The sequence below is a fragment of the Somniosus microcephalus genome, chromosome 2 (genome assembly GCF_052327205.1).
Source record: "Somniosus microcephalus isolate GS21.2 chromosome 2, FLI_Smic_1.0, whole genome shotgun sequence".
NCBI lineage: Eukaryota > Metazoa > Chordata > Chondrichthyes > Squaliformes > Somniosidae > Somniosus > Somniosus microcephalus.
Genome location: NC_140988.1, coordinates 87,119 through 229,066, shown reverse-complemented (window position 1 = coordinate 229,066; position 141,948 = coordinate 87,119). Strand labels below are relative to the sequence as shown.

The 141,948-nt window shown below is 51.1% G+C and overlaps 1 protein-coding gene across 1 annotated transcript; it reads right to left on the bottom strand.

Moving 5' to 3' along the window:
- Positions 1 to 45,847: 45,847 nt before the first annotated feature.
- LOC147122473 (guanylate cyclase soluble subunit beta-1-like) lies at positions 45,848 to 101,104 on the bottom strand. The gene is made up of 3 exons (XM_086005375.1): positions 100,968 to 101,104; positions 50,688 to 50,842; positions 45,848 to 48,890 (listed from the first exon to the last, which is right to left on the bottom strand). The coding sequence occupies exons 1-3, from the start codon at positions 101,082 to 101,084 to the stop codon at positions 48,758 to 48,760; spliced, it is 405 nt and encodes a 134-aa protein (XP_085861501.1). The 5' UTR covers positions 101,085 to 101,104; the 3' UTR covers positions 45,848 to 48,757.
- Positions 101,105 to 141,948: the final 40,844 nt, after the last annotated feature.

Sequence of the window (141,948 nt, the reverse complement as noted above, 5' to 3'; positions counted from 1 at the left end):
CCCTACCGCCACTTCCCTCAAGACCCTAGGATGTAAGCCATCAGGTCCAGGTGATTTATCCGCCTTGAGTCCCATTACTTTACCGAGTACCACTTCCTTAGTGATTTTGATCGTGTTTAGCTCCTCCCCCGTGGTCATCACATGGTCATCAGGGACACAGGAAGTGTCCCTGATTTCCCACATAGTACAGGAGGAGCATGCCACATGGCCGAGCTGTGCTGCCATGACCTACCCTTTAATTAATTCAAATTAAATTAAATCAAATCAATACCACTAATTGCACTATAATTAAATGATATACACCAGGGCGCTTGTTTACTAGCACACCCCGCTACACAACAGAGACCCTAGAAATTATAAACCACAAAAATTAAGTTTGGAAAAAAGCGAGAAAGAGAGAAATACTCACCTACCAATCACTTACTATAGATTATAAGGTCATGTTTTTTGTTAATGCAAATATTGATATACATACAAGCAGATCCTGCACGGTGTTGCACATAGAGGGGTAAATTTTCATCTTTACCACCTAGTGTGAAGCATTATCTAGGCAGAGCACAGAGAGGAAAATTGAACAGGGAAGATTGCACACCTATAATGCAACCTGCCCAATTTTCCTTCTATTTATTACCATTAATTATCCTTCCATTAATTGCCTTTAATAATCATGCCACTGGCAAGTACGTGTCACTAAAGGCACATCTAGCATACCCACCATGGTGGAGAGGTCAAGGAAGTCTTGCATTGGTTGAGGCATCTGAAGTGGGTGAAGTAATAGTACCCACATGGAAGGGAGAGATGTGCTTCCTCATCCCGCTTTGTTAAAAAAAAAATGCTTCTCAATCTTCAGGGATCTAAGCCAGAATCACAGCCTGGATCCCCAGGTGGGCCCCATTTCAGCTGTTTGACAGCCTAATCTCAGCATGCACACCAGCCGCTCCTCCTACTACTTTCAACACAGATGCTAAGGTTGCAGGAACTCTGATATTCAGTGTCCCCGCCCCTTGCTCCCTCATGCCAATAGCCTTGTAAGGGGCAGGTGGAAGCTAGGCCATGTATAAGGTTGAACTGAATTCCATGCAAGGCTGTTGCCCAGAGGGCTAAAAATTCTATTGCTCTTGAAAATGGGCATGGGGATCGTGATGCACAATAAACCCGCACACGTTCAAAGTAATGCAGGCAACACGCAAACTTCGTGGTACCTGCTAATTATAATGGTTGTGGCATGTAGCCCAGCACTGAATGCGCTGCTGAGTGGCTGCACGCCTCATTGAGGGCCCAAGTTTGTGCAAGGCTAGCACCACTTAATGCTAACCTGCACTACTTAAAGGCAGCCAGCACCTCTTAAAGGTGAGGTGCATTCTGGTTGCAGCAAATGATTCCACTGGCTGGGGAACAGAGTCTGAGCAGGAAGAACACAGAGTAATGACGTAACAGGGCAGAGAGTGGGCTCCAAGATTCTCTTACATAGTACTGGAGCCTTGGTGCAAGAGGTGGACAGAAGGAGAGAGGTCCTCTATCCACCGGGAGCCAGGAGGCCCTCCAGACAAACTCTGAGAAGGCAAAGGAAGCAGATAGCCACCACAATCAATGCCAGCAATGTAGCCCCGAGGACCTGGGTACAGTGCTGCAACAAGTTTAATGACCTCACATAAGCGGTCAAGGTCAGTGAATTCATCCTTAAATGCCTTATCAGTATGTTTCCTGCCGAACGTGGAAGGAGGCATTGCTGATCTAGTCCTGGGGAATGAAGTGGGTCAAGTGGAGAATGTCACAGTTGGAGAGCATCTCGGGAATAGTGATCATAGTATCGTAAGGTTAAGATTAGTTATGGAAGAGGACAATCTTGAATAAAAATACTTAACTGGAGGAGGGCTAATTTCAGTGCATTGAGGAGTGATCTGGTCCAGGTAAATTGGAGTCAAAGACTTGCAGGCAAAAATGTAATGAAGCAATGGGCAGCCTATAAAGAGGCAATGGTTTGGGTACAGTCTAGGTACATTCCTACAATGGGGAAAGAGAAGGCAATGAAAGCCAGAGCTCGCTGGATAACGAAGGAGTTGGAGAGTAGAATGAAGCAGAAAAAGGGGGTGTATGATAGATGGCAGCTTGATAATACAAGGGAGAATCAGGGTGAATATAGAAAGTACAGAGGAGAAGTGAAACAGGAAATAAGAGGGGCAAAGAGACAGTACAAGAATAGATTGGCGGCTAACATAAAGAGGAATCCAGAGGTCTTCTATAGGCATATTAATAGTAAAAGGGCTGTCAGAGGAGCAGTGGGGCCAATTAGGGATCAAAATGGTGAAGGTAGAAGGCATGGCTGAGGTACTGAATGAGTACTTTGCATCGGTGTTTACCAAGGAAGAGGACTTTGCCAAAGCTATGGTAAACCAGGAGGTTGTTAGAATACTGGATGAGATAAAAATAGATAAAGAGGCGGTACGAGACAGGGTGACAGTAATTAAAGTGGATAAGTCACCCGGTCCGGATAGGGTGCATCCTAGGATACTGAGGGAAATAAGGGTAGAAATTGCAGAGGTGCTGGCCACAATCTTCCAGTTCTCCTTCGATACCAGAGGAATGGAGCATTGCAAATGTTACACCCCTGTTCAAAAAAAGGGGAGAAAGATAAACCTACCAATTACAGGCCAGTCAGTTTAACATTGTTGGTGGGGAAGCTTTTTGAAACAATAACCCGGGAAAAAATTAACAGCCACCTGGACAAGTATGGACCAATAAAGGTGAGCCAGCATGGATTGTTAAGGGCAAATTGTGTTTGACTAACTTGATTGAGTTTTTTGATGAGGTAACAGAGAGGGTGGATGAGGGCAGTGAAAAATAGGAATACAGGAACAGGAGTAGGCCATTCAGCCCCTTGAGCCTGTTCCACCATTCAATGAGATCATGGCTGATCTGCGACCTAACTCCATATACCCGCCTTTGGTCCACATCACTTTATACCTTTGGTTAACAAAAAGCTATCAATCTCCGATTTAAAATTAACAATTAATCTGACATCAATTGCCATTTGTAAAAGAGAGTTCCAAACTTCTACCACCCTTTATGTGTAGAAGTGTTTCCTAATTTCACTCCCAAAAGGTCTGGCTCTAATTTTTAGAGTGTGCCCCCTAGTCCTAGAATCCCCAACCAGTGGAAATATTTTCTCTCTATCTACCCTACCTGTTCCCCTTAATATCTTGAAAACTTCGATCAGTTCACCCCTAACCTTCTAAATTCTAGGGAATACAACCCTAATTTGTGTAATCTCTCCTCGTAGCTTGGGCTGTGATTTCACCTACATGGGTGGGTCCGTGGCGGGCGAGGTCGGTGGCGGGCCGTGAGCCTGGTGCTGCCTTCATCCCGCTGCAGGGAAATATTATTCCGTAATGGGGCTTGTTAAGCCCCCCGCGCATTACCCGCCCCAAATAAAAGGTGCGGGTCTGGTGACGTCAGCGCTGACGCGTTTAGTGTCAATATATTTAAAGGGGCCATGGCTCCATTTGATTTTACTTCTCATTTAGGGCAGTTGAACCTACTGATAGTGCTTCTTTGGCTGCAAGATGAGTTCACAGAGACAAAGGGCTGTTTCTTGATTCTGCGATGACTCCCTCCATGTGCTTGTGGAGGGAGTCAGGGCACGCTGGGAGGTTCTCTTCCCTGCCAGTGGCCACAAGAGGCTGCCCCAGGAGATGAAGGCAGCCTGGCTGCAGATAGCGGAGGGGGTGACAAGCAGGCCTGTGGTGATGAGGACCTGCGTGCAGTGCCAGGAGCCAGGAGGCCCTCCAGGCAACAGATCAGACTGTAGTGGGAGCAGATAGCCAATGTAGTAAATTTCAGCAGCATAGATGCAAGGACCTGGACTCAGTGCAAGAAGAAGTTTAATGACCTCACATGAGGGGTCAAAGTCAATGAATTCATCTTCAAAAGCCATATCCCACCATCTGCACTGCTAGCCTCACACACTGCTCAATTCACCACACCCCCATCACCAACAATCTCTATCAAACGCGACTCACACCTCACATGCATAGCTTCACCTCGCCCTCACACACTTACAACTTCTGCAAGCCTCACACCCACATCCCACACCTTGAACACACTGTCAGCTATTCAACCATGACAGCCACATCACCTAAACAGATTGAATGACGCTCACTGACACTCATCCCTCTCTCCTTCAAGAGAAGGTGGTGCACAACTGGAGGCAGCAGGAACTATCCGGAGGGGGAGAGGCGCACCTGCACGTTCTAACCCTCATAGAGGAGACATTATGTCAAGAGCCATTGCTGAGGGTGTAGTCAGCAGTGGGGCTGAATCAATAGAAGATGACAGTATCCTCATGCCTAATCCTCCTTCTCACATCCCACTTCTCCCTCATCTCTCCATCTCTTCTGACTTACAAGCTGCAGATGGTGTAAGCATGCACTTCTTACTTTCTCCTCTCCCCTCACCACAACCCTGTCCTTGTCTCTTTTTCCTTTCAGATACCCAAGAACTGCAACCTGCCCAGGCAGTGGTGGAAGACCAAGAAGACAGTGATGATGAAGACACACTGTCACCTGATTTCACACTCGCAGCCACCAGCTCAGATACTGACACTGCGTGAATCTTAGAGGATAGCATAGAGGCAGGATCTGCACGTGGTGTGACACCGGGCACAAGTGCGCTGCAGCGACAGGGAGCAAGGATAGCGCTGGTGCCAGCTTGCCAGAGGGTGAGGCCAAACCACGAGTTCTGCTGCAGAGGACTCAGATGAGGATTTTGATGGGCCAGGCTGCAGAAGAAGGCTGATGGGTGGGCATAATGGAATGCTTGGTGCATTGAGGAACTTGCCAGAAAGCCTGCATTCAATGTCAAGGAGCATGGAGGAGTCCGGCACCAATTTGTCACAGGGCTTTGCGCAGAGCTTGGAGCCCATCCTTTTCAGCATGGAACTGGTGGCCAACTCCATTAGCACACTTGTGGACCCAACCATGATGCAGCATCTCAGTTTCCATTACAACACAAGCAGCTTCCACCAAGTCTGAGTGCGGCACTGGAAGCTCAGACTGCTGCCATCATGGCTGCGTGGTTACCATTGTTCAAAGGGGCTTCCAGGGTGTCACAGCAACCCAGCAATCTGTCCTCCAACAGATTACTAGGATTGCTGAGGTGCCTCCTTGGGGAGTGGCAGTTGCTCCATGGAGCACAAACCTGCTGTCCCCTCTCAGGATGACAGCATTCCTGCTCCCACCACTGCCACTTCGCTATTGCCCTTGCTGCTGCCTGTCAGCCAGCCAGCCCAGACTGCTGCTGCGCATGCCAACATGGTGCAGGCTGAAGGCCTTCTAGGTCCAGAGCTGCTCAAGGTCATCCTCCAAGGCCATCTGCAGTCTCCTCCACTGAAAGTCAGCAGCCTTCCACCAGCCATGTTGCGGCCACTGATGTAGCACTTCGTAGAAGCACTAGGACAGGCAAAGGCACACAGAAGCGGGCAGTAAAGGAATGCACAAGGGCGATTATTTTACAATTGAATGCAATATGGCATAATTTAATTTATAAATTTGGTTTAGAATGTGTATTTTGTGTTGGCTTTTATTTTTGCCTTGTAGCGAAGCGGACGCTGTGATGGTCAGTAACAGGGGGAAGGTAAGGTGTGGGACTGTTGCTGAATGTGGAATTGGGGTTGAGGTTACTGGTACCGCACTTGAATTAGTTCCTCATGTACAGCCTAGGCAGAAAGAAGCAGTCTAGGTTGTAGCCTCTCATCCTCTTCCTCACCCTCCTCATGTTCCTGCTCCTCAGCTTCGCGCCTGATAGGTGGTGGCAAGGGATGTTCCCTCATGATGGTCAGGTTGTGCAGCATGCAGCATACCATGACAAATCTTGAGACCCGCACAGCCGAGTACTGCAGGGCTCCTCCAGAGTGGTCCAGACGCCAGTGCTCTGCTCTATCAGATTTCTTGTGGCAGCATGGCTCTCATTGTACACATGCTGCACGTGTGCATGGGTTGCGAACCAGTCATGAGCCATGTTGTCAGTGGATAGCCCTTGTTGTTTAGTAACCACCCTTTGGGTTGGCTGAAATACAACTGGCACAGCAGAGTGCCGCAGAATGAACACATCATGGCTACTGCCAGGATACCAGGCATTGACCCGTATGATGCGCTGCCTATATGGTCACACGCCAGTTGCACATTGAGGGAGTGGAATCTCTTTCAGTTCTGGTGCATGGCAGAGCTGACATGAGCTGCACGCAAAGCAATGTGTGTGCAGTCAATGGCACCTTGCACCATGGGGAAGCCTGCAATCCTTGCAAAACCCAGAGCTTGCACCATCTAATTCTCTCTGGCAAGAGGGAACAAAATTAACTTCTCTCTCTTTGAATAGAGAGCCTCAGTGACCTCCCTTATGCAACTATGAGATGTTCCTAATATCTCTAGCATCAGCCTGGAAGGAATCAGATGCATAAAAGTTCATTGCCACGGTCACCTTCACAGCCACTGGCAATGCGGTTCTTACCCTGCTCTGAGGTTGGTGTTATGGCTGTAGCAGTTGGCAGATTTCAGTGACGACCTCCTTACTGAAGCGCAGTTGTCTCAAACATTGGCCGTCGCTGATTTTCAGGTAGGAGAATTGCTCCCGGAACACCCTAGGTGGATATGGCCCCCTGCTGAGAGCCTTTCTCCCTCTCCTCCTCCGTCTTCTAGCAGCTCGTCCTGCTCTGTGTGGCTACAGCTCATTCTTCCAGTCATGCTTGATTTCAAGAGGAATGCCTACTAGTGCACTCATGTCTGAGAGCAACTGGTTTGTGCAGAAGCCTTGAAGTCAGCAAAAAGTACTTCAACACCCGCCACACCACTCCCTGTAGACTTTTGTAACTTGGAACAACTCTAGAAAGCATCAAAAATGTGTAGAATTGTAGCAACAGCCAGAAGAAATAAACCAGCAGCTAACCTGTAAGTAGTTGATAATCCCTTTAGATAGCACTGATGGAGGGGGGGGGGGGCCTTCATGCTGCTTAAAGCGTGTTCAGCTGTGCAAGGTTAAGAGAGGACATTGGCTGGAGCATGGAGCTCCAAAATGGCACTGCTGGCTGTCGTCAAATCAGCATTGCATGCTGATTGAGGTCATGATCTGCCTGCTCTGCATACTTCTGGTGGACATTAAGTGCACGCACGCTAACCACTTTACCAAGATGGTGTCCAGCGCGCCACGCATCGAAAGTGTGCGCGTGTGCCACAGATGTCATTTTAGAACCCTAAGGGCACATATCATGCCCAGAAAATGGGGGTTATAGATATGTGAAGAGAAAAAGATTGGTGAAGTCAAGCGTAGGTCCCTTGCAGTCAGAATCAGGGGAATTTATAATGGGGAACAAAGAAATGGCGGACCAATTAAATATATATTTTGGTTCTGTCTTCACAAAGGAGGACACAAATAATCTCCCAGAGATGTCGGGGAATATAGGGTCTGATGAAAGGGAGGAACTGAAAGAAATCAGTATTTGTAGGGAAATGGAATTAGGGAAATTGATGGGATTGAAGGCAGATAAATCCCCAGGACCTGATAATCTACATCCCAGGGTAGTTAAGGAAGTGGCCCTAGAAATAGTAGTTGCGTTGCTGATCATCTTCCAACATTCGATGGAATCTGGAACAGTACTCATGGATTGGAGGGTAGCTAATGTTACCCAATTATTCAAAAAAGGTGGTAGAGAGAAAACGGGGAATTACATCGGTAAGCCTGACATCGGTAGTGGGGAAAATGCTAGAGTCCATTATAAAAGATGTAATAGCAGAGCACTTGGAAAACAGTGACAGGATCGGACAAAGTCAACATGGATTTACAAAAGGTAAATCGTGCTTGACTAATCTACTGGAATTTTTTGAGGATGTAACTGGTAAAATAGATAAGGGAGAACCAGTGGATGTGGTGTATTTGGACTTTCAGAAGGCTTTCGATAAGGTCCTGCGTAATAGATTAGCATGTAAAGTTAGGGCACATGGGATTGGGGGCAAGGTATTGACTTGGATACAGAACTGGTTGGCAGGCAGAAAGCAAAGAGTTGGAATAAACGGGTCTTTTTCCGAGTGGCAGGCAGTGACTAGTGGGGTACCGCAGGGATTGGTCCTTGGACCCCAGCTATTCACAATATCTATTAATGATCTAGACAAGGGAACTAGATGTAATATCTCCAACTTTGCAGACGACACAAAGCTGGGTGGGCGTGTGTGCTGTGAGGAGGATGCCAAAAAACTCCAGGATGATTTGGACAGGTTGGGTGATTGGGCAGAAGCATGGCAGATGCAATATAACGTGGATAAATGTGAGGTTATCCACTTTTCTGCCAAAAACAGGAAGGCAGATTATTATCTGAATGGCAATAGATTGGGAGAAGGGGAAGTGCAACGAGAGCTGGGCGTCCTTGTGCACCAGTCGTTGAAGGTAAGCATGCAGGTGCAGCAGGCGGTTAAGAAGGCAAATGGTATGTTGGCCTTCGTAGCGAGAGGGTTTGAGTACAGGAACAAGGATGTCTTGCTGCAGTTCTACAGGGTCTTGGTGAGACCACATCTTGAGTATTGTGTGCAGTTTTGATCGCCTTATCTGAGGAAGGATGCTCTTGCCATGGAAGGAGTTCAGTGAAGATTCACCAGGCTGATACCTGGGATGGCAGGAATGACGTATGAGGAGAGATTGGGTCGATTGGGCTTATACTCGCTGGAGTTTAGAAGAATGAGAGGGGATCTCATTGAAACTTATAAAATCCTGACAGGACTGGACAGGCTAGATGCAGGAAGGATGTTCCCGATGGTTGGGGAGTCCAGAACCAGGGGTCACAGTCTAAGGATAAGGGGTAAGCCATTTAGGACATAAATGAGGAGGAATTTCTTCACCCAGAGAGTGGTGAACCTGTGGAATTCTCTACCACAGAAGGCAGTAGAGGCCAATTCATTAAATATATTCAAGAAGGAGTTGGATATATTTCTTAAGGCTAAAGGGATCAAGGGATATGGGGAGAAAGCAGGGACCGGGTACTGAATTTGGATGATCAGGCTCGAGGGGCCAAACGGCCTACTCCTGCTCCTATCTTCTATATCTCTATGTTTACCGAGCCCAATTTTGTGCCACCCCCATTTGTTTGATGGTATTGATTGAAGGAGGAATGTTCATCAGGAAAACTCCACACTCTTCTTGAAATAGTGCAATGGGATCTTTACCAGCTATGTCAACCATTACAATTGGCAGGCAGGTTCTTGTTTTATTTCTCATCTCAAGCATAGCATCTCTGATAATACAGTACTCTCTCACCACTGTACCAAAGTATCAGCCTACATTATAAACTCAAACTCTGGCATGGGGTTTGAACTCATAAGCCTGGAAATTGGATATGGGCAGAAAACGGGGCGGGTTAAGGCCCAACGATGTTAAGCTGCGCCAGGTCAAAATTCATGCTCAGTCCTCATTAACATGATTGTAGTCTTGATGTCAGTGCTAAAACCGCTCAACAGGTGGGCCAATATCAGGTCCAGCCTAATTCAGTCATATTTAACACAGGCTTTATTCAGAACGTAAAGGGGAGGTGCATTGATGCTCCCACACCAAACTGTCAAGCCAGTTACAAATTCAGCTGGAAGAAGACGACTGTGAAAACACATGGTGAAGCCTCAGTACAGGGAGGGAGCCGTAGAGTCTCCGACATGGCTCTTGAGGCACTGGTCGTGGCCGTGGAGAGAGATGGGCAGTCCTCTTCCCTCAGACTGGCAGGAAACTCTCGCCACACACCTCTCGAAGGCTCTGGCAGGAGCTAGTCACCTGTGTGACGGCCAGCACTGTGGTCCCAAGGTTGGCCATCCAGTGCCAAAAGAAGTTTAATGACCTCACACGGCAGGTCAAGGTGAGTGAAGGCTTCAGCAAATGCCATATCCATCTGCACCACAAGCCTCACACATTGCTCAATGTACCACACCCTAGCACTCACCTACCAACAATCTCTACTTATCACCACTCAGACTTCACATTCATAGCTTCACTTCACCCTCACAACCTTACCACTGCTGAAACATACCTTGCACACACTGACAGCTATTCAACATGGCAGGCCCATCACCCAAACACATTGCACCACACTCAATGACACACTACTCTTTCTCTTGCAGGCTAAGGTCACACTTAATCAGCAACAGACAAGCAGGGAGGGGGGCAAGGTGCAGTGCCGCAAATGTTTCAATGATCTCAGTAGATTACAAAACGTTAGTACAAAGCCACACTCAACCTCATTCTACTGTGCCTCTTATCACATCCACATTACTCTGCCTTCTCTACCCTACTCCTGCACATCCTTACTCACACCAACTTACCATACACCTCCATCCATCCCTATCTATATTATCACATCCCCATTTCACTAGCCACCCCTCACATTCACACTCATCCTAGTGCAATCATACCAACTAACAACATACAAGGGTAGTCATTTGGATGTTTTATCCAATGTTCATGTAAACTTTCTATTAATGTGGTGTCAAACATTGAAACCTTTATTTTCAACACTTTGCATTCTTAGACAGATTTGTATGCACCTTTGGAAGTGGCTTAGTGAGTTACAGTGAATGGTAAGACATAATGGTACCGCAATGGTGATGAGTGTGAAAAGAATGGCTTGGGCATTGTAGGGGTGCTTTATGGTGTTGGGGTGGGGTAGTGCCAACCTGGCGCATCATTTGGCAGCCAGGGTGTACAGCATCAAGTGAAGTAAATCTGGCCATGGTGAGGCCACCCCTGGCCTCCCGGGCAGCAATGTGGTCAGGTGCTGATGCCCTGTATCCTGTGCAGCATCAATTGATTGCGGAGAAGGTTGGTGTTGTTGTTGGTGCTACTGGTGTGCCTGGTGACGCTGGTGTTGGGGCTGATCGTGGTCAGATTCTGAGGACCGAGGTGAGAGAGTATAAAGTGCACCCATGCTGATGGAATAGATGGCAGGTGAAGTAGAGATGACAGAAGGGATCTGTCAATGGTGGGAGAGGTAATGAGGTCAGACTTGCAGCATCTTGAATCTGTAGTGGAAATGCAGTTTAGAGAAGCTAGTGTTTAAGGGAACATATCTCAATCAGTTGGGAGCTTTGACTTGACATCTGAAGCTGTCAATTCATCAGCTGATTCAATGACCACTGACCTCCCACCTCAGCTTCACAGACGTGGGCTAGGCACAGCGGGAAACCGGTTGGTGACCTGTCAAATCCAAAAAGCTGGGGAAAAAAGTGATACGTGCCTGCAAACAAGCCACTAATGATTTTAATCGCCTCCCGCGCCACTGCGTGTCGTGTCTGCTCAGCGCTGACAGACCCGACATTTGGTAAAGGCACATGGCAGCGGGTTCACAGCGGGGTCCCGACCCGCCAGGGGAAAAAAACTTTCCCACCCGGCCCGCCACCGATCGCGCCCACTGACCCCCTGCAAAATCCAGCCCTTTGTATCTGTTTCGTGTTTCCCCCTTTCAAACACTATGTTGAACTCGATCATGTTATGATCGCTATTAGATAAATGTTCACGCACAGTTAGGCTGTTAACTAAATTTAGCTCATTATTCATTACTAAATCTAACATGGCAAGACCCATTGTTGGTTCTAGGACATATTGTTGCAGAAAACTATCCTGGGCACACTCAAGAAATTCAGTACCTTTCTGAAAGGTGCTAGTCTGCTTATCCCAATCTATATGAAATTTTAAATCCCACATTACAACCATTCTGCCTTTACTACATGCTTGTCTAACCTCTGCATTTATGCAATCTAGTACTTCACAGTTGCTACCAGGGGGCCTATACACAACTCCCACTAAGGTCTTAAATCCTTTCCTATTTCTTAATTCGACCCATGAAGCCTCCATTGCCTGCTGACCTCTCGTTAAATCCTCTCTTATCATTGATGTAATTTCATCCTTAATCACTAAGGCTACTTCTCCCCTTCTACCATTTCCCCTCTCTTTCCTATGGACCTTATAACCTGGTATATTTACTTCCCAGTCCTGTCTTGCAGCCATCTCTCAGTAATGGCCACCATGTCATACCCTCCAAGTTGAATTTGCGCCTGCAGTTCATTTTATTCCTTATACTCCGTGTGTTTGTATAAAGGATGCTTATTTGGGCCACACAACCTAGCCTGTCCTTCAGCTCTAATGTTTTACTCACATGTTCCTTATTTCTCTCTCCTGGTTTAATCACGTTATATCTTTTAGTTTTCCCTTTACCTGTAGTGCCTAAAGCACAATTTTTGACTGTTACTCTCTTCCCTTTCATTTGTTTTTGAACTATTATTTATACTACATTTCCACCTGAGCCCTCACCAGCATTTACTAGTTTAAAGTCCTTGTGACCGCCCTATTTATCCTTTCTGCTAGGACCCTGGTCCCAGACCGGTGGAGCCTGTCCCAATGGTACAGTTCCTTCCTGTCCCAATACTGGTGCCAGTGTCCAATTAAATGGAACCCCTCTTTCCCACATTACTCCTTCAGCCACATGTTTACCTCCCTAATCTGCTTATCCCTACGCCAATTTGCTCAGGTAATAATCCAGAGATTATAAACCGTGAGGTCCTGTTCTTTAATTTAGCTCCTAATTCTTGGTACTCCCCAAACAGGACCTCTTGCCTACTCTTCCCTATGTTGTTGGTCCCAACATGGGCCACAATGACTGGTTTCTCCCCATCCCTCTCCAATATCCTTTCCAGCCGGCTTGAGATGTCCCTCACCCTGGCACCAGGTGGGCAACATACAATGTGGGACTCTCGATCTTGCTTACAAAGGATGCTATCTGTCCCCCTATTTATTAAATCCCCTACAACTACCATATTACGCTTCCCCCTTCTCCTCCTCCTCCCACCTTTGTACAAACTCCTGCTCCAAAGTGCCATGGTCCGCTTTCCGGGTGCCCTTCTGACAGTTTTTATCCTTATCCTCACAGGCAGCAAGTACATTGTGCCTTTTGGATAGGATCAGTTTTTGCGGATCCTCATTCTCTGTCTCACCTGGGTTCCCCTTACTTTGCACACTATCGGTCATACCAAACCCGTTCTGAACCTGCACCTCTCCACAAGGTGTGACCAAAGTCTGGAGCAAACTCTCCCTCCCTTATGTGTCTGAGTGTCTCCAACTCGCACTCCAGCTCAATGACTCTTGAGCCGGAGAGATTCGAGACAGAGATATCTACTGCAAATATGTTTGGTCAGGACAGTCTCACTGTCCACAAACTCCCACATACTGCTTTGCAGACACACAACCCACTCTGCCATATCTTAGTCTAGATTATTTATATCTACTTAAGTTTTTTTTACACACTAACTTGCACTAAGCACTAAAACATTGGGAAAAAAATTAAATGCCTCCATTTATTAGAATCCTATCTAAACTTACCAGAAATAAACTTGAGACTTGTCCCTGATCTGATCTGAAAAAAAGACATGATGCTGCGTGTGATGGGCGATGTCGTGGCTGCCATTGCAGCACAGGCAGAAGCGATCCAATGTCTTAGTGCTGCAGTGGAAGTTCAAACCGCTCTCATGAAGTTTTAGCTTTATGCCACCCAAGCTCAAACTGCTCTCATACTGTTTCAAATTGATGTCACCCAAGCTCTGACTGCTGCCATCATGACTGGGTTTACCACTGTCGACTGTGAAAGGGTTAAAAAGGTCTAAGTTGAGGGGATTAAGGAACAGAGCATATCTCCAACCATATAAGGAATAAACATGTTCAGAAAGGACTGGTGTAATGTGGCCAAAAATACACAAACTGTGAATCACTAACTGAGGAATGTATTGAGAATGTATGGGGTCACAAGACCAATGCACACAGGTCACAAGAGTTTGCACCCGAAGCCAACTGCATGATGAAAGAAACGTATACATGTAATGCACCTAATTGCAAACAGTAGCCACGACTCAGAACAAAACCTGTATATAAGGCAGGAGAATTTCAGCGATCGGGGAGCATTCATCCCAGGATGAGTGTCTTCCCTCTCGACTTGTAAATAAAGTTGCTTTACTGAACGAACCTCCGGACTCTGAGTGATTGATTGGGAATAAGGCGGACGTCGACCCTTTATATCAGAGGGTCCGTCTTGGGGAGAAGAAGTTCTCCCAGTTTAACCTTACAACTTGCGTAGTCGGCAGGATCTACCGGATGGGCTGAGTAGAGGCATTGTCTCCTCGCATCGAAGCCCAGGGCTGGAGATCCAATGAACCTGAGGCGGAGTCCGGATACGTGAGTGAAGCAACTTGGGTGCATGCTAGGACATTGTAGAAATGAAAATGTCCGAGTAAGTTGAGGAGCTCGGGTTATATAGGATTGGATATAGGGAAAATCCAATCTAGGCGGAGTTAAAACCGCGTAAACATAGAAACATAGAAAAATAGAAGATAGGAGCAGGAGTAGGCCATTCGGCCCTTCGAGCCTGCTCCACCATTCAATGAGATCATGGCTGATCATCCAAATTCAGTACCCTGTCCCTGCCTTCTCCCCATATCCCTTGATCCCTTTAGCCTTAAGAAATATATCCAACTCTTTCTTGAATATATTTAATGAACTGGCCTCCACTGCCCTGTGTGGCAGAGAATTCCACAGGTTCACCACTCTCTGGGTGAAGAAATTCCTCCTCATTTCAGCCCTAAATGGCTTACCCCTTATCCTTAGACTATGACCCCTGGTTCTGGACTCCCCGGCCATCAGAAACATCCTTCCTGCATCTAGTCTGTCCAGGCCTGACAGAATTTTATAGGTTTCGATGAGATCCCCTCTCAATCTTCTAAACTCCAGTGAGTATAAGCCCAATCGACACAATCTCTCCTCATACGTCATTCCTGCCATCCCAGGTATCAGCCTGGTGAATCTTCGCTGCACTCCTTCCATGGCAAGAACATCCTTCCTCAGGTAAGGCGATCAAAACTGCACACAATACTCAAGGTGCGGTCTCACCAAGGCCCTGTACAACTGTAGTAAGACATCCTTGTTCCTGTACTCGAACTCTCTTGCTACGAAGGCCAACATACCATTTGCCTTCTTAACCGCCTGCTGCACCTGCATGCTTACCTTCAGCGACTGGTGCACAAGAACACCCAGGTCTCTTTGCACTTCCCCTTCTCCCAATCTATTGCCATTCAAATAATAATCTGCCTTTCTGTTTTTGCCACCAAAGTGGATAACCTCACATTTATCCACATTATAGTGCATTTGCCATGTTTCTGCCCAATCACCCAACCTGTCCAAATCGTACTGGAGTTTCACAACATCCTCCTCACAGCATACCCTCCCACCCAGCTTTGTGTTGTCTGCAAATTTGGTGATATTACATCCAATTCCCTCGTCTAGATCATTATTATATATTGTGAACAGCTGGGGTCCTAGGACCAATCCTTGTGGTACCCCACTAGTCACTGCCTGCCACTCGGAAAATGACCCGTTTATTCCAACTCTTTGCTTTCTGTCCGCCAACCAGTTCTCTATCCAAGTCAATACCTTGCCCCCAATCCCATGTGCCTTAATTTTGCACGCTAATCTCTTATGTGGGACCTTATCGAAAGCCTTCTGAAAGTCCAAATATACCACATCCACTGGTTCTCCCTTATCTATTTTACCAGTTACATCATCAAAAAATTCCAGTAGCTTAGTCAGGCATGATTTACCTTTTGCAAATCCATGCTGACTTTGTCCGATCCTGTCACTGCTTTCCAAGTGCTCTGCTATTACATCTTTTATAATGGACTCTAGCATTTTCCCCACTACCGATGTCAGGCTTACCGGTCTATAATTCCCCGCTTTTTCTCTACCACCTTTTTTGAATAGTGGGGTTACATTAGCTACCCTCCAATCCATGGGTACTGTTCCAGAGTCTATCGAGTTCTGGAAGATGACCAGCAATGCATCTACTATTTCTAGGGCCACTTCCTTAAGTACCCTGGGATGTAGATTATCAGGCCCTGGGGATTTATCGGCCTTCAGTCCCATCAATTTTCCTAACACTATTTCCCTACAAATACTGATTTCTTTCAGTTCCACCCTTTCATCAGACCCTATGTTCCCCGGCATCTCTGGGAGGTTATTTGTGTCCTCCTTTGTGAAGACAGAACCAAAATATGTATTTAGTTGGTCTGCCATTTCTTTGTTCCCCATTATAAATTCCCCTGATTCTGACTGCAAGGGACCTACGCTTGACTTGACCAATCTTTTTCTCTTCACATATCTATATAAGCTTTTACAGTCAGTTTTTATGTTGCCTGCAAGCTTACTCTCATATTCTATTTTCCCTTTCTTAATTAATTCCTTTGCCCTCCTTTGTTGAATCCTAAGCTGCTCCCAATCCTCAGGATTATTGCTTTTTCTGGCCAATTTATATGTCCTCTCCTTGGATCTTATGCTATCCCTAATTTCCCTTGTTAGCCACGGTTGAGTCACCTTTTTTGTTTTATTTTTATGCCAAACTGGGATGAACAAATTCTGTAGCTCATCCATTCGGTCTTTGAATGTTTGCCATTGCCTATCCACTATCAACCCTTTGAGTGCCATTCCCCAATCAATCCTACCCAATTCGCTCCTCAGACCATCGTAGTTTCCTTTATTTAAATTGAGGACCCTAGTCTCTGAATCAACGACTTCATTCTCCATCTTAATGAAGAATTCGATCATATTATGATCGCTCCAACCCAAGGGGCCTCGTACAACAAGATTGCTAATTAATCCTTTCTCGTTACATAATACCCAGTCTAAGATGGCCTGATCTCTGGTTGGTTCCTCGACATATTGGTCCAGGAAACCATCCCGTAAACACTCCAGGAATTCCTCCTCCACAGTATTGTTACTAATTTGGTTGGCCCAATCTACATGTAGATTAAAGTCACCCATGATGACTACTGTGCCCTTATTGCATGCTTCTTTAATTTCCCTTTTAATGCCATCCCCAACCTCCGCCTTACTGTTTGGAGGTCTATATACCACTCCCACTAACGTTTTTTTCCCCTTAGTATTCCTCAATTCTACCCATACAGATTCCACATCATCAGAGCTAATATCCTTCATTACAATTGTGTTAATTCCTTCTTTAACCAGTAATGCTACCCCACCTCCCTTTTCTTTTTGCCTATCTTTCCTGAATATTGAATACGCCTGAATACGCCATCCTTGAGCCACGTTTCCGTAATCCCAACCAAATCATATTTGTTTACCGCTATTTGCGCAGCCAATTCATCCACCTTACAAATGCTCCTCGCATTAAGACACAAAGCCTTCAGGCTTGTTTTTTAACGCTCTTAGACCTATTAGAATAATTATTTACTGTGGCCACGTTTGATTTAAACCGTTGATTTCTCTGACTGCCACTTTTGTTTTTCTCCTTCCTATCTTTTGCTTTTATCCTTGTTTCCGTTTCCTCTGTCTCCCTGCTCAGGTTCACAACCCCCTTCCATTTTAGTTTAAACCCTCCCCCACAGCACTAGCAAACACACTAGGACATCGGTTCCAGCCCTGCCCAGGTGCAAACCGTCCGGTTTGAACTGGTCCCACCTCTCCCAGAACCGGTTCCAATGTCCCAGGAACTTGAATCCCTCCCCCTGGCACCATTCCTCTAGCCATGTATTCATCTGAAGTATCCTTCTATTTCTACTCTGACTAGCACGTGGCACTGGTAGCAATCCTGAGATTACTACCTTTGAGGTCCGGGGGAGTCCCGGAGGTAGCAAATGAGGGGGGAACTAGTAAATCCACCCTAAAAGGATGGCAAACAAAAAGGACGCCAAAAAATCTAAACTCCCGTATGAACTTGTACGTGATAGTATCGGATAACGGAAATTCTGATAGTGGCGGGGTAAAAAGAGCAAGAATAAGGAGGAGAAAACTGTAGTGGTTCTTTGTCAGGGCCACCTGAAAAATGTGTAAGATTGGGGCCATATGGGAGAGGGAAAAAGAGGAGTTAGTGGAACAGTTAAAAAAGGTAGGTGCCAAGTGTGCCGCTGTAATGAAGACAAGGTCAGTGCATAGTGGAAGGAATGATAGTGAGGAGGTTGATTTAGAAAGAGAAACCTAAAGTTTTACCGACCCAGAAGTTATTAACATCTGTGCTTAAACAAATAAAACACAAGATTGCTGAGTGAAAGGAACCTTAAAAAATGCTGGGATCTCAGTTTGTGTGAAAGTGTGTGATTAAAGTGTGAAAGTTTTCCTGACTATGGATGTTTAAGAAGTTACAGTATTCCGTTTGTCTGAAAGTCTGTCCTTAAAAAAAAGTCTGTTGTGTGTTTTAGCTCCACCCATTCTTTTGTACAGAGAGCTAAAAGCTGTTTAACCCTTTGAAGACTTGTCTTGAAGGATGGACAAGCGTGTGTTGTTTTAAGTTTGTTAATTGTTTTACAAAAGATAAGCTTCAGCCTTGAAGTCACAGTTGCCAATGTGCCTGGAAGAAAATGAATTTGAATGTTTACAAGGCATGGGGAATTGTTTCTTTGTTAATGTGGCTACAGTTTCTTTCATTTCCAAGTGATACTGGTTAGTTTAAAAAAAATTTGATCTGGATTGATAGGAGTTATTGAGGTTAATTAACCTATTAAAACCAGACTTTCATTGTGGCCATGGTGAAATCCTGGTTGGTGTAAATTTGTGTAGACCATATTGAGTAAGATATTTAATGGTCTGAAACCAGACTTTAAAATATTTACAGTCTTGGATATAGCGAGCAGGATCTGGTCCATACCATTGGTAGAGGACTCACAAGGGAAATTTGCCTTTACTGTCAGGGATAGACAGTATACATGGACCAGGGTCCCACAGGGGTTCCACAATAGTCCAAATATATTCCACCATGTACTGAGTCAAGCCTTAGACGAGTTAGACCTATCAAAGTACCAGAGCGCCCTACTCCAATATGTCGATGACATAATGATTGCATCAGAGGATGCCAAAGGACACGTGGAGCATTACTAGCCACCCTCCAGACACTTAAGAAAGCTGGCTTTAAATTGAACCCAAAAAGGCACAGGTTGAACTGTCTAAAGTAAAGTATCCAGGGCACAAAATTAGCCAGGGGTATAAAGCACTCCCGCCGGAACAAAAGGCAGCCATAAAAGACATGCCAAGGCCAGTGACCGTCTGGGGAGTGAGGAAAGTGTTGGGACTATTTAACTACTGCAGGAATTTTATATCAGACTTTGCAGGGAAAGCAGAGTCGTTTCAACGGTTAGTTAAAGGGGGGAGACCCGCCACTGATAAGATAGAATGGGAGACGGAGCAGGGGGAAGCATATAGGGCCATTAAACAGGAATTAATAACAGCCCCTGCCCTAGGATTATCAGATCCCACTCGACCCTTCCACCTATATTGTGATTTAGATCATGAGAGTTATTCAGCCATGGTAATGCAAGATCATGGAGGGAAACAGAGACCCATTTCGTATTACTCTGCAAAAAAAAAGACCCAGCAGTGAAGGCAATGCCACGATGTGTGGCTGCAATAGATTGTGCCACATGGGCGCTGCGAGTAAGTGAACCAATAGTGATGATGGGAAAGGTAATTTTGCATCCCCAACATACCTTAGTGGAACTACTAAACACAGGAAAATTGCAAACCATATTGGATAGCAGAAAGTTAAATGGGAAGCTATATTACTCCCCCGGGATGGAACTGCGATAATAGAAAAACATACCGGGGTTAATCCAGCTATATTACTCCCCAGGGATGGAACTGCGATAATACAAAAACATCCCGGGGTTAATCCAGCTATATTACTCCCCAGGGATGGAACTGCGATAATACAAAAACATACCGGGGTTAATCCAGCCACGGGCATATTAACGGAAGGAGAAGAGCGCAGTTGTCAGATGAAAATGGAGGAAGAAATAGGTAGTGGAGTAAAGGAAGACCCACGAGAAAATCCCCATCTGATAATCTATGTAGATAGATCCCGAAAGTATATCAACGGAGAACCCAGAACAGGGTGGGCAGTAGTAAATCAAGAAGGATGTTAAAAGGAGCCCTTTATATGGGGATAATTCAGCACAGGTAGTGGAACTAGTGGCTTTAATAAAAGCATTGGAAATAGCAAAGAACAAACGGGTGAATGTCTACACAGATAGCCGATATGCTTTTGGAGTGGTGCATGATTATATGCCACTATGGGCCCAAAGGGGTACATGACCTCTACGGGAGAGGTAGTAAAACATGGAAAACTAATAGAAAGGTAAGTTAAGGCTGCACAGGCACCTTTAGAGGCAGCGGTAATTAAAATAAAAGCCCACACAAAGATCGAGGATATGGACTCACAGGAACCCCAGGACCAGGCCCCTATAGGGAATAGGTACAGTATGCAGATCTAACCATACGACACAAAGCTGGGTGGGCGTGTGTGCTGTGAGGAGGATGTTGTGAAACTCCAGTACAATTTGGACAGGTTGGGTGATTGGGCAGAAACATGGCAAATGCACTATAATGTGGATAAATGTGAGGTTATCCACTTTGGTGGCAAAAACAGAAAGGCAGATTATTATTTGAATGGCAATAGATTGGGAGAAGGGGGAGTGCAAAGAGACCTGGGTGTCCTTGTGCACCAGTCGCTGAAGGTAAGCATGCAGGTGCAGCAGGCGGTTAAGAAGGCAAATGGTATGTTGGCCTTCGTAGCAAGAGGGTTCGAGTACAGGAACAAGGATGTCATGCTGCAGTTGTACAGGGCCTTGGTGAGACCGCACCTTGAGTATTGTGTGCAGTTTTGGTCGCCTTATCTGAGGAAGGATGTTCTTGCCATGGAAGGAGTGCAGCGAAGATTCACCAGGCTAATACCTGGGATGGCAGGAATGACGTACGAGGAGAGATTGGGTTGATTGGGCTTGTACTCACTGGAGTTTAGAAGGTTGAGAGGGGATCGCATTGAAACCTATAAAATTCTGTCAGGCCTGGACAGACTAGATGCAGGAAGGATGTTCCCGATGGCCGGGGAGTCCAGAACTAGGGGTCATAGTCTAAGGATAAGGGGTAAGCCATTTAGGACTGAGATGAGGAGGAATTCCTTCGCCCAGAGAGTGGTGAACCTGTGGAATTCTCTACCAGAGAAGGCAGTGGAGGCCAATTCATTAAATATATTCAAGAAGGAGTTGTATATATTTCTTAAGTCTAAAGAGATCAAGGGATATGGGGAGAAGGCAGTAACGGGGTACTGAATTTGGATGATCAGCCATGATCTCATTGAGTGGCAGAGCAGGCTCGAGGGGCCGAATGGCCTATTCCTGCTCCTATCTTCTATGTTTCTATGTTTCTAGCCGCCAAACTAGCTGCGGAAGAAATGCAACCAGAGGACATATTCAAAAACTAAATAAATATGGTCATGACAGTCAGTGGGATACAGGAAGTGAATATAATGGAGGTACAAGAAAATACTAGTAAAGAGGGAAAAGAAAGATGAAGACAAGCGGGCGCTCGACCACAGGATAGAATTTGGAAATGGGGCCCCTGTAACAAGGTGGTGGCACCAGAATGTTGCAGACAACTGATGGCGCTATACCATGGTGTAACACATACTGGCAGAAGTAACATGTTGCACCTACTGACACAGTACTGGTGGTGGCCAAAGATGGGTCAGGAAGTAGCGAAATATTGCCACCGCTGTATAATATGCACTAAGAATAATGTAGGACAGAGATGTAGAGTTAGAGTAGCAAACCAACCCCAAGGACTCTAGAAAAACTTGCAAATTGACTTTACCGGTCCCCTAGCACAGGAGAAGAAATATTGCCTGGTAATAATTGACCAATTTACCAGGTGGGTGGAAGCCTTTGCCACCCGAGATTGCCCAACAAAAACAGTTGCACTAATATTGGCTACCGAGGTTATACCCTATTGGGGAGTGCCTCTGGAAACTGACTCAGACAACGGCACTCATTTCGCCAGCAAAATAATGAAGGAAACTTGTATGCTGTTAAACGTAACACAAAAATACTGCATACCATATCAACCCCAGAGCTGGGGATGGTAGAAAGAATGAATAGGACACTGAAAAATGCTCTGACAAAAGCCACCCAAGAAACAGGGAAGGGATGGTTGGAATTACTACCCAGCATACTAATGAGGCTGCGAGTAACCCCAGGACGAACGACCGGACTGACCCCCTATGAATTAATGACAGGACGAGCTATGAGACTACCAGAGGATTTGGCTGGAGGGGTGGGAGAACCAGGACCAGTGCAAGATAGATTAAGGCGATACTTAGTACAACTAAATCAGGAGGTACAAGCACTAAATAAAGAAGTGAGGAACCAGCAACAGATTAAAGATCTAGAAAGACAAAATGCTGGACTTAAACCAAATGAGCTGCCCAAAATAGGTCAACAAGTAATGACGCAAGTTATCAGAAGAAAGGGAATGGAACCCCGTTGGATGGGGCCATATACTGTAATAATGACAAGTGATACGTGTGTTTGTCTGCAGGAACCGACGGGTATGCGATGGAAGCACTGGACCCAGGTGAAACCATTTAACACTAAAGATCCCCTTTCCACCCTCTCCTCTAGGGGAAAGATCTCGGAAGACGACCAGGCCTCTGTTTAAATTACAGATAAACATGGATCCAGTGAGATGGATTATTATAACTACTCTGATGACAACACTTATAAGTCCAAATAACAGGCTGGAAGAAAATGACTGCAAGTTAAGATCCCCTAGTGGAGACTTCACGAGGAACTTCATTATATCACACAGTTACGGGTGTGAAAAACAAGGAAAAGGATGTTACAGGTGTAACGGTATCTGGGTGAACTTGGATCAACAACCATGTGGACCCTGTAGAATGACAGATACCAGCAATATGGTAAGATGTAGTAGACACTGGCCGGTGTTGGGTCAAGTTGGGGGAGGATATGTCCTGAGCTGTGCGGATGATATCATAAGATGGACTATTGTACATGGCGTTACAACACCGCAACCAACAAGGAGTAACCCTAGAACCAACAACACCCCCAATCACAAAGATACCTGAAGAACGAAGGTGTCCGAAATTGACGCCTGGGCCCGAAAATGGACTGGTGTTATTTACCAAGGGAGCACAATTGTATGATAATGTGAGACACGAAATTGTACCGGTACTAATGAACTTAACCATGCTACAATGGCCAGGATATTGTGAAAGATTTACTAAAACTAGAGAGTTGTAAGGTAACTTCAATTCTGTGGTTTATATTTTCTAGGGTCTCTCTGGTGTAGCGGGGGCTTCTGCCATACAAGCGCCCTAGAGTATATCTTTAATTGGTGGTCATAGAGTCATAGAGTCAGAGAGTAATACAGCACGGATAGAGGCCCTTCGGCCCATCGTGTCCGCGCCGGCCATCAAGCCCTGTCTAATCTAATCCCATATTCCAGCATTTGGCCCGTAGCCTTGTATGCTATGGCATTTCAAGTGCACATCCAAATGCTTCTTAAATGTTGTGAGGGTTTCTGCCTCCACAACCCTTTCAGGCAGTGAGTTCCAGACTCCAACCACCCTCTGGGTGAAAAAGTTCTTTCTCAAATCCCCTCTAAACCTCCCGCCCTTTACCTTGAATCTATGCCGCCTAGTTATCGACCCCTCTACTAAGGGAAAAAGCTCCTCAGCATCCATCCTATCTATGCCCCTCATAATTTTGTACACCTCAATCATGTCCCCCCTCAGCCTCCTCAGCTCCAAGGAAAACAAACCCAACCTGCCCAGTCTCTCTTCATAGCTGAAGCGCTCCAGCCCTGGTAACATCCTGGTGAACCTCCTCTGCACCCTCTCTAACGCGATCACATCCTTCCTGTAGTGTGGCGACCAGAACTGCACACAATATTCCAGCTGTGGCCTAACCAGTGTTTTATACAGCTCCATCATAACCTCCTTGCTCTTATATTCAATGCCTCGGCTAATGAAGGCAAGTATCCCATATGCCTTTTTTACCACCTTATCCACCTGTTCCGCCGCCTTCAGGGATCTGTGTACTTGCACACCCAGATCCCTCTGACCCTCCGTCTTGCCTAGGGTCTTTCCATTCATTGTGTATTCCTTTGCCTTGTTAGTCCCCCCAAAGTGCATCACCTCGCACTTTTCCGGGTTAAATTCCATTTGCCACTGTTCCGCCCATCTGACCAACCCATCTATATCGTCCTGCAGACTGAGGCTACCCTCCTCGCTATTTACCACCCTACCAATTTTTGTATCATCCGCGAACTTACTGATCATACCCTTTACATTCATATCCAAGTCATTAATGTAGACCACAAACAGCAAGGGACCCAGCACCGATCCCTGTGGTACCCCACTGGCCACAGGCTTCCAGTCACAAAAACAACCTTCGACCATCACCCTCTGCCTTCTGCCACTAAGCCAGTTTTGTATCCAATGTGCCAAGGCACCCTGGATTCCATGGGCTCTTACCTTCTTGACCAGTCTCCTGTGCGGGACTTTATCGAAGGCCTTACTGAAATCCATGTATACCACATCCACTGCGTTACCCTCATCCACACACCTAGTCACCCCCTCAAAAAATTCAATCAAATTAGTCAGACATGATCTTCCCTTGACAAAGCCATGTTGACTATCCCTGATTAATCCTTGCCTCTCCAAGTGGAGACACATTTTGTCCCTCAGGATTTTTTCCAATAATTTTCCTACCACTGATGTTAGGCTCACTGGTCTGTAGTTCCCCGGTTTTTCCCTACTACCCTTCTTGAATAATGGTACTACATTAGCGGTTCTCCAGTCCTCTGGCACATCCCCTGTGGCCAGAGAGGTCCTGAATATATGTGTTAGAGCCCCCGCAATCTCCTCCTTTGCCTCACACAGCAGCCTGGGATACATTTCATCCGGGCCTGGGGATTTATCCATTTTTAGGCCAGCTAAAACCGCCAATACCTCCCCCCGCTCGATGTTAATATGTTCGAGCATATCACAGTCCCCCCGCCCTATTTCTATGTCTACATCGTCCTTCTCCATAGTGAAAACAGACGCAAAAAATTCATTCAGAACCCCTCCTACAACTTCCGGCTCCACACACAGATTGCCACTTTTGTCCCTAATGGGCCCTATTTTTTCCCTAGTTATCCTCTTACCCTTAATATACTTATAAAACATCTTCGGATTTTCCTTTATTTTGCTTGCCAGTGTTATTTCATGGCCCCTCCTTGATCTCCTAATTTCTTTTTTAAGTATCCCCCTGCACTTTTTGTACTCCTCTAGGGCTTCCTCCGTCTTTAGCCTTTTGTATCTACCAAAAGCCCTCCTTTTTTTCCTAATCCATTCCCGTATATCCCCTGACATCCAAAGTTCCCTGTGGTTTTTGGAACCACCCTTGACCTTTACGGGAACATGTTGCCATTGTATGTTCTCAATCTCCCTTCTGAAAGCCTCCCATTGCTCCGATGCGGATTTTCCTACAAGTAGCTGATCCCAGTCCATTTTGACCAGATCCTGCCTTATCCTATTAAAATCGGCCTTCCCCCAATTTAGAACCTGGTATTGAATTAATTTAAATTAATTAAAGGGTAAGTCATGTCAGGACAGCCCAGCCCCGTGTTATGCTCCACCTGCGCTATGTGGGAATTCAGGGACACTGCCGGTGTCCCTGACGACCATGTGTGCTGGAAATGTATCCAGCTGCAGCTACTAGCAGACCGCACTGAGGCGCTGGAGCTGAGGATGAATGAGTTTTGGAGCATTCGCGATGCTGAGAGGGTCGTGGATAACACGTTTAGTGAGATGGTCACACCGCAGGTAAGGGCTGCACAGGCAGAAGGGAAATGGGTGATCATCAGGCGGAGCAGTAGAAGCAGGCAGGTAGTGCAGGGGACCCCTGTGGCCATCCCCCTATCAAATAGGTATACCGATTTGGATACTGTTGAGGGGGATGACTTACCAGGGGAAGGCAGCAGCAGCCAACTTCCTGGCACCAGGGGTGCTTCTGCTGCTCAGGAAGGGAGGAATAAGAGTGGGAGAGCAATAGTGGTAGGGGATTCTATCGTAAGGGGAACAGATAGGCATTTCTGTGGCCGTAGACATGATTCCAGGATGGTTTGTTGCCTCCCTGGTGCCAGGGTCAAGGATGCCACTGAATGGCTGCGGGGCATTCTGAAGGGGGAGGGTGAACAGTCAGAGGTCGTGGTTCACATTGGGACCAACGACATGGGTAGGAAGAGGGATGAGGTCCTGCAGCAAGAATTTAGGGAGCTAGGTAGCAGATTAAAGAGCAGGACCTCAAAGGTTGTAATCTCTGGATTACTCCCGGTGCCACATGCTAGTGAGTATAGGAATAGGAGGATAGAGCAGATGAATGCGTGGCTAAAGAGTTGGTGCAGGAGGGAGGGCTTTAGTTTCCTGGATCACTGGGTCTGCTTCTGGGGAAGGTGGGACTTGTACAAGTCGGACGGGTTGCACCTGAAGCAGAACGGGAAAAATATCCTTGCGGGGAGGTTTGCTAGCACTGTTGGGGGGGTTTAAACTAACTTGGCAGGGGGATGGGATACAGAGTGGAGCTATAATGGGGGTGATGTACAGCCAAATATAGAGGAAAAAACAAGTCAGCTTGGAAGGCAGAGCAAATATGTAACGGCACAAGGGAGTAGGGCAAGGCTGGATGGCATTTATTTTAATGCAAGGAGTCTTGCGAATAAGGTGGATAAACTGAAGGTGTTGATGAACACATGGGAGTATGATATTGTTGCTATTACGGAGACATGGTTGAGAGAGGGGCAAGACTGGCAGCTCAATATTCCGGGGTATAGAGTCTTCAGGCGAGACGGGGGGGGGGGCGGTAAAAGAGGAGGGGGTGTCGCAATATTAATTAAAGAGTCAATTACTGCTGTAAGGAGGGATGATATATTAACAGCTTCATCTAATGAGGCCATATGGGTAGAACTTAAAAACAAAAAGGGGGCAAGCACTTTGCTGGGAGTGCACCATAGGCCCGCAAACAGTCAGGGGGAGATAGAGGAACAAATATGCAGGCAAATCTCAGAGAAAAGTGCAAATAATAGGGTAATAATAGTGGGGGATTTCAACTTCCCCAATATTAACTGGGATAGTCAGAGTGTGAAAGGCTTAGAGGGTGCAGAATTCTTAAAGTGCATCCAGGAGAGTTTTTTGAGCCAGCATGTAGAAAGTCCTAAAGGAGAGGGGGCGGTACTGGGCTGAATTCTAGGGAATGTGGCCGGGCAAGTGGTAGAAGTGTTAGTAGGTGAGCACTTTGGTGACAGTGACCATAATTCGATGAGATTTAAGGTAGTCATGGAAAAGGACAGAGATGGACCGGAAATAAAGGTTCAGAATTGGGGGAAGGCCGATTTTAATATGATAAGGCAGGATCTGGCCAAAGTGGACTGGGATCAGCTACTTGTAGGAAAATCCACATCAGAGCAATGGGAGTCTTTCAGAAAGGAAATTGAGAGAGTACAATGGCAACATGTTCCCGTAAAGGTCAAGGGTGGGACCAACAAGCCCAGGGAACCTTGGCTGTCAAGGGATATACGAGAATGGATTAGGAAAAAAAGGGGGGCTTTTGGCAGATACAAAGGACTAAAGACAGAGGATGCCCTAGAGGAGTATAAAAAGTGTAGGGGGATACTTAAAAAAGAAATTAGGAGAGCGAGGAGGGGCCATGAAATAACACTGGCGAGCAAAATAAAGGAAAATCCTAAGGTGTTTTATAAGTATATTAAGGCCAAGAGGATAACTAGGGAAAGAGTAGGGCCCATTAGGGACCAAAGTGGCAATCTGTGTGTGGAGCCAGAAGATGTAGGTGGGGTTTTAAATGAATTTTTGCATCTGTGTTCACTATGGAGAAGGACGATGTAGACATAGAAATCGGGCAGGGGGACTGTGATATACTTGAACATATTAGCATTGAGAGGGAGGAGGTACTAGTGGTTTTAGCAGGCTTAAAAGTGGATAAATCCCCAGGCCCGGACGAGATGTATCCCAGGCTACTATGTGAGGCAAAGGAGGAGATTGCAGGGGCTCTGACACAAATTTTCAGTGTTAGGGAAATAATTGGAAAAATCCTGAGGGACAGAGTTAGTCTCCACTTGGAGAGGCAAGGATTAATCAGGGATAGTCAGCATGGCTTTGTAAAGGGAAGATCATGTCTGACCAATTTGATTGAATTTTTCGAGGGGGTGACTAGGTGTGTGGATGAGGGTAGTGCAGTGGATGTGGTATACATGGATTTCAGTAAGGCTTTCAATAAAGTCCTGCACAGGATTCTGGTCAAGAAGGTAAGAGCCCATGGGATCCAGGGTGCCTTGGCACATTGGATCCAAAACTGGCTTCGTGGCAGAAGGCAGAGGGTGATGGTCGAAGGTTGTTTTTGTGACTGGAAGCCTGTGTCCAGTGGGGTACCACAGGGATCAGTGCTGGGTCCCTTGCTGTTTGTGGTCTACATTAATGATTTGGATGTGAATGTAAAAGGTATGATCAGTAAGTTCGTAGATGACACGAAAATTGGTGGGGTGGTAAATAGCGAGGAGGGTAGCCTCAGTCTGCAGGATGATATAGATGGGTTGGTCAGATGGGCGGAACAGTCGCAAATGGAATTTAACCCTGAAAAGTGTGAGGTGATGCATTTTGGAGGGACTAACAAGGCAAGGGAATACACAATGAATGGTAAGACCCTAGGAAAGACAAAGGATCAGAGAGACCTTGGTGTGCATGTACATAGATCCCTGAAGGCAGCAGAACAGGTGGATAAGGTGGTTAAAAAGGCATATGGGATCCTTGCCTTCATTAGCCGAGGCATAGAATATAAGAGCAGGGAGGTTATGATGGAGCTGTACAAAACGCTGGTTAGGCCACAGCTGGAATACTGTGTGTAGTTCTGGTCGCCACACTGCAGGAAGGATGTGATTGCTTTGGAGAGGGTGCAGAGGAGATTCACCAGGATGTTACCTGGGCTGGAGCGCTTCAGCTATGAAGAAAGACTGGACAGGCTGGGGTTGTTTTCCTTGGAGCAGAGAAGGCTGATTGAGGTGTACAAAATTATGAGGGGCATAGATGGGGGAGATAGAAAGGAACTTTTTCCCTTAGCAGAGGGGTCAATAACAAGGGGGCATAGATTCAAGGTAAGGGGCAGGAGGTTTAGAGGGGAATTGAGGAAGAACTTTTTCACCCAGAGGGTGGTTGGAACCTGGATCTCACTGCCTGAAAGGGTGGTAGAGGCAGGAACCCTCACAACATTCAAGAAGCATTTGGATGAGCACTTGAAATGCCATAGCACACAAGGCTACGGACCAAATGCTGGAAAATGGGATTAGATTAGACAGGGCTTGATGGCCGGCGCGGACGCGATGGGCCGAAAGGCCTCTTTCTGTGCTGTATAACTCTATGACATATATGACAAGGAATGTAATTAACCAAGCTGCTGTTGCAACAGGGGCTACTAGTTTCAGGGGACATGCTGCATTCCACCAAAGAATTAAGAGGGGCTTTTGAAACGATGTACTCACGGGAATAAATACGGGAAGTCATTCATTAATGCCCTAGATATACAAGGAGTCCAGAGTAGTGTGGAACAATTATAAAGGGTAATACAACAGATTTTAGAGCAAGAAACTGGTTTGGTTCAACAAGAATCAGAGTTGGGAGAATAAGGAAATTACTCGAGGGAATCAAAGTATAAAAGACCATGCTAGCACTATCAACAAACTAAACCACAGAGATGAGGAACAGGCAAAAGATGGGGTCGGGAGAGGCTTGTGCCATGCCTATGGCCAATGGACCACCGGACAGTTAAAACACAATCTGGCACAGATACAATGAGGTGAGGTACCAGGCTGGATTAACAGCACACAGCTCTATGGCCTGAGCCAGAATCCAGGCCCTCTGAGTGCTTGTACCCTCAAGGGGATGACCAGAGTATATCCAGTGATACAAAAATACAAAGCAGAAGTGACAGCAATGATAGGCATGGTACTCCTGATACCAGTGGTGAGACGAGACATGACTCCATACCCACAGTACCAGGTAACAAACATCGGCATAGTGAGGGGTGAGACCTACCCCCGATACTATCCAATTGATACCTATGCCATCAGGAAGAATGGTACTATAAGAGGAGTCTCCCTAAACGTATGCCATGGGAAAGGTACACTTACAATATGCCCACATCCGGTAGGAGAAGGCCCTAAGGATGAGTGCGGCTATAATAAGACAGAGGGGTGCATGTTGGAATTATCATACGTCGATCACCATCACACCCGCTCGGGATATAGAGGCAGAGGGGAGTATTGTATAGCCACCACAGAGACTGAGTATCAATATAGTAACCTTGTAAGTGTAATCACGATGCCTAACTTCTGCTTCACACCAAAGGTCCCTGTGACAATTGGACACACCAGATTGGTGTATGTACACTCAAGGGAGGAAATGAAACTAAATGTGCCAGATAGTTTAAGGGACGAATTGGTCAATTATGAAGATCCGGTGGGGGCTCCAATACGCCGCCTGCAAGAGGATCTGCAAGAGATAAAAGAGGGCTTAAGTAAAATGGTGAAACAATACGTAATGTTGCAACGGAACCTTGGGGAACTAGAAAGGGACATAGAAGTAGAACTACAGGAAGTCCCATGGTATGAGAAGCTGTGGGATGGATGTCAACATCCACTCATGGATCCGCATTACTTCTCACATACTAGTTATAGTACAATTGGTTTTGGCAATAGGAATGGGAATAGCAGCATGTGCCGCCTGTAAAAAGCGTAGAAAACGAAAAAGAAAGAAAGAAATGGAAGAAATGTACATGGCCTTGATAAAGTAGTGATGTATGCTGTTTGATGGTAATTGGTACAGAAACCTCCCGGGCAGATTCCCATCGAGCAGACGGACTATTACTACGAACGAGCGAAGGCTTGGGAGAAAGACCTGCTTAACGGATGTATAGTACTAATAACATTAATGCTTATAACCTATGTATTTGGGTGGATAATATGTTGATGGAAAGGATGTAGGGGGCATAGAAAACAGGACAATATTATTATCTATATATATAAAGCGGTCGATCTGTCTGTCCTTCTGTCTGTCCTTCTGTCTGTCTGTCCTCGGGTGTGCGTCTGTCCGGCTATGCGCTCGAAAGTTACAGAGCGTACCTACGCGTGCGTTACGTCGAAAGAAAGCTCACCGTTCCGAAACGGTGGTAAGCGTATTTACGTTTCGGCCGGACGAAAATTGCGCCCGCGGTATCCGAAAAACCTTCAACATTCCGCTCATTATCCACTCATTACCATAGAGTGACATTGAGGTCGACTAATCGTACGGTCGACCAACCCGATGGTCGACCAATCAATGCGTGGCGGGGGCGGGTTCGTCGCATGTGCAGCTGGGCCCTCCTAGAGTCGAGTGACAGGACGATTGACCAATTCTATGCTTCGGTGACATGACGATCGACCAATCAGTGCGTGTGTGGGCGGGCCTTATCGTTCTGAACTGAGGTGAGTGGCCGCCATCTTTATTCTCACCTTCTGTGTGTTTATTTGTCAGGAGCGATTTTTATTTAAATGTGTAAAACGTAAAAACACAATGTCTAAAACGTTAAAACACAATGAAGATGGTGTCCCATCTTCTTAACAGCCGTTTAAAAAAAAGCTTTTGGTGTTTTAAGCAAGAATGCACGTTCCTTCTCCGTGGCAGCTTTTCAAAAACATTAAAAAACTTTCAAGATGGCCTCCCATCTTCTTAAAACCTGTTTATAAAAAAAAATTTAAAAAAAATTTCTGTTGGTTTCACAGACTGCGCGTTCCTTCTCCGTGGCAGCTTTTTAAAAAAAAATAAAAAAATTTCTGTTGGTTTCACAGACTGCGCGTTCCTTCTCCGTGGCAGCTTTTAAAAAAAAAATAACATTTTTTCTGTTCGTTTCAGACTGCGCGTTCCTTCTCCGTGGCAGCTTTAAAAAAAAATTTTTTTTTAAATTTCTGTTGGTTTCCTTCTCCGTGGCAGCTTAAAAAAAAAAAAAAAGTTTCAGTTGGTTTCACAGACTGTGCGTTCCTTCTCCGTGGCAGCTTTTTAAAAACATTAAAAAACTTTCAAGATGGCCTCCCATCTTCTTAACACCCATTTTTGAAAAAATTTTTTTTTTGCTCTTTCGCTGACCCCCTCAAAACACTCCTCCACTCCTCCCACTCTCCCTCCTCCTCCTCCCCCCCTCACTCTCTCCCCCCTTCTCACTCTCTCCCCCCTTCTCTCTCTCTCTCTCCCCCCGGCGCCCCCCCCTCCCCAGCGCCCCCCCCTCCCTCGCCCCCCCTCTCCCTCGCTCCCCCTCTCCCTCGCCCTCTCCCCCTCGCCCCCCCTCCCTCGCGCCCCCCCTCTCCCTCGCCCCCTCCCTCCCTCGCCCCCCCTCCCTCGCCCCCCCTCTCCGTCGCCCCCCCCTCCCTCACCCCCCCTCCCTCGCCCCCCCTCCCTCGCCCCCTCCCTCGCTCCCCCTCTCTCCCTCGCCCCCCCTCTCTCGCTCCCCCTCTCTCCCTCGCCCCCCCTCTCCCTCGCCCCCCTCTCCCTCGCCCCCCCTCTCTCCCTCGCCCCCCCCTCTCTCCCTCGCTCCCCCCTCTCTCCCTCTCTCTCATCCCCCCCAGTCGCTCTCTCTCTTCCCCCCCAGTCGCTCTCTCTCTTCCCCCCCAGTCGCTCTCTCTCTCTCTTCCAACAACAACATGCCCTCGAAAAAGCCTCGGCACCGCCGGGCACTCCAGCTAGTCTATATATATAAACGGATCGTTCTGTCTGTCCTTCTGTCTGTCCTTCTGTCTGTCCTCGGGTGTGCGTCTGTCCAGCTATGCACTCGAAAGTTACAGAGCGTACCTACGCGTGCGTTACGTCGAAAGAAAGCTCACCGTTCCAAAACGATGGTAAGCGTATTTACGTTTCGGCCAGACAAAAATCGCGCCCGCGGTATCCGAAAAACCTTCAACATTCTGCTCATTAGCATCTCATTATCCGCTCATTAGTGACAGAGTGACCTCGAGGTCGACCAATCGTACGCCGGGTTGCTGGCGCGTGCGGCTGGGCCCTCCTACGGCCGAGTGACGGGACGATTGACCAATCCTACGCTTTGGTCACCTGACGGTCGACCAATCGGTGCGTGTGTGGGTGGGCCTTATCGTTCTGAACCGAGGTGAGTCGCCGCCATCTTGATTCCAAACTTTTCCTTTCTTTTTCCCGCTTTCTGCATCTTTAAAAAAAAAGTTGCTTTTAAAACACATATTGTTTTTAAAAAAAGTTAATTACTTTCTAAATCTTTTATCTAATCTCATTAATTTTCCTACCTTTCCCCATTTTTCCAGGTAGGCCTCGAAGCCTCGGCCTCTCCTTCGCACCCACGCCCGAGCTAGGCACCTCCCGGCCCCAGTCAACAAGCGGCCCCCGATCGCCGCCATCTTTGTGAAGGCTGGGGGGGCGGGCCTCAGCCGAGCGCCGCTACCGCCGCCATCTTAGTAAAGGCTGGTGCGGCGGTGGCGGCACGGAGCTTCGCGGAGCAGGAGTGCGGCGGCGTCTAACTCTCCCCCCCCCCCACAGTCTGTCTCTCTCTCTCTTCCCCGCGCCTCCTGAATGCGCAGGGGAAGAGGCCCGGGGCACCGTGGCCGCTTTCGGAGACTTCAACTCCGTGACAGGTGAGGAGGGTCTTTGTTAACGCAATCAGCCACTCAGGCCCAGAGATCGGGAGGCGGAGAGGGGAGGAGGGTTACCAAGGCAGGGGGGCGGGGGTCTCTCTGCTCTTGAAGCCGGCTCGGGCGGGGGGTGGAACTCCATAGATCGGGCCTCGGGAGATCGCGGGGGGGGGGGCGGCGAGCCTCGGGAGATCGCGGGGGGGGGGGAGAGGGGGGCGAGCCTCGGGAGATCGCGGGGGGGGGCGAGCCTCGGGAGATCGCGGGGGGGGGGGCGAGCCTCGGGAGATCGCGGGGGGGGAGCCTCGGGAGATCGTGGGGGGCGAGCCTCGGGAGATCGCGGGGGGGGGGCCGAGCCTCGGGGTGGGGGGCGAGCCTCGGGAGATCGCGGGGGGCCGAGCCTCGGTGGGGGGGGGTGGCCGAGCCTCGGGGGGGGGGCGAGCCTCGGGGGGGGGGGGGGCGGGCAGGAGGGCGAGCCTCGGCGGTGGGGGCGAGCCTCCCTAACCCCCTCCTCTCCCCTCCCCTCCCCCCCGCTCCCTCGCCCCTCCCCCCCGCTCCCTCTCCCCTCCCCCCGCCTCCTCTCCTTCTCCTCCCCTCCTCCCCCGCCCTTCCCCCCCTCCTCCCTCCCCCCCTCCTCCTCCTCCACTCCCCCCCTCCTCCCCCTCCCCTCTCCCCTTCCCCCCTCCCCTTCCCCCCTCCTCTCCTCTTCCCCCCTCCCCTTCCCTTTCCCCCTCTTCCCCCCTCTACTTCCCCCCTCTTTCCCCAGTCACTCTCTCTTCCCCCCAGTCGCTCTCTCTCTTCCCCCCAGTCGCTCTCTCTCTTCCCCCAGTCGCTATCTCTCTCTTCCCCCCAGTCGCTCTCTCTCTTCCCCCAGTCACTCTCTCTTTTCCCCCCAGTCGCTCTCTCTCTTCCCCCCCAGTTGCTCTCTCTCTTCCCCCCCGTCGCTCTCTCTCTTCCCCTCCAGTCGCTCTCTCTTTCTTCCGCCCCAGTCGCTCTCTCTCTCTCTTCCCCCCCAGTCGCTCTCTCTCTCTCTTCCCCCCCAGTCGCTCTCTCTCTCTCTTCCCCCCCAGTCGCTCTCTCTCTTCCCCCCCCCCAGTCGCACTCTCTCTTCCCCCCGCAGTCGCTCTCTCTCTCTCTTCCAACAACAACATGCCCTCAAAAGACCCTCGGCACCGCCGGGCACTTTAGCTAGTACAGTATAAACTAGGTGACCCATTAGGTTGGATTTGATCACAACCCCGGCAGGACACCATAATAGAAAAAAAAATAATCGGGTTGGTCAATGATTAAAAAGGATTAATCAGGACCAAAAGGGGGGACTGAAAGGGTTAAAAAGGGCAAGGTGAGGGGATTAAGGAACAGAGCATATCTTCAACCATATAAGAAATAAACATGTCCAGAAAGGACTGATGTAACGTGGCCAAAAATGCACAAACCGTGAATCACTAACTGAGGAATGTATTGCGAGATAACGTATGGGGTCACAAGACCAATGCACACAGGTCACAAGAATTTGCACCCAAAGCCAACTGTATGATGAAAGAAATGTATATGTGTAATGCACCTAATTGCAAACTGTAGCCACGACTCAGAACAAAACCTGTATATAAGGCAGGAGATTTTGAACGATCGGGGAGCATTCATCCCAGGATGAGTGTCTTCCCTGTTGACTTGTAAATAAAGTTGCTTTACTGAACGAACCTCCGGACTCCGAGTGATTGATTGGGAATAAGGCGGACGTCGTCCCTTTACATCAGAGGTTCCATCTTGGGGAGAAGAAGCTCTCCCGGTTTACCCTTACAGACCGGGGCTTGCAGGGTGTTGCAGCAGTCCAGCAGTCTGTGCTCCAATGGATTGCTAGGAATGCTGAGGCACCGCCCCGGGGGAATGGCAGTGTGTCAGTGGAGTAGGACACTGCTGTCCTCTTTCAGGATGACAGCATTCCTGTTCTCACCACTGCCACTCCGTCATTGCCCTTGCCGCTGCCTGTCAGTCAGCCAGCCCAGACTGCTGCCACCTACGCTGAGGTGGTGCAGTCTGCGGCCGGGCCTTCTAGGGCCAGAGCTGCTCGAGGTCATCCTGGAAGGCCATCTGAAGTCTCCCCCCTGGAAACTCAGCAGCCTTCCACCAGCCATGCTGCAGCCACTAGGGGAGCACTCCATAGAAGCTGTAGATCAGGAAAGGGCACCCGAACGACAGGCACTAAGGGATTGCACAAGGTGATTAGTTAAAAGCACAATTTCAAATACGTGTCAATGGATTTTGTGCAAATTTATTAATCTTGTTTGGAATCTTTTGTGGTGTCTCTCATTTCAGCTTTGTGCCCAGGAGGACGCTGTGATATTCCATGACAGAGGGATCGCATGATGGGGATGTGGTGAGCAACGGCAATCTGGGGTTTCATTCATTGGAATCAGAGTCTGATGAGGCATTCACGTTGTGGTTGTGGAGGGGCGTCATGAGCCAGCTGCAGAGCAGAGCAGCTAGCCCTCATCTCCAAGCAGCCACCCTTGAGTTTCATGTGGTGGCTGGAAGGTTGCTGGCACACCAGACTGACGCAGAATGAAGAAATCATAGAAGTGCTGGGTGTGTTTGCACACCAACTGCACATTAAGTGAGTGGTAGCCTTTGCGGATACGGAAGATCTCAGGATTGATATGCGGCGCCCGCAAAGCCACATGGGTGTAGTCAACTGTGCCCTGAACCATGGGGAAGCCCGCTATCCAGGCAAAGCCACATGTGCGCTCGTCCTGCTTCTCTCTGCCCAGGGAGAAGAAAGCGTAGTCTCTTCTCCTGGCGTGGAGAGCCACAGTGACCTCCCGGATACAGCGATGGACGCCGAACTGTGAGATGTTAGCTATGCCTCCTGCTGCAGACTGGAAGGATCCACTGGCGAAGAAATTGAGGGCGATGGTGACCTTGACTGCCGCTGGGAGAGCCATGTTCGCTGTACTTTGAGGCTGCAGGTCTGGTTGCAGGAGGTGCCAGAGTTCTGTGACCACCTCCTTGGTGAAGGGGAGCCTCTGAATACACTGCTCCTGGCTATAGTGCAGGTAGGAGAAGTATTCTCGGAAGACACTAGGTGGGTAAGGTCTCCTCCTCCTCCCTCTGCGCATTTTCACTGCCTTTGCCCTCTCTCCCGAAGATACTCGAGTGCGAGGGGGACTGTCTCTAGAGCCCCTATGAGTATTGTGAGCAGAAGCCTTTAAATAAGAATGAAAGCATTCTCCACATGCAGCAACACTCTCTGTTACCTTAGAACCTTGACAGAAGTTAATAAAGCTGCTGGAGTTGCAGAAAGTTGCACAGAGCTCTTCAAACTGCAGAAACATGTCAGGTGCAAGTAGTTGCTGAGGATCCTTTTAAATACCGCTGCTGGAGTCTCCTTCCTGCTTCTCAACGCTTGCTCAGCTCGGCACCCGAACCTGGCGGGAACGGGTTGTCCTAAACCCCTGGATTTCTAGGCCTTGGTTTTTAATTAGCACCAAATTGGTGAGTTTTGGAATGCAGTTGTGACCACTCAGATCTGGGTTGAGGCTACAAAACAGGTAGGACCCTTACAGCTATCATAAGAACATAAGAAATAGGAGCAGGAGTAAGCCAATCGGCCCCTCAAGCCTGCTCCGCCATTCAATAAGATCATGGCTGATCTGATCCTAACCGCCAATCCAATATCACAGAACCATCTCCTGAATCTAACAGAATTAGACACACGAAATAGGAGCAGGATCAGGCTACACGGCCCCTGGGCCCGCTCCGCTACCCACAGGGCCATGACCGATCCGAACCTAGACTCATGTCCAAATTCCTGCCCGCTCCCCGTAACCCTTAATTCCCTTTACTTCTAGGAAACTGTCTATTTCTGTTTTAAATTTATGTAATGATGTAGCTTCTACAGCTTTTTGGGGCAGCATATTCCATGGACCTACCACCCTCTGAGTGAAGTAGTTCCTCCTCATCTCAGTTTTGAAAGAGCAGCCCCTTATTCTAAGACTATGCCCCCTAGTTCTAGTTTCACCCATCATCGGGAACATCCTCCCCGCTTCCACCTGATCCAACCCCTTCACAATCTTATATGTTTCAATAAGATCGCCTCTCATTCTTCTGAACTCCAATGAGTAGAGTCCCAATCTACTCAACCTCTCCTCATATGTCCATCCCCTCATCCCCAGGATTAACCGAGTGAACCTTCTTTGTACTGACTCGAGAGCAAGTATGTCCTTTCTTAAGTATGGACACCAAAACTGTACGCAGTATTCCAGGTGCGGTCTCACCAATACCTTGTACAACTGAAGCAATACCTCCCTATTTTTATATTCTATCCCCCTAGCAATGAAAGCCAACATTCCATTGGCCTTCTTAATCACTTGCTGCACCTGCATACTAACCTTTCGAGTTTCGTGCACCAGGACCCCCAGATCCCTTTGTACTTCAGTACTTTCCAGTTTCTTGCCATTAAGATAATAACTTGCTCTACGATTTGTCCTGCCAAAGTGCATAACCTCACACTTTCCAGTATTGTATTCCACCTGCCAAATCTCTGCCCACTTAGCCTGTCTATGTCCCCTTGCAGGTTTTTTATGTCCTCCTCACTCACTACTTTCCCTCCCATCTTAGTATCATCTGCAAACTTTGATATGTTACACTCGGTCCCCTCCTCCAAATCGTTAATATAGATTGTAAAGAGTTGGGGACCCAGCACTGACCCCTGCAGAACACCACTAGTTACTGATTGCCAGTCTGAGAATGAACCATTTATCCCAACTCTCTGCCTTCTGTTAGATAGCCAATCCTCTATCCATGCCAGAATATTACCCCCAATCCTGTGATTTTTTATCTTAAGCAATAATCTTTTGTGTGGCACCTTGTCAAATGCCTTTTGGAAGTCTAAATACACTACGTCCACTGGTTCCCCTTTATCCACCCTATACGTTACTTCCTCAAAGAACTCCAGCATGACTTCCCCTTCATAAAACCATGCTGACTTTGTCCTATTAAATTATGATTATCCAAATGTCCTGTTACTGTCTCCTTAATAATGGACTCCAAAATTTTACCTACCACAGATGTTAGGCTAACCGGTCTATAGTTTCCAGCCTTCTGTCTACTGCCCTTTTTAAATAAGGGTGTTACATTAGCAGTTTTCCAGTCTGCTGGGACCTTTGCCGAGTCCAGGGAGTTTTGGAAAATTATTACCAATGCATCCACAATCCCTACCGCCACTTCCCTCAAGACCCTAGGATGTAAGCCATCAGGTCCAGGTGATTTATCCACCTTGAGTCCCATTATTTTACCGAGTACCACTTCCTTAGTGATTTTGATCGTGTTTAGCTCCTCCCCCCTTTAGCCCCCTGTTTGGCCAGTGTTAGGATATTCTTAGTGTCTTCTACTGTAAAGGCTGATATAAAATATTCATTCAGTGTTTTTGCCATCTCCATATTTCCCACCATTAATTTCCCGGTCTCATCCTCTAAGGGACCAACATTTACTTTAGCCACCCTTTTTCTTTTTATATAACTATAAAAACTCTTACTATCTGTTTTTATATTTTTTGCTAATTTACTTTCATAATCTATCTTCCCTTTCTTAATCAATCTTTTTGTTATTTTTTGCTGTGTTTTAAAGTTTTCCCAATCCTCTATCCTCCCACTAGATTTGGCTACCTTATATGTGTTAAATCTGTGAGTTGTTCAAGTAATTAATACTCAGACTTAATCAGTAACAATAAAACAGGTCTTTACTGGTTGGAGGTAGGGACTATACGTAGGTCTTTACTTCATGCCCACAGGCGGGAACTGAGGGGAGATCAGTACCCACAGTACTATTTATACCCCTATGGCCAGGAGTGGTACTGCGTATCACTACGCCCAACAAGTAGTGCAGTCCTGTCCATAGGTTCAAAGTAGCACACATATTACATACACAACATTCCTCCCTTCCTAGCTTTACAGTCATCTCCCCATTTAACATAACGTAATAACATATATACACATATAACTTCAGGTTTACATAACAGAATAACATAGATACATAGATAACTTCATGTCAAAACAGATCACAGATTCAGTCTCTGCGGAAAACAGTTCACAGATTCAATCTCTGTGGTGGAGTCGGTTCACGTTGCTGGAGTGACTCATTCAATAGTCCTTCCATGGATTTAACAGTTTGAACTTCCGAACTGAATTGGCTCCGTTCGGAGGGACCACGTGTGTGATCTGGTAGAGGTAATAATGGTTCAGATGGGTCATCTTCTGTTTCGACTTTTCCTTTTCTGCTTCTTGGAGACTCTCTGGGCTCCACTGTCAGCTGCCAGCTGCATGCGCAGTTCCTCCTTCTCTCCCTCCTTTTTCCGTAGTAGAGCCACCTTCTCCCGATGTTCCGTAGACTTTCGGTGCTCCTCCATGATTTCTGTATGGTGGGAGTCGAAGTTACAAGTTGGGCAGGACAGGACATAGTAATATTCGGTGTCGTCCTGATCTAGGCCAGCGAGAGGGTCTTCTATTTCCTCCATACCCAGCTGGGCGTTAGCCAGCTTTTGTTCCAAGTCCAGACATCTTTCCTGAAGAGACTTCTTCATGCGTACCTCTTCATCCAGCTTTTTCTGGGCTTTCAGCAAGTCGTTTACTAATGACCTCATTTGAGATTTTACTACTTCAACTTCTTTTGGAGATTGATTGATCGGACTATTCAATCCCTCTACCGGAGCAGCTGTTTCAGCGGTCTGTTGTTCTACGTTGACGTGAGTCAGCGTACTTTTGGCATCCAAGGGCTGCTCTGTTGCAGTCATCTCAGTCTGTGTTGCCACCTCAGCTCTTCCAATAACCTTTGAGAGCTCCGAACCCCTTTCGTTTGAATATTGAAGTTCGTGTTCAAGTTTTTCCCATTTCAGAGTCCTGTCCTTCAGCATATGCAGGAGTTGGCTGACCGTTAACTCCTCTGACATCAGACGTTTTGTGTGCTCCTGCTCCATTTTCTCCATCAGCTGCTTCTGTTGTCTTTCCAGATTCTCCAACTCTATATCAAAGAACTCTTTCGTTGCATTCAACTCTTGCTCACAACGGCGAAGCATTTGTTCTAATTGCTGTTGTAGTTTGAAATGGAGTTGAGTTCGAGCCCGGTGTCCCTCAGAAATGGGCACATCAGTAGACTTGCCAGACTCAGAATCCACAGTTAAACTATGTTGTTGTTGCTCAGTGGAATTCTGTGCTGAAACTTTGTCTTTTGCACCTGAGTTGGGCTTACCATCATCCGTTCCAGAGTCTGGGCCGACTATCTTCACCGAGTTCTCACTCGTTATTGTTTGTAGGAAATGCCAGTCCATATTCATTTTCCTAATCCACTCCCGTCCTAGTAGTGGAGAACCTCCTTCAGATATCACATATAAGTCCATTATTTGACTGTCTTCGCCCTTGTGGACCACTGCAACCTCTATTTTCCCGATGGGGTACACTCTTTGCCCCGTGTATGTTTCCAATATAATCCCCGTATCCTGTAGGGGAATATGTTGGAATAACTTTCCGTAATCTTTCTTATTTATGACCGTCAATGCCGATCCAGTGTCCAATTCCAATTTTACTTGGACTCCTTCTATCTGAAGAGTGACCCAAATTGTCTGGAGGTCTGCACCCTTACCAGCGTTGAGTACTCTTAAGCTAGCCAGTTCATTACAGCTTAAGCTAGCCAGTTCATTACTGCTAGCGTCTGAATCGGACTCCTGTTCGGTCACCTTGTGTACCTTTGCGTATTTTCCTTGCGGTGACTTCTTGTTGCTGGTCTTCTTCCCTGACCTGCATACTCTAGCTATATGTCCAAGCCTACCACAAGTTCTACATTCTTGGTTTTTAAACCAACACTGGTTCTGATCATGCGTTGTCTTTCCACAACGATAACATTTGCCAGAACTCACACCCAATTTGTGTGCACTGAGCTCCGGTGACCGTAGCTGCATTACTGCCGTGCCTCTCGCTGCGGCTTCGTGTGCTGCTGCCATAGTGACCGCCTTCTCAAGCGTCAGCTCATTCTCCTCGAGCAGTCGCTTTTGTGTATCCTGTTTAAATAAACCACACACAAATTTGTCTCGAAGTGCCTCTGTCAGTCCCGTTCCAAACTGGCAATATTTCGCTAATTTACACAATTCCAGCAAATAATCAGCATTGCTTTCATGCTGTAGCTGCCTTCTGTCATAAAATTTAAATCGTTCCGCTAGCATCAGCGGCGTGGGGTTTAGATGATCTTTCAGGACAGTAACAATCTCATCGAACGTCTTATCCGCCGGTTCATCTGGTGATAACAGGTGTTTCAATTGCCCGTATGTCTTCGCACCCATTAAATTTAATAATGTTAGAGCTTTATCTTGGTCACGAATTTTATTGGCCTTACAATAATTTTTTACTCTTTCAACATATATGGCCCAATCTTCGAGGTCACTATCAAAGGTGCTAATATTCCCGTGTTTAGGCATTGTAGATTTGCAATTTCTCAGATTTTTTTTTTTTACTGCTATCCAAGATGGCGGCTTCCCGCTCTTGCCGTCGTCCTCCGCCCACAAAATGGCGGTTTTCCCGCGCTTGGCGGTCTTCACCCGTCCCCCAACGCCGTCTCCCTTCAGCCCCCGAGTGCGGCCCTTATCTTCGCCGCGATCGCCCGAGTACGGCCCTTATCAGCGGATGCGATCGCTGGATCGCGAAGCGGCTCTCGGCTCTTATCAGGAGATGCGATCGCTCTGTTGAAACGCCTCCCGCTCGAAGCGGCTCTCGCGCCCTATTCCTCCAGCTCCCCCAGCCCCGTTCGTGCGGCCAACTGCCTGTCGCGTCGCTGCCCGGCTCAGACAACGGCTTACCCACCACCAAGCTGGAGAAGAAGCTGACGGTCGCCGATGGAGGCTCCGAGGTCAGGATGTCTTCCAGTGGGGTGGAGAGGGTGGAAACCTCTCTGCAACGTCCTGGCTGTGGACGAAGCTGCCATGGAGTGACTGCCGTAGGGTCCGAATCAGACTCGTCGCCAGTGTTAAATCTGTGAGTTGTTCAAGTAATTAATACTCAGACTTAATCAGTAACAATAAAACAGGTCTTTACTGGTTGGAGGTAGGGACTATACGTAGGTCTTTACTTCATGCCCACAGGCGGGAACTGAGGGGAGATCAGTACCCACAGTACTATTTATACCCCTATGGCCAGGAGTGGTACTGCGTATCACTACGCCCAACAAGTAGTGCAGTCCTGTCCATAGGTTCAAAGTAGCACACATATTACATACACAACAATATGCCCTTGTTTTTAGTCGAATACTATCCTTAATTTCTTTACTTAGCCACGGATGGCTGTCTTTTCTTTTACACCCTTTTCTTCTCAGTGGAATATATTTTTTTTGGAAGTTGTAAAATAACTCCTTAAATGTACAGCACTGATCATGTATCGTCTTACCCTTTAATCTATTTTCCCAATCCACTCTACTCAATTCCGCTCTCATACCTTCATAGTCTCCTTTATTCAAGCTTAGCACGCTTGTTTGAGATCCAACCTTCTCACCCTCTAATTGAATATGGAATTCAACCATGTTATGGTCACTCATTCCAAGGGGATCCTTTACTAGGACATTTTTAATTAATCCTGTCTCGTTACACAGGACCAGATCTAAGGTTGCTTGCCCCCTGGTCGGTTCAGTTGCATACTGCTCAAGAAACCCATCCCTAATACACTCAATGAACTCATCCTCAAGGCAGCCCTGCCCAATTTGATTTGTCCAATTAATATGATAGTTAAAATCCCCCATAATTATAGATGTTCCCTTATTACAAGCCTCAACTATTTCCTGATTGATACTCCGTCCAACAGAGTTGCCACTGTTCGGAGGCCTATAGACTACGCCCACTAGTGTTTTTTTCCCCTTATTATTCCTTACCTCCACCCAAACTGTTTCATTATCCTGATCTTTTGACCCAATATAATTTCTCTGTATTACAGTGATTCCTTCCTTTATTAACATAGCCACCCCACCTCCCCTTCCTTCCTGCCTGTCCTTCCTGATCGTTAAATAACTTGGTATGTTTAATTCCCAGGCATTGTCACCCTGCAGCCATGTTTCTGTAATGGCCACAAGATCATACCCATATGTAGTTATTTGTGCCATTAACTCGTCTATTTTGTTACGAATGCTACGTGCATTCAGATAGAGAACTTTCAAAGATGTTTTGTGACACTTAGTTCCTGCTTTTGCCCTTTTTATTACTTTACCTTTTACTCCATACCTTCTGCCCCTTCCTGACACGCTCTGGTTTTTAATTTCCCCACTGCTACCTAAGTCTATGACCTTCTCTGTTGTCATTTTTATTATTTGCTCTCTAGGAACATCCATTTCATCTCACTGGATTTGATCCTAAGCGAAAGAACAGCATTTATATTCACTGTACATTTTAACTCATATTTTTGAATATGTGTTACTAATTTATGAGATAGTAACAGGCACTTTACTTCCACTGATAATTTTGCAAAAATAGTGACAGAATTTCCATAAGAATAAATGCATTTTACCTGTAAATTTAAGGTAAACAAACCACTTTGCTTCTTATTTATATTGGCTATTTTGATATACTAGTGTTGTGTCCCTTGTGGCTAGTTGTAGATAAAAAAAAGTGGCCCTCTCACTCTGTATCAGTGCTGGGGTCTCTCTCTCTTTGGAGCGCATTCCACCAGCTTTCTCTTGTTTTGTGAGTGCTCTTCACTTTTTCTTTCACTGCTGCTTTTCGTTCTTCGCTGCTGTCCACTTTTTTTGATTACAGATGCTTTTCTGGCACTGACAGCCAACATGTACCAGGCTGAAGGATTGGATGGGGGAGATAATGCCAGGGTTGCTGGTGAACAAGCACTGGATTTGGAAAAGGGTTGGGATTCAGGCCAGAAAAGGCTGGGAGATTGTGTCCAGGAGGGCAGGGTTTTGGGTTAATACATGGGAGGAAATGGATGGGGGCAGTTGTAGCTTAAAGCTTGGATTTGGGAGCAGAGTAGACTGGAACTTTTGGATTACTCATGAGGTGTGGGAACAACATGGAAGGGTCTGGGAGAACTACAAGGAGGTGTCTGCTAGCAGGACAGGGAGGGTAGGCTCTGAGAGCATTATTGGAGGTTTTGGATCTGGGAGCACTCGGTGGGGGCGGTGGGGGGAGCGGGGGGCGTGGTGGGGAGGCGTGGGGGGCACCTGTCTCAGAGTTCTATTGGGGAAGCTGGGATCTTGGAACAATTTCCGGTTTTCTGGGAGCACTACCAGGGGGGTCTGTGGTTACATCAGCAGGCATGTCCTAGAAGTATTGGGGAGGCTGGGGTCTTGGAGCACGATCTAATGGGCTGGGAGCGGTATTGCAGGGAGTATGGTTTGGGAACAGTATGTTGAGGCTAGGACCTTGCAATATTATGAAGAGTTCTAGGAGTACAATGATAATGGAGAGTTCTGGGAGCACCGATCCACAAAACTGTTCATAGCTTTGATGGAGGTGTTCCAGCCACTACCATGGCTAGGCAGAAATGGATGGTTTGTGAGCTAACTGCATTCCAGCATCACGAGTACTATCTGCTTAAGAATTCCAAATTGGCTTCGCCAGTGAAGGGCTACAATCACCATATCATGAAAAAAGAAATTCACCAACACCAATCTGCATTGTGAACAGTGCATGCACCACTCTACTCCACATACTATACTGGAGGGTATAAGATTTATTTTAAGAACCTATTGCCTCAGAAAATCTGATAATTTTTGATTCGGTTAAGAGTTGAGGAAGTCATTGGGGGCTGGGAGCATTGGGGTACAATGATAAGGACAAGGACACAGTGGCTATTATATCTATATTATGCATGGTGGACAGATGTCTAAGGGAGTGAGGTGATCAGGGAGAGTGACAGGGATCACGCCAGCAAGAACAGTAGTGGATGAAACTGGATTAGTGGCTGAGGTAATGAGGTGGCTAGAAGCAGACCCTGGATATGTTGGTGGCTGGTTGAGAAAGGAACATGGCCAGGACGTGAGATTAAAATTAGGAGCAAGCGGAGAAAAAAAGTAATAGTTTATCTGAAAAGTGTCTCTGTTATTTCGTCGCTACCTAAGTCTAAACTGAGCTTATTGCATAATGCACAGCACTTTTATATTTAAAGCAGTTTTGTTACATTCATATTCCTTTAGGTAATTAATAAAAACAAAGTTAATTTAGCCAAAGAAATATGAGGTGGATATAAGAACATCAATTTTGAACATTTATGAAATGAAAACAAAGATACAAGGACAAGTAAAAATATATTTGCTGGAAAGGACTTTCATTGGATCGTCCTTGTTAAAATAATAGTACAGTATACAGTTCAACAATTATCACACTGTAGTTTATCCACCAAGTACAGTTAAATATGATCATAAGTCCCAACAAGAGCATTATAACTCTGTCCTGCAGATATACATATAGAGGTTAGTGCACATTTGTCAGTCAATTAAGACATTTTCATTCCGCAATTCAGTAAGAGTTCTGTGGACTCTCATACACCCTGATAAAGTAACTCATGCAGTGTATAAATGTCAGCAGAACCTTCAAAATGTAACAAACCTTTAAACTCACATCTTGCATTCTTTAAATTGTTGGGTTTTACCATTGTGAAGTTCAGAGGTTTTAGCAAAATGAAGAATTTTTGACAGCTTCCATGTTCATCGTGCTCAGCTATGTTAGTTTTATTCGTGCTAGTTAAGCACAGTACTGATCCAATAGGGCTAATAAAGCTATGGTGGGTGGAGACAGAAGGCCAACAATGTGCCCGAGGGGCCTCACTGCTGCACAGTGTGCTGGGAGCCTGCACACAATTATACACAAGGCTCAAAAAGGCTGCAAATATAATGTAAGTTAGAGAGCCTCTCCATAATGCAACTGGAGTGTCTGAGTAGTGATCCAGTTATTGAGTGCTCATTTTTGATGCTGGGTTGGCCTCTCTTTGCATCTTACCCCATTTTTTTTAGCCTTTCACCAGCCAATCCTTTATGGGAACTGAAGTGTCCACTGGCTGTCATTGGCAAAGTAATGGCAATAATACATGAGCAGTCAGCAGCCCATCCATTGGTCTTTCTACCTGACATTCTAGTACTGATCCAAGTGGTGCTCTCAGTGCGCCATGCACGACATGTCAGGAGCGTTACTGAAATATTTAAATGAACCAGCCTTGCTTTAACATATGAAGTCAGCACCTTTCAGCACAGACCACGGGTGCTCAGTGAGACCCTTCAGCACAGGCCACGGGTGCTCAGTGAGACCTTTCAGCACAGGCCACGGGTGCTCAGTGAGACCTTTCAGCACAGACCACGGGTGCTCAGTGAGACCTTTCAGCACAGACCACGGGTGCTCAGTGAGACCTTTCAGCACAGACCACGGGTGCTCAGTGAGACCTTTCAGCACAGACCACGGGTGTTCAGTGAGACCTTTCAGCACAGGCCACGGGTGTTCAGTGAGACCTTTCAGCACAGACCACGGGTGCTCAGTGAGACCTTTCAGCACAGGCCACGGGTGCTCAGTGAGACCTTTCAGCACAGGCCACGGGTGCTCAGTGAGACCCTTCAGCACAGGCCACGGGTGTTCAGTGAGACCTTTCAGCACAGGCCACGGGTGCTCAGTGAGACCTTTCAGCACAGACCACGGGTGCTCAGTGAGACCTTTCAGCACAGGCCACGGGTGCTCAGTGAGACCCTTCAGCACAGACCACGGGTGCTCAGTGAGACCTTTCAGCACAGGCCACGGGTGTTCAGTGAGACCTTTCAGCACAGACCACGGGTGCTCAGTGAGACCTTTCAGCACAGGCCACGGGTGCTCAGTGAGACCCTTCAGCACAGACCACGGGTGCTCAGTGAGTCCTTTCAGCACAGACCACGGGTGCTCAGTGAGACCTTTCAGCACAGACCACGGGTGCTCAGTGAGACCTTTCAGCACAGACCACGGGTGCTCAGTGAGACCTTTCAGCACAGACCACGGGTGCTCAGTGAGACCCTTCAGCACAGACCACGGGTGCTCAGTGAGACCTTTCAGCACAGGCCACGGGTGCTCAGTGAGTCCTTTCAGCACAGACCATGGGTGCTCAGTGAGCAGCAGTTCTGGAGATTGTTTCCTAGGACCACATTAGAGTCCAATGTCATCAATAGTATTTGATTTTTTTACTACAAAATCTTATTGCAACATGATTGACGAAAAGGTACAGCCAGGGTGTTTTCTGGGATTCAGGCCTGAAATTCCTTGAAGATTTTGCCAGGCTCCCATCGTAATTCCATCTGAGGTTTGACAGAATCGACTAGAAAAGGGAAGAGGCTGGGTCTCCGCCGTTTCTGGGATCTCCCAGGCAGCCTTGTAAATGGTGGAACTCTTGCATGGCCTTTATGAGGCAAATGATTTCAGCGGCAACCCTGCACTGGGAGTTCCTGCTTCTGCAGTTCAGTCAGGGACAGGCGTGGGACTGGCAGCCAGCAGATGAGTGGAACTGGGCTCCACTAGGAGAGTTCTAGGCCAGAGAGGCAGACTAGATCCCCAAAGACTGGCTAATATTTATTTCCTAAAAAAATATCCTGGATTGGTCCTCTTACAAGTGAACAGTGCATGCATTTTGGCATGGGAGGGGGCCTCAGCAACCACCAACCCCCTCTCCCATTGTCCTAAGATGGCTAGTACTGGGTTTTCCAGCTGGATGGCGCATATGGACATTGGTAATATGTCCGTGTTAGTGTATGTGTCCACTGGCCCCTTGCAAATGAGGTACCTTCCTGCTGACTCTGCAACCTCCGACAGGGTCAGTGCAGGAGGGCACCAATCCCCACATAACTGTCGGGATGGCGGCTTGAATTCTCAGGACCTCACTTCATAAATGTACTTTAGTACTCACTCTTGTTAGATTGTTGTCAGACTTGGCACATTCAACCAAAAAAATAATGCTTGCTGGTGTTAGTCAGTTTTTCCATGACATTTAGTGAAGAAAAATGAGAAACAATCTTAAGAATTTTAAGATTAAACAACTATCTACTACTTGCCAGCAATTTATATAAAATGCCCTTTAGGTTAGGAAATGTTTATTTTTTCAGTTGCGAAAGTTAACTCTTCATCATTATTTATCAAATTAAATTTTTATTTTTCAGTGTTTAAGGTCCAAATGATAAATTGTTCTTTGATGAATCACACTTCAGTCTCGGTGCATTTTCTGGACAGGAACCAAACCTTCATTGGCTCTTTCTTACCCTTCATGCTAACCAGATCTCTGTACTCCAGTTGAAACTGTTCATCGGAGTTCTCTGCACTCATTAGGCATCTAATTACAAAAGAAGGTAGTAATTAGGACCATTTCTCTCATTTTCAGTGCTAACTGAAACAAAGCTAACTCAGCAAGGTAAGTAGCATGGGCGATATGAAGGTGATCCTCCCTCCTCCGTTATAATCATACCACACAAAACCATCCTTACTTGGCCATCGTTTGTCGACAATACAGAGTATTTTATTCACCTGTAATATGTACTGATATAAAACTCAGTATCACTGCAGCTTACATGACACGGCACAGCTTCAGTTCAACTTGTAATTCAGTTCTAGGTTTGACAGATTTGACACTTGATTCCAGCGAATGAAATTGCCCCACACAAAGGAATTTGTATACTGTATTTTGAAATGATAATTTTGAGCAGTGGAATGAAACATACTGCCCATGTTTTGCTTTTGTGGTTAAAGTTGTCAACTGAATCCATCAATAATAATAATAATAATAATCAACTTTATTGTCATTGTTAGTGCACAAGTGCAGTACAACGAAATGTACGCTTGCGGCTCCCGAGAGTGTACATTTAGATTAAGACATTTAAACATTCAACATTCATTTGGCTTGTAATACATTAACATAAACATAATAAAGTGCATTGGCAGATGTGCAGGCTTTAGAGTTTATTTGTGGAGTTCAGTAGGATGACAGCCCTGGAAAAGAAGCTGTTCCTAAATCTGGTCGTTCGGGTGCAAATGCATCTGTAGCGTCTCCCAGATGGCAGGGGGGTGAACAGACTGTGGCTGGGGTGGGTAGGGTCTTTGATGATGGTCAGTGACCTCCGTAAACAGCATTTCTGGTAGATGTTCTCTATGGTCGGTAGCCGGGTGCCGGTGATGCGTTGGGCAGTTTTGACTACCCGCTGCAGGGCTTTCCGGTCATAGGAGCTACAGCTGCCATACCATACTGTGATACAGTTCGTCAGGATGCTCTCTATTGTGCAGCGGTAAAAGTTAGAGAGGATCAGGGGTGACAGGTTACATCCCTTCAGCCTCCTTAGGAAATATAGGCGCTGCTGGGCCTTCTTCACCAAAGAGGAGGTATTGAGGGACCAGGAGAGGTCTTCCGTGATGTGGACTCCGAGGAACTTAAAGCTGTCCACCCTTTCCACCACAGCCCCATGGATGTGGATGGGGGTGTGACTTCCGCCTTAAGACTTCCTGAAGTCCACAATGATTTCCTTGGTTTTCTTGATGTTAAGGGCCAGGTTGTTATCGGCGCACCACTTCACGAGATGCTGGACCTCCTCCCTGTAGGCTGACTCATCGTTGTTGGTGATCTGTCCTACCACCGTGGTATCATCCGCAAACTTGATGATGGTGTTGGAACCATGAACAGCCACACAGTCGTGGGTGAAGAGGGAGTAGAGGAGGGGGCTCAGCACACATCCTTGTGGGGCCCCCGTGTTCAGGGTCAGGGGGGGTGGAGGTGTGGTTACCTAATTTGACAGACTGGGGTCTGTTTGTTAGGAAGTCCAGGGTCCAGTTGCAAAGGGAATTGTTCAGGCCAAGAGTGTGGAGTTTGGTGGCCAGCTTGTTGGGGACGATAGTATTGAATGCTGAGCTGTAGTCTATGAACAGCATTCTGATGTAGGTCTCTTTACCGTCTAAGTGATTCAATGCAGAGTGTAGAGCAGTTGTGATTGCATCCTCCATTGATCTGTTTGCACGATAGGCAAACTGGTTTATAAGGCTCCTGCCTTATAAACGCACCCTAGCCTAAAATGGTTGTCGACATTGAACAATCGTTTGTTTCCACTAAAAAAATTAATATATTAAAAATTAAACTACTGCTCACCTATATGTATACTCCGAGACATTGATTCGCCCCTTTTCTCCAGTGGTTTCTGTCCTGCTCGTTAGGTTAACAGTATTTCCAAACAAACAATAGCGAGGCATCCTCTGGCCTATTACACCAGTGACCACTTCCCCAGTGTGAATGCCTATAGTGATCTGAAGTCAAAGAAAAGATTAAAATTATGCAAAATGTTCCAACACTAGCAGCATCTGAGTTGGGAGAACACTGAATAAACAACGAGCAGCTGTTTCTCACATACACGTGTGATTGACATTCTGAGAACAAAACACCTCAGTAAAAAATTGAAGGCACATGGCACGATTATGAATCATCCATCTTGATACCAAAGCAGGGATGTCACCATCTTGAGTTAAATGACCAAGTGTTGCATAAAAGAAATTTGAAACAAGTAGACTAAATGGAGGTAATTTACCCAGTATATGTTGTCAGTGGGGAGTCTTGTCCACTGGCAACACACATTGGAAAATTGCAGGCCGCATGTCCACTATTTTCCATTATGTGCTGACAGCAGGGACCTGCACTCCCTCAGAAAATTACTCCAATGATTTCCATTTCGAGTAAAAACATCTAAGAATAGAATAAGTAAAAGGTCACTTGACCCATCAAGAAATTTCCTTCCATAGGTCACATATTGCAGTGCTTTACTTTTACTTTGTTTAACGTTGATGACTTTTACTCTGCATAAAATAACTATTGGTACTTCATGTGTGACGAACAGTTTTGTAGAAACAAGGGGTGCGATCTTGCCAGCCCTGTGGAGGCGGGTATGGAGGGAGGACTGCCGGGAAAATGGCAGAATGTGGGGGCGGGTGCCAAACCCACCCCCAGCCATCTTGCCAGGGGGCGGGTAGCCCACCCGCGCCGGGTCCCGTCTCCTTGGAGGTGGGAAGGGGATTAGTGCTGCTTATCTACCTGTTAACAGGTAGTTAACAGGCAGCTAAGAGGATTATCCCCATTTTGCCCTGAAAGGGTTATAAAGAGCTAAAATGAGGGGATTAAGGAACAGAGCATATATCCAACCATATAAGGAATTGGTATGAACAATGTCCAGAAAGAAAGTCTGGTGTAGTCGTGGCCAAAGTGCACAAACCGTGAATTACTAACTGAGGAATGTATTGAGAGATAACGTATGGGGTCACAAGACCAATACACACAGGTCACAAGAATTTGCACCCGAAGCCAACTGTATGATGAAAGAAATGTATACGTGTAATGCACCTAATTGCAAACAGTAGCCACGACTCAGAATAAAACCTGTATATAAGGCAGGAGAATTTCAATGATCGGGGAGCATTCATCCCAGGATGGGTGTCTTTCCTGTTGACTTGTAAATAAAGTTGCTTTACTGAACAAACCTCTGAACTCCGAGTGATTGATTGGGAATAAGGCGGACGTCGACCCTTTATATCAGAGGGTGCGTCTCGGGGAGAAGAAGCTCTCCCAGTTTACCCTTACAACTTGGTGTAGTCGGCAGGATCTACCGGATGGGCTGAGTAGAGACACTGTCTCCTCGCATCGAAGCCCAGGGCCGGAGATCCAACGAGTCTGAGGCGGAGTCCGGATACATGAGTAAAGCAACTTGGGTGCATGCTAGGACATTGTAGAAATGAAAATGTTTGAATACGTTGAGGAGCTCGGGTTATATAGGATTGGATATAGAGAAAATCCAATCTAGACGGAGCTAAAACCGCGTAGGCAGGGAAAGGTCCCTGAAGGTCCGGGGGAGTCATGAAGGAAGCAAACGGGGGGGGGGGGGGGATCTAGTAAATCCACCCTAAAAGGATGGCGAACAAAAAGGACCCCAAAAGATCTAAACTCCAGTATGAATTTGTATGCAATAGGTATCGACGGACAACAGTAGGGCATAAGGTAACTTGCCATATGAATTTGTACGCGATAGTATCGGATAACGAAAATTCCGATAGGGGCGGGCTAAAAAGACCCCGGCGAAGTGAGAAAACCTCACGGAAATTCCCGAGCGGCTAGAAAATGGCCGGGAAAGAAATTGACGGACAAACAGGATGGCGTAACGTAACTTGCCGTATGAATTTGTGCGCGGTAAGTATGAGAAAGTTAAGGAAAAGATGGTAAAAAAAAGGGATATGATGACAAGGTAATAAAAAGAATGGGAAAGGAAGGTGAGATCCTGAATGGGTTCCCGACTGACAGAAAGAAGGGTGGAGTAAGGAGAGCTAGAATAAGGAGGAGAAAACTGTAGTGATTCTTTGTCAGAGCCACCTGAAAAATGTGTAAGATTGGGGCCACACGGGAGAGGGAAAAAGAGGAGTTAGTGGAACAGTTAAAAAAGGTAGGCGCCAAGTGTGCCGCTGTAATGAAGACAAGGTCAGTGCATAGTGGAAGGGATGATAGTGAGGAGGTTGAATGGGCTGATTTAGAAAGAGAAACCCAAAGTTTTACCGACACAGAAGTTATTAATGTCTGTGCTGAAACAAATAAAACACAAGATTGCTGAGTGAAAGGAACCTTAAAAAATGCTAGGATCTTAGTTTGTGTGAAAGTGTGTGATTAACGTGTGAAAGTTTTCCTGACTATGGATATTTAAGAAGTTACAGTATTCCATTTGTCTGAAAGTCTGTCCTTAAAAAAAATGTCTGTTGTGTGTTTTAGCCCATTCTTTTGTACAGAGAGCTAAAAGCTGTTTAACCCTTTGAAGACTTGTCTAGAAGGATGGACAAGCATGTGTTGTTTAAAGTTTGTTAATTGTTTAACAAAAGATAAGCTTCAGCCTTAAAGTCACAGTTGCCAATGTGCCTGGAAGAAAATGAATTTGAATGTTTACAAGGCATGGGGAATTGTTTCTTTGTTAATGTGGCTACGGTTTCTTTCATTTCCAAGTGATACTGGTTAGCTAAAAAAAATTGATCTGGATTGGATTGGAGTTATGAGGTTAATTAACCTATTAAAACCAGACTTTCATTGTGGCCATGGTGAAATTATGGTTGGTGTAAATTTGTGCAGACCGTATTGAGTAAGATATTTAATGGTCTGAAACCAGACTTTAAAATATTTACAGTCTTGGATATAGCGAGCAGGATCTGGTCCATACCATTGGTAGAGGACTCACAAGGGAAATTTGCCTTTACTGTCAGGGATAGACAGTATACATGGACCAGGGTCCCACAGGGGTTCCACAATAGTCGAAATATATTCCACCATGTACTGAGTCAAGCCTTAGACGAGTTAGACCTATCAAAGTATAGCGCTCTATTCCAATATGTCGATGACACAATGATTGCATCAGAGGATGCCAAAGCATTACTAGCCACCCTCCAGACATTTAAGAAAGCTGGCTTTAAATTGAACCCAAAAAGGCACAGATTGGACTGTCCAAAGTATCTAGGACACGAAATTAGCCAGGGGTATAAGGCACTCCCGCCGGAACAAAAGGCAGCCATAAAAGACATGCCAAGGCCAGTGACCGTCCAGGGAGTGAGGAAAGTGTTGGGACTATTTAACTACTGCAGGAATTTTATATCAGACTTTGCAGGGAAAGCAGAGTCGTTTCAACAGTTAGTTAAAGGGGGGAGACCCGCCACTGATAAGATAGAGCAGGAGGAAGCATATCGGGCCCTTAAACAGAAATTAATAACAGCACTTGCCCTAGGATTATCAGATCCCACTCGACCCTTCCACCTATATTGTGATTTAGATCATGAGAGTTATTCAGCCGTGGAAATGCAAGATCACAGAGGGAAACAGACCCGTTGCATATTACGCTACAAACAAAAGACCCAGTAGTGAAGGCGATGTCACGATGTGTGGCTGGGCGCTGCGAGTAAGTGAACCAATAGTGATGATAGAAAAGGTAATTTTGCATACTCAACACAGGAACTTTAAACTCAACACAGGAAAAATGCGGACTATATCGGATAGCAAGAAAGTTAAATGGGAAGCTATATTACTCCCCCGGGATGGAACTGCGATAATACAAAAACATCCCGGGGTTAATCCCGCCACGGGCATATTAACGGAAGGAGAAGAGCACAGTTGTCAGATGAAAATGGAGGAAGAAATAGGGAGTGGAGTAAAGGAAGACCCACGAGAAAATCCCCATCTGATAATCTATGTAGATAGATCCCGAAAGTATATCAACGGAGAACCCAGAACAGGGTGGGCAGTAGTAAATCAAGAAGGAAAGACCCTGTTAAAAGGAGCCCTGTATTAACGACAAGTGATACGTATGTTTGTCTACAGGAATCGACGGGCATGCGATGGAAGCACTGGACCCAGGTGAAACCATTTAACACTAAAGATCCCCATTGCACCCTCTCCTCTAGGGGAAAGAGCTCGGAAGACAACCAGACCTCTGTTTAAATTACAGATAAACATGGATCCAGTGAGATGGATTATTATAACTACTCTGATGACAACACTTATAAGTCCAAATAACGGGCTGGAAGAAATGGACAGCAAGATCCCCTAGTGGAGACTCCACGAGGAACTTCATTATATCACACAGTTACGAGTGTGAAAAACAAGGAAAAGGATGTTACAGGTGTAACGGTATCTGGGTGAACTTGGATCAACGACCATGCGGACCCTGTAGAATGACAGATACCAGCAATATGGTAAGATCTATTAGACACTGGCAGGTGTTGGGTCAAGTTGGGGGAGGATATGACCTGAGCTGCACGGACGATATCATAAGATGGACTATTGTACACGGCGTTACAACACCGCAACCAACAACAATAAGGATCACACCACAAGGAGTAACCCTAGAACCAACAACACCCCCAATCACAACGATACCTAAAGAACGAAGGTGTCCGAAATTGACGCCTGGGCCTGAAAATGGACTGGTGTTATTTACCGAGGGAGAACAATTGTATGATAATATGAGACATGAAATTGTACCGGTACTAATGAACTTAACCATGCTACAATGGTCAGGATATTGTGAAAGGTTTACTAAAACTAGAGAGTTGTATGCATATATGATAAGGAATGTAATTAACCAAGCTGCTGATGCAACAGTGGCTACTAGTTTCAGGGGACATGCTGCATTCCACCAAAGAATTAAGAGGGGCTTAGGAAACGATGTACTCACGGGAATAAATACGGGAAGTCATTTATTAATGCCCCAGATATACAAGGAGTCCAGAGTAGTGTGGAATAATTACAAAAGGTAATGTAACAGATTTTAGAGAAAGAAACTGGTTTGGTTCAACAAGAATCAGAGTTGGGAGAATATGCAATAAGGAAATCACTCAAGGGAATCAAAGTATAGAAGACCATGCTAGCACTATCAACAAACTAAACCATAGAGATGAGGAACAGGCAAAAGATGGGGTCAGGAGAGGCTTGTGCCATGCCTATGGCCAATGGACCACCGGACTGTTAAAACACAATCTGGCATAGATACAATGAGGTGAGGTACCAGACTGGATTAACAGCACACAGCTCTATGGCCTGAGCCAGAATCCAGGCCCTCTGAGTGCTTGTGCCCTCAAGGGGATGACCAGAGTATATCCAGTGATACAAAAATGCAAAGCAGAAGTGACAGCAATGATAGGCATGGTACTCCTGATACCAGTGGTGAGACTAGACATGACTCCATACCCACAGTACCAGGTAACAAACATCGGCATAGTGAGGGGTGAGACATACCTCCAATACTATCCAATTGATACCTATGCCATCAGGAGGAATGGTACTATAAGAGGAGTCTCCCTAAACGGATGCCATGGGAAAGGTACACTTACGATATGCCCACACCTGGTAGGAGAAGGCCCTAAGGATGAGTGCGGCTATAATAAGACAGAGGGGTGCATGTTGGAATTATCACGTCGATCACTATCACACCCGCTCGGGATATAGAGGCAGAGGGGAGTATTGTATAGCCACCACAGAGACTGAGCATCAATATAGTAACCTTGTATGTGTAATCACGATGCCTAACTTCTGCTTCACACCAAAGATCCCTGTGACAATTGGACACACCAGATTGGTGTATGTACACTCAAGGGAGGAAATGAAACTAAATGTGCCAGATAGTTTAAGGGATGAATTGGTCAATTATGAAGATCCGGTGGGGGCTCCGATACGCCGCCTGCAAGAGGATCTGCAAGAGGTAATAGCGGGCTTAAGTAAAATGGTGAAACAATACGTAATGTTGCAAAGGAACCTTGGGGAACCAGAAAGGGACATAGAAGTAGAACTACAGGAAGTCCCATGGTATGAGAAGCTGTGGGATTGGGGGATGAATGTCAACATCCACCCATGGATCTGCATTACTTCTCACATACTAGTGTAATACAATTGGTTTTGGCAATAGAAATGGGAATAGCAGCATGCGCCGCCTGTAGAAAACGCAGAAAACAAAAAAGAAATAAAGAAATGTACATGACCTTGATAAAGTAGTGCTGTATGCTGTTCAGTGGTAATTTTTACAGAAACCTTCTGGGCAGATTCCCATCGAGCGGACAGACTTATTACTATGAATGAGCGAAGGCTTGGGAGAAAGACATGCTTAATGGATGTATAGTTATTACATTAATGCTTATAACCTATGTATTTGGGTGGATAATATGTCGATGGAAAGGATGTAGGGGGCATAGAAAACAGGACAATATGATTATATAAACGAGGTGACCCAATGGGTTGGATTTGATCATCACCCCGGCAGGACACCATAATAGGAGAAATAATCGGGTTGGTCAATGATTAAAAGGGATTAATGAGGACCAAAAGGGCGGACTGAAAGGGTTAAAAAGAGCTAAAATGAGGGGATTAAGGAACAGAGCATATATCCAACCATATAAGGAACTGGTATGAACAATGTCCAGAAGGAAAGTCTGGTGGAGTCGTGGCCAAAGTGCACAAACCGTGAATCACTAACTGAGGAATGTATTGAGAGATAACGTATGGGGTCACAAGACCAATGCACACAGGTCACAAGAATTTGCACCCGAAGCCAACTGTATGGTGAAAGAAATGTATATGTGTAATGCACCTAATTGCAAACAGTAGCCACGACTCAGAACAAAACCTGTATATAAGGCAGGAGATTTTCAACGATTGGGGAGCATTCATCCCAGGATGGGTGTCTTCCCTGTTGACTTGTAAATAAAGTTGCTTTACTGAACGAACCTCCGGACTCCGAGTGATTGATTGGGAATAAGGCGGACGTCGGCCCTTTATATCAGAGGTTCCGTCTTGGGGAGAAGAAGCTCTCCCGGTTTACCCTTACTTGCCCACATAAGTGCTGGCTTCCCGAAGGCTCCGAACCTCGCCAGGGTCACCGAGGTGACTAGTGGGTCTGCGGGGGTTGGAGGGGTGCCAAAGTGTGCTGTGAAAGTAAGTGATGGGTGCAAGTGTGGAGAGGTGAGTATGTGAGCTAAGTGGAAAGTGTTAGAAAAAGTTTCCTTACCTTTGTTTCTTCCTGCAGGTTTCAAGAGTTGGGTGCGGAGAGTCTCGCACCTCCGCGGCAGAGATGACAGATGGCCGCTGCATTCTCCAATGCAACAACCATCTAAGTTCTGTAAAAGACATTTGATGAGGTCTTGAATTCAAGAACTCATCAAACTACAGAGAATGTCAGTGTTTGACAGCTTCAGAGGTGGGTGGCGGGTCCTGATCCTGCTCTTGGCTCCAGCCCGCTCTCTCCAAGTGATTTTATGTTGATTGGGCTTGTTAAGCCCGCCCTGTGCGTATCCCGGCCAATTAAAAGGAAGCGGGTCTGATGATGTCATTTGATGATGCGTCATCAGCTGGCTTCCTTAAAGGGGCCAAGTCTACATTCATTTTGACAGTTGTTCTGCAGCATTGAAGTGCTGTAAACACTAACAAGAACTGACAAGGTGGACGGTTCCAGGCTCTCGCATGACTCCCTCCATATGCTTATCTGATGAAGGGTCCCAGACCTGAAACGTTAACTCTGTTTCTCTCTCCACGGATGCTGCCTGGCCTGCTGAGTATTTCCAGCATTTTCTGTTGTTATTTTTAATTATCTTAAATGCCTCCCCCGCCACTTGGTGTCAGGTGTGTTCTGAAATCGCAGACCCAACACTTTGAAAACTTACATGGAGGCGGGTTCAGAGCGAGTTCCCAACCCGCTGTCAATCATTTCAATTTTGACAGTGGACCCGCCTCCAAACCTGCCTCTGAGCACCGGCAAAATTCAGCCCTCCTTATTTCAAAGTTGTAAATTCACACAATTTCGTTAACAGAATGTCAATTATGGGGAAAACCAGGCCTTCTCCCATATTTATTAACATAAGAGTTTTGGGCCCCAGTAATATTGCTCATATTCCAAATGCAAGACAGGGAAAACTATTTTGTAATCTGCAACATAAATCAGCTTTAATGATTTCAATGAAATTTCTGAAATACTTTTTGACAACATATTTAATTATAAACTGAGCAGTGAACAAAATATTAAATAAATTTTGACACTGATCCATTAAAAATTTAAAGTGCTTTTTAAATCATGTGGTGCAACTTAAAATCAAGAGCTAAAAATAAATTGCCAATGAAAAATGTGCTGGCTGCTTTTCTTCAGTGACACCACTTTAAATTTCAACTGAGCATCTCAAAAGTGATGTTCAGCCCAATATTACTGTCACATATACACTTTTGATTGACTGATTAATTTCTTCTATCACAAAACATAAGTTTTTGCCATTCCATTATTACAGCTGATACAGAATCATAGAATCTTACAGTAAAAATGGCCAATTAATCGGAGGCAGTGTTTTTCTTCCCATGAGCCACCTACCACTCTGCTACTGACTCCCCATACCCTTTAAGACATCTCTTTTTCAAGCGAATATCTAATTACCTTTCAAAAGAATTTAAGGACACTGCTTTAAAAAGTTTATGGCAGCAAATTTCAGATTCAAAATACCCTCTTGTGTAAAGACAGTTTTTCAATCTCCTTTTTTTATGATCTTATCTATTTGCGTTGCCACCTTTGATAACCTCTGTTCCTCTACTCCATTTAAAATGTATTTTCTTTCCCTAGTCTAACTTCCAAAATGTATTACAGTGAAACCTGTATCAATGGACACTTCCAAAAAACAGACACCTGCAAAAAACAGACAATTCTTGAGAGAATCAAATAAGTTACATGGTAAAATATACAGGAGGCACTCTGAAACCACAGACACTTTCAAATTACAAACTACATTCAGCCTTCAATGCAACAAGCCCTTTTCCAACTTAAAGCACAGGACACCGCTCTACTTTCCCTTCAGTTTTCATTCAGGTGCCAGTTCCACCGGGCTCCACTGAGTAATGTCATTTCCCGCCTCTGACCTGGTGACATCACCAGCAGTGGCGCAGATTGCCGGGACTGGTTACTGTGAAGGGAACACTCGACTGTCGTCAGTCACGGGGTGAGATCAGGAGTCGGCAATCGGGGAGAGATCGGGAGTCAGCAATCGGGGAGAGATCGGAAGTCGGCAATCGGGGAGAGATCAGGAGTCGGCAATCGGAGAGAGATCGGGAGTCGGCAATCGGGGAGAGCTCGGGAGTCGGCAATCGGGGAGAGCTCGGGAGTCAGCAATCGGGGAGAGCTCGGGAGTCGGCAATCGGGGAGAACTCGGGAGTCGGCAATCGGGGAGAGCTCGGGAGTCGGCAATCGTGGAGAACTCGGGAGTCGGCAATCGGGGAGAGCTCGGGAGTCGGCAATCGGGGAGAACTCGGGAGTCGGCAATCGGGGCAAGCTCGGGAGTGGGCAATCGGGGCAAGCTCGGGAGTGGGCAATCGGGGAGAACTCGGGAGTTGGCAATCGGGGAGAGCTCGGGAGTCGGCAATCGGGGAGAGCTTGGGAGTCAGCAATCGGGGAGAGCTCGGGAGTCGGTAATCGGGGAGAACTCGGGAGTCGGCAATCGGGGAGAGCTCGGGAGTCGGCAATCGGGGAGAACTCGGGAGTCGGCAATCGGGGAGAGCTCGGGAGTTGGTAATCGGGGAGAACTCGGGAGTCGGCAATCGGGGAGAACTCGGGAGTCGGCAATCGGGGAGAACTCGGGAGTCGGCAATCGGGGAGAGCTCGGGAGTCGGCAATCGGGGAGAGCTCGGGAGTCAGCAATCGGGGAGAGCTCGGGAGTCGGCAATCGGGGAGAACTCGGGAGTCGGCAATCGGGGAGAACTCGGGAGTCGGCAATCGGGGAGAACTCGGGAGTCGGCAATCGGGGAGAGCTCGGGAGTCGGCAATCGGGGAGAGCTCAGGAGTCGGCAATCGGGGAGAACTCGGGAGTCGGCAATCGGGGAGAACTCGGGAGTCGGCAATCGGGGAGAGCTCGGGAGTCGGTAATCGGGGAGAGATCGGGAGTCGGCAATCGGGGAGAGCGCGGGAGTCGGCAATCGGGGCGAGCTCGGGAGTCGGCAATCGGGGAGAGCTCGGGAGTCGGCAATCGGGGAGAACTCGGGAGTCGGCAATCGGGGAGAACTCGGGAGTTGGCAATCAGGGAGAGCTCGGGAGTCGGCAATCGGGGAGAGCTCGGGAGTCGGCAATCGGGGAGAGCTCGGGAGTGGGCAATCGGGGAGAACTCGGGAGTCGGCAATCGGGGAGAGCTCGGGAGTCGGCAATCGGGGAGAACTCGGGAGTCGGCAATCGGGGAGAACTCGGGAGTCGGCAATCGGGGAGAGCTCGGGAGTCGGTAATCGGGGAGAGATCGGGAGTCGGCAATCGGGGAGAGCGCGGGAGTCGGCAATCGGGGCGAGCTCGGGAGTCGGCAATCGGGGAGAGATGGAGACTGGGAAAAAAAGAAAAAAGAAAGACTTGCATTTATATAGCACCTTTCACGACCACCAGACGTCTCAAAGCGCTTTACAGCCAATGAAGTACTTTTGAAGTGGAGTCACTGTTGTAATTTGGGAAACGCGGCAGCCAATTTGCACACAGCAAGGTCCCACAAACAGCAATGTGATAATGACCAGATAATCTGTTTTTGTTATGTTGGCTGAGGGATAAATATTGGCCAGGGCACCGGGGGTAACTCCCCTACTCTTCTTCAAAATAGTGCCATAGGATCTTTTACGTCCACCTGAGAGAGCAGACGGAGCCTCGGTTTAACGTCTCATCTGAAAGACGGCACCTCCAACAGTGCAGCACTTCCTCAGCACTGCACTGATGTGTCAGTCTAGCTTTATGTGCTCAAGTCCCTGGAGCGGGACTTGAACCCACAACCTTCTGACTCAGAGGCGAGTGTGCTAGGGGTGAGAGAGTGACTGGGGAATGCAGGCTCAGGGGGCAAGAGATGGAGACGGGGAATAGGGGCAGCTGGGGAGGGGGGGGAGACTGGCCAATGGGGGCTGGATGGGAGAGATGAGGAAGGAGTGCTCAGGGGAGAGATGGAAATTGGGGAATGATGCTGAGGAGAGAGGGAGCCTGGGTAATGGGGGCTCAGGGGAGAGCGGGGAATGGGGGTTGGGTGGGAGAGGTAGGGAATGGGGGCTCAGGGAAGAGAGGGAGACTGGGGAATGGAGGTTGGGTGGGCGAGGTAGGGAATGGGGGCTCAGGGGAGAGAGGGAGACTGGGGAATGGGGGCTGGGTAGGAGAGGTGGGGAATGGGGGCTCAGGGGAGAGAGGGAGACTGGGCAATGGAGGTTGGGTGGGAGAGGTGGGGAATGGGGGCTCAGGGGAGAGATGGGGAATGGGGGCTCGGGGGAGACTGGGCTGGGTGGGTGTGATATCCGAGTGGTAAGGTCAGAAACTGAGATAAGCAAGATCTTAGGAACAAAACCCAACTGTTTATTACACGGTGTAGCAGAGAAACATATCTCTTACAGCTGGAGGCAAAACACCATTTCTTACTGCACGAGCACCAAGATGGAGGATGAACCTCTGAGTCATACCCATAATGCAATGCCACATTACCTTAATAACTGGTGTACCAGGACATTGACTACATGACCCATTACCTTAAACACTGGTGAATGTGATCCCTTAATATTTGGCTCCATCTGGTGGATAACTTAAACATTACATCCCAGATTATTATATCCCTCCCCTCTTAAGTTGAACATTAATTTCTTAACAACATTCTTAAAAAGTCCCATAAGGAAACTCCTTTAACGATAGTCCATACTGAACGAATCTAGCAGGTCATTATCAATCTCTCTGGTGGCTTGTGAGTCCTTAGTGAACATCTTACAGTCAATTCCCTGCTTGGTTGTGGTAGAGCCACCTGCTGCTCCTGAGCAGTACTCAGAGTATCTGACTCTGCTACGATGGTTTCGTCTTGACGAAGGGGTCCAGGTGGAACTGGCTCTGTTCGTGGTGGTGGTACCACCGATGCATTTGGATAACTGGGGCCCAACTTGTCCTCCGACATCTCCTCTGGAACCTCCATTTCGATTTCCCCTGGTCTGGTCAGTATCTGATCTACTTGTCTGCATACTACCTGACCAGTTCCCACCATGACCATTTCTGATACTGGACCGGTCATTGAGTCTATGATGCCAGGAATCCATTTTGGACCATAACTGAAATTCCTGGTTAGGACCGCATCTCCTTCTCCAAAACTGCGGCTCTTTGTCCTTCTGTCATGGTTCTCCTTTTGTTTGATTTGTCGGTTTTCCAGTTTCCTTTTTAGATCTGGGTGAACCAGGTCAAGAGTGGAGCGTAGTCGACGTCCTAACAACAGCTCAGCAGGAGAGAGTCCTGTGGTAGATTGAGGTGTTATTCTGTTGCTGAACAGAACTCGTGACACCTTGGCTGCTAAACTCCCTTCCGCACTTTTTTTCATCATCTCCTTAAATGTTTGTACGGCTCTCTCCGCAAGTCCATTTGAAGACGGATGATATGGAGCTGAGGTCACGTGCACTATGCCATTGTTTCTCATGAACTCTTTTGTTTCTGTACTCACAAAACACGTGGCATTGTCACTTACTACGATCTCCGGTAGCCCTTGATTACTAAAACTCCTACGCAGGCAGTCTATAGTAACAGTAGATGAAGCAGAATTTACAGGATACACATCCATCCATTTGGAATGTGCATCAATGATTATGAGGAACATCTTTCCCATGAATGGACCTGCATAATCTACATGTAATCTTCTCCATGGTTTATCCGGCCACTCCCAGGGGTGGAGAGGAGCCGCTGCTGGTGCCTTCCTGTGTACTTGACAAGTGCTGCATGTCTTGTCTAGATTTTCTATCTCCTCATCTAGCTTTGGCCACCACAAGTAACTCCTTGCCAAGGCTTTCATACGCGAAACTCCAGGATGACACTGATGTAGTTGCCCTAGGATAGACTGTCGTGCTGGCTGTGGAATAATCACTCGTGCGCCCCACAACACGCAACCATCCTGCACACTCAGCTGTGTCTTCCTGACACTGTAAGGTGTGAAATCAGTCCCTTCCGGATGCTGTGGCCAACCCCATATCACATATTCTCGGAATCTAGACAGTACTGGATCTTTACCTGTCCATGTCCTTACTTGTTCTGCGGTCACAATTGCCGTGTCCGTGTCCTCCAACATCAAAACTCTGTCCTCTGGAGCTGCACAGATAGGTGTACCTGGCAGTGGAAGACGGCTCAAGGCATCTGCGTTCCCATGGTACTTGCCCGCCTTGTAAACAATGACATACTCATATGCCCTCAACGTCACTGCCCACCTCTGGATCCGGGGTGACACCATCTGTGGAACTGCTTTCATTTCATTAAAAAGAGATAGAAGAGGTTTATGATCGGTGCATATGGTGAATTTCCTGCCATATATGTACTTGTGAAACCTCTGTAACCCAAACATTACTGCTAACCCCTCTTTATCTAACTGGGAATAGTTTTTTCCGCTGGTGTCAGAGTTCGAGACATAAACCCTATTGGTCTTTCTGTTCCATCATCCAAGCTGTGTGAAAGAACTGCCCCCACCCCGTAAGGTGAAGCATCACAAGAGAGAATGATGTCTTTCTCTGCATTGTAGTGAACCAGCACATCCGAGGACAGCATCAGTTTCTTGGACTGTTCAAATGAAACCCTCTGTTCCTCTTCCCACTGCCACTGTGTCTCCTTGCGCAGAAGTTTGTGAAGAGGTGCTAACACTGTCGACAAGTCTGGTAAAAACCTGCTATAATAGTTTAGCAGTCCCAGGTAAGCTTTTAACTCAGTCACATTGGTAGGAGCTGGGGCCTCCTGCAGTGCTTGTGCCTTCTTCTTGATTGGATGGAGCCCAGTGGCATCCACTCTGTGTCCCAGGAACATGGCCTCATTCCCCAGGAAAGTGCACTTACTCCTCTTGAGCTGTAACCCAGCCTTATCCAATCTTTGTAGTACCTCTCTCAGAGTGCTCAGATGCTCCTGGTCAGTTCTTCCCGTCACCAGAATGTCATCCAGATAGATTGAAACATGTGGGATACCTTGCAGTACAACCTCGATAGTCCTCTGGAAAATAGCTGGACTAGATGAGACACCGAATGGTAAGCGGTTATAGGTAAACAAACCCTTGTGTGTATTTATGGTTGCATACTTCTTGGATTCCTCATCTAGTGTAATCTGCAAGTATGCATGACTCATATCCAGCTTCGTGAATTTCTTCCCTCCAGCCAGGTTTGCAAAGAGATCCTCTGTTTTGGGAATAGGATACTGTTGTAGTTTAGACACCCTATTTACAATCAATTTATAATCTCCACAGAGTCTTACCGAATTGTCCGGCTTTAAAACAGGTACAATGGGAGCTGCCCATTCTGAACATTTCACGGGTTCCAGAATGTTCTCTCTCAAAAGACGGTCAAGCTCAGCCTCTACCTTCGGTTTCATGGCATACGGCACAGGTCGTTGTTTAAAAAACCTTGGCAGTGCCTCCTTGTCTACATAAATCTTAGCTGGGGGGCCATTAAATGTGCCAAGTTCTTCCTTTAACACGTTCTCATGTTCAATCAATGCTTCTTGCAAAGACAACCGTTTGCCTCCCTCTATTTGATTCATTGCTCCCCAATCTAATTTAAGTTCTTGTATCCAGCCCCGACCTAACAAGTTTGGTCCACAACCCGATACTACAACTACAGGTAGCTGTTCCACGGTGTCCCTGTGTTGCACAGTTACAGTAGCTGTACCCAATATCGCCACTCGTTCACCAGTATATGTTTTAAGCTGCATAGAGCAAGACTTTAACTCTGGAACTTTTGCACGGTTCTACAATTTTGAGTACTCCTCCCTGTTCATTATGGTTACGCCGCATCCTGTATCCACTTCAAAGTTGACCTTAGAGTCATTTATTGTCAGTTGCAAAGTGATATGACCCACTTTTGGAATGTTCTCTACCATACTAGGCATTATGAACATGTCGTCTTCTTTCTCAGCTTCTCCGCTGATGTGATGTGCTCCCTGTTTTTTCACTTCTCTTCCTAGGTTTTGCTTTCCTCCCCCTTTTGGTTTATATTCCTCCATGGTTACTTTTGCCCTGCATGCACGTTTTCTGTGTCCTTTTTTCCCACACTTGTGGCACTTTTCCTCCAGAAACCTGCATTCCCTCACCAGGTGATCGACATTGCATCTATAACATGCTGTTACGTGCTCACGTTGTGGTTTCTGACTCATATTTAACTTGTGCACAACAACCTGATCTGCAACTTGCGTTGCAGTAGCCCAGTCGGAACCTTGTATTTCTTTTACATCTCGGTTCGCTGTCTCTATGGCTTGAGCAAGTTCCAACGCTTTTTCATACGTAAGCCCAGTCTCAGACAATAATCTCCTCTGCATTCGATCATCCATTATCCCGCAAACTAGCCTATCTCTCAGCATGTCTTTCAGGTTGTTCCCGTAATTGTAATCGTGTGCCAATTTTCTCAACACCGCTACATAATCCAATACAGTCTCTCCCGGTTTTCTGTTCCTTGAATTAAATTTGAAACGCTGTACAATCTCACTCGGTCTGGGATTGAAATGGTCCGTCAGCAAGGCCACTAAGTTAGCAAATGTTCGGTCCCCAGGCTTTTCAGGACTGCATAAGTTTCTCATTAAACTATACGTTGGACTTCCCACGGAAGTGAGCAAAATAGCTCTCCTTTTTCCGACATGATCTATATCATTTGCTTCAAAGAAATGCATCAGCAACTCGCAGTACTCATCCAAGGTCTGCGTCCGAACATCAAAAGCAGAGATCTTTCCTACCGTAGCAGCCATGATCCTCTATTCAGAGCTCTTTTATTTTTTTCTTCTTCACGATGTGATCTGTTGATCCTCGTCGCCAATATGTGATATCCGAGTGGTAAGGTCAGAAACTGAGATAAGCGAGATCTTAGGAACACAACCCAACTGTTTATTACACAGTGTAGCAGAGAAACATATCTCTTACAGCTGGAGGCAAAGCACCATTTCTTACTGCACGAGCACCAAGATGGAGGATGAACCGCTGAGTCATACCCATAATGCAATGCCACATTACCTTAATAACTGGTGTACCAGGACATTGACTACATGACCCATTACCTTAAACACTGGTGAACGTGATCCCTTAATATTTGGCTCCATCTGGTGGATAACTTAAACATTACATCCCAGATTACTATAGTGGGAGAGGTGGGGAATGGGGGCTCGGGGGAGAGAGGGGGACTGGGGAATGGGATTGGGTGGGAGAGGTGGAGAATGGGGGCTCAGGGGAGAGAGACTGGGGAATGGGGGCTGGGTGGGAGAGGTAGGGAATGGGGGCTCGGGGAAGACTGGGGAATGGGGGCTGGGTGGGAGAGGTGGGGAATGGGGGCTCGGGGGAGAGAGGGAGACTGGGGAATGGGGGTTGGGTGGGAGAGGTGGGGAATGCGGGCTCAGGGGAGAGAGGGAGACTGGGGAATGGGGGCTAGGTGGGAGAGGTGGGGAATGGGAGCTCGGGGGGTAGAGGGAGACTGGGGAATGGGGGCTAGGTGGGAGAGGTGGGGAATGGGGGCTAGGTGGGAGCGGTGATGAATGGGGGCTAGGTGGGAGAGGTGGGGAATGGGGGCTTGGGGGGTAGGTGGAGGCTGGGGGAAGGGGGAATGGGGGCTGGAGGGGAGAGAGCAGGACTGGGGAATGGGCTCATGACCAGGTGTCACGTGGTTGGGTGTCATGTGATCAGATGTCACATGGTCAGATATCAAGTGGTCAAAATTCCAGGATTACCACCAATCAGAGTTGGAACAGCGAGAGGGGCTGTCCTTTTCTGCCCCAGCGCCCTGTCCATATGCTCTTTCAGCGGCTGCTGTTAGCTCCTCTCTCCTGGCCCTGCCATTGTCTACTTTCCCTTGGTTTCTGATGGCGAATCTGCTTTTTTGAGGAGCTTTGGCTTTGGGGAGTCAAGGTCCCGGGTCTCTCTGTTTCGCTGCTGTTCTATAGGGTGATGGACAGGCATGAGAGTCTCAACTATTAGTCAGTCTTCCTGCAGACTTACTGCTCAACCAGAAGACTCCAGTTTCACTCCTACACATAACGTGACGTGTTTGTTTTCCCTCCCAAATCTTATCAATCCGTTCTAAGACATCAATATACTAAGAACATAAGAAATAGGGGCAGGAGTAGGCCAATCGGCCCCTCGAGCCTGCTCCGCCATTCAATAAGATCATGGCTGATCTGATCCTAACCGCCAATCTACTATCACAGAACCATCTCCTGAATCTAACAGAATTAGACACACGAAATAGGAGCAGGATCAGGCTACACGGCCCCTGGGCCCGCTCCGCTACACACAGGGCCATGACCGATCCGAACCTAGACTCATGTCCAAATTCCTGCCCGCTCCCTGTAACCCTTAATTCCCTTTACTTCTAGGAAACTGTCTATTTCTGTTTTAAATTTATGTAATGATGTAGCTTCTACAGCTTTTTGGGGCAGCATATTCCATGGACCTACCACCCTCTGAGTGAAGTAGTTCCTCCTCATCTCAGTTTTGAAAGAGCAGCCCCTTATTCTAAGACTATGCCCCCTAGTTCTAGTTTCACCCATCATCGGGAACATCCTCCCCGCATCCACCCGATCCAACCCCTTCACAATCTTATATGTTTCAATAAGATCGCCTCTCATTCTTCTGAACTCCAATGAGTAGAGTCCCAATCTACTCAACCTCTCCTCATATGTCCATCCCCTCATCCCCGGGATTAACCGAGTGAACCTTCTTTGTACTGACTCGAGAGCAAGTATGTCTTTTCTTAAGTATGGACACCAAAACTGTATGCAGTATTCCAGGTGCGGTCTCACCAATACCTTGTACAACTGAAGCAATACCTCCCTATTTTTATATTCTATCCCCCTAGCAATGAAAGCCAACATTCCATTGGCCTTCTTAATCACTTGCTGCACCTGCATACTAACCTTTTGAGTTTCGTGCACCAGGACCCCCAGATCCCTTTGTACTTCAGTACTTTCCAGTTTCTTGCCATTAAGATAATAACTTGCTCTACGATTTTTCCTGCCAAAGTGCATAACCTCACACTTTCCAGTATTGTATTCCATCTGCCAAATCTCTGCCCACTTACTTAGCCTGTCTATGTCCCCTTGCAGGTTTTTTACGTCCTCCTCACTCACTACTTTCCCCCCCATCTTAGCATCATCTGCAAACTTTGATATGTTACACTCGGTCCCCTCCTCCAAATCGTTAATACAGATTGTAAAGAGTTGGGGACCCAGCACTGACCCCTGCGGAACACCACTAGTTACTGATTGCCAGTCTGAGAATGAACCATTTATCCCAACTCTCTGCCTTCTGTTAGATAGCCAATCCTCTATCCATGCCAGAATATTACCCCCAATCCAGTGATTTTTTATCTTAAGCAATAATCTTTTGTGTGGCACCTTGTAAAATGCCTTTTGGAAGTCTAAATACACTACGTCCACTGGTTCCCCTTTATCCACCCTATATGTTACTTCCTCAAAGAACTCCAGCAAATTTGTCAAACATGACTTCCCCTTCATAAAACCATGCTGACTTTGTCCTATTAAATTATGATTATCCAAATGTCCTGTTACTGTCTCCTTAATAATGGACTCCAAAATTTTACCTACCACAGATGTTAGGCTATAGTTTCCAGCCTTCTGTCTACTGCCCTTTTTAAATAAGGGTGTTACATTAGCAGTTTTCCCGTCTGCCGGGACCTTTCCCGAGTCCAGGGAGTTTTGGAAAATTATTACCAATGCATCCACAATCCCTACCGCCACTTCCCTCAAGAACCTAGGATGTAAGCCATCAGGTCCAGGTGATTTATCCGCCTTGAGTACCATTATTTTACCGAGTACCACTTCTTTAGTGATTTTGATCGTGTTTAGCTCCTCCCCCCCTATAGCCCCCTGTTTGTCCAGTGTTGGGATATACTTAGTGTCCTCTACTGTAAAGACTGATACAAAATATTCATTCAGTGTTTTTGCCATCTCCATATTTCCCACCATTAATTTCCCGGTCTCATCCTCTAAGGGACCAACATTTACTTTAGCCACCCTTTTTCTTTTTATATAACTATAAAAACTCTTACTATCTGTTTTTATATTTTTTGCTAATTTACTTTCATAATCTATCTTCCCTTTCTTAATTAATCTTTTTGTTATTTTTTGCTGTCTTTTAAAGTTTTCCCAATCCTCTATCCTCCCACTAGATTTGGCTACCTTATATGCCCTTGTTTTTAGTCGAATACTATCCTTAATTTCTTTACTTAGCCACGGATGGCTGTCTTTTCTTTTACACCCTTTTCTTCTCAGTGGAATATATATTTTTTGGAAGTTGTAAAATAACTCCTTAAATGTACAGCACTGATCATGTATCGTCTTACCCTTTAATCTATTTTCCCAATCCACTCTACTCAATTCCGCTCTCATACCTTCATAGTCTCCTTTATTCAAGCTTAGCACGCTTGTTTGAGATCCAACCTTCTCACCCTCTAATTGAATATGGGATTCAACCATGTTATGGTCACTCATTCCAAGGGGATCCTTTACTGGGACATTTTTAATTAATCCTGTCTCGTTACACAGGAGCAGATCTAAGGTTGCTTGCCCCCAGGTCGGTTCAGTTACATACCGCTCAAGAAACCCATCCCTAATACACTCAATGAACTCATCCTCAAGGCAGCCCTGCCCAATTTGATTTGTCCAATTAATATGATAGTTAAAATCCCCCATAATTATAGATGTTCCCTTATTACAAGCCTCAACTATTTCCTGATTGATACTCCATCCAACAGAGTTGCAACTGTTCGGAGGCCTATAGACTACGCCCACTAGTGTTTTTTTCCCCTTATTATTCCTTATCTCCACCCAAGCTTTTTCATTATCCTGATCTTTTGACCCAATATCATTTCTCTGTATTACAGTGATTCCTTCCTTTATTAACATAGCCACCCCACCTCCCCTTCCTTCCTGCCTGTCCTTCCTGATCGTTAAATAACCTGGTATGTTTAATTCCCAGGCATTGTCACCCTGCAGCCATGTTTCTGTAATGGCCACAAGATCATACCCATATGTAGTTATTTGTGCCATTAACTCGTCTATTTTGTTACGAATGCTACGTGCATTCAGATAGAGAACTTTCAAAGATGTTTTGTGACACTTAGTTCCTGCTTTTGCCCTTTTTATTGCTTTACCTTTTACTCCATACCTTCTGCCCCTTCCTGACACGCTCTGGTTTTTAATTTCCCCACTGCTACCTAAGTCTATGACCTTCTCTGTTGTCATTTTTATTATTTGCTCTCTAGGAACCTCCCCCCCACTAGTTAGTTTAAAGCCCTCTCTGCAGCCCTAGTTATATGATCCGCCAGGACTCTAGCCCCAGCACTGGCCATGTGAAGCCCATCCCAACGGAACAGCTCCCTCCTGCCCCAGTACTGGTGCCAGTGTCCCAGGAAGCAAAACCCATTTCTCCCACACCAGTCTTTGAGCCACGCATTTAACTCTCTAATTTTATTTGTCCTAGCCAAATTCGCTCGTGGCTCAAGTAATAATCCAGAGATTATTACCCTTGAGGTTCTGTTTTTTAATTTGACCCCTAGCTGCTCATACTCCTTTAACAGAACCGTCTTCCTAGTCCTATCTACGTCGTTTGTACCAACATGGACCACGACAACTGGATCCACCCCCTCCCACTGCAAGTTTCTTTCCAGCCCAGCGGAGATGTCCTTAACCCTGGCACCGGGTAGGCAACACAGCCTACGGGACTCTCGCTCTTGGTTGCAGAGAACTCTATCTATCCCCCTAATAATACTATCCCCTACCACTACAACATTTCTATTTACTCCCCCCTCTTGAATGGCCCCCTGTTCCACGGTGCTGTGGCCAGGTTGCTCATCCTCCCTGCAGTCCCTGCTCCTGTCCCCACAGGGAGTAAGAACCTCGAACCTGTTGGACAAGAGCAAGGGCTGCGGCTCCTCCAACACTACCTCCTGGATCCCCGTACCTGCCTCACTCGTAGTCACACCGTCCTGTCCCTGACCATGGGCTACATCTGAATTAATTAACTTCATAGGTGTGACCAGCGCCTGAAACACAGAGTCCAGGAACTTCTCCCCCTCCCTGATGTGTCGCAGTGTCTGAAGCTCAGACTCCAGCTCATCAACACGGAGCTGGAGTTCCTGTAGCAGCAGACACTTGTCACAGATGTAATCACCGTGAGCCTCAATGGGGTCCACCGGCTCCCACATCTCGCAACAGTAACACATCACCTGCTCCATCCTATGTAATTAATTAAATTTTTTATTGTTAGTTATGGACACCCTCTGCCCGATTATAGATGCTAGTATCCCCTTTAATTTATTGGATTTAAATTAAATCAATCCCTCTAATTACACCAGTTAAATGGTTCACCAACAGTCACTCTGCAACAGAAAGGCCTTATTAACTGCAACCCACAGAGTTAAAGTTTGAAAAGAGCACCTAACACCCCACTTACCCTAACTCACACTTACCCAAACTCACAGCACTCTCTGCTGACCTCGCACTCAGTGCTTGCTCGCACTAGCAATGGTCTTTTTATACTGTTTGTTTGTTTACAGCCAAATGAGTCACCCCTGCTGATTGGTTAGAAAACTGGTTTTCACTGCCTGCTGTGCCAATTTACTCCTACTGCAGTGTAACCTTGTTTTACTCTTCTTAAACCAACAGAATCCCAAATACTTAACTTTTCCCCTTTACTTAAACTGCTTAAGTAATCTTATCAAGAATGATTTAAAGATAAATAACAATTAAAGAACTCTCACACTTACCCAAACTCACAGCACTCTCTGCTGACCTCGCACTCAGTGCACTCTGGCACAAACTGTTCTCACATTTTCCCCTTTTTTTGTCTTGTGACTGCTCTAATGCTGGTAAGTAGAACTGAGAAACTCAGTTCATTACTGAAGTTACACTCTGCTCCAAGCGAGAGTGGTTAAAAATAAAACAGGAATTCAGACTGCAAAACTGTTAAGTGAACAGAGTTGGTGCATTGGATGAGGATTCTTAGCATTGTTGCAGCTGATTAGGTGCTGATCATAATCTCAGCTGGTTCGTCAAGATTGTTGGGAACATTTTTACCGTGGGAAAATAAGGGCACCTGCAAAAAAAGGACAGCTGATGCCAATCCACAAGGTTTCCGTAATTCACAGGTTTCACTGTACTTCACATTTGTTTATGTTGAATTGCCTCTGCCACTTATCTGCCCATCTTGCTAGCCTATCTATATATTACTGTATAATACTAAAATCAATTCACCCCAATTTAGGATGAAGGCTTCTGAGATTCTGTGTCACCAATGGGGCCTTGCAGATATCAGGTTGGACAGAAAATTGTGGACAATGCATACACAATGTTATGATTAGCCTCTCACTTCATGCAAAGCCCCATTGATGGTATGGATTTTCATAAAATATTAATGTGTGATTAACAAATTGCAATATTGTCCCCACAATTCCTAAATTCAGATCATTTGTGTGTAGGTAGCAAATATAAGATCGGCCCCAACACAAACATCTGTGGAACACCACCAACCACATCTTTGTTGCCAGAGAAACTTATTTTTAATCCCAATCTTTGCCTTTAGCCCTCCAACCAGCTCCACCATGGATTCTTTACAATATTTCATGCTGTGTAAACAGCAATTAGTTTTCATTCCAAAAATGTCATTAATGAGATAAGGTTTGATTTTGAATTTTGTTTTGTTCACTTAAGTTGTGCTTAAAAAGTATCTGTCCTTTTTACGCTTAATTCTTGTAATGCGTGCCTTTCTTTGGCTTAGATGGCACTCAAGATAAGTGTAGATAAATAAGTAAGTTTAAGTGGTTCCTCTCTTTTTAGTTATAACACAAAGCTGATATTTCATAGAATCGTAGAAAGTTACGGCACAGAAGGAGGCTATTCGGCCCATCATGTCTATGCCGGCCAAAAAAGAGCTATCCATCCTTATCCCACTTTCCAGCTCCAGAGACCAGGTAAGGCCTCAGAGCGTTGGTGGGAAACTCGAGTGGCAGTGGGGCTATAAAAGGCTCCAGAGGCCAGGTAAGGCCTCAGAGCGTCGGCGGGAATCTCGAGCGGCAGCGGGGCTATAAAAGGCTCCAGAGACCAGGTAAGGCCTCAGAGCGTCGGCGGGAAACTCGAGCGGCAGCGGGGCTATAAAAGGCTCCAGAGACCCGGTAAGGCCTCAGAGCGTCGGCGGGAAACTCGAGTGGCAGCAGCGGGGCTATAAAAGGCTCCAGAGACCAGGTAAGGCCTCAGAGCGTCGGTGGGAAACTCGAGCGGCAGCGGGGCTATAAAAGGCTCCAGAGACCAGGTAAGGCCTCAGAGCGTCGGCGGGAAACTCGAGTGGCAGCGGGGCTATAAAAGGCTCCAGAGACCAGGTAAGGCCTCAGAGCGTCGGCGGGAAACTCGAGCGGCAGCGGGGCTATAAAAGGCTCCAGAGACCAGGTAAGGCCTCAGAGCGTCGGCGGGAAACTCGATTGGCAGCGGGGCTATAAAAGACTCCAGAGACCAGGTAAGGTGTACCAGTCTCCGAACTCGGAACTCAAAGGGAAGGAGAGAAGTAAAAAGAAATCGAAGTGTGACGTCACCAGAAAGCAGGTAAGTGATTGGTTGGTGAGTATTTCTCTCTTTTTAAACTTAAACTGTGTGGTTTATAGTTTCTAGGGTCTCTGTGGTGTAGCGGGGACTTCTGCCATACAAGCGCCCCAGAGTATATCTTTAATTGGTGGTATTGAATTAATTTAAATTAATTAAAGGATAAGTCACGTCAGGACAGCCCAGCCCCGTGTTATGCTGGTGATGTGGGAATTCAGGGACACTGCCAGTGTCCCTGATGACCATGTGTGCTGGAAATGTATCCAGCTGCAGCTTCTACAAGACTGCATTGAGGCGCTAGAGCTGCGGATGGATGAGTTTTGGAGCATTCGCGATGCTGAGAGGGTCGTGGATAACACATTTAGTGAGTTGGTCACACCGCAGGTAAGGGCTGCACAGGCAGAAGGGAAATAGGTGACCATCAGGTGGAGCAGTAGAAGCAGGCAGGTAGTGCAGGGGACCCCTGTGGCCATCCCCCTCTCAAACAGGTATACCGATTTGGATACTGTTGAGGGGGATGACTTACCAGGGGAAGGCAGCAGCAGCCAACTTCCTGGCACCGGGGGTGCTTCTGCTGCTCAGGAAGGGAGGAAAAAGAGTGGGAGAGCAATAGTGGTAGGGAATTCTATCGTAAGGGGAACAGATAGGCGTTTCTGTGGCCGTAGACGTGACTCCAGGATGGTTTGTTGCCTCCCTGGTGCCAGGTGTGGTGTATGTGCCTTTAAGAGCCCCAGGTGTGCATAATGCCGGTAATTGCCACTTGGGCTATGTAAGCCTGTGTATTGTGTATATCCTTTAGAACTTTAGCCCCAAGTGCGAATTTTTCCAAAATCAGATATCATATTGTGGCCACATAATTAATAATTAAGGGTTGCATAAGTCACCTGAAAAAATTGAAGCAGTTATAAAAGCCCCAGCACCTGAAAATGTTTCACAATTAAGGTCATTCCTGGGATTAATAAATTACTATCATAAATTTTTACCAAACTTATCAACTCTTCTACACCCTCTTAATGAACTTCTACAGACAGGAGTGATTTGGAAATGGAACGAAGACTGTAAACGTGCCTTCCATAAATGTAAAGACTTAATCACATCCGAAGAAGTTTTGGCTCATTACAACCCATCACTACCAATCAGACTGGCGTGCGATGCATCCCCTTACGGCATAGGAGCAGTATTATCCCATAAATTCCCTGATGGCTCAGAACGGCCGATAGCTTTTGCGTCACGCTCATTAAACTCAGCTGAGCGTAACTATGCCCAAATAGACAGGGAAGCACTCAGCCTGGTATGGGGAGTGAAGAAATTCAACCATTACCTACACGGACAAAAATTTACCTTGTTGACTGACCATCAAGCCCTCATCTCCAATTTCAACCCTAAAAAAGGTGTTCCCATTATGACAGCACAAAGGCTACAGAGGTGGTCCCTTTTTCTAGGGGCACACCAATACAACATAGAATACAAAGGGTCAAAACAGCATGGGAATGCTGACGGTTTATCGCGCCTACCGTTGCCAACGATAGAAGAGGCACCTACAGTAGACCCAGTGGAGATATTCCACTCTACCATAGTGGAATGTCTACCAGTGACAAATTCTGCCATTGAAAGGGAGACAAGAAATGACCCAACTCTCTCACGGGTCTACGATTTAACAGTGAAGGGATGGCCAGCACATGGCGAACCACTGTTGCCAGCATTCTCGCAAAGAAGAGAACAGCTGTCAGTGTGCCGAGGAACCTTGATGTGTGGATCCAGAGTGGTGATTCCACCCAAACTCCAGGATAAAGTGCTAAAGGAGCTTCACGAGGGGCATCTGGGTGGAGTGAAAATGAAGAACCTAGCTAGGGCGTTTGTATGGTGGCCAGGTATCGATGGAGACATCGAAGACATGACCAAGAGCTGCCTAGGATGCCAGAAGGTCCAAAACGCTCCACCACAGGCCCCTCTACATCCATGGGAGTGGCCCTCATCTCCGTGGCAAAGGGTGCACATCGACTTTGCTGGTCCATTTATGGATTCAATGTTCTTAATTGCGGTTGATGCACACTCCAAGTGGCCGGAGGTAATAAAGATGTCCTCCACCACCACGGAAAAAACCATCACAGTATTAAGGACCATATTTGCCAGGAATGGGCTGCCGGAACAGATATGTTCTGATAATGGACCGCAATTTGTGTCCGAAGAATTCAGAAAGTTCTTAAAAAACAATGGGGTAAAGCACTACACGTCCACCCCATACCATCCCGCCACCAATGGATTGGCTGAAAGGTTTGTCCAGACCTTCAAGAAGGCCATCAAGGCCATGGGTAATGAAGACATAAAACTTCAGCACAAGGTGGATAACTTCTTATTCGCATACAGGAATGCAACACATATGGTTACCAACCAAACTCCAGCCATGATGTTCTTCAATAGAAACCTAAGATGCCAGCTGGATTTGGTCAAGCCCAACATCAGAAGGGACGTGGAGAACCGGCAGTTTCAAGGCATGAATGAAAGGCCAACTAGGGCCTTCCAGATAGGCCAACAGGTTTTGGCCCGGGACTACCGTACCGAGAAATGGCAGCCTGGAACTATCTGCACACGACTAGGACCACTGATGTATACCGTGGACATCGGAGAAAGCATAATAAGGCGCCATGCTGACCAAATCATAAAGTCATCTGAAAAGGGACAACCTACACCACCACTCTATACATCTAACGATGAAGTAGAGATACCCATATCTACCTCCGATCCGGTGATACTGGAACCCGATGAACCCGACACTGGCATTCAAGCCGAATCAGCCTTGCCAGAAGAACCTACTACACCACCAGAAACTACTACACCCCCGAGGCATTATCTGGACCGAGTCAGGAAGCCTCCTGAGAGACTAACTTATAATTAATGAATTACAGCAATGAATATTATTTTGCATATAACGTAATTAATAATTACTTAAAATATGATGTACTGGTTAGCTAAAAGGGGAGGAATTGTGGTGTATGTGCCTTTAAGAGCTCCAGGTGTGCGTAATGCCAGTAATTGCCACTTGGGCTATATAAGCCTGTGTATTGTGTATATCCTTTAGAACCCCCCCCCCAGACTTTGCTTAGTAAATACCTATGAACCAACTCCTGTCTTCAGTGTCTTTATCTACACACGGACACTACACCAGGGTCAAGGATGTCACTGAACGGCTGCAGGGCATTCTGAAGGGGGAGGGTGAACAGTCAGAGGTCATGGTTCACATTGGGACCAACGACATGGGTAGGAAGAGGGATGAGGTCCTGCAGCAAGAATTTAGGGAGCTAGGTAGCAGATTAAAGAGCAGGACCTCAAATGTTTTAATTTCTGGATTACTCCCGGTGCCACGTGCTAGTGAGTATAGGAATAGGACGATAGAGCAGATGAATGCATGGCTAAAGAGTTGGTACAGGAGGGAGGGCTTTAGTTTCCTGGATCACTGGGTCTGCTTCTGGGGAAGGTGGGACTTGTAGAAGTCGGACAGGTTGCACCTGAACCAGAACGGGACAAATATCCTTGCGGGGAGGTTTGCTAGCACTGTTGGGGGGGGGGGGTTTAAGCTAACTTGGCAGGGGGATGGGATACAGAGTGGAGCTATAATAGGGGGTGATGTACAGCCAAATATAGAGGAAAAAAACAAGTCAGCTTGGAAGGCAGAGCAAATACGTAACGGCACAAGGGAGTAGGGCAAGGCTGGATGGCATTTATTTTAATGCAAGGAGTCTTGCGAATAAGGTGGATGAACTGAAGGTGTTGATGAACACATGGGAGTATGATATTGTTGCTATTACGGAGACATGGTTGAGAGAGGGGCAAGACTGGCAGCTCAATATTCCGGGATATAGAATCTTCAGGCGAGACAGAGGGGGGAGTAAAAGAGGAGGGGGTGTCGCAATATTAATTAAAGAGTCAATTACTGCTGTAAGGAGGGATGATATATTAACAGGTTCATCTAATGAGACCATATGGGTAGAACTTAAAAACAAAAAGGGGGCGAGCACTTTGCTGGGAATGTACTATAGGCCCCCAAACAGTCAGGGGGAGATAGAGGAACAGATATGTAGGCAAATCTCAGAGAAATGTGCAAATAATGGCCCAGAACTTGGTGTCGGGGGCTTGCTGCGCGTGCAAGCCCCCGATCTGCACTCACCCTGCGCGCTGACATCTGAAGCCTGGGCCTGCTTGCATTTCCTGTCACAGGCCCGGTTCAGATGTCAGCGCGCAGTGCTTACCTGATCCAGCGGCGTAGTTAGTGCAATGTGCCGGCTGGGATCAGGTGAGCACTGTACAACCAATCAGGGGAGGGGAAGGTTCATTCATGAGTTTGACAGTAAGAACTGTCAAACTCATGAAAACTACGGGGGCCCAAAACACTATTTAAACTTTAAATAAAAATTTAAAAAACATCCCAATCATTAAATTAAGTATAAATAAGTTTAAAAAAATAATTTAAACAATTTTTCTTTTTGAAAAAAATAAATGTTTAATAAAAAGGGTCTAAAACTAAACTTACCTTATTGTAGATTCTTTAAAATAATAAACCTGTGGAAAAAAAAATTCTAAATTGCACTAAAACACCACTTACCTGTAAAAATAAATACGTCCGTGTGCTTTTTACAAGCGTAAAGACCGGAGGCCTTTACACATGCGCAAATCCCCCAAAACAGAGGAAATCCAAGATGCACGCGCTAGCCTCTTCAACTCTTGGGTTAGAGGAGAGGAAATGCCGGTTTTCAGCGCATGCGCTGTGCATGCTGAAAACCGGCATTTCCTCCGGCCAGACGCGTGAGTGCCCCTTCCATACTCACGCGTTTGGGGAGGAATTACTGCCCCAATAGGGTAATAATAGTGGGGGATTTCAACTTCCCCAATATTAACTGGGTTGGTCAGAGTGTGAAAGGCTTAGAGGGTGCAGAATTCTTAAAGTGCATCCAGGAGCGCTTTTTGAGCCAGCATGTAGAAAGTCCTACAAGAGAGGGGGCGGTACTGGACCTAATTCTAGAGAATGTGGCTGGGCAAGTGGTAGAAGTATTAGTAGCTGAGCACTTTGGTGGCAATGACCATAATTCGGTGAGATTTAAGGTAGTCATGGAAAAGGACAGAGATGGACTGGAAGTAAAGGTTCTAAATTGGGGGAAGGCCGATTTTAACATGATAAGGCAGGATCTGGCCAAAGTGGACTGGGATCAGCTACTTGTAGGAAAATCCACATCGGAGCAATGGGAGTCTTTCAGAAAGGAAATAGAGAGAGTACAATGGCAACATGTTCCCGTAAAGGTCAAGGGTGGGACCAACAAGCCCAGGGAACCCTGGATGTCAAGGGATATACGAGAATGGATTAGGAAAAAAAGGGGGGCTTTTGGCAGATACAAAGGACTAAAGACAGAGGAAGCCCAAGAGGAGTATAAAAAGTGCAGGGGGATACTTAAAAAAGAAATTAGGAAAGCGAGGAGGGGCCATGAAATAACACTGGCGAGCAAAATAAAGGAAAATCCTAAGGTGTTTTATAAGTATATTAAGGGCAAGAGGATAACTAGGGAAAGAGTAGGGCCCATTAGGGACCAAAGTGGCAATCTGTGTGTGGAACCAGAAGATGTAGGTGGGGTTTTAAATGAATTTTTTGCATCTGTGTTCACTATGGAGAAGGACGATGTAGACATAGAAATCGGGCAGGGGGACTGTGATATACTTGAACATATTAGCATCGAGAGGGAGGAGGTACGAGCGGTTTTAGCAGGCTCAAAACTGGATAAATCCCCAGGCCCGGACGAGATGTATCCCAGGCTGCTGTGTGAGGCAAAGGAGGAGATTGCAGGGGCTCTGACTCAAATTTTCAGAACCTCTCTGGCCACAGGGGATGTGCCAGAGGACTGGAGAACAGCTAACGTAGTACCATTATTCAAGAAGGGTAGTAGGGATAAACCAGGGAATTACAGGCCAGTGAGACGAACATCAGTAGTAGGGAAATTATTGGAAAAAATTCTGAGGGACAGAATTGGTCTCCATTTGGAGAGGCAAGGAGTAATCAGGGATAGTCAGCATGGCTTTGTCAAGGGAAGATCATGTCTGACCAATTTGATTGAATTTTTCGAGGGGGTGACTAGGTGTGTGGATGAGGGTAGTGCAGTGGATGTGGTATACATGGATGTCAGTAAGGCTTTCGATAAAGTCCCGCATAGGAAACTGGTCAGGAAGGGCAGAGCCCATGGGATCCAGGGTGCCTTGGCACATTGGATCCAAAACTGACTTAGTGGCAGAAGGCAGAGGGTGATGGGCAAAGGTTGTTTTTGTGATTGGAAGCCTGTGTCCAGTGGGGTACCGCAGGGATCGGTGCTGGGCCCCTTGCTGTTTGTGGTCTACATTAATGATTTGGATGTGAATGTAAAAGGTATGATCAGTAAGTTCGCAGATGACACGAAAATTGGTGGGGTGGTAAATAGCCAGGAGGGTAGCCTCAGTCTGCAGGACGATATAGATGGGTTGGTCAGATGGGCGGAACAGTGGCTAATGGAATTTAACCCTGAAAAGTGTGAGGTGATGCATTTTGGAGGGACTAAAAAGGCAAGGGAATACACAATGAATGGTAAGACCCTAGGAAAGACAGAGGATCAGAGGGACCTTGGTGTGCATGTACATAGATCCCTGAAGGCAGCAGAACAGGTGGATAAGGTGGTTAAAAAGGCATATGGGATACTTGCCTTCATTAGCCAAGGCATAGAATATAAGAGCAGGGAGGTTACGGTGGAGCTGTACAAAACGCTGGTTAGGCCACAGCTGGAATACTGTGTGCAGTTCTGGTCGCCACACTATAGGAAGGATGTGATTGCTTTGGAGAGGGTGCAGAGGAGATTCACCAGGATGTTACCTGGGCTGGAGCACTTCAGCTATGAAGAAAGACTGGACAGTCTGGGGTTGTTTTCCTTGGAGCAGAGAAGGCTGAGGGGGTACCTGATTGAGGTGTACAAAATTATGAGGGGCATAGATAGCGTAGAAAAAAGGAACTTTTTCCCTTAGTAGAGGGGTCAATAACAAGGGGGCATAGATTCAAGGTAAGGGGCAGGAAGTTTAGAGGGGATTTGAGGAAGAACTTTTTCACCCAGAGGGTGGTTGGAATCTGGAACTCACTGCCTGAAAGGGTGGTAGAGGCAGGAACCCTCACAACATTCAAGAAGCATTTGGATGAGCACTTGAAATGCCATAGCATACAAAGCTATGGACCAAATGCTGGAAAATGGGATTAGATTAGACAGGGCTTGATGGCCGGCGTGGACGCGATTTGTAGGGGTTTGCAAAATTCCCCTATTTATCCCTGAAGATTGAAAATACTGTTCCACATCGTGGATGAAGAATTATATGTTTTGAATTGCCTCTGGGTAGGATAGTTTTTTTTTAAAATATCGAGAATTGTGAAAAGCTGCGTTGGACAGAGCAGCACTTGGGCAACATCAGGATCTAAGACATTACATTTTTATTAAAATGGTACCTCTGAGTTTCGAACTGTATATTTCAAAGAGGTTTTAAAATGGCCATCAGTAAAAGCATGGCAGAGAAAGCATTGGCCAAGATACTGGGGCTTAAAAACCAGCCCGTGAGCTCTGTGTGTATAACGTGGGAGGATCAATACAGTGGCAGTCAAAGACCTGCCAATCAAAGGGAGGTTCCCTTCAGAAGCACTTGAAGTTGCTTATTGACATAAGGGATTAACTACTTGAGACTAACCGCAAGGACAATCGATTGAAACTGCTTCTGTTTACACAGCCATTCAAAGCACCCACAGACAATGAGATACTGAAGTCATGGAACGGATTTTGATATGCAACAGTTTAGGAATTGAATGGGTTTTTGAAGCACCCATCATCCTGGACAATAGGGCAGTTGCTTTCCCTTTTGTTTTAGCCCAGGTGAGCTCCGGATGTGGGCGGGAACATTTCGGCCCCACAGTGCAGACACATTAGCCCATTCCAACCACTTTGAAACAGCCAATCACAGCGTTTCTCTTGTGTATTGGAACTTTGGGCGCGAATTTTGCAGAAAGACTTTTCCAGGTATAAAGATAGCTCCTGAGAAGCTATCTCTCTCTTAGCTCTTACTTCGCTGGACCACAGGTGAGCAGGGTTTCTGACTCCTCAGCAAGGCAACCTAGTAAGGAGTTAGGGGTGGTAATTAAGGGGGTAGTGCTAAGATTGTTAAATTAACAGTGTAGCCACTTACCCCTCGTATTTGCCATCTGCCTTCCTCCATTTAAGCAATTTAACTGTAATTACTGTGTTCGTGTGGTATAGTTTCTTTTAGTTAATAAAGCTTGATTTTTCTCTCATCCAGACCATTTGTCCATTTTACTGTCATTAATTATAAGTCCTCTAGTCAGAACTGGAAGGTGGGGTAGCGATTCGAAACCGCTGTTTGGAAATTGGTTTACAGTGTAGCAGCAAAAGGCTGCCTGACCAGGTGAATTACCGTAAACCAGGTAAAAGATTAGAATTGGTCAGAGTGCAGGCAAAGGCTGCCTGACCAGGTAAATTACCTTAAACCAGTTAAAATATGCCCCCCCACAGATGGGCTGAAGGGCCTCTTTCTGTGCTGTATAACTCTGACTCTATGGCCTAGAAATTCAGTTGGGCGCGCCAGCCGTTAGCGCCTTAGGGGGAGTAGATCTCGAGCGCTAGGCGCTTATCGCCCGGGCGCAGCGCGATCTGCGCCTCTCCCCAACTTCAGGACACATTTAGCGCCGGCGCAAAGTCTTAGCGCGCGCCCTGCTGCGCGCGCAGATCACGACGTCATATAATAGTGCAACGCCCTTTGTGCGCCCCAAACCGGAACTTCACTCGCGCCGGCCCATTGTGCGCCGGGCGTCCCGAGCGACTGTGAAGTGGAACGGTACACAGGCCAGCCGGGCCGGGGGGAGCACTAATTAAAGGGCACTTACCCAGCAGTATAAAGGCCAGCCATTTTGCAGCATTCACTCTTGTGCAACGGTTTTTTGGACAGAGACCAAGGAGGAGAGTTTACTGGTTTGGACCAACACTTGGACAGGTATTTTTGGCTCAGGCCAGAGCTTACCAATTATCTTAGCCTTCATTCAGAGCTCAGTGTTTGCCAGCATATAATGGGGGCTGCATTGGGTGGCAACGCTGAATTTCAGCCTTATGCCAGAAGGGCTTACAGACGCCGTGAGAGAGTGGCAGCCCTGGCTAGACGCAGAGGGGGCAACAGGCGTCGCCAACTGAGGCCTTACCCACGCAGGGTATACCACCAGCAGACCTCCTATCTGACCATGTCTGCCGCGATGTGTGTTAGGAGGCTGCGATTCCGAAGGGAGGTGGTTGCAGACATCTGCCGGCTGCTTCAGAGAGATCTGCAGCCACAGCTGATGCGCAGGACGTCTCTGTCAGTGGCAGTGAAGGTGACGGTGGCTCTCAACTTCTATGCCTCCGGCTCCTTCCAATCCGCTACTGGGGACATCGCTAACATCTCCCAGTTCGCCGTGCATTGCTGCATCCGCCAGGTGACCGAAGCCCTTTTCAGAAGGAGACATCAATTCATCTCCTTCCCCATGACCCTGGACAAGCAGCAGCAGCGTGCAGTGGGATTTGCAAGAATAGCGGGCTTCCCCATGGTGCAGGGCGCCATTGACTGCACGCATGTGGCTTTGCGGGCACCTCTTGAGCATGCCGAGGATTACCGCAACCGGAAGGGCTACCATTCCCTCAATGTACAGCTGGTGTGTGACCACAGGCAGCGCATCCTAGCTGTCAATGCCCGCTTTCCAGGCAGCAGCCACGATGCCTTTATCCTGCGACAGACAACTGTGGCTGACATGTTCCAGGCACAGCCTCCCCCAAGAGGATGGCTTATCGGGGACAAAGGCTATCCTTTGTGTACCTGGCTCATGACCCCGCTCCGCGCGCCCACGACCCCTGCTGAAGAGGCATACAACGAGAGCCATCAAGCGACGAGGAGCCTCATAGAACAAACAATCGGCGTGCTCAAGCAACGGTTCAGCTGTCTCGACCGCTCCGGGGGAGCCCTCCAGTATTCGCAGGATCGAGTCTCCCAATTCGTCGTCGTTTGCTGCATGCTGCACAACCTGGCTATCCGCAGGACTCAGGCACTGCCACCTCACGTTGGACCACCACCTCAGGAGGAGGAGCAGGAGGAGCATGAGGACGACGAGGACGAGGAGTACCAGCCCAGGAGGGACGCACAAGGTCCAAGGGCCGCCCGTCGTCGGCTTATTGAACGTCACTTCTAGGCCCCCTGTCAGGGAATGGCTTGTGCCAATGATAGAACATGATTGCAGCCGCTCCACAAGCCCTCAGCCGGTTAAGGCAACAAACACTTCAAAGATCAAACATGGACAATGTGAATAAATAAAATGCTTTATTGTACAAACTCTGGGCCCTTCCCACATGAAAACCAAAAACAGAGGAAACCCCCAAAAAACACTCAAACACATTACTCGCTCCCACAACCTGGGGAGGATTAACAAAATAGGGCAACTAAAATGGCCGTCATTCTCGGCCTTCGTCCAAAACAAACATCACATCATCGGCCTTCAAAAAACAAACATCCAATTCTCGGCCTCAAGAAACAAACACAAATGGCCACACATTCGACTATTTGGCATGCTAGGGCGATGCCTTGGCCATCTTTGGGTGGCCCCTGCCCGCCCTGCTGCTCCGCCTCAAAGTAAGGCCATTGCCTGCTGCAAGGCTGGGGGCAGGCTCCTGAGGGGCACATGTCGTGACGGCAGATGCCCTTGGGGGTCGGCCTAGTCGAGGTCTGGGCGTCGAGCGGCCGGCTGTTGATTGCTGCAGCTGTGGCTGGCCAGCATCAGTCGCTGCAGCAGCTCCTGGCAGCTCCACTGGGGGAGTGGCAGTGGCGGCTGGAGGAATGGCGGCAAGCTGGCGGATGGCAGGCGCTCGCTGGTCGCCTGAGACACTGGCACTCGCCCGGGCCAGCACTGCAGCATGCGCACCAATCTGCCGAGGGACAGACCGATGTGCTGCTGCAGCGCGCCGGGTGCCCTGGCGATGCCTAGCTGACACAGCGAGTGTGGCAGCAGTGAGTGCCCGTGTTGACCTGTTCACTGACCGCAGCAGAGCAGCCAGTGACTGGACGGCACCACTAATCACCTGGCCAGTCGCTGAAAGATCTGCCCGGTATTCCGCCCGACTGGTGGCCTCTAAGGGCCCGAACTCGGCCACACTCCAAGAGAGGGAATCAATGGACTCAGGCAACCGTGCCACTGCCGCCATGAGCTCCGTGTGCCGGCGCTCCGAGTCCGCGGACAAGTCTTCGAGGCGTTCCATCTCCTCGGCGAAGAGCATCTCCTGACTGGAGGCCGGACTCTCCCTCTGGGGAGAAGGCCGCCGAGCTGGCCGACCCTTCCTGCGTTGCTGGAGGCCGCTGGGCCCAGCAATTGGACTCCCCTCCGACGCATCCCCCCTCTGGGGAGAAGGCCGCCGAGCTGGCCGACCCTTCCTGCGTTGCTGGAGGCCGCTGGGCCCAGCAATTGGACTCCCCTCCGACGCATCCCCCCTCTGGGGAGAAGGCCGCCGAGCTTCCACCCCCCTCCCGCCTTTCTGCAACACGCAGGTCCCAGGTGCTCCCCTCCCCTTCGACACTTCCGCCACGCTGCCCTCCAGGGAAGACGTGTCCCCTACATTGGCCTGGGTGGCCGCGGCTGAGGGTTCCCCTGATGGGCCGCCTTCTTCTTGCTCCTCCTCCTGCTCCTCCTCGGAGGGTCTGTCACTGGCAACTTGAGGGACCTCCTCTTGACCATCTGAAAGCAGGAAGGCACAAGAGTAGCTTTAGAGTGAGGAGAGGGCGTCAGTGCGGGATGCATGAGTGGTGGCATTCAGCGCATTGGTCGGACAGTGGCAAAGGATGTAGATCTGATGCGCAAGTGGGACGAGAGAGGTGCAAAAGGTGATGTCCTTACCATTGCTTCCCAGAACAGGGTCGGCATCTCCACATGCAACGGGCCCAATCACCCGGCCACCCATGAGGTGCTCCACGCGATGTTGCAGGTCGGTGAGTGGCTGGATATGGGGTCGTCCTCCCCCGGTCGCAGTCCGGCTCTTGCGATTATTCGCCAGCTTGGCCTGCAAGAGAAAGGACGGCCTCTAAGTACAGTGTGTCGCCGTGATCTTGTGTGCACTGCCTCCCATGGTGGAATAGCCTGGCCAGTGTGTCGCCATGATCTGCTGTGCACTGCCTCCCATGGTGGAATAGCTTGGCCAGTGTGTTCAGTGCAGAATGTGCAATTGATGCTCATGCCTGTGCCATAGCTGCTGGATGAAGGCTGGCCATTAGAGCTTTCAGGTCCCTTTGCCCATAATGTGAGGTGCACATGCAAGGATGAGGAGGTCATTGGAAAGGGTACTCACCCTGACAATGCGTGTGAGGTCATTTAACTTTTTGCGGCATTGGGCACCGGTCCTGGGGACGTCGCTGTTGGCTGACAGCTTGCTGGCGACATGCCTCCAGGCTCTCCTGTAGACGCGGACCGTCGCCTTCTTGCCATTGTCCGGGTACAAAACATGGCGCCTCTTCTCCACAGCAGCAAGCAGCACACTCAGATCACGCTCTGAGAAGCGCTGCGCACGTTCACGGGCCTTCTCCATGTCTTCAGGCGCTATTTGGGTCCAGCAGCAGTGTTCAGGCCTAGCTGGAGGGCTCCACTATCCAGGGCGTGGCAGCAGACACAGTCGACCCTTCCCCCTTAGGAGCTGGCCGGCGCCAGGGTGTCTGCTGTCAGTCACGAGATGGCCGCACCTGCGCTGCGCCCGGCCTCGGCGCTATCGAGCACCACCTCCGGCTTAGCGCCCAAAGAGAGGCGTCCAACAGCAGTTTTAGCGCTCGCCCGAACTAGTAGGGCGAAGCTAATGAATATCGGAGAAGTGGCCTAGATTTTGCGGCGGCCGCAAACTTTAGCGGACGCCCCACTTTAGCGCCCCAAAAGTGGCGTCAATGAATTTCTAGGCCTATGACTCTTGGTCCATAGCCTTGTAGGTTACGGCACTTCAAGTGCATATCCAAGTACTTTTTAAATTGATGAGGGTTTCTGACTCTACCACCCTTTCAGTTAGTGAGTTCCAGATCCCCACCACCCTCTAGGTGAAATAATTTCTCTTCAACTCCCCTCGAATCCTTCTACTAATTCTCTCTCTATCTATAAACATCCTACCCTGTCAAGCCCTGCAAGAAATTTGTATGTTTCAATGAGATCACCTCTCATTCTTCTAAACTCTAGAGAATATAGGCCTAGTCTACTCAATCTGTCCTCATAGAACAATCCCCCCATCCCAGGAACCAGTCTGGTGAACCTTTGTTGCACTCCTTCTATTTAAAGTATATCCCTCCTTAGGTAAGGAGGCCAAAACTGTACACAATGCTCCAGGTGTGGTCTCACCGAGGCCCTATATAATTGCAGTAAGACATCTTTACTCTTATACTCAAATCCTCTTGTAATAAAGGCCAACATACCATTTGCTTTCCTAATTGCTTGCTGTACCTGCATGTTAACTTTCAGTGATTCGTGTGCAAGGACACTCAGGTCCTTCTGAACACCAACATTTTCCAATCACTCACCATTTAAAAAATACTATGCTCTAGCCCCTTGACGCCTCCTTGCATCCCCCTAACAACTTACATTCCCACCCAGCTTTGTATCATTGGCAAACTTGGATGTATTACATTTGGTTCCCCCATCCAAATCATTGATATAGATTGTGAATAGCTGAGGCCCAAGCACTGCTCCTTGCAGTACCCCACTAGTTACAGCCTGCCAACCCGAAAATGACCCGTTTATTCCTACTCTCTGTTATCCGTCCGTTAACCAATCCTCAATCCATGCTAGTATATTACCCCCAATCCCATGAGCCCTAACTTTGTTTAACAACCTCTTATGTGGCACCTTATCGAATGCCTTCTGAAAATCGAAATACACCACATCCACTGGTTCCCCCTTATCTGTTCTGCTAGTTACAACTTTAAAAAACTCTAACATATTTGTCAAACACGATTTCCCTTTCATAAATCCGTGTTGACCCTGCCCAATCCTATTATTATTTTCTAAATGCCCTGTTACCACGTCCTTAATAATAGATTCTAGCACTTTCCCTACTACTGATGTCAGGCTAACTGATCTGTAATTCCCTGTTTTCTCTCTCCCTCCTTTCTTAAATAGTGGGGTTACATTTGCCACCTTCCAATCCGCGGGAACCATTCTAGAATCTATGGAATTTTGGAAAATGGCAACCAATGCATCCACTATCTCTATAGCCGCATCTTTCAAAACCCTAGGATGTAGGCCATCAGGTCCAGAGGAGTTGTTGGCTTTTAGTCCCATTGATTCTCCAGTACTACTTTTTTTACTAATATTAATTTCTTTCAGTTCCTCATTCTCGCTTGGGTCTCCACTATTTCCAGGAAGTTTTTTGTATCCTCTTCCGTGAAGACAGAAATAAAGTATTTGTTTAATTTCTCAGCCATTTCCTTATTCCCCATTATAATTTTTCCTGTCTCAGCCTGTAAGGAACCCACATTTACTTTCGCTAACCTTTTCCGTTTTACATACCTATAGTAGCTTTTACAATCTGTTTTTATGTTTCTCGCTAGTTTACTCTCATCTTCTATTTTCCCTTTCTTTATCAATTTCTTGGTCCTCCTTTGCTGAATTCTAAGATCCTCCCAATCCTCAGGCTTACTACTCTTTTTAGCAGCATTATAAGCCTCTTCCTTTGATCTAATACTATCTTTAACTTCTCTTGTTAGCCACGGTTGGACCACTTTTCTGACGATGACGATTAATACTGTCGCTGAGAATTTTTTCCAATAATTTGCCCACCACCGAGGTTAGGCTGACTGGCCTGTAATTACCCGGTCTATCGCTTACTCCTTTTTAAAAAAATGGTACTATGTTAGTGGTCCTCCAGTCCTCCAGCACCACACCTGTAACCAGACAGGATTGGAAAATGATGGTCAGATGATGCTATTTCCTCCCTTGCTTCTCTTAACAGCCTGGCATCTATTTCGTCTGGGCCTGATGATTTATCTACTTTCAATGATGCTAAACCCCTTAATATTTCCTCTCTCATTATGTTTATCTCATCTAATATTTCACATGCCTCCCCCTTAACTACAATGTTTGCACGTTGCTCTCTTTTGTGAAGACAGACGCTAATGTTCATTAAGAACCATACCCACATCTTCCGCCTCCACACACAGGTTACCTTTTTGGTCTCTAATAGGCCCTACTCTTTCCTTAGTTATCCTCTTGCTCTTTATGTATTTATAAACATCTTTGGGTTTTCCTTGATTTTACTTGCCAATATTTTTTCATGCCCTCTCTTTGCTTTCCAAATTTCCTTTTTAATTTCACCCCTGCACTTTCTATTCACTTCTAGGCTTTCTGCTCTCGGTGTCTGACATAAGCTTCCCTTTCTGGCCTTATCCTACCCTGTATACCCCTCAACATCCAGGGGGCTCTAGATTTGGAGTCCCACCCTTTTTCTTAGTGGGAACATATTTGCTCTGAACCCTCACTATCTCCTCCTTGAATGCCTCCCACTGCTCTGACACTGATTTACCTTCAAGTAGTTGTTTCCAGTCCACTTTTGCTAAATCACATCTCAGCTTAGTAAAACTGGCAATTCCCCAATTGAGAATTTGTACTCCTGGTCTACCTTTGTCGTTATGCATGACTACGTTAAATCTAACAGAATTATGATCACTACCACCAAAATGCTCTCTCACTGATACCCCTTCCACCTGCCCAACTTCATTCCCTGAAACTAAGTACAGATCCGCTTGCTACCTACTGGCTAAAAAAGTTCTCCTGAATGCATTTTATGAATTCTGCGGCCTCTATACCTTTTACACTGATTCTATCCAAGTTAATATTAGGGTAGTTGAAATCCCCTACAATTGCTGCCCTATTGTTCCTGCACTTCTCCAAAATTTGCTTACATATTTGCTCTTCTATCTCCCTCTGACTATTTGGGGGTCTATACAACACTCCCAGCAGTGTGATTGCCCCTTTTTTGTTCTTCAGTTCAACCCATATGGCCTCATTTGATGATCCTTCTAATATATCCTCCCTCCTCACAGCTGTAATTATTTCTTTAACCAATATTGCGACCCCCCTCGTTTTTTATCCTGCTCTCTATCACGTCTGAAAACCCTGTAATCAGGAATGTTGAGCTGCCATTCTTGCCCTTCGTTCAGTCATGCTTCAGTAATAGCTATGACATCATACTCCCACTTGTCTATCTGTGCCCTCAGCTCATCTGCCTTACTTACCAGACTCCTTGCATTGAAGTATATACCATTATAAGCACTGCCAAACCCCTTTGTTGTCATAGAGTCAGAGTCATAGAGTTATACAGCACAGAAAGAGGTCCTTCGGCCCATCGTTTCCACGCCGGCCATCAAGCCCGATCCTAATCCCATTTTCCAGCACTTGGTCCGTAGCCTTGTATGCTATGGCGTTTCAAGTGCTCATCTAAATGCTTCTTGAATGTTGTGAGGGTTCCTGCCTCTACCACCCTTTCAGGCAGTGAATTCCAGATTCCAACCACCCTCTGGGTGAAAAAGTTTTTCCTCAAATCCCCTCTAAACCTCCTGCCTCTTATCTTGAAACTATGCCCCCTGGTTATTGACCCCACTACTAAGGGGAAAAGTTCCTTCCTATCTACCCTATCTATGCCCCTCATAATTTTGTACACGTCAATCAGGTCCCCCTCAGCCTTCTCTGCTCTAAGGAAAACAACCCCTGCCTGTCCAGTCTCTCTTCATAGCTGAATCGCTCCAGCCCAGGTAACATCCTGGTGAATCTCCTCTGCACCCTCTCCAATGTAATCACATCCTTCCTATACTGTGGCGACCAGAACTGCACACAGTATTCCAGCTGTGGCCTAACTAGCGTTTTGTACAGCTCCATCATAACCTCCCTGCTCTTATATTCTATGCCTCGGTTAATGAAGGCAAGTATCCCATATGCCTTTTTAACCATCTTATCAACTTGTCCTGCTGCCTTCAGGGATCTATGTACATGCCACTAAGCCAATTTTGGATCCAATGTGCCAAATTGCCCTGGATCCCATGGGCTCTTACCTTCTTGACCAGTCTCCCATGCAGGACTTTGTCAAAAGCCTTACTGAAGTCCATGTAGACTACATCAACTGCATTACTTTCATCCATGCACCTAGCCAGCCCCTTGAAAAATTCAATCAAATTGGTTAGACATGATCTCCCCCTGACAAAGCCATGCTGACTATCCTTGACTAATCCTTGCCTCTCCAAGTGGAGACTAATTCTGTCCCCCAGAAGTTTTTCCAATAACTTCCCTACCTGTTAGGCTCATTGGCCTGTAATTCCCTGGTTTATCCCTACTATCCTTCTTGAATAATGGTACTACGTTAGCTGTCCTCCAGTCCTCTGGCACCTCCCCTGTGGCCAGAGAGGATCTGAAAATTTGTGTCAGAACCCCTGCAATCTCCTCCTTTGCCTCACACAGCAGCCTGGGATACATCTCGTGTGGGCCTGGGGATTTATCCGCTTTTAAGCCCGCTAAAACCGCTAGTACCTCCTCCCTCTCAATACTAATTTGTTCAAGTATATCACAATCCCCCTGCCTGATTTCTATGCCTACATTGCCCTTCTCCATAGTGAACACAGATGCAAAATATTCATTTAAAACCTCACCCATATCTTCCGGCTCTACACACAGATTGCCACTTTGGTCCCTAATGGGCCCTACTCTTTCCCTGGTTACCCTCTTGCCCTTAATATACTTATAAAACACCTTGGGATTTTCCTTTATTTTGCCCGCCCGTGTTTTTTCATGCCCCCTCTTCGCTCCCCTAATTTCTTTTTTAAGTACCCCCCTGCACTTTCTATACTCCTCTAGTGACATACTAGTCATGTCTGCGGCCACAGAAGCATCTATCTGTTCCCCTTTCACTGTTTATAGTCCTTTGTAACTGCCAAAAGCCTCCCTTTTTTCCTAATCCATTCTTGTATATCCCTTGACATCCAGGGTTCCCTGGGCTTGTTGATCCCACCCTTGACCTTTACGGAAACATATTGGCGTTGTACTCTCTCTACTTCCTTTCTGAAAGACTTCCAGTGCTCTGATGTGGATTTTCCTACAAGTAGCTGATCTCAGTCCACTTTGGCCAGATCCTGCCTTACCATATTAAAATCAGCTTTCCCCCAATTTAGAACCTTTATTTCCGGTCCATCTTTGTCCTTTTCCATGACTACCTTAAATCTCACCAAATTATGGTCACTGTCACCAAAATGCTCTCCTACTGACACTTCCATCACTTGCCCGGCTACATTCCCTAGAATTAGGTCCAGTACCGCCCCCTTTCTTGTAGGACTTTCTACATGTTGGCTCAGAAAGCTCTCCTGGATGCACTTTAAGAATTCCGCACCCGCTAAGCCTTTTACACTCTGACTACCTCAGTTAATATTGGGGAAGTATTATTACCCTATTATTTCTACACTTCTCTGAGATTTGCCTACATATCTGTTCCTCTATCTCCCCCTGACTGTTTGGGGGCCTATTATACACTCCCAGCAAAGTGCTTGCCCCCTTTTCATTTTTAAGTTCTACCCATATGGCCTCAGTAGAGAAACCTGCTAAGATATTATCCCTCCTTACAGCAGTAATTGACTCCTTGATTAATATTGCGAAACCCCCTCCTCTTTTACACCCCCTCTGTCTCGCCTGAAGATTCAATACCCCGGAATATTGAGCTACCAGTCCTGCCCCTCCCTCAACCATGTCTCTGTGATAGCAACACCTTCAATTCATCTGCCTTACTCGCAAGACTCCTTGCATTAAAATAAATGCCATCCAGCCTTGCCATACTCCCTTGTGCCGTTACATATTTGCTCTGCCTTTCAGGCTGACTTGTTTTTTCCTCTATATTTGGATGTGCAAATATCCCATCCCCCTGCCAAGTTAGTTTAAACACCCTCCAACAGCACTAGCAAACCTCCCCGCAAGGATGTTGGTCCCGTTCCGGTTCAGGTGCAACCCATCCGACTTGTACAGGTCCCACCTTCCCCAGAAGCAGACCCAGTGTTCCAGCAAACTAAAGCCCTCCCTCCTGCACCAACTCTTTAGCCATGCATTCATCTGCTCTATCCTTCTATTCCTATACTCACTAGCACGTGGCACGGGGAGTAATCCAGTGATTATAACCTTTGAGGTTCTGCTTTTTAATTTGCTACCTAGCTCCCTAAATTCTTGTTGCAGGACCTCATCCCTCTATGTCGTTGGTACCAATGTGAACCACGACCTCTGACTGTTCGCCCTCCCCCTTCAGAATGCTCTGCAGCCGTTCAGTGACATACTAGTCATGTCTGCGGCCACAGAAGCATCTATCCGTTCCCCTTACGATAGAATCCCGTATCACTATTGCTCTCCCACTCTTTTTCCTCCCCTCCTGTGCAGCTGAGCCACTCGTTGTGCCACGGACTTGGCTCTTGCTGCATTCCCCTGAGAAACCATCTCCCCCAGCAGTATCCAAAACGGAAAATCTGTTGGAGAGGGAGATGGACCCAGGGGACTCTTGCACTACCTTCCTAGTTCTTTTACTCTGTCTGGCAGTCACCCATCCCTGTCTGCCTGCTATCCACGAAGATCTCAGCTTCGCGGATGCTCCACAGTAACTCCAGCCGCAGCGCCAGCTCCAAAACACGGATTTCGAGTAGCTGCAGCTGGAGACACTTCCTGCACATGTGTTCACCCTGGACACCAAAAGTGTCCCTGACTTCCCACATAGCACATGAGGAGCACTCCACGCAGCCGAGCTGCCCTGCCATGTCCTACCCTTAATTTACTCCCTTTACTTCCTTTAAATTAAAGAATATTAAATACACTAGGGACCTTACTTCCCTTTAAACACTACTTACTCTAAACTAGAGACCTTACTTTTACTTCAACGACTGGACTGTAGAAATACTCACCAGGTCCTACTTACCAATCAGCTCCTTCCCTGGTTGTGATGTCACTTAAGCGGTTTCGCAGTTGTTGTTGTTTGACTGCTCCCACTCTAGGAATCTTTTCTTGATGTAAAGTAAGAACCTGTGGCGTACCGATCACAGAAAGGACACAATCCGCTTTTCGGTCCGTAGACTATAAATCAGACGTCATGCCTTTAAGAAGGATCACACCTTTAAGAAACTCGATCTGCAACATAGTTAAGCCCAGAGCGGGGGAGGAGCAGTCGAAGCTGTGGACTGATGAAAGGCAGTCGGACTTGGTGTAGTCTCTGACTCCATTTTGTGTTCAACATGCAGCCTCAACAATTAAACCTTTTCTGTTGAACCGCTCCGAGTTCAGTATTTTTTGCTAGGAGTACGTAGACTCCTACATTGGTGACCCCGACACTCAGGACAACTCCTAAGCGTAACCATGGCTGACACAAACGCAGTTTCTGTGAAGCTGCCGGAGTTCTGGGAGAACCTAGCCACCGCCTGGTTCCTTCAAGCCGAATCGCAATTCCGACTCCGCGGCATCACCGCCGACGCAACGATGTATGACTACCTCCTCGCCTCCCTGGGCAGCTCCACAATCACGAAAGTCTGGACAACACTACAAAACCCTCCGGAGGAAGGCAAGTACGCACATCTCAAGGCCGCGCTCCTTAAAAAATTCACAGCCTCCCAATTTTTGCGTAACTGCCACCTCCTCGACCTCCTGGGCCTCGGTGACTCCACGCCGTCAGACTTGCTCTCACACATGCTTGCTCTGACCGGCGAGAAACCGCCCGGCTCCCTCTTCCGCACGCTCTTTATCCGCCAACTACCTCCCAGCATCCGCCCGGCGATCGTGGCGTCAAGCCTCACGGACCTCGAGGCCCTGGCCAACTAAGCCGATAAGCTCCTGTCCGCCAGCTCCAACCACGCTGTCACCCCCGACCTGGCCTCCGCAGCGTTGGCGCGCGCTCCACCCTCTATCGCGCGGCCACACAGCTCGGCCACGAGGCCCCCCAGTCCCCCAAGCCCTCCGACCCAGGGCTACTGCTACTTCCATACCCGGTTCGGCGCACGGGCACGCCGCTGCAGCCATCCCTGCACGTTTCCAACCGCCCCCACACCGGCCTACACGATGGCCGTGGGGCAAGCAGGCGCGCTGCTGTACGTTACGGACAGCACCTCCGGACGCCGTTTCCTATACGATACGGGCGCGCAGCGCAGCATCATCCCCGCGTCCGCCCTCGAGATCCAGCGAGGCAGCCGCGGCCCTGCGCTGGCTGCCGCCAACGGCACGACATCTGGACGTACGGCACCCGCACCGTCACCATCGACCTCGCAGGCCGCTGCTACCACTGGGAGTTTATCACCGCCAAGGTGCTCTCCCCGCTCCTCGGTGCGGATTTCCTGTGCGCCCACGGCCTGTTGGTCGACATGCCTCGGCGCCGCCTCGTGGACATGAACACCATGTCACCTATCCCGGGCACCATGGCCCCCCCCAACCCGCCGAAATGGCGTGGCAGTGCCGCGCCCGCTCAACGGACGACTGCTCAGCACTCCTGGCTGAGTTCCCAGCCCTCACCAACCCGACCTTCTCTGCGAAAGTTGCTAAGCACGGGGTAGAACACTTCATCCCCACCACAGGCCCACCGGTGTATGCCCACGCCCGCAGGCTGGACCCGGCCAAGCTGGAGATCGCGCGGGCCGAGTTCGCCACAATGGAACAGCTCGGCATCATCCGCTGCTCCAACAGCCCCATGGCCTCCCCACACCACATCGTCACCAAACCCGACGGGGGATGGCGCCCCTGCGGGGACTACCGGCGCCTAAACGACGCCACCATGCCAGATCGGTACCCCATACCATTCAAGACTTCTCGGCTAGACTGGCCGGCCGCTGAGTCTTCTCCAAAGTCGACCTGGTGCGCGGTTACCATCAGGTACCAGTCCACCCCACGGACGTTCCCAAGATGGCCATAATCACCCCTTTTGGGCTATTCGAGTTCCTCCGAATGCCCTTCGGCCTCAAAAACGCGGCCCAGGCCTTCCAGCGGCTCATGGACTCGGTCCTCCGGGACCTGAAGTTCCTCTTTGTCTACCTGGATGACATCCTGGTAGCTAGTTCCTCCAAGCAGGAACACATCGAGCACCTCTGCACCCTGTTCCAGCGGCTCAGTGAGCACGGGCTCATCATCAGCCCAGCCAAGTGCCAATTCGGCCTCAGCAGGATCGAATTCCTCGGCCACCACATCACGCAGGACGGAGCCATTCCCCTGCCCGCCAAGGTGCAAGCCGTCCAGCAGTTCCCCCGGCCTACCACCATCAAAGGCCTCCAGGAGTTCTTGGGGATGATCAACTTTTACAACCGCTTCATTCCCGGAGCGGCCTCCCTCATGCGGCCCCTATACGAAGCCCTCCGGGGTAAGAAAGACAGAATGGCGATCGAGTGGTCGGCGGACATGTTGACCACTTTCGACTCGACCAAAAAGGCGCTCGCCGACGCCACCATGCTCGCTCACCCACAGCCCAACGCCAGAGTGGCCCTCACCATGGACGCCTCCGACCACGCGGTCGGCGCTGTGTACGAACAGTGGGTCGACGGGGCCTGGCAACCGCTGGCCTTTTTCAGCCGCCAACTGCGCCCCCCAGAGGCCAAATACAGCGCCTTTGACCGCGAGCTCCTCGCACTGTACCTGGCAGTCCGCCATTTTAGATTTCTTCTGGAGGGCCGCCCCTTCACCGCGTTTGTCGACCACAAACCCCTGACATTCGCGATGGCGAAATCTGCGGACCCGTGGTCAGCCAGGCAACAACGCCAGCTTGCCACGGTGTCCGAATTCACCACGGACATCCGGCACGTTTCATGTCGAGACAACGTGGTGGCCGACTGCCTATCCCGCCCCGCCATCCACGGCACCCACCTGGCAGTGGACTATGCTCAACTGGCAGCGGAGCAATGCACCGACCCCGATCTGCTCTCCGCGCCCACAACCCTCCCAGGGCTGCGGCTGACCGACATCGCCTGCGGCCCGTCCGCCGTCACAGTCAAATGCGACACCTCCTTGGCGCAACCCCACCCCGTAGTCCCGGCGAAAACGGGTGGTCGACATCGCCCACGGCCTCTCACACCCCGGCACCCGCGCGTCCATTAGACTGGTGGCCAACCGATTTGTCTGGCGCGGCCTGCGCAAAGATGTGCGCGTCTGGTCCAGATCCTGCATAGCTTGCCAGCGTGCCAAAATCCACCAGCATGTCAAAGCCCCACTCGAGGAGTTCACCGTGCCAGAAAGAAGGTTTGACCACTTCCACATCGATCTCGTCGGCCCCCTGCCGCCATCACAAGGTCACACGCATCTGCTGACAATCGTGGACCGTACCACCCGCTGGCCCGAGGCCATTCCACTGACATTCACCACCACCGCCGACATCGCGAGGGCGTTCATCGGTACCTGGGTCGCTCGGTTCGGCGTCCCCTCCGACATGACGTCGGATAGAGGCCCGCAGTTCACCTCTGATCTGTGGGCCGCCATCACCCGAAACCTCGGGGTGGCCGTTCACCGCACCACGGCTTACCACCCCCAAGCCAACGGACTGTGCGAGCAATTCCACAGGTCCATGAAGGCGTCCCTCCGCGCCAGCCTCGAGGACGAGGCTTGGATCGACCGCCTCCCGTGGGTGCTACTTGGCCTACGCTCTGCGGTCAAGGAAGACCTGCAAGCCTCGGTGGCGGAACTCGTGTATGGCCAGCCACTGTGCATACCCGGAGAGTTCCTGCCCACCGCCACGACCCCCTGGTCGACTGACCAGCAACGCCGCGCTTTCGCCAACCGAGCACAACAGTTCGCTCCGGTACCCACCGGCCGGCACGGCGAACCAGCAACCCGCGTACCAGCTAGCCTGCACATGGTCAAATTTGTTTTCGTGCGCCATGACGCCCACCGAGGACCTCTACGGCCCCCATACGACAGACCCTACAAGGTACTCCAGACGGGGAACAAGTTCTTCCTCCTCAAAGTGGGCGGCAGAACTGACAAGGTGTCGGTCAACCGGCTCAAGCTGGCGCACCTAGAGCCCGACGAACCCTTTCAAGTGGGTCAACCCCCACCGCGGGGCAGACCGCCTAAGAGCCCGACGCGTCCGACCGCCCCGCTCCCGACACCAACCGCCAAGAGCCGTTCCGGCTGTGCCATCAAGCCGCCACGCCGGTTCGTACACTCCCTACTAGCGGATTCTGGGGGGAGCTGTGTGGCGTACCGATCACAGAAAGGACACAATCCGCTTTTCGGTCCATAGACTATAAATCAGGCGTCATGCCTTTAAGAAGGATCACACCTTTAAGAAACTCGATCTGCAACATAGTTAAGCCCAGAGCGGGGGAGGAGCAGTCGAAGCTGTGGACTGATGAAAGGCAGTCGGACTTGGTGTAGTCTCTGACTCCATTTTGTGTTCAACATGCAGCCTCAACAATTAAACCTTTTCTGTTGAACCTCTCCGAGTTCAGTATTTTTTGCTAGGAGTATGTAGACTCCTACAAACCAATTCCCAACTCACAGCACTCTGTTTAAACGGCACTCAGGGCTCCACCCAGGGCCGCTGCTGCTGCCGGTGAGCCTGGGCCTCGCTCGCTCTCCCGCTGCTTAGATCCTTGGTCTCTGCGCTCAGTCTCCACCCAGGGCCGCTCTCACTGCCTCTGCCACTGGTGAATCTGGGCTGCTCTCTCTTTCTATTTGTCTATTTTCTAGCCTTCTGTTTCCTGTCTTCCAAACTCACTTACTAATTTACTGTCTTCCATTTCCAGCTTTGTTTTTCTCCCTTCAGAATCTATGCTCAGGTTCCCACCTCCCTGCCAAGCTAGTTTAAACCCTCCCCAACAGCACTAGCAAACCTCCCCGCGAGAATATTGGTGCTGGCCCTGTTGAGGTGCATCTCGTCTGGCTTGTACAGGTCCCACCTTCCGCAGAACCGGTCCCAATGCCTCAGGAATCTAAAGCCCTTCCTCCTGCACCATCTCTCCAGCCACGCATTCATCCACTCTATCCTCCTATTTCTTTACTCACAAGTGCGTGGCACTGGGAGTAATCCGGAGATTACTACCTATGCTAAAAACATCCACACAAGTTGGGCATTGCTCTTTTGAACTGTTCCTTTAAAGCTCCTGTGTTGTCCAAAGCATTGTAATCTGAACAATCAATTTGATATCACTGCTTGATAACTAATTAAATTAACTAACTTCCGATTGTGGTTACAGAGCTTGTTTGTTTTTCAGATCAGCCTCCCCGTTGTCGCCAAGCCAGAGCTCCAGGGCTGGCTTCCTAATTCCCTGTGGCCTTCATGCTCCATTCCCCTGCTTACCCATTCCATCCTATCCCCAGTCACACTGCTGTCTCCCAGTCCCACACACCAGACTGCAGATTCTTGCTCCAGCTCCAGGTTCTAAGCCACAGTTTGTCTGTAACTCAAATGTGTTGCAGGCACTCCCAATATAGCAATAATGGACGGTCAGTGGCTCCACATCCAGCATGACATGAATAACAGGTCCATCTGGCCTAGCATAGAGATGCATCATAGACCCAGGACCTGGCACACTCAATCGTACCAAGGGAGAGATTGTTTAGCCAGCTTCAGAGGGTCGGAGCTCCAAGTTTGGCTCCAGGTGAGTGGAAAACAAGACTGAGATGAACTGAGAAAAGAGACACGGAAAAAAAGAGATACAGAGCAAGAGAGAGGAAATCTATCAGAGTCATACAGAGTGAGAGACGTACAGAGCAAGAGAGAGAAAAGATAAACCGAGAAAAAAAGGTAGAAAGTATCTGAGAGGCATACAGAGTACAAGCATAAAAAAGACAGAAGGAAGGGAAGACAGGAGAGAAAGGGAAAGAGCAAGAAAAAGAATCAGAGACAGAGATGCAAACCTACAATGACTGCTTATGATATTAGCGAACAAATGTTTAAATTTTAAAAGGTTTTTAAAAAACTCCATTAAAATAGAAAACAAATGATGTCACACAGGCACATTAAGCTAATACCACAAACAATAATATCTAGGATACAAAAACAATGGGATAAGATATATGCAACTCATACAGAAACCACAAGTGAGACAGAAAGAGTGGAAGGCAAAAAAAAGAGCGAAACAGAAAGAATTAGAAAGTGGGCAATTAGGCAAACAAGCAGTGAAGAAGAGAGAGACTATTTTTTGTCCATGGAGGATGCCATTGAAGATCAGCCAGTATATTAAATGTACCACAAAGAAGGTGAATATGACCAGTTTTTGTAAGTTCATAGCTTTGCACAACTTACCTGTACAGGTTCTCCATCAACTTTCACTTGCCCTGCGATCTCCATCATGTCCAAAGCAAGGTGGCATATGGAATGAGCATGATGGACACATGGCTCTGGCAGGCCACTCACAGTCATGTATTTATCCCCAACTGTCTCCACCTGAATAAGGGCAAAGGCCAGCCTCATTAAAAGTTCCTTAATAAAATAATGTTCAATTTAAAATTAGCAGGGATACTAAATCTTACAATCCTTTCAACTGTAACATTAATTTAAAGCAGGCAAGTCACCATCAGTATATATTCCTTTTAAAGTCTGAGTCTTGTTCAACAACAACTTGTATTTATATAGCACCTTTAACACAGCAAAACACCCCAAGGTGTTTTACAGGAGTGTTATCAGACAAAATTTGACACCGAGCCATATAAGGAGATATTAGGACAGGTCAAAGAGGTAGGTTTTAAGGAGCATCTTAAAGGAGGGAAGTGAGGTAGAGAGGCAGAGAGGTATAGGGAGTAATTTGCTGTGCTTAGGGTCTAACCAGCTGAAGGGCCGGCCACCAATGGTGGGGCAAAATAAATCGGGGATGCGCAAGAGGCCTGAATTGGAGGAATGCAGAATTTTTGGAGGGTTGCAGGGCTGAAGGAGGTTACAGAGATAAGAAGGGGTGAGGCCATGGAGGGATTTGAACAGAAGGATGAGACTTTTAAAATCAACGAGTTGCTGGACCGAGAGCCAATGTAGGTCAGCAAGCACAGGGGTGATGGGTGAGCAACCTTTGGTGCGAGTTAGGATACAGGCAGGAGAGTTTTAAGTTTATGGAGGGTGGAAGATAGGAGGCCGGCCAGAAGAGCATTGGAAGAGTCAAGTCTGAACGTAACAAAAGCAAAGATGAGGGTTTCGTCCTCAGATGGGCTGAGGCGGGGCAGAGATGGGTGCTACTACCAAAGTGCAAGTAGGCAGTCTTGGTGATGGAAAGGATATGGGGTTGGAAGCTCAGGGTCAGATAGGACATCAAGGTTGCAGCAGTTTGATTCAGCCTCAGATTTAATCATCCTTTCATCACCTATTTCAGTTCAATTTTTAATATATACTTATTATTGTGCTGTAAATTCTGATAACATTGTCAGAGATATTAGGTCACAGGATTTCCTGAGTCTGGCAATGAAAACTAATTGCCATATAGATTTGTATAGCAATATTTCTAAAGCTTTAAAACCAGTGGTGCACATATAGGGTTGTCAACCGTACCAAATTCCCAAGGAGAATGGGGCATGGATCTCACGGTCACAGCTACTCATAGCCAGGAGATCTTTGCACTTCAAATGACCCGCTGCAGCAGTACTCCCCAACCCCAACTATATGACGTCACCGCCTGCCGCCACAGTGAGATGCGAGTGGAGGGGAGGGAGTTGAGAATGCGTGGCTAAAGAGTCGGGAATGGGAGGGAGATACTTGGCAGTGGTGGTGGGGGGGGGGGCGGAAGAGACAGGAGTGAGGAGGGGGGAATTGGGAGTGAGGAGCGGGGAGTTGCGAGTGAGGGTCAAGTGAGTCAGGAGAGGTAGAGAGAGTCAGAGTGGGGGGGAGAGTTATGAGTGGGGAGAGCGTCAGGAGTGGGGGGGGAGAGTCAGGAGGGGTGAAAGCATCAGGAGTGGGGGAGAGAGTCAGGAGTTGGGGAGAGGGTCAGGAGTGGGGAAGAGTCAGGAGTGGGAGCGAGTCAGGAGTGGGGGAGAGTCAGGAGTGAGGGGAGAGAGTCAGGAGTGCGGGAAGAGTCAGCAGTGGGGGAAGAGTCAGGAGTGGGGGAAGAGTCAGGAGTGGGGGAAGAGTCAGGAGTGGGGGGAGAGTCAGGAGTGGGGGAAGAGTCAGGAGTGGGGGAGAATCAGGAGTGGGGGAGAATCAGGAGTGGGGGGAGAGCCAGGAGTGGGGGGAGAGAGCCAGGAGTGGGGGGAGAGAGTCAGGAGTGGGGGGAGAGTCAGGAGTGGGGAGAGAATCAGGAGTGGGGTAGAGTCAGGAGTGGGGGGAGAGCCAGGAGTGGGGGAGAGAGCCAGGAGTGGGGGTAGAGAGTCAGGAGTGGGGGAAGAGTCAGGAGTGGTGGAGAGAATCAGGAGTGGGGGGAGAGAGTCAGGAATGGGGAGAGAGTCAGGATTGGGGACAGTCAGGAGTGAGGGAAGAGAGTGAGGAGTGGGGGGAGAGAGTCAGGAGTAGGGGAGAGTCAGGAGTGGGGGCAGAGTCAGGAGTGGGGGGAGAGTCAAGAGTGGGGGGAGAATCAGGAGTGGGGGGAGAGAGTCAGGAGTGGGGGGAGAGTCAGGAGTGGTGGAGAGAATCAGGAGTGGGGGGAGAGAGTCAGGAGTGGGGAGAGAGTCAGAGTGGGGAGAGAGTCAGAGTGGGGGGAGAGTCAGGAGTGGGGGAGAGTCAGGAGTGGGGGGAGAGTCAGGAGTGGGGAGAGAGTCAGGAGTGGGGGGAGAGTCAGGAGTGGGAGAAGAATCAGGAATAGGGGAAGAGTCAGGAGTGGGGGGAGAGTCAGGAGTGGGGGGAGAGTCAGGAGTGAGGGGAGAGTCAGGAGTGAGGGGAGAGAGTTAGGAGTGGGGGAAGAGTCACGAGTGGGGGGAGAGCGAGGAGTGGGGGGAGAGAGTCAGGAGTGGGGGAGAGAGTCAGGAGTGGAGGGAGAGAGTCAGGACTGGGGGAGAGAGTCAGGAGTGGGGAGTGTCAGGACTGGGGAGATCGTCAGGAGTGGAGGAGAGAGTCAGGAGTGGGGGAGATAATCAGGAGTAGGGGAGAGAATCAGGAGTGGGGAGAGTCAGGAGTGGGGGAAATTCAGGAGTGGGGGAGAGTCAGGATTGGGGGCGAGTCAGGAATGGGGGAAGAGTCAGGAGTGGGGGGAGAGTCGGGAGTAGGGGGAGAGTCAGGAGTGGGAAGAGAGTCAGGAGTGGGGGAGAGAGTCAGGAGTGGAGGAAGATTCAGGAGTGGGGGAAGATTCAGGAGTGGGGGGAGAGTCAGGAGTGGGGGGAGAGAGTCAGGAGTGGGGAGAGAGTCAGGAGTGGGGGGAGAGTCAGGAGTGGGGGGAGAGAGTCAGGAGTGGGGGGAGAGAGTCAGGAGTGGGGGGAGAGAGTCAGGAGTGGGGGGAGAGTCAGGAGTGGGGGAGAATCAGGAGTGGGGGAGAGTCAGGATTAGGGGGAGAGTCAGGAGTGGCAGAGAGTCAGGAGTGGGGGAGAGTCAGGAGTGGGGGGAGAATCCAGAATGGGGGAAGAACCAGGAGTGGGGGGAGAGAGCCAGGAGTGGGGCGAGTGTCAGGAGTGGGGGAAAGAGTCAGCTGTGGGGGAGAGAGTCAGGAGTGGGGACAGTCAGGAGTGAGGGAAGAGAGTGAGGAGTGGGGGGAGAGTGAGGAGTTGGGGGAGAGTCAGGAGTGGGGGGAGAGTCAGGAGTGGGGGGAGAGTCAGGCGAGGTGAGATTCAGGACAGGGGAGAGCGTCAGGAGTGGGGTAGAGTCGGAGTGGGGGAGAGAATCAGGAATCGGGAGAGTGTCAGGAGTGGGGGAGAGTTAGGAGTGGGGGGAGAGCCAGGAGTTGGGTGAGAGTCAGGAGTGGGGGAGAGTCAGGAGTGGGGGGAGAGTCAGGAGTGGCGGCAGAGTCAGGAGTGGCGGGAGAGTCAGGAGTGGGGGAGAGAATCAGGAGTGGGGGAGAGTCAGGAGTGGGGGAGAGTCAGGAGTGGGGGGGGGAGAGTCAGGAGTGGGGGAGAGTCAGGAGTGGGGGACAGATTCAGGAGTGGGGGCGAATCAGGAGTGGGGGAGAGTCAGGAGTGGGGAGAGAGTCATGAGTGGGGGGAGAGTCTGGAGTGGGGGGAGTCAGGAGTGGGGAGACATTCAGGAGTGGGGAGAGTCAGGAATGGGGAGAGAGTCAGGAGTGGGGGAGAGAGTCAGGAGTGGGGACAGTCAGGAGTGAGGGAAGAGAGTGAGGAGTGGGGGGGGGGAGTCGGGAGTGGGGGAAAGCCAGGAATGGGGGGAGAGTCAGGAGTGGGGGAGAGTCAGGAGTGGAGGAACAGTCAGGAGTGGAGGAACAGTCAGGAGTGGGGGAACAGTCAGGAGTGGGGGAAGAATCAGGAGTGGGGGAGATAATCAGGAGTGGGTGGAGAGTCAGGAGTCGGGAGAGAGTCAGGAGTGGGTGGAGAGTCAGGAGTGGGGGGAGAGTCAGGAGTGGGGGGAGAGTCAGGAGTGGGGGGAGAGTCAGGAGTGGGGGGAGAGTCAGGAGTGGGGGGAGAGTCAGGAGTGGGGGGGAGAGCCAGGAGTGGGGGAGAGAGTCAGAAATGGGGGGGAGAGTCAGGAGTGGGGAGAGAGTCAGGCGTGGGGGGAGAGAGTCAGGAGTGGGGGAGAGTCAGGAGTGGGGAAGAGAGTCAGGAGTGGGGGGAGAGACAGGAGTGGGGGGAGAGTCAGGAGTCAGGGGAGAGTCAGGAGTGTGGGGAGAGTCAGGATTGGGGAGAGTCTGGAGTGGCGGAGATTCAGGAGTTGGGGAGTGTCAGGAGTGGAGGGAGAATCAGGAATGGGGGAAAAGCCAGGAGTGGGTGGAGAGAGCCAGGAGTGGGGAGAAAGTCAGGAGTGGGGAGAGAGTCAGGAGTGGGGAAGATTCAGGAGTGGGGGGAGAGTCAGGAGTGGGGGGAGAGAGTCAGGAGTGGGGAGAGAGTCAGGAGTGGGGGGAGAGTCAGGAGTGGGGGAGAGAGTCAGGAGTGGGGGGAGAGAGTCAGGAGTGGGGGGAGAGAGTCAGGAGTGGGGGGAGAGTCAGGAGTGGGGGAGAATCAGGAGTGGGGGAGAGTCAGGATTAGGGGGAGAGTCAGGAGTGGCAGAGAGTCAGGAGTGGGGGAGAGTCAGGAGTGGGGGGGAGAATCCAGAATGGGGGAAGAACCAGGAGTGGGGGGAGAGAGCCAGGAGTGGGGCGAGTGTCAGGAGTGGGGAAAGAGTCAGCTGTGGGGGAGAGAGTCAGGAGTGGGGACAGTCAGGAGTGAGGGAAGAGAGTGAGGAGTGGGGGAGAGTGAGGAGTTGGGGGAGAGTCAGGAGTGGGGGGAGAGTCAGGAGTGGGGGGAGAGTCAGGCGAGGTGAGATTCAGGACAGGGGAGAGCATCAGGAGTGGGGTAGAGTCGGAGTGGGGGAGAGAATCAGGAATCGGGAGAGTGTCAGGAGTGGGGGAGAGTTAGGAGTGGGGGGAGAGCCAGGAGTTGGGTGAGAGTCAGGAGTGGGGGAGAGTCAGGAGTGGGGGGAGAGTCAGGAGTGGCGGCAGAGTCAGGAGTGGCGGGAGAGTCAGGAGTGGGGGAGAGAATCAGGAGTAGGGGAGAGTCAGGAGTGGGGGAGAGTCAGGAGTGGGGGGGGGAGAGTCAGGAGTGGGGGGAGAGTCAGGAGTGGGGGACAGATTCAGGAGTGGGGGCGAATCAGGAGTGGGGGAGAGTCAGGAGTGGGGAGAGAGTCATGAGTGGGGGGAGAGTCTGGAGTGGGGGGAGTCAGGAGTGGGGAGACATTCAGGAGTGGGGAGAGTCAGGAATGGGGAGAGAGTCAGGAGTGGGGGAGAGAGTCAGGAGTGGGGACAGTCAGGAGTGAGGGAAGAGAGTGAGGAGTGGGGGGGGGGGAGTCGGGAGTGGGGGAAAGCCAGGAATGGGGGGAGAGTCAGGAGTGGGGGAGAGTCAGGAGTGGAGGGAGAGTCAGGAGTGGAGGAACAGTCAGGAGTGGGGGAACAGTCAGGAGTGGGGGAAGAATCAGGAGTGGGGGAGATAATCAGGAGTGGGTGGAGAGTCAGGAGTCGGGAGAGAGTCAGGAGTGGGTGGAGAGTCAGGAGTGGGGGGAGAGTCAGGAGTGGGGGAGAGTCAGGAGTGGGGGAGAGTCAGGAGTGGGGGGAGAGTCAGGAGTGGGGGGAGAGCCAGGAGTGGGGGGAGAGAGTCAGAAATGGGGGGAGAGTCAGGAGTGGGGGAGAGAGTCAGGCGTGGGGGAGAGAGTCAGGAGTGGGGGAGAGTCAGGAGTGGGGAAGAGAGTCAGGAGTGGGGGGAGAGACGGAGTGGGGGGAGAGTCAGGAGTCAGGGGAGAGTCAGGAGTGTGGGGAGAGTCAGGATTGGGGAGAGTCTGGAGTGGCGGAGATTCAGGAGTTGGGGAGTGTCAGGAGTGGAGGGAGAATCAGGAATGGGGGAAAAGCCAGGAGTGGGTGGAGAGAGCCAGGAGTGGGGAGATAGTCAGGAGTGGGGAGAGAGTCAGGAGTGGGGGGAGAGTCAGGAGTGGGGGGAGAGTCAGGAGTGGAGGAAGAGTCAGGAGCGGGGGGAGAGTCAGGAGTGGGGGTGAGAGTCAGGTGTGGGGGCCAGAGTCAGGAGTGGGGGAAGAATCAGGAATGGGGGAAGAGTCAGGAGTGGGGGGGAAAGTCAGGAGTGGATGGAGAGTCAGGAGTGGAGGGAAAGTCAGGAGTGGCGGGAGAGTCAGGAGTGGGGGAGAGTCTGGAGTGGCAGAGAGTCAGGAGTTGGGGAGAATCAGGAGTGGGGAGAGAGTCAAGAGTGGGGGAAAGTCAGGAGTGGAGGGAGATTCAGGAATGGGGGAAGAGCCAGGAGTGGGGGGAGAGTCAGGAGTGGGGGGAGAGAGTCAGGAGTGGGGCGAGAGTCAGGAGTGGGGAGAGAGTCAGGCGTGGGGTGAGTGAGGAGTGGGGAGAGAGTCAGGAGTGGGGGAGAGTCAGGAGTGGGGAGAGAGTCAGGAGTGGGGGGAGAGACAGGAGTGGGGGGAGAGTCAGGAGTCGGGGGAGAGTCAGGAGTGTGGGGAGAGTCAGGATTGGGGAGAGTCTGGAGTGGCGGAGATTCAGGAGTTGGGGAGTGTCAGGAGTGGAGGGAGAATCAGGAATGGGGGAAAAGCCAGGAGTGGGTGGAGAGAGCCAGGAGTGGGGAGATAGTCAGGAGTGGGGAGAGAGTCAGGAGTGGGGGGGAGAGTCAGGAGTGGAGGAAGAGTCAGGAGTGGGGGGAGAGTCAGGAGCGGGGGGAGAGTCAGGAGTGGGGGTGAGAGTCAGGTGTGGGGGCCAGAGTCAGGTGTGGGGGCCAGAGTCAGGAGGGGGGGAAGAATCAGGAATGGGGGAAGAGTCAGGAGTGGGGGGAAAGTCAGGAGTGGATGGAGAGTCAGGAGTGGAGGGAAAGTCAGGAGTGGCGGGAGAGTCAGGACTGGGGGAGAGTCAGGAGTGGGGGGGGAGTCAGGAATGGGGGGAGAGTCAGGAGTGGGGGAAGAGCCAGGAGTGGGGGGAGAGAGTCAGGAGTGGGGGAGAGTCAGGAGTGGGGGAGAGTCAGGATTGGGGGAGAGTCTGGAGTGGCAGAGAGTCAGGAGTTGGGGAGAATCAGGAGTGGGGAGAGAGTCAAGAGTGGGGGAAAGTCAGGAGTGGAGGGAGATTCAGGAATGGGGGAAGAGCCAGGAGTGGGGGGAGAGTCAGGAGTGGGGGGAGAGAGTCAGGAGTGGGGCGAGAGTCAGGAGTGGGGAGAGAGTCAGGCGTGGGGTGAGTGAGGAGTGGGGAGAGAGTCAGGAGTGGGGGAGAATCAGGAGTGGGCGGAGAGTCAGGAATGGGGGAAGAGCCTGGAGTGGGGGGGAGAGAGTCACGAGTGGGGGGAGAGTCAGGAGTGGGGAGAGAGTCAGGAGTGGGGGAGAGAGTCACGAGTGGGTGGAGAGTCAGGAGTGGAGGAAGAGTCAGGATTGGGGGGAGAGTCAGGAGTGGGGAGTGAGACAGGAGTGGGGGAGAGTCAGGAGTGGAGGGAGAATCCGGAATGGGGGAAGAACCAGGCGTGGGGAGAGAGAGCCAGGAGTGGGGGGAGTGTCAGGAGTGGGGGAGAGAGTCAGGAGCGGGGGAGAGAGTCAGGAGTGGGGACAGTCAGGAGTGAGGGAAGAGAGTGAGGAGTGGGGGGAGAGTGAGGAGTGGGAGTATTGTCAGGAGTGGGGAGAGAGTCAGGCGTGGGGAGAGTCAGGACAGGGGAGAGCGTCCGGAGTGGGTGAGAGTCAGGAGTGGGGGGAGAGAATCAGGAGTGGGGGGAGAGTCAGGAGTGGGGGAGAGTCAGGAGTGGGGGGAGAGTCAGGAGTCGGGGAGAGTCAGGATGGTGGGGGGAGAGCCAGGAGTGGGAGGAGCGAGTCAGGAGTGGGGGGAGAGAGTCAGGAGTGGGGTAGAGTCAGGATGGTGGGGGGAGACCCAGGAGTGGGGGGGAGAGACAGGAGTGGGGGGAGAGTCAGGAGTGGGGGGAGAGTCAGGAGTGAGGGGAGAGTCAGGATTGGGGAGAGTCTGGAGTGGCGGAGAGTCAGGAGTTGGGGAGAGTCAGGAGTGGAGGGAGAATCAGGAATGGGGGAAGAGCCAGGAGTGGGTGGACGAGCCAGGAGTGGGAGAATCAGGAGTGGAGATCAGGAGTGAGGGAGAGAGTCAGAGTGGGGAGAGAGTCAGGAGGGGGAAGAGTCAGGAGTGGGGAGAGAGTCAGAGGGGGAAGAGTCAGGAGTGGGGGAGAGAGTCAGGAGTGGGGGAGAGAGTCAGGAGTGGGGAGAGAGTCAGGAGTGGGGAGAGTCAGAGTGGCGGAGAGTCAGGAGTGGGGGAGAGTCAGGAATGGGGGGAGAGTCAGGAGTGGGGGAAGAGCCAGGAGTGGGGGGGAGAGAGTATGGAGTGGGGGAGAGTCAGGAGTGGGGGAGAGTCAGGATTGGGGGAGAGTCTGGAGTGGCAGAGAGTCAGGAGTTGGGGAGAATCAGGAGTGGGGAGAGAGTCAAGAGTGGGGTAAAGTCAGGAGTGGAGGGAGATTCAGGAATGGGGGAAGAGCCAGGAGTGGGGGGGAGAGTCAGGAGTGGGGGGAGAGAGTCAGGAGTGGGGCGAGAGTCAGGAGTGGGGAGAGAGTCAGGCGTGGGGTGAGTGAGGAGTGGGGAGAGAGTCAGGAGTGGGGGAGAATCAGGAGTGGGCGGAGAGTCAGGAATGGGGGAAGAGCCTGGAGTGGGGGGAGAGAGTCACGAGTGGGGGGAGAGTCAGGAGTGGGGAGAGAGTCAGGAGTGAGGGAGAGAGTCAGGAGTGAGGGAGAGAGTCACGAGTGGGTGGAGAGTCAGGAGTGGAGGAAGAGTCAGGATTGGGGGGAGAGTCAGGAGTGGGGAGTGAGACAGGAGTGGGGGAGAGTCAGGAGTGGAGGGAGAATCCGGAATGGGGGAAGAACCAGGAGTGGGGAGAGAGAGCCAGGAGTGGGGGGATTGTCAGGAGTGGGGGAGAGAGTCAGGAGCGGGGGAGAGAGTCAGGAGTGGGGACAGTCAGGAGTGAGGGAAGAGAGTGAGGAGTGGGGGGAGAGAGAGGAGTGGGAGTATTGTCAGGAGTGGGGAGAGAGTCAGGCGTGGGGAGAGTCAGGACAGGGGAGAGCGTCAGGAGTGGGTGAGAGTCAGGAGTGGGGGAGAGAATCAGGACTGTGGGGAGAGTCAGGAGTGGGGGGAGAGAGTCAGGAGTGGGGGGAGAGTCAGGAGTGGCAGAGAGTCAGGAGTGGGGGAGAGTCAGGAGTGGGGGAGAGTCAGGAGTGGGGGGAGAGAGTCAGGAGTGGGGGAGAGTCAGGATTGGGGGGAGGGTCAGGAGTGGTGGAGAGAGCCAAGAGTGGGGGAAGAGTCAGGAGTGGGGCAGAGAGTCAGGAGTCGGGGAACAGTCAGGAGTCTGGGGGAGAGTCAGGAGTGGGGGAAGAGTCAAGGTTGTGAAGACTCAGGACTGGGGGGAGTGTCAGGACTGGGGAGAGAGAGTCAGGAGTGGGGGGAGAGTCAGGAGTGGGGGAGAGAGCCAGGAGTGGGGGGAGAGAGTCAACAGTGTGTAAAGAGAGTCAGGAGTGGGGGAGAGAGTCAGGAGTGGGGGAACAGTCAGGAGTGGGGAGAGAGTCAGGCGTGGGGAGAGTCAGGACTGGGGAGAGCGTCAGGAGTGGGGGAGAGTCAGGAGTGGGGGCAGAGTCAGGAGTGGGGGAAAGGCCAGGAGTGGGGAGAGAGTCAGGCGTGGGGAGAGTCAGGACTGGGGAGAGCATCAGGAGTGGGGGAGACGCAGGAGCGGGGGCAGAGTCAGGAGTGGGGGAGAGAGTCAGGAGTGGGGGAGAGTCAGGAGCAGGGGGAGAGTCAGGAGTGGGCGGAGAGAATCAGGAGTAGGGGAGAGAGTCAGGAGTGGGGGAGAGAGTCAGCAGTGGGGGAGAGCGTCAGGAGTGGGGGAGAGTCAGGAGTGGGGTGAGAGTCAGGAATGGGGGAAGAGCCAGGAGTGGGGGGAGAGAGTCAGGAGTGGGGGGAGAGTCAGGAGTTGGGGAGAGAGTCAGGAGTGGAGGAACAGTCAGGAGTGGGGAGAGAGTCAGGAGTGGTGGGAGAGTGTCAGGATTGCGGGAGAGTCTGGATTGGGGTGAGAGTCAGGAGTCGCGGAGAGTCAGGAGTGAGGGAGAGTCAGGAGTGGGAGAGAGAGTCAGGAGTGGGGGAGAGTCAGGAGTGGGGGGGAAAGGCAGGAGTTGGGGAGAGAGTCAGGAGTGGGTGGTGAGTCAGGAGTGGGGGAGAGTCAGGAGTGGGGAGAGAGTCAGGAGTGGGGGAGAGTCAGGAGTGGGGGAGAGTCAGGAGTGGGGAAAGAGTCAGGACTGGGGAAAGTGTCAGTAGTAGGGGAGAAAGTCAGGAGTGGGGAGAGCATCAGCAGTGGCGGAGAGTCAGCAGCGGGGGCAGAGTCAGGAGTGGGGAGAGAGTCAGGAGTGGGGGAGAGTCAGGAGTGAGGGGAGACTCAGCAGTGGGGGAAGAGGCAGGAGTGGGGGGAGAGAGTCAGGAGTGGGGGAAGAGTCAGGAGTGGGGGAGAGAGTCAGGAGTGGGGGTAGAGTCAACAGTGTGGAAAGAGAGTCAGGAGAGGGGGAGAGAGTCAGGAGTGGGGGAGAGTCAGGAGTCGGGGGAGAATCAGGAGTGGGGGAAGAGAGTCAGGAGTGGGGGGGAGAGAGTCAGAGTGGGGAGAGTGTCAGGAGTGGGGGGAGAGTCCGGAGTGGGGAGAAAGTCAGGAGTGGGGGAGAGTCAGGAGTTGAGGGAGAATCAGGAGTGGGGGAAGAGTCAGGAGTGGGGGAACAGTCAGGAGTGGGGGAATAGTCAGGAGTGGGGGAATAGTCAGGAGTGGGGAGAGAGTCAGGAGTGGAGGGAGAGTCAACACTGGGGAGAGCGTCAGGAGTGGGGGAAGAGTCAGGAGTGGGGGAGAGTCAGGATTGGGGGGAGAGTATCAGGAGTGCTGGGAGAGTCAGGAGTGGGGAGTGTCAGGATTGGGGAGAGCATCAGGAGTGGGGAGAGTCAGGAGTATGGGGAGACTCAGGAGTGGGGGAAGAGGCAGGAGTGGGGGGAGAGTGTCAGGAGTGGAGGGAGAGTCAGGACTGGGGGAAGAGAGTCAGGAGTGGGGGAGAGAGTCAGGAGTGGGGGAGAGAGTCAGGAGTGGGGGAGAGAGTCAGGAGTGGGGGAGAGAGTCAGGAGTGGGGGGAGAGAGTCAGGAGTGGGGGAGAGAATCAGGAGTGGGGGAGAGAGTCAGGAGTGGGGGAAGAGTCAGGAGTGGAGGAAGAGTCAGGAGTGGGGGAGAGAGTCAGGAGTGAGGGAGAGAGTCAGGAGTGGGGGAAGAGTCAGGAGTGGGGGGAAGAGTCAGGAGTGGGGGAGAGAGTCAGGAGTGGGGGAGAGAGTCAGGAGTGGGGGAGAGAGTCAGGAGTGGGGAGAGAGTCAGGAGTGGGTAGAGAGTCAGGAGTGGGGGAGAGAGTCAGGAGTGGGGGAGAGAGTCAGGAGTGGGGAGAGAGTCAGGAGTGGGGGAGAGAGTCAGGAGTGGGGGAAGAGTCAGGAGTGGGGGAGAGAGTCAGGAGTGAGGGAGAGAGTCAGGAGTGGGGGAGAGAGTCAGGAGTGGGGGAAGAGTCAGGAGTGGGGGGAAGAGTCAGGAGTGGGGGAGAGAGTCAGGAGTGGGGGAGAGAGTCAGGAGTGGGGAGAGAGTCAGGAGTGGGGAGAGAGTCAGGAGTGGGGAAGAGAGTCAGGAGTGGGGGGAGAGAGTCAGGAGTGGGGTAGAGTCAGGATGGTGGGGGGAGACCCAGGAGTGGGGGGAGAGACAGGAGTGGGGGGAGAGTCAGGAGTGGGGGGAGAGTCAGGAGTGAGGGGAGAGTCAGGATTGGGGAGAGTCTGGAGTGGGGGAGAGTCAGGAGTGGGGAGAGTCAGGAGTGGGGGGAGAGTCAGGAGTGAGGGGAGAGTCAGGATTGGGGAGAGTCTGGAGTGGCGGAGAGTCAGGAGTTGGGGAGAGTCAGGAGTGGAGGGAGAATCAGGAATGGGGGAAGAGCCAGGAGTGGGTGGACGAGCCAGGAGTGGGGAGAGTCAGGAGTGAAGGAGAGAGTCAGAGTGGGGAGAGAGTCAGGAGGGGGGAAGAGTCAGGAGTGGGGGAGAGAGTCAGGAGGGGGGGGAAGAGTCAGGAGTGGGGGAGAGAGTCAGGAGTGGGGAGAGAGTCAGGAGTGGGGAGAGAGTCAGGAGTGGGGAGAGAGTCAGGAGTGGGGGAGAGTCAAGAGTGGCGGAGAGTCAGGAGTGGCGGAGAGTCAGGAGTGGGGGAGAGTCAGGAGTGGGGGGAGAGTCAGGAGTGGGGGGAGAGAGTCAGGAGTGGGGGAAGAGTCAGGAGTGGGGGGAGATAGTCAGGAGTGGGGGAAGAGTCAGTAATGGGGGAACAGTCAGGAGGTTTGCTAGCACTGTTGGGGGAGGTTTAAACTAACTTGGCAGGGGGATGGGATACAGAGGGGAGCTGAAATAGGGGGTGATGTGCTGCCAATTATAGAGAAAAAAACAAGTCAGCTTGGTAGACAGGGCAAATATACAAGGGCAAGGCTGGATGGCATCTATTTTAATGCAAGGAGTCTTGCAAATAAGGTGGATGAACTGAAGGTGTTGATAAACACATGGGAGTATGATATTGTTGCTATCACGGAGACATGGTTGAGGGAGGGGCAAGACTGGCAGCTCAATATTCCGGGGTACAGAATCTTCAGGCGAGACAGAGGGCGGGGGGTATAAGAGGAGGGGGTGTAGCAATATTAATTAAGGAGTCAATTACTGCAGTAAGGAGGGATGACATATTAGCAGGTTCCTCTAATGAGGCCATATGGGTGGAGCTTAAAAACAAGAAGGGGGCAAGCACTTTGCTGGGAGTGTACTATAGGCCTCCAAACAGTCAGGGGGAGATAGAGGAACAGATATGTAGGCAAATCTCAGAGAAATGTGCAAATAATAGGGTAATAATAATGGGGGATTTCAACTTCCCCAATATTAACTGGGATAGTCAGAGTGTGAAAGGCACAGAGGGTGTAGAATTCTTAAAGTGCATCCAGGAGAGCTTTTTGAGCCAGCATGTAGAAGGTCCTACAAGAGAGGGGGCGGTACTGGACCTAATTCTAGGGAATGTGGCCGGCCAAGTGGAAGAAGTGCTAGTAGGTGAGCACTTTGGTGACAGTGACCATAATATGGTGAGATTTAAGGTGGTCATGGAAAAGGACAGGGATGGGCCGGAAATAAAGGTTCTAAATTGGGGGAAGGCCGATTTTAATAGGATAATGCAGGATCTGGCCAAAATGGACTGGGATCAGCTACTTGTAGGAAAATCCGCATCGGAGCAATGGGAGGCTTTCAGAAGGGAGATTGAGATCATACAATGGCAACATGTTCCCGTAAAGGTCAAGGGTGGTTCCAAAAACCACAGGGAACCTTGGATGTCAGGGGATATACGAGAATGGATTAGAAAAAAAAGGAGGGCTTTTGGCAGATACAAAAGGCCAAAGACGGAGGAAGCCCTAGAGGAGTACAAAAATTGCAGGGGGATACTTAAAAAAGAAATTAGGAGATCAAGGAGGGGCCATGAAATAACACTGGCGAGCAAAATAAAGGAAAATCCTAAGATGTTTTATAAGTATATTAAGGGTAAGAGGATAACTAGGGAAAAAATAGGGCCCATTAGGGACAAAAGTGGCAATCTGTGTGTGGAGCCGGAAGTTGTAGGAGGGGTTCTAAATGAATTTTTTGCATCTGTTTTTCACTATGGAGAGGGACGATGTTGACATAGAAATAGGGCGGGGGGACTGTGATATGCTCGAACACATTAACATCGAGAGGGAGGAGGTATTGGCGGTTTTAGCAGGCCTAAAAATGGATAAATCCCCAGGCCCGGACGAAATGTATCCCAGGCTGCTGTGTGAGGCAAAGGAAGAGATTGCGGGGGCTCTAACACACATATTCAGAACCTCTCTGGCCACAGGGGATGTGCCAGAGGACTGGAGAACCGCTAATGTAGTTCCATTATTCAAGAAGGGGAGTAGGGAAAAACCGGGGAACTACAGGCCAGTGAGCCTAACATCAGTGGTGGGAAAATTATTGGAAAAAATTCTGAGGGACAAAATCAGTCTCCACTTGGAGAGGCAAGGATTAATCAGGGATAGTCAACATGGCTTTGTCAAGGGAAGATCATGTCTGACTAATTTGATTGAATTTTTTGAGGGGGTGACTAGGTGTGTGGATGAGGGCAACGCAGTGGATGTGGTATACATGGATTTCAGTAAGGCCTTCGATAAAGTTCCGCACAGGAGACTGGTCAAGAAGGTAAGAGCCCATGGAATCCAGGGTGCCTTGGCACGTTGGATAAAAAACTGGCTTAGTGGCAGAAGGTGATGGTCGAAGGTTGTTTTTGTGACTGGAAGCCTGTGGCCAGTGGGGTACCACAGGGATCGGTACTGGGTCCCTTGCTGTTTGTGGTCTATATTAATGACTTGGATATGAATGTAAAGGGTATGATCAGTAAGTTCGCGGATGATACAAAAATTGGTAGGGTGGTAAATAGCGAGGAGGGTAGTCTCAGTCTGCAGGACGATATCGATGGGTTGGTCAGATGGGCGGAACAGTGGCAAATGGAATTTAACCCGGAAAAGTGCGAGGTGATGCACTTTGGGGGGACTAACAAGGCAAGGGAATGCGCAATGAATGGTAAGACCCTAGGCAAGACGGAGGGTCAGAGGGATCTGGGTGCGCAAGTACACAGATCCCTGAAGGCGGCGGAACAGGTGGATAAGGTGGTAAAAAAGGCATATGGGATACTTGCCTTCATTAGCCGAGGCATAGAATATAAGAGCAAGGAGGTTATGATGGAGCTGTATAAAACACTGGTTAGGCCACAGCTGGAATACTGTGTGCAGTTCTGGTCACCACACTACAGGAAGGGTGTGATAGATTTGGAGAGGGTGCAGAGGAGATTCACCAGGATGCTACCAGGGCTGGAACGCTTCAGCTATGAAGAGAGACTGGGCAGATTGGGTTTGTTATCCTTGGAGCAGAGGAGGCTGAGGGGAGACATGATTAAGGTGTACAAAATTATGAGGGGCATAGATAGGATGGATGCTGAGGAGCTTTTTCCCTTAGTAGAAGGGTCAATAACTAGGGGGCATAGATTCAAGGTAAAGGGCGGGAGGTTTAGAGGGGATTTGAGAAAGAACTTTTTCACCCAGAGGGTGGTTGGAGTCTGGAACTCACTGCCCGAAAGGGTTGTGGAGGCTGGAACCCTCACAACATTCAAGAAGCATTTGGATGAGCACTTGAAATGCCATAGCATACAAGGCTACGGACCAAATGCTGGAATATGGGATTAGATTAGACAGGGCGTGATGGCCGGCGCGGACACGATGGGCCGAAGGGCCTCTATCCGTGCTGTATAACTGTATGACTCTATGAGTGGGGGAAGAGCCAGGAGTGGGGAGAGAGTCAGGCGTGGGGAGAGTCAGGACTGGGGAGAGCGTCAGGAGTGGGGGAGAGTCAGGAGTGAAGGAGAGAGTCAGAGTGGGGAGAGAGTCAGGAGTGGGGGAAGTGTCAGGAGTGGGGGAGAGAGTCAGGACTGTGGAAGAGAGACAGGAGTGGGTGAAGACTCAGGAGTGGGGGAGAGTCAGGAGTGGGGGGAGAGTCAGGAGTGGGGAGTGAGTCAGGCGTGGGGAGAGTCAACACTGGGGAGAGAGTCAGGAGTGGGGGAGATTCAGGAGTGGGGTAGAGAGTCAGAAGGTGGGGGAGAGGAGTGGGGAGGGAGTCAGGAGTGGGGGAGAATCAGGATGGGGGAGAGTCAGGAGTGGCGGAGAGTCAGGAGTGGGGGAGAGTCAGGATTGGCGGAGAGTCAGGAGTGGGGGAGAGTCAGGAGTGGGGGGAGAGTCTGGACTGGGGGAAGAGAGTACGGATTGGGGGAAGAGTCAGGGTTGGAGGAGATAATCAGGAGTGCGGGGAGAGTCAGGAGTGGGGGAGAGTCAGGAGTGGCGGAGAGTCAGGAGTGGGGGAGAGTCAGCAGTGGGGGGAGAGTCAGGAGTGGGGGAGAGTCTGGACTGGGGGAAGAGAGTAAGGATTGGGGGAAGAGTCAGGATTGAAGGAGATAATCAGGAGTGCGGGGAGAGTCAGGAGTGGGGGAGAATCAGGAGTGGTGGAGAGTCAGGAGTGGGGGAGAGTCAGCAGTGGGGGGAGAGTCAGGAGTGGGGGGAGAGTCAGGAGTGGGGGGAGAGAGTCAGGAGTGGGGGAAGAGTCCGGAGTGGGGGGAAAGTCAGGACTGTGGAAGGGAGACAGGAGTGGGGGAAGACTCAGGAGTGGGGGCGTGAGTCAGGAGTGGGGTGAGAGTCAGGAGTGGGGGGAGAGTCAGGAGTGGGGGAAGAGAGTCAGGAGTGGGGAAGAGTCAGGAGTGGGGAGAGAGTCAGGAGTGGGGGAGAGTCAGGAGTGGGATGAGATTCAGGAATGGGGGAAGAGCCAGGAGTGGGGAGAGTCAAGAGTGGGGAGAGAGTCAGGAGTGGGGGAGAGTCAGGAGTGGGATGAGATTCAGGAATGGGGGAAGAGCCAGGAGTGGGGGAGAGATTCAGGAGTGGGGGGAGAGAGACAGGAGTCGGGGGAGAGTCAGGATTGGGGGGAGAGTCAGGAGTGGCAGAGAGTCAGGAGTGGGGGAGAGTCAGGAGTGGGGGAGAGTCAGGAGTGGGGGAGAGAGTCAGGAGTGGGGGAGAGTCAGGATTGGGGGGAGGGTCAGGATTGGGGGGAGGGTCAGGAGTGGTGGAGAATCAGGAGTGGGGGGATAATCAGGAATGCGGGAAGAGCCAGGAGTAGGGGGAGAGAGCCAAGAGTGGGGTGAGTGTCAGGAGTGGGAGAGAGAATCAGGAGTGGGGGAGAGTCAGGAGTGGGGGAGAGAGGAGTGGGGAGCGTGTCAGGAGTGGGGGAGAGAATTAAGAGTGGGGGAAGAGTCAGGAGTGGGGCAGAGAGTCGGGAGTCAGGGAACAGTCAGGAGTCTGGGGGAGAGTCAGGAGTGGGGGAAGAGTCAAGGTTGTGAAGACTCAGGACTGGGGGGAGTGTCAGGACTGGGGAGAGAGAGTCAGGAGTGGGGGGAGAGTCAGGAGTGGGGGAGAGAGCCAGGAGTGGGGGGGAGAGTCAACAGTGTGTAAAGAGAGTCAGGAGTGGGGGAGAGAGTCAGGAGTGGGGGAACAGTCAGGAGTGGGGGAACAGTCAGGAGTGGGGGAACAGTCAGGAGTGGGGGAACAGTCAGGAGTGGGGGAAGAGCCAGGAGTGGGGGAAGAGCCAGGAGTGGGGGAAGAGCCAGGAGTGGGGAGAGAGTCAGGCGTGGGGAGAGTCAGGACTGGGGAGAGCGTCAGGAGTGGGGGAGAGTCAGGAGTGGGGGCAGAGTCAGGAGTGGGGGAAAAGCCAGGAGTGGGGAGAGAGTCAGGCGTGGGGAGAGTCAGGACTGGGGAGAGCGTCAGGAGTGGGGGAGACGCAGGAGCGGGGGCAGAGTCAGGAGTGGGGGAGAGAGTCAGGAGTGGGGGAGAGTCAGGAGCAGGGGGAGAGTCAGGAGTGGGGGGAGAGAATCAGGAGTAGGGGAGAGAGTCAGGAGTGGGGGAGAGAGTCAGGAGTGGGGGAGAGTCAGGAGTGGGGTGAGAGTCAGGAATGGTGGAAGAGCCAGGAGTGGGGGGAGAGAGTCAGGAGTGGGGGGAGAGTCAGGAGTTGGGGAGAGAGTCAGGAGTGGAGGAACAGTCAGGAGTGGGAGAGAGAGTCAGGAGTGGAGGGAGAGTCAACACTGGGGAGAGCGTCAGGAGTGGGGGAAGAGTCAGGAGTGGGGGAGTGTCAGGATTGCGGGAGAGTCTGGATTGGGGTGAGGGTCAGGAGTCGCGGAGAGTCAGGAGTGAGGGAGGGTCAGGAGTGGGAGAGAGAGTCAGGAGTGGGGGAGAGTCAGGAGTGGGGGAGAGAGTCAGGAGTGGGGGGTGAGTCAGGAGTGGGGGAGAGTCAGGAGTGGGGAGAGAGTCAGGAGTGGGGGAGAGTCAGGAGTGGGGGAGAGTCAGGAGTGGGGGAGAGTCAGGAGTGGGGGAGAGTCAGGAGTGGGGAGAGAGTCAGGAGTGGGGGAGAGTCAGGAGTGGGGGAGAGTCAGGAGTGGGGAGAGAGTCAGGAGTGGGGGAGAGTCAGGATTGGGGGAGAGTCAGGAGTGGGGAAAGAGTCAGGACTGGGGGAAGTGTCAGTAGTAGGGGAGAAAGTCAGGAGTGGGGAGAGCATCAGGAGTGGCGGAGAGTCAGCAGCGGGGGCAGAGTCAGGAGTGGGGCGAGAGTCAGGAGTGGGGGAGAGTCAGGAGTGAGGGGAGACTCAGCAGTGGGAGAAGAGGCAGGAGTGGGGGAGAGAGTCAGGAGTGGGGGAAGAGTCAGGAGTGGGGGAGAGAGTCAGGAGTGGGGGTAGAGTCAACAGTGTGGAAAGAGAGTCAGGAGAGGGGGAGAGAGTCAGGAGTGGGGGAGAGTCAGGAGTCGGGGGAGAATCAGGAGTGGGGGAAGAGAGTCAGGAGTGGCGGGGAGAGAGTCAGAGTGGGGAGAGTGTCAGGAGTGGGGAGAGAGTCCGGAGTGGGGAGAAAGTCAGGAGTGGGGGAGAGTCAGGAGTTGGGGGAGAATCAGGAGTGGGGGAAGAGTCAGGAGTGGGGGAACAGTCAGGAGTGGGGGAATAGTCAGGAGTGGGGAGAGAGTCAGGAGTGGAGGGGGAGTCAACACTGGGGAGGGCGTCAGGAGTGGGGGAAGAGTCAGGAGTGGGGGAGAGTCAGGATTGCGGGGAGAGTATCAGGAGTGCTGGGAGAGTCAGGAGTGGGGAGTGTCAGGATTGGGGAGAGCATCAGGAGTGGGGAGAGTCAGGAGTATTGGGAGACTCAGGAGTGGGGGAAGAGGCAGGAGTGGGGGGAGAGTGTCAGGAGTGGAGGGAGAGTCAGGACTGGGGGAAGAGAGTCAGGAGTGGGGGAGAGAGTCAGGAGTGGGGGAGAGAGTCAGGAGTGGGGGAGAGAGTCAGGAGTTGGGGAGAGAGTCAGGAGTGGGGGGAGAGAGTCAGGAGTGGGGGAGAGAGTCAGGAGTGGGGGAGAGAGTCAGGAGTGGGGGAAGAGTCAGGAGTGGAGGAAGAGTCAGGAGTGGGGGAGAGAGTCAGGAGTGAGGGAGAGATTCAGGAGTGGGGGAGAGAGTCAGGAGTGAGGGAGAGAGTCAGGAGTGGGGAGAGAGTCAGGAGTGGGGAGAGAGTCAGGAGTGGGGAGAGAGTCAGGAGTGGGGGAGAGAGTCAGGAGTGGGGGAGAGAGTCAGGAGTGGGGAGAGAGTCAGGAGTGGGGGAGAGAGTCAGGAGTGGGGGAAGAGTCAGGAGTAGGGGAGAGAGTCAGGAGTGGGGAGAGAGTCAGGAGTGGGGAGAGAGTCAGGAGTGGGGAGAGAGTCAGGAGTGCGGGAGAGAGTCAGGAGTGGGGGAAGAGTCAGGAGTAGGGGAGAGAGTCAGGAGTGGGGAGAGAGTCAGGAGTGGGGGAAGAGTCAGGAGTAGGGGAGAGAGTCAGGAGTGGGGAGAGAGTCAGGAGTGGGGAGAGAGTCAGGAGTGGGGAGAGAGTCAGGAGTGCGGGAGAGAGTCAGGAGTGGGGAGAGAGTCAGGAGTGGGGGGAGAGTGTCAGGAGTGGAGGGAGAGTCAGGACTGGGGGAAGAGAGTCAGGAGTGGGGGAAGAGCCAGGAGTGGGGAGAGAGTCAGGCGTGGGGAGAGTCAGGACTGGGGGAGAGTCAGGAGTGGGGAGAGAGTCAGGAGTGGGGGAGAGTCAGGAGTGGGGTGAGATTCAGGAATGGGGGAAGAGCCAGGAGTCGGGGTAGAGAGTCAGGAGTGGGCGGAGAGAGTCAGGAGTGGGGGGAGAGAGTCAGGAGTGGGGGGAGAGAGTCAGGATTGGGGGGAGAGTCAGGAGTGGAGGAACAGTCAGGAGTGGGGAGAGAGTCAGGAGTGGTGGGAGAGTGTCAGGAGTGGGGGAGAGAGTCAGGAGTGGGGGAAGTGTCAGGAGTGGGGAGAGAGTCAGGACTGGGGGAGAATCAGGATTGGGGAGAGTCAGGAGTGGGGGGAGAGTCAGGAGTGGGGGAAGATTCAGGAGTGGGGGAGAGAGTCAGGAGTGAGGAGAGAGTCAGGAGTGGGGGGGAGAGAGTCAGAGTGGGGAGACAGTCAGGAGTGGGGGAAGTGTCAGGAGTAGGGGAGAGAGTCAGGAGTGGGGAGAGCGTCAGGAGTGGGGGAGAGTCAGCAGCGAGTGCAGAGTCAGGAGTGCGGGAGAGAGACAGGAGTGGGGGGAGAGTGTCAGGAGTGGGGAGAGAGTCAGGAGTGGGGAGAGAGTCAGGAGTGGGGAGAGAGTCCGGAGTGGGGGAGAGTCAGCAGCGAGGGCAGAGTCAGGAGTGCGGGAGAGAGTCAGGAGTGGGGGAGAGTCAGGAGTGGGGGGGAGAGAGTCAGAGTGGGGAGAGAGACAGGAGTGGGGGGAGAGTGTCAGGAGTGGGGAGAGAGTCAGGAGTGGGGAGAGAGTCAGGAGTGGGGAGAGAGTCCGGAGTGGGTGAGAGTCAGCAGCGAGGGCAGAGTCAGGAGTGCGGGAGAGAGTCAGGAGTGGGGGAGAGTCAGGAGTGGGGGGGAGAGAGTCAGAGTGGGGAGAGAGACAGGAGTGGGGGGAGAGTGTCAGGAGTGGGGAGAGAGTCAGGAGTGGGGAGAGAGTCAGAAGGTGGGGGAGAGGAGTGGGGAGAGAGTCAGAGTGGGGAGAGAGTCAGGAGTGGGGGAGATTCAGGATTGGGGGGAGAGTCAGGAGTGGGGGAAGAGTCAGGAGTGGTGGAGAGTCAGGAGTGGGGGAGAGTCAGGAGTGGGGGAGAGTCAGGAGTGGGGGGAGAGTCAGGAGTGGGAGACAGAATCAGGAGTGGGGGAAGAGTCAGGAGTGGGGGAAGAGTCAGGAGTGGCGGAGAGTCAGGAGTGGGGGAGAGTCAAGAGTGGGGAGAGAGTCAGGAGTGGGGGAGAGTCAGGAGTGGGGGAGAGTCAGGAGTGGGGGGAGAGTCAGGACTGGGGGAGAATCAGGAGTGGGGAGAGTCAAGAGTGGGGAGAGAGTCAGGAGTGGGGAGAGAGCCAGGAGTGGGGGAGAGAGTCAGGAGTGGGGGGAGAGAGTCAGGAGTCGGGGGAGAGTCAGGATTGGGGGGAGAGTCAGGAGTGGCAGAGAGTCAGGAGTGGGGGAGAGTCAGGAGTGGGGGAGAGTCAGGAGTGGGGGAGAGTCAGGAGTGGGGGGAGAATCAGGAATGGGGGAAGAGCCAGGAGTGGGGGGAGAGAGCCAAGAGTGGGGTGAGTGTCAGGAGTGGGAGAGAGAATCAGGAATGGGGGAGAGAGTCAGGAGTCAGGGAGAGAGTCAGGAGTGGGAGAGAGAGTCAGGATTGGGGGAGAGTCAGGAGTGGGGGGAGAATCAGGAATGTGGGAAGAGCCAGGAGTGGGGGGAGCGTCAGGAGTGGGGGAGAGAGGAGCGGGGAGCGTGTCAGGAGTGGGGGAGAGAATCAAGAGTGGGGGGAGAGGATCAGGAGTAGGGGAGAGAGTCAGGAGTGGGGGAGAGTCAGCAGCGAGGGCAGAGTCAGGAGTGCGGGAGAGAGTCAGGAGTGGGGGGAGAGTCAGGAGTGGGGGGAGAGTCAGGAGTGGGGGGAGAGAGTCAGAGTGGGGAGAGAGTCAGGAGTGGGGGAAGTGTCAGGAGCGGGGGAGAGAGTCAGGAGTGGGGGTAGAGTCAACAGTGTGGAAAGAGAGTCAGGAGTGGGGGAGAGAGTCAGGAGTGGGGGAAGAGTCGGGAGTGGGGGAGAGTCAGGAGTGGGGGAGAGAGTCAGAAGGTGGGGGAGAGGAGTGGGGAGGGAGTCAGTAGTGGGGGAAGAGAGTCAGGAGTTGGGGAGAGGGTCAGAGTGGGGAGAGAGTCAGGAGTGGGGGAGAATCAGGATTGGGGGGAGAGTCAGGAGTGGGGGTAGAGTCGGGAGTGGGGGAGAGAGTCAGGAGTGGGGGGAGAGTCGGGAGTGGGGGAGACAGTCAGGAGTGGGGGTAGAGTCGGGAGTGGGGGAGAGAGTCGGGAGTGGGGGGAGAGTCGGGAGTGGGGGAGAGAGTCAGGAGTGGGGGGAGAGTCAGGAGTGCGGGGAGAGTCAGGAGTGGGGGAAGAGTCAGGAGTGGGGGAAGAGTCAGGAGTGGGGGAAGAGTCAGGAGTGGGGGAGAGAGTCAGGAGTGGGGGGAGAGTCAGGAGTGGGGGAGAGAGTCAGGAGTGGGGGAGAGAGTCAGGAGTGGGCGAAGAGAGTCAGGAGTGGGGGAGAGAGTCAGGAGTGGGGGAAGAGTCAGGAGTGGGGGAATTTTCAGGAGTGGGGGAAGTTTCAGGAGTGGGGGAGAGTCAGGAGCGGGGGCAGAGTCAGGAGTGGGGGAAGAGAGTCAGGAGTGGGGGAGAGAGTCAGGAGTGGGGGAAGAGTCAGGAATGGGGGAAGAGTCAGGAGTGGGGGAGTGAGTCAGACCTGGGGAGAGTCAGGACTGGGGGAGCGTCAGGAGTGGGGGAGAGTCAGGAGCGGGGGCAGAGTCAGGAGTGGGGGAGAGAGTCAGGAGTGGGGGAAGAGAGTCAGGAGTGGGGGAGAGTCAGGACTGGGGGGAGAGTCAGGACTGGGGGAGAGTCAGGACTGGGGGAGAATCAGGAGTGGGGAGAGTCAAGAGTGGGGAGAGAGTCAGGAGTGGGGGAGAGTCAGGAGCGGGGGCAGAGTCAGGAGTGGGGGAGAGAGTCAGGAGTGGGGGAAGAGAGTCAGGAGTGGGGGAGAGTCAGGACTGGGGGGAGAGTCAGGACTGGGGGAGAGTCAGGACTGGGGGAGAATCAGGAGTGGGGAGATTCAAGAGTGGGGAGAGAGTCAGGGGTGGGGGAGAGTCAGGAGTAGGGGGAGAGTCAGGAGTGGGGAGAGTCAAGAGTGGGGAGAGAGTCAGGAGTGGGGGAGAGTCAGGAGTGGGGGAGAGTCAGGAGTGGGGGGAGAGTCAGGACTGGGGGAGAATCAGGAGTGGGGAGAGTCAAGAGTGGGGAGAGAGTCAGGAGTGGGGAGAGAGTCAGGAGTGGGGGAAGAGTCAGGACTGGGTGAGAGTCAGGAGTGGGGTGAGATTCATGAATGGGGGAAGAGCCAGGAGTGGGGGAGAGAGTCAGGAGTGAGGGGAGAGAGTCAGGAGTCGGGGGAGAGTCAGGATTGGGGGGAGAGTCAGGAGTTGCAGAGAGTCAGGAGTGGGGGAGAGTCAGGAGTGGGGGAGAGTCAGGAGTGGGGGGAGAATCAGGAATGGGGGAGAGAGTCAGGAGTCAGGGAGAGAGTCAGGAGTGGGAGAGAGAGTCAGGATTGGGGGAGAGTCAGGAGTGGGGGGAGAATTAAGAATGTGGGAAGAGCCAGGAGTGGGGGGAGCGTCAGGAGTGGGGGAGAGAGGAGCGGGGAGCGTGTCAGGAGTGGGGGAGAGAATCAAGAGTGGGGGAAGAGTCAGGAGTGGGGCAGAGAGTCAGGAGTCGGGGAACAGTCAGGAGTCTGGGGGAGAGTCAGGAGTGGTGGCAGTGTCAGGAGTGGGGGGAGAGTCAGGAGTGGGGGGAGAGAATCAGGAGTAGGGGAGAGAGTCAGGAGTGGGGGAGAGTCAGCAGCGAGGGCAGAGTCAGGTGTGCGGGAGAGAGTCAGGAGTGGGGGGATAGTCAGGAGTGGGGGGAGAGTCAGGAGTGGGGGGAGAGAGTCAGAGTGGGGAGAGAGTCAGGAGTGGGGGAAGTGTCAGGAGTGGGGGAGAGAGTCCGGAGTGGGGGGAAAGTCAGGACTGTGGAAGAGAGACAGGAGTGGGGGAAGACTCAGGAGTGGGGGAGAGAGTCAGGAGTGGGGGAGAGAGTCCGGAGTGGGGGGAAAGTCAGGACTGTGGAAGAGAGACAGGAGTGGGGGAAGACTCAGGAGTGGGGGAGAGAGTCAGGAGTGGGGGTAGAGTCAACAGTGTGGAAAGAGAGTCAGGAGTGGGGGAGAGAGTCAGGAGTGGGGGAAGAGTCGGGAGTGGGGGAGAGTCAGGAGTGGGGGAGAGAGTCAGAAGGTGGGGGAGAGGAGTGGGGAGGGAGTCAGTAGTGGGGGAAGAGAGTCAGGAGTTGGGGAGAGGGTCAGAGTGGGGAGAGAGTCAGGAGTGGGGGAGAATCAGGATTGGGGGGAGAGTCAGGAGTGGCGGAGAGTCAGGAGTGGGGGAGAGTCAGGATTGGCGGAGAGTCAGGATTGGCGGAGAGTCAGGAGTGGGGGGAGAGTCAGGAGTGGGGGCAGAGTCAGGAGTTGGGGAGAGAGTCAGGAGTGGGGGAGTGTCAGGAGTATGGGGAGACTCAGGAGTGGGGGAAGAGGCAGGAGTGGGGGGAGAGTCAGGAGTGGGGGAGAGTGTCAGGAGTGGAGGGAGAGTCAGGAGTGGGGGAGAGAGTCACGAGTGGGGGAAGAATCAGGAGTGGGGAGAGAGTCAGGAGTGTGGGAGTGTCAGGAGTATGGGGAGACTCAGGAGTGGGGGAAGAGGCAGGAGTGGGGAATGAGCCAGGAGTGGGGAAAGAGTCAGGAGCGGGGGCAGAGTCAGGAGTGGGGGAGAGAGTAAGGAGTGGGGGAGTATCAGGAGTGGGGGTAGAGTCAGGATTGGGGAGAGTCAGGAGTGGGGAGAGAGTCAGGAGTGGGGGAGAGTCAGGATTGGGGAGAGTCAGGAGTGGGGAGAGAGTCAGGAGTGGGGGAGAGTCAGGAGTGGGGTGAGATTCAGGAATGGGGGAAGAGCCAGGAGTGGGGAAGAGTCAGGAGTGGGGAGAGAGTCAGGAGTGGGGAGAGAGTCAGGAGTGGGGAGAGAGTCAGGAGTGGGGAGAGAGTCAGGAGTGGGGGAGAGAGTCAGGACTGGGGGCGAATCAGGATTGGGGAGAGTCAGGAGTGGGGAGAGAGTCAGGAGTGGGCAAGAGTCAGGAGTGGGGGAAGAGCCAGGAGTGGCATGAGAGAGTCAGGAGTGAGGGGAGAGTCAGGAGTGGGGGGAGAGTCAGGAGAGGGGGAGAGAGTCAGGAGTGGGAACGAGAGTCAGGAGTGGCAGACAGAGTCAGGAGTGGGGGGAGAATCAGGAGAGGGAGAGAGAGTCAGGAGTGGGGGGAGAGAGTCAGGAGTCGGGGAAGAGTCAGGAGTCGGGGGGCAGGGTCAGGAATGGGAGAGAGAGTCAGGTGTGGGAGAGAGAATCAGGAGTGGGGGAAGAGTCAGGAGTGGGAGAGAGAGTCAGGAGTGGGGGGATAGAGTCAGGAGTGGGGGAGAGATTCAGGAGTGGGGGGAGAGTCAGGACTGGGGGGAGAGTCAGGAGTGGGGGGAGAGAGTCAGGAGTGGGGAGAGAGTCAGGAGTGGGGGGAGAGTGTCAGGAGTGGAGGGAGAGTCAGGACTGGGGGAAGAGAGTCAGGAGTGGGGGAAGAGCCAGGAGTGGGGAGAGAGTCAGGCGTGGGGAGAGTCAGGACTGGGGGAGCGTCAGGAGTGGGAGAGAGTCAGGAGTGGGGGAGAGTCAGGAGTGGGGGTAGAGTCAGGACTGGGGGAGAATCAGGATTGGGGAGAGTCAGAAGTGGGGAGAGAGTCAGGAGTGGGGGAGAGTCAGGAGTGGGGTGAGATTCAGGAATGGGGGAAGAGCCAGGAGTCGGGGGAGAGAGTCAGGAGTGGGCGGAGAGAGTCAGGAGTGGGGGGAGAGAGTCAGGAGTGGGGGGAGAGAGTCAGGATTGGGGGGAGAGTCAGGAGTGGGGAGAGAGTCAGGAGTGGTGGGAGAGTGTCAGGAGTGGGGGAGAGAGTCAGGAGTGGGGGAAGTGTCAGGAGTGGGGGAACAGTCAGGAGTGGGGAAAGAGCCAGGAGTGGGGAGAGAGTCAGGCGTGGGGGAGAGTCAGGAGTGGGGGTAGAGTCAGGACTGGGGGAGAATCAGGATTGGGGAGAGTCAGGAGTGGGGGGAGAGTCAGGAGTGGGGGAGAGAGTCAGGAGTGAGGAGAGAGTCAGGAGTGGGGGGGAGAGAGTCAGAGTGGGGAGACAGTCAGGAGTGGGGGAAGTGTCAGGAGTAGGGGAGAGAGTCAGGAGTGGGGAGAGCGTCAGGAGTGGGGGAGAGTCAGCAGCGAGTGCAGAGTCAGGAGTGCGGGAGAGAGACAGGAGTGGGGGGAGAGTGTCAGGAGTGGGGAGAGAGTCAGGAGTGGGGAGAGAGTCAGGAGTGGGGAGAGAGTCCGGAGTGGGGGAGAGTCAGCAGCGAGGGCAGAGTCAGGAGTGCGGGAGAGAGTCAGGAGTGGGGGAGAGTCAGGAGTGGGGGGGAGAGAGTCAGAGTGGGGAGAGAGACAGGAGTGGGGGGAGAGTGTCAGGAGTGGGGAGAGAGTCAGGAGTGGGGAGAGAGTCAGGAGTGGGGAGAGAGTCCGGAGTGGGTGAGAGTCAGCAGCGAGGGCAGAGTCAGGAGTGCGGGAGAGAGTCAGGAGTGGGGGAGAGTCAGGAGTGGGGGGGAGAGAGTCAGAGTGGGGAGAGAGACAGGAGTGGGGGGAGAGTGTCAGGAGTGGGGAGAGAGTCAGGAGTGGGGAGAGAGTCAGGAGTGGGGAGAGTCAGGAGTGGGGGAGAGAGTCAGAAGGTGGGGGAGAGGAGTGGGGAGAGAGTCAGAGTGGGGAGAGAGTCAGGAGTGGGGGAGATTCAGGATTGGGGGGAGAGTCAGGAGTGGGGGAAGAGTCAGGAGTGGTGGAGAGTCAGGAGTGGGGGAGAGTCAGGAGTGGGGGAGAGTCAGGAGTGGGGGGAGAGTCAGGAGTGGGAGACAGAATCAGGAGTGGGGGAAGAGTCAGGAGTGGGGGAAGAGTCAGGAGTGGCGGAGAGTCAGGAGTGGGGGAGAGTCAAGAGTGGGGAGAGAGTCAGGAGTGGGGGAGAGTCAGGAGTGGGGGAGAGTCAGGAGTGGGGGGAGAGTCAGGACTGGGGGAGAATCAGGAGTGGGGAGAGTCAAGAGTGGGGAGAGAGTCAGGAGTGGGGAGAGAGTCAGGAGTGGGGGAAGAGCCAGGAGTGGGGGAGAGTCAGGAGTGGGGGGAGAGAGTCAGGAGTCGGGGGAGAGTCAGGATTGGGGGGAGAGTCAGGAGTGGCAGAGAGTCAGGAGTGGGGGAGAGTCAGGAGTGGGGGAGAGTCAGGAGTGGGGGAGAGTCAGGAGTGGGGGGAGAATCAGGAATGGGGGAAGAGCCAGGAGTGGGGGGAGAGAGCCAAGAGTGGGGTGAGTGTCAGGAGTGGGAGAGAGAATCAGGAATGGGGGAGAGAGTCAGGAGTCAGGGAGAGAGTCAGGAGTGGGAGAGAGAGTCAGGATTGGGGGAGAGTCAGGAGTGGGGGGAGAATCAGGAATGTGGGAAGAGCCAGGAGTGGGGGGAGCGTCAGGAGTGGGGGAGAGAGGAGCGGGGAGCGTGTCAGGAGTGGGGGAGAGAATCAAGAGTGGGGGGAGAGGATCAGGAGTAGGGGAGAGAGTCAGGAGTGGGGGAGAGTCAGCAGCGAGGGCAGAGTCAGGAGTGCGGGAGAGAGTCAGGAGTGGGGGGAGAGTCAGGAGTGGGGGGAGAGTCAGGAGTGGGGGGAGAGAGTCAGAGTGGGGAGAGAGTCAGGAGTGGGGGAAGTGTCAGGAGCGGGGGAGAGAGTCCGGAGTGGGGGGAAAGTCAGGACTGTGGAAGAGAGACAGGAGTGGGGGAAGACTCAGGAGTCGGGGAGAGAGTCAGGAGTGGGGGTAGAGTCAACAGTGTGGAAAGAGAGTCAGGAGTGGGGGAGAGAGTCAGGAGTGGGGGAAGAGTCGGGAGTGGGGGAGAGTCAGGAGTGGGGGAGAGAGTCAGAAGGTGGGGGAGAGGAGTGGGGAGGGAGTCAGTAGTGGGGGAAGAGAGTCAGGAGTTGGGGAGAGGGTCAGAGTGGGGAGAGAGTCAGGAGTGGGGGAGAATCAGGATTGGGGGGAGAGTCAGGAGTGGGGGTAGAGTCGGGAGTGGGGGAGAGAGTCAGGAGTGGGGGGAGAGTCGGGAGTGGGGGAGACAGTCAGGAGTGGGGGTAGAGTCGGGAGTGGGGGAGAGAGTCGGGAGTGGGGGGAGAGTCGGGAGTGGGGGAGAGAGTCAGGAGTGGGGGGAGAGTCAGGAGTGCGGGGAGAGTCAGGAGTGCGGGGAGAGTCAGGAGTGGGGGAAGAGTCAGGAGTGGGGGAAGAGTCAGGAGTGGGGGAGAGAGTCAGGAGTGGGGGGAGAGTCAGGAGTGGGGGAGAGAGTCAGGAGTGGGGGAGAGAGTCAGGAGTGGGCGAAGAGAGTCAGGAGTGGGGGAGAGAGTCAGGAGTGGGGGAAGAGTCAGGAGTGGGGGAAGTTTCAGGAGTGGGGGAAGTTTCAGGAGTGGGGGAGAGTCAGGAGCGGGGGCAGAGTCAGGAGTGGGGGAAGAGAGTCAGGAGTGGGGGAGAGAGTCAGGAGTGGGGGAAGAGTCAGGAATGGGGGAAGAGTCAGGAGTGGGGGAGTGAGTCAGACCTGGGGAGAGTCAGGACTGGGGGAGCGTCAGGAGTGGGGGAGAGTCAGGAGCGGGGGCAGAGTCAGGAGTGGGGGAGAGAGTCAGGAGTGGGGGAAGAGAGTCAGGAGTGGGGGAGAGTCAGGACTGGGGGGAGAGTCAGGACTGGGGGAGAGTCAGGACTGGGGGAGAGTCAGGACTGGGGGTGAATCAGGAGTGGGGAGATTCAAGAGTGGGGAGAGAGTCAGGGGTGGGGGAGAGTCAGGAGTAGGGGGAGAGTCAGGAGTGGGGAGAGTCAAGAGTGGGGTGAGAGTCAGGAGTGGGGGAGAGTCAGGAGTGGGGGAGAGTCAGGAGTGGGGGGAGAGTCAGGACTGGGGGAGAATCAGGAGTGGGGAGAGTCAAGAGTGGGGAGAGAGTCAGGAGTGGGGAGAGAGTCAGGAGTGGGGGAAGAGTCAGGACTGGGTGAGAGTCAGGAGTGGGGTGAGATTCATGAATGGGGGAAGAGCCAGGAGTGGGGGAGAGAGTCAGGAGTGAGGGGAGAGAGTCAGGAGTCGGGGGAGAGTCAGGATTGGGGGGAGAGTCAGGAGTTGCAGAGAGTCAGGAGTGGGGGAGAGTCAGGAGTGGGGGAGAGTCAGGAGTGGGGGGAGAATCAGGAATGGGGGAGAGAGTCAGGAGTCAGGGAGAGAGTCAGGAGTGGGAGAGAGAGTCAGGATTGGGGGAGAGTCAGGAGTGGGGGGAGAATTAGGAATGTGGGAAGAGCCAGGAGTGGGGGGAGCGTCAGGAGTGGGGGAGAGAGGAGCGGGGAGCGTGTCAGGAGTGGGGGAGAGAATCAAGAGTGGGGGAAGAGTCAGGAGTGGGGCAGAGAGTCAGGAGTCGGGGAACAGTCAGGAGTCTGGGGTAGAGTCAGGAGTGGTGGCAGTGTCAGGAGTGGGGGGAGAGTCAGGAGTGGGGGGAGAGAATCAGGAGTAGGGGAGAGAGTCAGGAGTGGGGGAGAGTCAGCAGCGAGGGCAGAGTCAGGAGTGCGGGAGAGAGTCAGGAGTGGGGGGATAGTCAGGAGTGGGGGGAGAGTCAGGAGTGGGGGGAGAGAGTCAGAGTGGGGAGAGAGTCAGGAGTGGGGGAAGTGTCAGGAGTGGGGGAGAGAGTCCGGAGTGGGGGGAAAGTCAGGACTGTGGAAGAGAGACAGGAGTGGGGGAAGACTCAGGAGTGGGGGAGAGAGTCAGGAGTGGGGGTAGAGTCAACAGTGTGGAAAGAGAGTCAGGAGTGGGGGAGAGAGTCAGGAGTGGGGGAAGAGTCGGGAGTGGGGGAGAGTCAGGAGTGGGGGAGAGAGTCAGAAGGTGGGGGAGAGGAGTGGGGAGGGAGTCAGTAGTGGGGGAAGAGAGTCAGGAGTTGGGGAGAGGGTCAGAGTGGGGAGAGAGTCAGGAGTGGGGGAGAATCAGGATTGGGGGGAGAGTCAGGAGTGGCGGAGAGTCAGGAGTGGGGGAGAGTCAGGATTGGCGGAGAGTCAGGATTGGCGGAGAGTCAGGAGTGGGGGGAGAGTCAGGAGTGGGGGCAGAGTCAGGAGTTGGGGAGAGAGTCAGGAGTGGGGGAGTGTCAGGAGTATGGGGAGACTCAGGAGTGGGGGAAGAGGCAGGAGTGGGGGGAGAGTCAGGAGTGGGGGAGAGTGTCAGGAGTGGAGGGAGAGTCAGGAGTGGGGGAGAGAGTCACGAGTGGGGGAAGAATCAGGAGTGGGGAGAGAGTCAGGAGTGTGGGAGTGTCAGGAGTATGGGGAGACTCAGGAGTGGGGGAAGAGGCAGGAGTGGGGAATGAGCCAGGAGTGGGGAAAGAGTCAGGAGCGGGGGCAGAGTCAGGAGTGGGGGAGAGAGTAAGGAGTGGGGGAGTATCAGGAGTGGGGGTAGAGTCAGGATTGGGGAGAGTCAGGAGTGGGGAGAGAGTCAGGAGTGGGGGAGAGTCAGGATTGGGGAGAGTCAGGAGTGGGGAGAGAGTCAGGAGTGGGGGAGAGTCAGGAGTGGGGTGAGATTCAGGAATGGGGGAAGAGCCAGGAGTGGGGAAGAGTCAGGAGTGGGGAGAGAGTCAGGAGTGGGGAGAGAGTCAGGAGTGGGGAGAGAGTCAGGAGTGGGGAGAGAGTCAGGAGTGGGGAGAGAGTCAGGAGTGGGGGAGAGAGTCAGGACTGGGGGCGAATCAGGATTGGGGAGAGTCAGGAGTGGGGAGAGAGTCAGGAGTGGGGAGAGAGTCAGGAGTAGGGGAGAGTCAGGAGTGGGGGAGAGAGTCAGGACTGGGGGAGAATCAGGATTGGGGGGAGGGTCAGGATTGGCGGAGAGTCAGGAGCCGGGGGAGAATCAGGACAGGGAGAGAGAGTCAGGAGTGGGGGGAGAGAGTCAGGAGTCAGGGAAGTCAGGAGTGGGGAGGGAATCAGGAGAGGGAGAGAGAGAGTCAGGAGTGGGCGGGAGAGTGTCACGAGTCGGGGAAGAGTCAGGAGTGGGAGAGAGAGTCAGGAGTGGGGGCAGAGTGAGGAGTGGGGGGAGAGAGTGAGGAGTGGGAGGAGAGAGTCAGGAGTGGTAGAGAGAGTCAGGAGTGGGGGGAGAATCAGCAGAGGGAGAGAGAGTCAGGAGTGGGGGGTAGTGAGTCAGGAGTGGGAGAGGGAGTCAGGATTGTGAGAGAGAGTCAGGAGTCAGGGGAGAGTCAGGAGCTGGGGAGAGAGTCAGGAGTGGGGAGAGATTCAGGCCTGCGGAGAATCAGGAGTGGCGGAGAGTCAGGAGCGAAGGAGCGTGTCAGAGTGGGAAGAGTCAGGAGTGGGGGAAGAGTCAGGAGTCGGGGAGAGAGTAAGGAGTGGGCGAAGAGTCAGGAGTGTGGGGAGCGTGTCAGGAGTGGGGGGAGAGAGTCAGGAGTGGGGAAGAGAGTTAGGAGTGGGGGGAGAGAGTCAGGAGTTGAGGGAGAGAGTAAGGAGTGGGGGAAGAGTCAGGAGTGTGGGGAGTGTGTCAGGAGTGGGGGGAGAGAGTCAGGAGTGGGGGGAGAGAGTCTGGACTGGGGAGTGCATCAGCAGTGGGGGAGAGTCAGGAGTGGGGGAGAAAAGAGTGGGAACCGAGTCAGGAGTGGAGGAAGAGTCAGGAGTGGGGGAAGAATCAGGAGTGGGGGAAGAATCAGGAGTGGGAGAGAGTCAGGAGTCGGGGAACAGTCAGGAGTCCGGGGGAGAGTCAGGAGTGGGGGAAGAGTCAAGAGTGTGAAGACTCAGGACTGGGGGGAGAGTGAGGACTGGGGAGAGAGAGTCAGGAGTGGGGGAGAGTTAGGAGTGGGGGGAGCGTCAGGAGTGGGCGGAGAGAGTCAGGAGTGGGGTGAGTCAGGAGTGGGGGGAAGAGAGTCAGGAGTGGGGTGAGAGTCGGGAGTGGGGGGAGAGTCGCAGTGGGGAGAGAGTCAGGAGTGGGGTAGAGTCAGGAGTGGGCAAGAGTCAGGAGTGGGGGAAGAGCCAGGAGTGGCATGAGAGAGTCAGGAGTGAGGGGAGAGTCAGGAGTGGGGGGAGAGTCAGGAGAGGGGGAGAGAGTCAGGAGTGGGAACGAGAGTCAGGAGTGGCAGACAGAGTCAGGAGTGGGGGGAGAATCAGGAGAGGGAGAGAGAGTCAGGAGTGGGGGGAGAGAGTCAGGAGTCGGGGAAGAGTCAGGAGTCGGGGGGCAGGGTCAGGAATGGGAGAGAGAGTCAGGTGTGGGAGAGAGAATCAGGAGTGGGGGAAGAGTCAGGAGTGGGAGAGAGAGTCAGGAGTGGGGGGATAGAGTCAGGAGTGGGGGAGAGATTCAGGAGTGGGGAGAGTCAGGACTGGGGGGAGAGTCAGGAGTGGGGGAGAGAGTCAGGAGTCAGGGAAGAGTCAGGAGTGGGGGGAGAGTCAGGAGTGGGAGAGAGAGTCAGGAGTGGCAGAGAGTGTCGGGAGTGGGAGAGAGATTCAGGAGTGGGGGCAGAGAGTCAGGAATGTGGGGAGGGATTCTGGAATGGGTGAGAGAGTCAGGAGTGGGAGAAAGAGTCAGGAGTGGGGGGAGAGAGTCAGGAGTCGGGGAAGTCAGGAGTGGGGGGAGAGTCAGGAGTGGGAGAGAGAGTCAGGAGTGGGAGAGAGAGTCAGGAGTGGGAGAGAGAGTCAGGAGTGGGGAAGAGTCAGGAGTTCACAGAATCACAGAAACCCCACAGTGCAGATAGAGGCCATTTCGGCCCATCGAGCCTGCACTGACACATATCCCACCCAATCCCTGTAACCCCTACACCAACACATATCCCACCCTATTCCCGTAACCCCACGGGGCAGGAGTGGGGGGAAGAGAGTCAGGAGTGGGGGAGAGTCAGGAGCGGGGGAGAGAGTCAGGAGTGGGGGAGAGAGTCAGGAGTGGGGAAAGTCAGGAGTGGGGAGAGTCTGCAGTGAAGGAGAGAGTCAGGAGTGGGGGAGAGTCAGGAGTAGGGGGAGAGAGTCAGGAATGGAGGAAGAGTGTCAGGAGTGAAGGAGCGAGTCAGAGTGGGGAGAGAGGAGTGGGGGCAGAGTCAGGAGTGGGGGAGAGAGTCAGGAGTGGGGAGAGAGTCAGGAGTGAAGGAGAGAGTCAGGAGTGTTGGGAGAGAGTCAGGAGTGGGGGGAGAGTCAGGAGTGGGAGAGAGAGTCAGGAGTGGGGGAAGAGTCAGGAGTGTTGGGAGAGAGTCAGGAATCGGGGGAGTCAGGAATGGGGGGAGAGAGTCAGGAATGGGGGGAGAGAGTCAGGAATGGGGGGAGAGTCAGGAGTGGGAGAGAGAGTCAGGAGTGGGAGAGAGAGTCAGGAGTGGGAGAGAGAGTCAGGAGTCAGGGGAGAGAATCAGGAATGTGGGGAGGGATTCAGGAATGGGGGAGAGAGTCAGGAGTGGGGGGAGAGTCAGAAGTGGGAGAGAGAGTCAGGAGTGGAGGAAGAATCAGGAGAGGGAGATACAGTCAGGAGTCAGGGAAGAGTCAGGAGTGGGGGGAGAATCAGGAGAGGGAGAGAGAGTCAGGAGTGGAGGGAGAGAGTCAGGACTCAGGGAAGAGTCAGGAGTGGGGAGAGAGTCAGGAGTGGGAACAAGAGTCAGGAGTGGGAACGAGAGTCAGGAGTGGGAACGAGAGTCAGGAGTGGGAGAGAGAGTCAGGAATCGGGGGAGAATCAGGAGAGGGAGAGAGAGTCAGGAGTGGGGGGGAGACAGTCAGGAGTCGGGGAAGAGTCAGGAGTGGGGGGAGAATCAGGAGTGGGAGATAGAGTCAGGAGTAGGGGAGAGAGTGAGGAGTGGTGGCAGAGAATCAGGAATGGGGGAGTGATTCAGGAATGAGGAAAGAGTCAGGAGTGGGAACGAGAGTCAGGAGTGGGAGAGAGAGTCAGGAGTCGGGGGAGAATCAGGAGAGGGAGAGAAAGTCAGGAGTGAGGGGAGAGTCAGGAGTCAGGGAAGAGTCAGGAGTGGGGGAGAGAATCAGGAGTGGGAGAGGGAGTCAGGATTGGGGGAGAGAGTCAATAGTGGGGGAAGAGTCAGGAGTGGGGGAAGAGTCAGGAGTGGGGGAAGAGAGTCAGGAGTCAGGGAAGAGTCAGGAGTGGGGGGCGAGTCAGGAGTGGGGTGAGAGTCAGGAATGGGGGAGGGATTCAGGAATGGGGAAAGAGTCAGGAGTGGGAACGAGAGTCAGGAGTGGAAGAGAGAGTCAGGAGTCGGGGGAGAATCAGGAGAGGGAGAGAGAGTCAGGAGTGAGGCGAGAGTCAGGAGTCGGGGAAGAGTCAGGAGTGGGGGAGAGAATCAGGAGTGGGTGAAGAGTCAGGAGTGGGGGAAGAGAGTCAGGAATGGGGGAGAGTCAGGAGTGGGGTGAGACAGGAGTGGGGTGAGACAGGAGTGGGGAGAGAGTCAGGAGTGGGGGGAGAACCAGGAGTGGGAGAAAGAGTCAAGAGTGGGGGGAGAGTGTCAGGAATGGGGGAGGGAGTCAGAAATGCGGGAAGAGAATCAGGAGTGGGAGAGAGATTCAGGAGTGGGGGGAGACTCAGGAGAGGGAGAGAGATTCAGGAGTTGGGGGAGAGAGTCAGTTGTCGGCGAAGGTTCAGGAGTGGGGGTGGAGAGTCAGGAGTTGGAGTGAGTCAGGTGTGGGAGAGAGAGTCAGGAGTGGGGGAAGAGTCAGGAGTGGGGAGAGAGTCAGGAGTGGGGAGAGAGTCAGGATTGGGGGGAGAATCAGGAGAGGGAGAGAGATTCAGGAGTGGGGGGAGAGAGTCAGGAGTCAGGGAAGAGTCAGGAGTGGGGGGCGAGTCAGGAGTGGGAGAGAGAGTCAGGAGTGGGAGGGAGAGTCAGGAGTGGGGGGAGAGAATCAGGAATGGGGGGAGGGATTCAGGAATGGGGGAGAGAGTCAGAAGTGGGGGGAGAGAATCAGGAATGGGGGGAGGGATTCAGGAATGGGGGAGAGAGTCAGGAGTGGGAACGAGAGTCAGGAGTGGGAGAGAGAGTCAGGAGTCGGGGGAGAATCAGGAGTCGGGGAAGAGTCAGGAGTTGGGGGAGAGTCAGGAGTGGGGGAGAGAATCAGGAGTGGGAGAGAGAGTCAGGAGTGGGGGAAGAGTCAGGAGTGGGGGGAGAGTCAGGAGTGAAGGAGAGAGTCAGGAGTGGGGGGAGACAGTCAGGAGTCGGGAAAGAGTCAGGAGTGGGGGGAGAATCAGGAGAGGGAGAGAGATACAGGAGTGTTGGGAGAGAGTCAGGAGTCAGGGAAGAGTCAGGAGTGGGAGAGAGAGTCAGGAGTGGGGGCAGAGAGTCAGGAATGGGTGGAGGGATTCTGGAATGGGTGAGAGAGTCAGGAGTGGGAGAAAGAGTCAGGAGTCGGGGGAGAATCAGGAGAGGGAGAGAGAGTCAGGAGTGGGGGGAGAGAGTCAGGAGTCGGGGAAGTCAGGAGTGGGGGGAGAGTCAGGAGTGGGAGAGAGAGTCAGGAGTGGGAGAGAGAGTCAGGAGTGGGAGAGAGTGTCAGGATTGGGGGCAGAGAATCAGGATTGGGGGAGGGATTCTGGAATGGGGGAGAGAGTCAGGAGTGGGAGAGAGAGTCAGGAGTGGGAGAGCGAGTCAGGAGTGGGAGAGAGAGTCAGGAGTGCGGGGAGAGAGTCAGGAGTCGGGGAAGCGTCAGGAGTGGGGGGGAGAATTAGGAATGGGGAGAATCAGGAATGGGGGAGAGTCAGGAGTGGGGAAGAGTCAGGAGTTCACAGAATCACAGAAACCCCACAGTGCAGATAGAGGCCATTTCGGCCCATCGAGCCTGGAGCGACACATATCCCACCCAATCCCTGTAACACCTACACCAGCACATATCCCACCCTATTCCCATAACCCCACGGGACAGGAGTGGGGGGAAGAGAGTCAGGAGTTGGGGGAGAGTCAGGAGTGGGGGAGAGTCAGGAGCGGGGGAGAGAGTCAGGAGTGGGGGAGAGAGTCAGGAGTGGGGAAAGTCAGGAGTGGGGAGAGTCTGGAGTAAAGGAGAGAGTCAGGAGTGGGGGAGAGTCAGGAGTAGGGGGACAGAGTCAGGAGTGGAGGAAGAGTGTCAGGAGTGAGGGAGGGAGTCAGGAGTGGAGGGTAGCCAGGAGTGGGGGGAGAGAGTCAGGAGTGGAGGAAGAGTCAGGAGTGGAGGAGAGAATCAGGAGTGGGGGAGTGTCAGGAGTGAAGGAGCGAGTCAGAGTGGGGAGAGAGGAGTGGGGGCAGAGTCAGGAGTGGGGGAGAGAGTCAGGAGTGAAGGAGAGAGTCAGGAGTGAAGGAGAGAGTCAGGAGAGTCGGGGAAGAGTCAGGAGTCGGGGAAGAGTCAGGAGTGGGGGGAGAGTCAGGAGTGGGGAGAGAGTCAGGAGTGGGAGAGAGAGTCAGGAGTCGGGGGAGAGAGTCATGAATGGGGGGATAGTCAGGAGTAGTGGGAGAATCAGGAGAGGGAGAGAGATACAGGAGTGGGGGAGAGAGTCAGGAGTCGGGGAAGAGTCAGGTGTGGGGGGAGAGTCAGGGGTGGGAGAGAGAGTCAGGAGTGGTGGAAGAGTCAGGAGTGGGAGAGAGAGTCAGGAGTCGGGGGAGAGAGTCAGGAATGGGGGGAGAGAGTCTGGAATGGGGGGAGAGAGTCAGGAATGGGGGGAGAGTCAGGAGTGGGAGAGAGAGTCAGGAGAGAGAATCAGGAATGTGGGGAGGGATTCAGGAATGGGGGAGAGAGTCAGGAGTGGAGGGAGACAGTCAGGAGTCGGGGAAGAGTCAGGAGTGGGGAGGAGAGTCAGGAGTGGGAGATAGAGTCAGGAGTGGGGGAGAGAGTCAGGAGTGGGGGCAGAGAATCAGGAATGGGGAGAGAGTCAGGAGTGGGAACGAGAGTCAGGAGTGGGAGAGAGAGTCAGGAGTCAGGGGAGAATCAGGAGAGGGAGAGAGAGTCAGGAGTGAGGGGAGAGTCAGGGAAGAGTCAGGAGTGGGGGAGAGAATCAGGAGTGGGAGAGGGAGTCAGGAGTGGGAGAGAGAGTCAGGAGCGGGGGAGAGTCAGGAGTGGGGTGAGACAGGAGTGGGGAGAGAGTCAGGAGTGGGTGGAGAACCAGAAGTGGGAGAGAGAGTCAAGAGTGGGGGGAGAGTGTCAGGAATGGGGGAGGGAGTCAGGAATGGGGGAGAGAGTCAGGAGTGGGAACGAGAGTCAGGAGTGGGAGAGAGAGTCAGGAGTGGGGAAAGTCAGGAGTGGGGAGAGTCTGGAGTGAAGGAGAGAGTCAGGAGTGGGGGAGAGTCAGGAGTAGGGGGAGAGTCAGGAGTGGGGGAGAGAGTCAGGAGTGGAGGAAGAGTGTCAGGAGTGAGGGAGGGAGTCAGGAGTGGAGGGTAGCCAGGAGTGGGGGAAGAGAGTCAGGAGTTGGGGGAGAGTCACGAGTGGGGGAGAGTCAGGAGCGGGGGAGAGAGTCAGGAGTGGGGGAGAGAGTCAGGAGTGGGGAAAGTCAGGAGTGGGGAGAGTCTGGAGTAAAGGAGAGAGTCAGGAGTGGGGGAGAGTCAGGAGTAGGGGGAGAGAGTCAGGAGTGGAGGAAGAGTGTCAGGAGTGGAGGAGAGAATCAGGAGTGGGGGAGTGTCAGGAGTGAAGGAGCGAGTCAGAGTGGGGAGAGAGGAGTGGGGGCAGAGTCAGGAGTGGGGGAGAGAGTCAGGAGTGGGGAGAGAGTCAGGAGTGAAGGAGAGAGTCAGTAGTGTTGGGAGAGAGTCAGGAGTCGGGGAAGAGTCAGGAGTGGGGGGAGAGTCAGGAGTGGGAGAGAGAGTCAGGAGTGGGGGGAAGAGTCAGGAGTGGGAGAGAGAGTCAGGAGTCGGGGGAGAGAGTCAGGAATGGGGGGATAGTCAGGAGTAGGGGGAGAATCAGGAGAGGGAGAGAGATACAGGAGTGGGGGAGAGAGTCAGGGTCGGGGAAGAGTCAGGAGTGGGGGGAGAGTCATGGGTGGGAGAGAGAGTCAGGAGTGGGGGAAGAGTCAGGAGTGTGAGAGAGAGTCAGGAATCGGGGGAGTCAGGAATGGGGGGAGAGAGTCAGGAATGGGGGGAGAGAGTCAGGAATGGGGGGAGAGTCAGGAGTGGGAGAGAGAGTCAGGAGTGGGAGAGAGAGTCAGGAGTGGGAGAGAGAGTCAGGAGTGGGAGAGAGAGTCAGGAGTCAGGGGAGAGAATCAGGAATGTGGGGAGGGATTCAGGAATGGGGGAGAGAGTCAGGAGTGGGGGGGAGAATCAGAAGTGGGAGAGAGAGTCAGGAGTGGAGGAAGAATCAGGAGAGGGAGGTACAGTCAGGAGTCGGGGAAGAGTCAGGAGTGGGGGGAGAATCAGGGGAGGGAGAGAGAGTCAGGAGTGGAGGGAGAGAGTCAGGAGTCAGGGAAGAGTCAGGAGTGGGAACGAGAGTCAGGAGTGGGAGAGAGAGTCAGGAATCGGGGGAGAATCAGGAGAGGGAGAGAGAGTCAGGAGTGGGGGGGAGACAGTCAGGAGTCGGGGAAGAGTCAGGAGTGGGGGGAGAATCAGGAGTGGGAGATAGAGTCAGGAGTGGGGGAGAGAGTGAGGAGTGGTGGCAGAGAATCAGGAATGGGGGAGGGATTCAGGAATGGGGAAAGAGTCAGGAGTGGGAACGAGAGTCAGGAGTGGGAGAGAGAGTAAGGAGTCGGGGGAGAATCAGGAGAGGGAGAGAAAGTCAGGAGTGAGGGGAGAGTCAGGAGTCAGGGAAGAGTCAGGAGTGGGGGAGAGAATCAGGAGTGGGAGAGGGAGTCAGGATTGGGGGAGAGAGTCAGGAGTCAGGGGAGAGAATCAGGAATGTGGGGAGGGATTCAGGAATGGGGGAGAGAGTCAGGAGTGGGGGGGAGAATCAGAAGTGGGAGAGAGAGTCAGGAGTGGAGGAAGAATCAGGAGAGGGAGGTACAGTCAGGAGTCGGGGAAGAGTCAGGAGTGGGGGGAGAATCAGGGGAGGGAGAGAGAGTCAGGAGTGGAGGGAGAGAGTCAGGAGTCAGGGAAGAGTCAGGAGTGGGAACGAGAGTCAGGAGTGGGAACGAGAGTCAGGAGTGGGAGAGAGAGTCAGGAATCGGGGAGAATCAGGAGAGGGAGAGAGAGTCAGGAGTGGGGGGGAGACAGTCAGGAGTCGGGGAAGAGTCAGGAGTGGGGGGAGAATCAGGAGTGGGAGATAGAGTCAGGAGTGGGGGAGAGAGTGAGGAGTGGTGGCAGAGAATCAGGAATGGGGGAGGGATTCAGGAATGGGGAAAGAGTCAGGAGTGGGAACGAGAGTCAGGAGTGGGAGAGAGAGTAAGGAGTCGGGGGAGAATCAGGAGAGGGAGAGAAAGTCAGGAGTGAGGGGAGAGTCAGGAGTCAGGGAAGAGTCAGGAGTGGGGGAGAGAATCAGGAGTGGGAGAGGGAGTCAGGATTGGGGGAGAGAGTCAAGAGTGGGAGAGAGAGTCAGGAGTGGGGGAAGAGTCAGGAATGGGGGGAGAGTCAGGAGTGGGAGAGAGAGTCAGGAGTGGGAGAGAGAGTCAGGAGAGAGAATCAGGAATGTGGGGAGGGATTCAGGAATGGGGGAGAGAGTCAGGAGTGGAGGGAGACAGTCAGGAGTCGGGGAAGAGTCAGGAGTGGGGAGGAGAGTCAGGAGTGGGAGATAGAGTCAGGAGTGGGGGAGAGAGTCAGGAGTGGGGGCAGAGAATCAGGAATGGGGAGAGAGTCAGGAGTGGGAACGAGAGTCAGGAGTGGGAGAGAGAGTCAGGAGTCAGGGGAGAATCAGGAGAGGGAGAGAGAGTCAGGAGTGAGGGGAGAGTCAGGGAAGAGTCAGGAGTGGGGGAGAGAATCAGGAGTGGGAGAGGGAGTCAGGAGTGGGAGAGAGAGTCAGGAGCGGGGGAGAGTCAGGAGTGGGGTGAGACAGGAGTGGGGAGAGAGTCAGGAGTGGGTGGAGAACCAGAAGTGGGAGAGAGAGTCAAGAGTGGGGGGAGAGTGTCAGGAATGGGGGAGGGAGTCAGGAATGGGGGAGAGAGTCAGGAGTGGGAACGAGAGTCAGGAGTGGGAGAGAGAGTCAGGAGTGGGGAAAGTCAGGAGTGGGGAGAGTCTGGAGTGAAGGAGAGAGTCAGGAGTGGGGGAGAGTCAGGAGTAGGTGGAGAGTCAGGAGTGGGGGAGAGAGTCAGGAGTGGAGGAAGAGTGTCAGGAGTGAGGGAGGGAGTCAGGAGTGGAGGGTAGCCAGGAGTGGGGGAAGAGAGTCAGGAGTTGGGGGAGAGTCACGAGTGGGGGAGAGTCAGGAGCGGGGGAGAGAGTCAGGAGTGGGGGAGAGAGTCAGGAGTGGGGAAAGTCAGGAGTGGGGAGAGTCTGGAGTAAAGGAGAGAGTCAGGAGTGGGGGAGAGTCAGGAGTAGGGGGAGAGAGTCAGGAGTGGAGGAAGAGTGTCAGGAGTGGAGGAGAGAATCAGGAGTGGGGGAGTGTCAGGAGTGAAGGAACGAGTCAGAGTGGGGAGAGAGGAGTGGGGGCAGAGTCAGGAGTGGGGGAGAGAGTCAGGAGTGGGGAGAGAGTCAGGAGTGAAGGAGAGAGTCAGTAGTGTTGGGAGAGAGTCAGGAGTCGGGGAAGAGTCAGGAGTGGGGGGAGAGTCAGGAGTGGGAGAGAGAGTCAGGAGTGGGGGGAAGAGTCAGGAGTGGGAGAGAGAGTCAGGAGTCGGGGGAGAGAGTCAGGAATGGGGGGATAGTCAGGAGTAGGGGGAGAATCAGGAGAGGGAGAGAGATACAGGAGTGGGGGAGAGAGTCAGGGTCGGGGAAGAGTCAGGAGTGGGGGGAGAGTCATGGGTGGGAGAGAGAGTCAGGAGTGGGGGAAGAGTCAGGAGTGTGAGAGAGAGTCAGGAATCGGGGGAGTC

Bases quoted from the DNA above. Each gene is read 5' to 3' on its own strand.
- LOC147122473 (XM_086005375.1), bottom strand. From the start codon at position 101,084: ATGACTGTGAGTGGCCTGCCAGAGCCATGTGTCCATCATGCTCATTCC. The intron at 50,843-100,967 runs GTAAGTTGTGCA...CTTTGACTTCAG, and splicing joins TTGATGGAGAACCTGTACAG to ATCACTATAGGCATTCACAC. The intron at 48,891-50,687 runs GTGAGCAGTAGT...TTTTGTAATTAG, and splicing joins GTCTCGGAGTATACATATAG to ATGCCTAATGAGTGCAGAGA.